The sequence below is a fragment of the Perognathus longimembris genome, chromosome 4 (genome assembly GCF_023159225.1).
Source record: "Perognathus longimembris pacificus isolate PPM17 chromosome 4, ASM2315922v1, whole genome shotgun sequence".
Lineage (NCBI taxonomy): Eukaryota > Metazoa > Chordata > Mammalia > Rodentia > Heteromyidae > Perognathus > Perognathus longimembris.
Genome location: NC_063164.1, coordinates 49541883 through 49658529, shown reverse-complemented (window position 1 = coordinate 49658529; position 116647 = coordinate 49541883). Strand labels below are relative to the sequence as shown.

Genomic DNA, 116647 nt, shown 5'->3' with positions numbered 1-116647 from the left:
GCTATAGAAGACCTCTGATGAACAGAAGAAGTCTCAACTTTAAATGCAATCTCAACAACTGAGTATTACACAGGACTGAATTTTAAAAAATGTTGTTATAAAGGTGTTACCGAGGGTAACAATTACATAAGTCAAGTAGAGTACATTTATTTTTAGTCAATAAGACTGCATGTTTTACCTTGTTTTGTTTTGTTTTTGTTGCCAGTCCTGGGTCGTGGACTCAGGGCCTGAGCACTGTCCCTGGCTTCTTTTTGCTCAAGGCTAGCACTCTACCTCTTGAGACACAGCGCCACTTCTGGCTTTTTTCTATATGTGTGTTGCTGAGGAATCGAACCCAGGGCTTCATGTATACGAGGCGAGCACTTTACCACTAGGCCACATTTCCATCCCCCATGTTTTACCTTCTTCATTGAGACTATTGGAGACACAAAGTGGTGGTGGGATTTGTTATTACTTACCATTATGTAAAACTGATGGGACTTACAGGATGATGGAGGGTTTTTATTCAGGGACAAGGGATAGACCTCTACTGAATAATTTGAAAAGATAAAGTGGGAATTTGCATAGATGTTCTTCTTTAAATTGACTACTGACTTCATTGTGTGAACAGTTATTTCTCTAATTCACTAACATGTGGATGCTTTGGGTATTTCTAAATTTGTTAAGTATCATGTCTAAAGCAGCATTGGAATACAAAGTACACTGGACACTCTAATCAACCACAAGGTGCATTCGATGAATGGTACTTGCTAAGATTTCCCCAGATGGCGCGTTATACTCTACAGCCTCTCCAGTGCTGTTCCTCCAGCATACCATACACTCAAGAAGGAAAATGATAAATACATTAAAGTCAGTAATGTTTTCTGACTTACAACAAGGTTGTCTTATGGTGATCTCTTTCCTTTCAAAACACTCTTCCACCAAACAGCACTGCTGTTTCACCTGTTGGTGGGGAAACCAAATATAATACAAGAAATCAGTCTGGTCCTGCCGAGGCCAAGCAGAGAGGCCAGAAGGAGATCTCATTACCATCTCAAGGTACCCTTTATTAGTTTGGTAGGACGTTAATGATCCCAAGGCTGCTTTAAGAAGTTTCCCTGTTATATGGGAGGTGATTGAAAACTGCCAATCATGAGTCTGCCAGGCCCTGCTCATGAGCTAAAGACTGTTCTGATTACGATAATTGCATTTTTATGAATATCCTACCTGGAGAGTAACAATTTTACCATGTCAGGCTACATCACACAAAGATGCATCAATTTCATCACCTGCAATGAAAAATAGAGCCTAATAGCACAGTTATATTTATATGATAGTCAAACATCAAGATGCAACATAAGTACTTCAACTAAAAGAATTCTGATCATTATTTAACCTTGTAATGATTAAGGGTGAAATCTTGACAGCTTTCATGAATTATTTTTTTCATGATTTCTGCTGTTGTGACTTGATTTTTTTAAAAGTCCATAATTAACATTTATTAACATTTAGATTCTACTCCAACCCTCATGATATGTGGGCAAGGCAAAAACAACAGATCAGTAAATACAATGAATGACCAACAAGAGAGCTTTAGGTAACTATATGGTATAATTATGTTTTGATACATCAACACCATGCAACTAGTTTTCTTCTTTAATCATCAGCTAAGTTTCTTCAACTATAAGGCAAATTATGGATAGTGTAGTTAAGTTTGATTATATACATACATACATATATATATATATATATATATATATATATATATATTAGTCTAATGCTAAGAAAGCAAATTAACCAGTATTGGCAGTGACCATTTCAATTGTTGGTAGGGATACTTAAATGTGGTGGTCTGAAAACCAGCAGCATCACCTAAAAGCTTGTTGGAAATGCAAACTCTCAGGCCCTGTCCCAGACCTATTGAATCACAAATTCTAGTCAAGAACATAGAACCACAGGATTCTGCCGTAACAAGTGCTGGTGGGCATCTGAGGTTGAGGACCGGTACTCCTGTGTTTTTAAGTTATTTCCTCTGGCTACAGCAAGAGGACATAGGAATTCTCTGTGCAGGGGATTTGTCACTGACTGGGGAGCCTAAATAAATGTCTATTTTGGCTGTATCTTTGAGGATAGATTCCTTTTCAGTGCATTTCTCTTTGAATCTCTTAACTCTGCCTCCCAAATGCTGGAGTTAGAGGCACATGCCACCATACCTGGCTCAGGTCATCTTGAACTGCTTAAAATTTACCATCTAACAATATGCTCACTGTATTTCCTGTACTACCACCTTTTGGCAGCACCATAGGTCAAACTTGTTTACCAGAACGTATTAGAAATCAGCATAGAGAGAAGCCACAATTTGCAAGTACATCCAGTAGAAGCAAAACACAGAACACATCCTCATCACAGAGTGCTGACGCTCCTGGCTGGGTCTGAGCAGCACTGTTGCTATACAAGTTTTCTTTGGCAGAGAGGAGAACGTAGCACTGTATCATCACGTATCAGAGTTTAGTGATAGATGAATATATCACTCATATAATTTTTACTTCTGTACAAAAGCACATAATAAAATTTTAAGTGTCAATATCTCTATATTGTCTCATCTGGCAAAATTGAAAGTCTCTACTCCTGAGCAAATAACTTCCCTTTTTCTCAACTCCACTTTCCCACAAAGCCCTAGCAGCTACCGTTCTACTTCTCTATGAATTTGATACGTAGATACTCTCTAAAAGTAGATACTTTAATACTTTCTAAAAGTGGAATATGTGCATTAATTTGTCTCTTTTTCCCAACAACAGGCTCTCTGCCAAGTGTCTCCAGTTGGGCTTTTTGCTGTTAAATTGGAGATGGAGTCTCAGACTTAGAATGGAACTTCTCTGATTCCAGCCTTCTGAGTAGCTAGGATTGCAGTCATGAGCCTCTAGTGCCCTACTCTGAGGGGTGTGTGTGCATGTGTGTGTGTGTGTGTACACGCGCGTGCGTGCTGGGGTTTGAACTCAGGGATCTGAGTGCTGTCCCTCAGAATTTTTGCTCAAGCTGGTGCTATAACCACTTGAGCTACAGCTCCACTTCCAGTTTTTTGGTAGTTAATTCGTGATAAGAATCTTCTGGATTTAGGCATAAACCATAATTCTGAGATCTCAGCCTCCTGAGTAACTAGGATTATAGGTATGAACCACAGTCACTCAGCTAATTTTTGAAGGCAAATAGTCTCCTAACAGCACATGTTGAACACTGTTAAATGTCCTAAGAATGGCAAATAGTGAAGATTTAAATGCGTAGTGATTTAATCTTCCTATTATTCATATATTCTCTGCATTTGGATTTCTTGTTTTGAATACCCAGCCAAGGGCTAAACCTTTAGAACAATGATTCAGAAACCTGAATATGTACTTTTTTGTCTACTTTTTCTTAGGAAAAATCTAAGGAGTTTTCTTTGGGAGTCAGTCTGATGTTAGTCTAGGAATCCCACTCAACAAGCACTCAGATGATTGGAAAGCAGGGTCACTCCTTGCACTGTGAGAAACACTGCCAGTCTATCCAAAGCAATGAGAACGGCATCTGGGAGGATGATGGGGTATGTGTGGGGGAGTTCCACAGTTCACAGGAGCTAGACTTCCTCTGGATCCTCCAGGTGCATGACTCCCCAAGACCATCAACTCCCCAAAACACAGATGTTATGCACAACTGACTCTTGTTTCCGGAGGAGCTAATCCCAGGTCTTCTCATAATTGAAATGATGCTCGATAATATTTGTCAAATAGATGAGGATAATAAGGGTAAAACCATGACAAAGACTGACTGAAACTGTCAAGGGGGAGTTTGATCTTTGCTCCCTCTTACTCAACATACAACTTGATGGAGTCATCTCCTGTCTTGGTGCTGTTAGCCATGTGTGTGTAACATGGGGGCCTGGTTCCTCCCTCTTCCTGTCATAGAGTACAATTGAGGCCGATGGATGGAAAAGGGGCACTGAAACTGTGGAGACACTTGTTTCAATGTTGTCAAATGTGATCATGACTGTATTTTGCTCTGGCCTTATATCCCCTGAGAACAAATGTTAGGTTGGTTGTCTAACAAAGATTACTTTGGCATTTTAAGAGCAAGAAAACCCTATTATTTGGTATTGAAAAGAACCACATGACTTTTCCAACTCCAAGGAGAGTAAAAATAAATTCAATACTATAAATTTATGATATGAATGGTAGAAATGTCTCACAAATAATGGATAACACCATGAAGGGAGATACACAGAAGAGCAAATTAGCCATTCATTTGGCAGGTTGACTCTGCCATAGGAACTTTGAGAAATCTGCAGTTTAATGAAATGACATCTACATTTTAGCAGCTCCTCTGAGATCACAGGTAGCTGATAGATGAGTGGAAAAGCACAAGTCTATAATATCTACTTTTAAAGCTACAAAGTAGGGATTATAAACCACCTATAAAGATGTGAGACCACATATAAGAAGCAATGTGTAACTAGTGTGTTGGTGCGTACCAGGAATCCAGGTACCTAGGAGGTTTAGGGAAGATGATGGAGAGATTCTGACAGAGGATGAGAAAGTAGAGGAAAAAAAGGAGGAAGAAGAGAAGAGAAGGAGAGAGGAGAGCGGAGAAGGAGAGAGGAAGAAAAACAGTGGTGGGTGTAGGTCTAGTGTAAGGACATGTCAGACACAGTGAGTAGAGCAAACCCAATATAGGGAGTTTTTCCTGAAGCTGCAGGTATCCCTGAAGCCTGCTATCTTTTTTTCTCACAATAGGTCTTCCTTTGTCATGGCTTATTAAAATGTATTTGCTTTTGTGAAACATCAGTATTTTGAGTTTGACTCCTAGATCTACTCAAGGAAAGTGGTTTGAAGCAAACTTTGAATCCACTCAAGTTTTAATTTCTCTGGGTAGACACAAATATTGGTAAATAGCATATGAGTATTTTAAAAGATTGTAGCTCAAATTGTACTACATAATAGATGATCAAGTAGTGGTAGTTATATAAAGAGTAAGTATAATATATGTGTTATTTAGATAAATAAATAAATTACATAGTTTCATCCCTCCCCTTTGGTGCTGAAGATTGAACCAGGGCCTTATTGTGCATGCTAGGCCAGTACAAGGTCTTTGGGTTATACCCCCAGTCCTTTCATTGTTAGTTTGCTTATGAAACAGATGCTTGCTTCTCTCTTTGCCTATGCTGGCCTTGAACCTAAGATCCTCCTGCTTCTACTCATGGAATATCTGGGATACAGGTGTGTACCATACCCAGAAGATAGTATTTTGATGGTATAAAATCATTATGTTTCCACTACTGCAGTAGATATTTTTCCTTTTTTTTCTTGATGGTACCACTCAGGACTTACCCATGCCTTTACTCCAAGAGAAAATCTCTACAGAGCAAGCATTAGGGGAATTTCCTTTTCTGGACAATCAAATACTAGGAACTAGTGGTAGAATGGAACTGTGCCTACTGGCTTAAGTTTTTTTGTTGGGTCAGTAATTTAGACTCTTATCCTTGATTCTAGAACTAGTACAACATCCCATTGCATACTACATAATTTTAGTCCCCAGTACTTAATAAATTGTCATTTCTCTACCAGTTTTGTTGGTGATTTGAATGCATGTATGTACAACAGCTCCACAAAGCCTCTGGACCTTCCAAAATTATCTGCTGCTATTTTCTGTAGGGACTATGTGAAATAGCATTTTGACGAGTGGCCTTTAGATTACTTAAGAAAACAGGAATTGGGTAGGAGCCCTCAAGACTACAGCATATTAGGTTAAAGCCATGATGTATATTCCAGCTGTTCTGGCAGGCATCCTAACGGTCAAAATTGGAGCTAAGTTCAATGTCTACTAACATGCAGACTTGTTTCCTAGGAACCTCAGAGGACAAACCCCTTTCTGCATGGGTCACATTGTGGGGTCTCTGACTCTAATGCAATGTAGCCAGGCCAATGAAACAATGTAATTCATCCATGGAAGTGACAGGGAAAAGGAACCCAAATAAAATCCTTGGGGAGGGCAGGAGTGGGAACAACAAACATTCACTCACTTCCTTTGTAGGCAGCCCTACACTGGGTGGGTAAGTAGAGTTGTGCAGGGGGACAGGATGGGTGCTGACCTAATTGCTACTCCCTCCTAACAGATTACTCATTGCCACACATGTGGTAGGTTGTCATTTTGTCTACCAGGAAGCTCGCCCACAGTAAGGGATCACTGAAAACTCATTGAATGGATGGAGGAACCAAATAAGTGATTCCAGATTGGACATGAGGCTAGTTTTGAAATGCATTTTTTTTCAATATTGGTTTGAACTCAGGGCATCAAACTTGCTAGGCTACTAATTGTGCCATGCCCCCAGCCCTTGAAAGAAAATTTTATTCTAATGATTCTTCCTTTCTGAAATATGGCCTAGGCTTGAGGGCAAAAGGACTAGCAAAAGAAATAGATTTAACTATCACTGAAAACCAAGTATATGTCTTTACCTGATGTCTGTGTACTTACTTAGGCCTTTTTATTTTATTTGAGGCAAGGCACTTGGAGAGCTATTCTAGCTCACATGACACTGCCAGGTTTGAAATTCAAGTGTGTGTATGGGGGTTGGGGTCTCACTGATTCTGATCTCTTCTTTCCAACATGGGGAAGACATGTGAAATGGTGACATGGAAGGGGGTGGGGCAACAGGAAGGTGGGAGTGTGGGGTAATAAGAAGCCATCCTGCCTGCCATTTGGCAGTGTGTCATCTCGGGCATCTGAGAGATGATAGGATTAATCTGGTTGACCTCTTATGGGCTGACTGGGTGGTCCAGGATGCTGGGGCAGTCCTAATACCTGTTGTATTGCACCATTATTGACACCCTTTCAGCTCCAGAAGCATCTTTCTGTGGACTGTGAATTCTGTGGCTGTCGTATGTATAAGGTACTTTCTGGTTCTTAATTCCTGTGACTTCAGATGAACCTAATGATGACAGAAGCAAAATGAGGTCTCATTTTCCAGGTCTGTGAGGTGTAGCAATGACAACAACTTATAAAGATTTTGCTTTGCTTTTTTGATATGGGCGTATTTTCATTTACAAGTACCCTAGGAAGCCTTCTTCTAGCTGACTTAGTTTAAGTTAACTTGGGGTCACTGCATAGAATTTGTCCCTTACATTAAAAGTTCTTACATTAAGTCACGCTGAGGGCATCATCTTGTATAAAAAACACATTGATGTTGTGAATTTCTCACTTTGCAAAATCAAAACAGGTTGAGAGAAGTGACTTGCACAAGAGAGATGGAGCCAGGCTAACTGCACACTTAACTATGATGCCATATTGAAGTACATGCATGTGGTACATACATTCAATTATCTGTTGCTAATTTAATAATTATCAGGCTTCCCAACTTCCTAGCAGCTCTCCTAGACTTATCAGTGTCCATGCCAGATTTTATAGCTTCATCTTTCATTGTTTCTGCTATGCATTTCACAGACAAAGAAGCAGGTTCTCAGGAGTATGGTAAGGATGCTTTCTTATTTGTCAGGACTGTTTTTGGTTGAGTTTGTCTTTACCACAGTCTCTACAGAAAACAGAAATTTATTTTTTTGTTTACATTTGCATAGACAACATTTGACAAACCACCAGTCGACACTGTATCATTCTGCTTTTATTTATTGTCTGGCTCACTTACAAAGACGCAGATGTCTAGGGTAGATCCTACCCTACCATTTAAACTATCTTGATGACATAGATACCAAAATGTGTCTGTTGACACAGTGTAGTGGTGTGAAAAAAATACCTTCCTTTCTCCACAGTCCCTGACTATAAACAAGGAAAAATGAATTTCATACCAAAAATTTTTGGACATTTTAATAACCGTCCTGTTTCTGCTGCTAAAATAACAAAAGTGGTATTACAAGTCAAAGTATAAAGGCCTGGTTTTACAAATATGCAAATAATCTGTTACTTAGACATAAAAAATGGACTTTTTTCAAATCACAAAGTAAGGCACCATTGGATTAAACATTTTTCTTGATTTTTACTAAGTAATATGCATAGTGAAATAAATACTGAACACTGAATTTTAATACTGTAATACATTTCAATATAAAACAATATGTGAATGTTAAAATATTGTATTTATTGCATCTTGAATACACTTATCTGGGATTTTTAAGAAAAAAAAGACACATTAACACTCTAATTTCAGGGAAAAAAATACTCATTCTGGGGTGATTTGCCATAGTGGGAGATTTTAGCACAAAACTTACTTAAAGTTTTGAATGCAATTAGGTTGCTAACTTTCAAAGAAAGGATGTAGGTGTACCAATGAACCATTCCTTTGAAAAATATATTCTAAAACATCTTTACTATGGATGAATGGCAACTTGAGCTGTGACCCTATTTCAATCCTTAGAGAGGTGACAGCCAAGTTGAGCTGTACAAAGAGCTGTCCGGTCCTCATGTCCCTCACATCGTGCAGACCCATTCATATATTTGAGCCAGCCTTCCATCTGTCATATCTGCTTGGAAGACCATTTTCTGTCTTTTGTGAAGTGGGTCATTCCATGGTCACACGAGTGTTTATCACTGCTGCCATCAGATGAAATAATCAAAAACAAAATGATGCTGTTAAATTGCCAAACATGTTAGAAAAAAATCTTAAAAATATTTTGCCAAGCTTTGTTACACCTTTATATTTCTTGGTTCTCTAGGAGTAAGAGCCTCAAGTGAATATGTGAAAGGTAAATAAATGGCAGAGGAGAAGTGAGGAAACAGTTCTCTAGTATACTAAGTCAGGACTTTGGCAAGGAAACTTATATAAAAATACAATATATTCAAATCAGTATTTCATAATTTATTAGACATTCCATGTATTAGAACCCTAAATTCGGTTTCTATGTAAATGAAACAATTATTCTATAAACAGGAATGCATCTTTCAAATTATTCTTTGGATTGATTTTGCTAGCCTCTCCCAATACTACATGAATATGCCACTGAAAAAAGATACAAAGTTTAGATAGATACATAGACACACATGTGGTTCTGTGCTTTAAAAAAAATGAGTAATGATAGCTTTAAACATAGTCATTATAAAACATCAATGTGGAAATACTTTTTCCAACTCTATAGCTAGATTCAAAAGTCATAGTAAAATTTTGTAAACAAAATCATATTAAAAAAGGCAAGTCTGGCTCTTCCATGTGGTCTGTTATTGGAGCTTTGTTTGCATAGATTAAGACAAATGATTTTCCTGGAGAGACTCAAAATAAATTTCCTCCAATTTCTACTAACAAGCTCCTTAATTCACTTAGTGCCTGAGTTAGGGTTTTTAGGATTTTGCCCATCAACTCAAAGCTGTTCCCTTCCTCCATGATTCTGATTTGATACCATTCCCTATCTCTCTTCCTCTCCTACCTGGCCTTTGGAGCCTCTCCCAGCTGGCTCTGAAGAACTAGCTCTGGGAGAAAGAAAGAAAGGAAGGAAGAAAGAAAGATAGAGAGAGGGAGGGAGGGAAGGGGGGAGGGAAGGAGGAAGGAAGGAAGGAAGGAAGGAAGGAAGGAAGGAAGGAAGGAAGGAAGGAAGGAAGGAAGGAAGGAACACTTCAAATCCGCAAAGCAGGCATTCAGCTGACAATTGAGTGCACAGGACAGCTGGTTAAGAGTCCTGAAGCCTCCCACAGGCTTTCAGGTTCTTTCCAATGGCTTGATTTCAAATGACGGTAAACCAGATTAGATTGATTTCTGACCCTGATACTATGAAGCAATACTTGGATATTAAGGGAAGAGGAAAAAATAAGAGACCAGAATCTAAGGTCAAGCTGCCTTCCAAATAGGTGTGAGGGCCCACCTTTCTTTTTAGGTACCTTTTCAATTGCCAAAGCTCATGTTGCATTTTTTTTTTTTTGCCTTTTAAACAAAAGATTTTTTATGCTAGCTTCCATCTTTCATCTATGCTGTCTGATAGGGTAGCCATCAGGTACACAAGGCTACCAGCACTTGAAATGGATTACACTCAAAACAGAGAAGCACTCTTTAAGTACAGAATGCACACTGGATTTTGAAAATTTGGTCTCAAAAAAGAATGTAAAGTATCTCATTAATAATGTTTATATAGACTACAGGTTGAAATGATATTTGGGGTATATAAGGTTAAATAAAATATATTACAATTCATCTGTTTCTCTTTAGATTTTAAAGAAATCTGGCTACCAGTCATTTTAAAGTTGTCCATGGGGCTCACATTATATTTCTGTTGGAAAGCTCTGAGCCTACCTCAGACTGTCCAAGACTGCATTTCCTGTAACCACAGAGCTACATATGAGCCCTTGCTCAGCAACTTGCTAAGGCGTTCTGTGGTTCATGGAAACAGACAGGAGGCTAAGCATTTGAAAAAGGCCTGGATGAAAACAGCTCTCAGGGACTTTAATAATTACAGCCTGTAGTAAATAAGCAGTGGATGTTTGAGTTGTTTGGTTAAAAGCTGGGATATAATTCATCTTTGCCTACTTGCCACAAAAGCCAGTTGATCCCAGCAGCTAACAATGGTAGGCTGTCGCTGAAGCAAGCAGTAGCTCTGAGAATGTATGCATCAGAAAAAGCTAGGTGTGTTTTTTGTACAAGACCCTCCTCCTCTTCATATTCTCACACCATCCCCACTTCTTCTGAAGAAGATAGGGAAGTGGGGGGAGGGTGTGCAATTCTCAGACAGCAACAACAGAAGCGGCTCTGGAGCTTGGGAAGAGAGGAGCAGGCAAAGATCACCTCAGGATCGGAGGGAGGGGTGGAGCACCCCTTTCTCTTCGGTTGGATCCACCTTGAAAAAATCAGACAAAACGTAATTTTGGTTAGAAAGCTATGTTTTTACTGTGGAGAAATATGGGGATTGTTGGGAAGGTGCCCACTACCTCATTCCCTGTGACCAAGGCTCTAAGATAATTGGCGCATGTAGATGAGAAAGGAAGCATGGGGATGACAGGAGTAAACAACTGGAGGGTGACCACTGAGTATTCAGAGTCAAGTAAAAACACATGCTTTCTTCTTATCACAGGTATGTTGACTGTAGATTTAGAAAATACATGCTTGCATCACCCAGAGATTATGTGTATATTCTTCAGTTATATACAATTCCCTTTTTTATTCCACAATAGGATCAGTTTGACATCTCCCAAAGTCAGTACTTAATTGTTAATGGCATGCTGCATTTGGTTATATTGGACTATAATATAGTTTATCCAATCAATCTCCTTTTGTTACATAAGGTTGACCAGTTCACTGAAGTCCTTTTCCCTAGTGTCATTTACATTTTCATCATGACCAGTGATGTTGAACATCTTTCCATGTGCCTAGTGGCTATCTGTATATTTTCTTCAGAAAATATATATTATTCGATCATTCAATTTATTTCAACTGGCAAGTGGTAGGAATGCTATTACATATCTCAGATATGTGATTTTTAAGAATGTTTTTCAATTCTGGAAATTTCCTTTTTACGTTCTTCATGTGTTTTTGTAAAAGCTATCTATAGTCATGGGCTATCTGTGTACTAGAAGTGAGTTTAAATTCCTTCATATTAGAAAAATTAATTTATCAGACACACACTGTCTTAGGAGCTAAATAGGTATAGGGTGTGCAGTTAAGCCCTAAGCAGGTGTGCCTGCCTGACCACTGAGCAGGAACCGAGGGGGACGCACAATGGGTCCTCAGCAGACATCTGAACAGAAAACATGGAGACTTAGGGAATCAAGTCTTTGTTTCTCTCTTTCTTTGTCTCTCTCTTTTTGGTGTTGGTCCTGAGGCTTGAACTCAGGGCCTGGGCACTGTCCCTGAGCTTTTTTGCTCAAAGCTAGCGCTCTACCGCCTGAGCCACCACTACACTTACAGCTTTTTTTGGTGCTTCATTGGAGATAAGAATCTCACAGGTTTTCCTTCCCAGGCTGGCTTTAAACTATGATCCTCAGATCTCAGCCTCCTGAGTAGCTAGGATGACAAGCATGAACTACTAGGGCCCAGCTTTCTCTCATTTTTTGTGCAGCACTAGGGCTTCAACTCAGGGCCTCACTCTTGCTTGGATTTTCCACTCAAGGTTGGCACTCTGCAACATCTGTACTTCTGGCTTTTTTCTGGTTAATTGGAGCCAAGAATCTCACAGACTTTTCTGGCTGAGTTGGCTTTGAACCTCAGTCCTCACATCTCAGCCTCCTGAGTAGCTAGGATTATAGACATGAGCCACCAGTACCCAGCCAGAATCAAGTTTCTAAGGAGAGAAATTAGAGAAAATACTGCCATTCTTGTCCCTTTCTTTTACCATCCCAACCAAATCTTTTCTTGAAAAGGCATCTGAGCAGACTCATTTGGATGTCATCTAGCCATCTGTCTTAGACTCTTTTTTTTTTTTTTTTTTTTTGCCAGTCCTGGGCCTTGGACTCAGGGCCTGAGCACTGTCCCTGGCTTCTTCCCGCTCAAGGCTAGCACTCTGCCACTTGAGCCACAGCGCCGCTTCTGGCCGTTTTCTGTATATGTGGTGCTGGGGAATCGAACCTAGGGCCTCGTGTATCCGAGGCAGGCACTCTTGCCACTAGGCCATATCCCCAGCCTGTCTTAGACTCTTGATCAGCATCTAGTACACCACAGATGGCCAGCAAAAAGAGGGTTGGATGGCCTTGTTCCATGTCACAAGGTAGCACTTTCAGTCACCACTGCTTGGCACTTCCTAGGTGCCCTATCTGGCTCTGGACTTGGAGGCAGAGGCAGTGATAGAAGGAAGGAGAATAAAATCTGGTACATGATAGTACCTTATTCTTTTTGTTAGATGATCAGTTACTATATCAAGCATGCCTAGTATTAGAAATACTTAAACAGATTTTCAACAGCAGTGGAAATTCACCAACTTAAAAACATTTTAAGATGCCTACTATTTCAGACTTTGTTATCCAAGAAGATTCTGTTGTGTGCAGATCATTGTTCTAGCACTCAAGTTGCTTACTTGAGTCTTAAAGAAAGAAGGATGGGAGGGAATGTGTCTCGCTATCAAATTTAAAGGGAGCTGGTTCAATTACTGATTTAAAAATGCACATATATAAGTTAAGAATATTTGTAACAAGTCAGAAAGTCAGTATTTAGAATTTCTAAAATAGCTCCTCAATGTAAAATCATTTCAGTGCCCAAGGTGGGGGGGGGGACTGTATTCTCATTAGAAAGACCTTCAATGAAACATAACCACATTTGTTCCCCTTCCCCCCCAATCCATGTGAAGACTTCTTTTCATAAAATTTCAGCCACCTATGCTTATATGGCAATTTTATTATAGTTGCTCATTTTAATTAGGCATTGTCTAGGAATGCATATTCCACCTAAATGCACTTTTCTAGGAACTCTTAGAAGGTTTCTGTCTAGCACAATGTTGTTTATTTTTGGCATTTAGTCAAGGAAAATTTCCTAGAATATTTTCTAGCTCTGAACTCTTCAACTCTTTTGCACAAAGTGAAATCTGACTCAATAAACTAGCCTAATGGAAATGTGCCCAGGTTAGAACATAAAGCACAATTCTGTGTCCCTTCCTGCAACTCTGACCTGTGATTGCCATCTAGCAATTCTCCCCAAGGCCAGTCATCTTGTTCCAGATGATATTAATCTACTCTGAGGTTAAGAAAGAATCAATCCCTAATAATTTAAGAACTGGGTGTTAGGAATGGAGGAGGCGTGGCTCAAGTGGTAGAGTACCAGCCATGAGCAGGAATGCTGAGTGAGAGTGCAAGGCCCCGAGTTCAAGCCTTAGGCTTGGCAAAAACCAAAACCCAAATCTAAACTACATGTTAAGAAAAAATAGGCTCTGAATAGGTGTAAAGTCCTCTGGTAGGAATTACGAGATGGCTAAGAAGACTAGGACCATTATTTGAATCGCTCAGTTTGGTTCGAAGGCTAAGGCTGCTGCAAGTCTGAGCTTCATTAATAATATCTGTATATCTTGTGATAATTCTTTCTTATTCCTGTGCATTTACTGTGGAATTCCAGTGTGGCTATTTTTCCTCTACGCTCACATTTCTTTTTTAATAGGGGAAAAGTGATTTGCTTCTTTCTTTTTTTCTTTTTTTTTTTTGGTTGGTCATGGAGGTATTGTACCTGAGCTCTTTTGCTCAAGGCTAATGCTCTACCACTACAAGCCACAGTGCTACTTCCTATTTACTTCTTTATGGAAACATTACATACATTAGGAAATAGCCAGAAGCAATCTAAATGTGCAATAATGATAAATTATTGTATGCTCACTTGATGGGCTCCTGTGAGACAAAGTATGTGATAAATAAAAAAAAAACCTACCACTAAAAAACTCCACTGTCATTATATATCTATGCAAAAAATCAGAATTATATAGACAAGAATGAGAAAAGAATCGAAAAAATGAAAATATTTGTTCTATGGAGAGATTATGGATGTATGTCACATTTTCATATAATGCACAAAGCTATGTTTATAACACATTTAATAAAAGATGACTCCACTTTTGCCATCTCAGGTAGATCAGAGGGGAAAAAGATGGTCCAAGGAAGCAAGATAATAGAATCTAATATTTGCAAAATAAAGGTCTTTGAGCTTGTAATGACACCTTCAAATAATGATATCACACACACACACACACACACACACACACACACACTCTGTAGGTATCTTATTAAATATGGAAGGGGAAGTTACTACAATTTCTTTTCTACTTTGGACAGGATCTCCAAGTGTAACTCAAGCTATTCAGGGACGAATCTCCCAATGCTCTAGCAGAGTTACTCACTCCGGCTTTCGTTTCTTGCCAGCTTGCTGGGATAACTTTTGGTGCTTGGTACATATGGCTCTGGAGGTGGCAGATCAGAAATTGGATGGAAGTAGAATCTGCTTTCCCACTCATCTGGAGGAGAAACAAACAGTATCTTCAGCACAGACAATCTGCTAAGACAACTTACGTAATGAAAGGCCTAGAAAGCAATAGGAAGGGGGCTGCAGAAATTCATTCTAGTTTTATGCTGAGTTTACAGAGAGCTGGCAGTGCTACAAATGTCACTGGTTAGTGCATGGATAAAGTGGACAGGCTTGCAAACAAAAGCATGGAGATTTAAACCAGTGAGATTAGCATTCAACAATTCTCTCAGGAACTGGCTCCCACCAGTAGGCACAATCATAACTGGAACCACTTAGAACATGGCATAGAGAAGTGCTTTCATATCTGAAGGCCTGTTTAGAAATGTAGATTATAAGAAAGAAATCTAAAAGGAAGTTATTTTCAGAATTCTAGAATCTCTAGAAAGTTAACCAGAATAAACAAGTAACAAACAAATCAGAGAAAGATGAGATGCCTTTTGGGAAATGGGATGCAGGGGTTACCATTTTTAGTAGGAAATCCTAGTAGCCCTGTCATAGTTTTCTCAGTGTAGTGCAACATGCTAACAATGACAGAACATGAATGTTAACTCAGGCAAACACCACATACCTTCACATGATAAATCTTGGAAGCCATTTCTAACCGATGTCGATGGTGGAGGTGGGGGAGGCGCTCCAGCACCAGGCCTGTCAGGAGGAAGAGGTGGCCTGGGCCCGCTCCTGGGACTATCCCCTCCACTCCTGGATGGCAACTGAGGGGTGGCAGGCAAGGCCCGAGCTATACTGCCATTTCTGCCTATTGGAGGGGGTGGTGGGAGGGGACCTGAAACAAAAGAGACGACATTGAGTGCAGTGGTATCTTACATGCCTTACTGCTATTGTAGTTATCATCAGTATGCAACTATGAGTGCCTGCTGGATATATGTCTTTTAACTAGTGACCATGGGAAAATGGGGGATGTTCCAGGACCTGACAAGTGAGTGGCTTATATAAATACAAAATGTACATGTGACCATGTGGCTGTGTAAAGCGACTGTGAGTGAGCACCGAGATGAGTTGAAAGGGCAAACTGGGAATAGGTGATAATCTGTTTGTACTGATGATATAATAAAAACCATTTATAAGGGGCTGGGAATATGGCCTAGTGGCAAGAGCGCCTGCCTTATATACATGAAGCCCTGGGTTCGATTCCCCAGCACCACATATATAGAAAATGGCCAGAAGTGGCGCTGTGGCTCAAGTGGCAGAGTGCTGGCCTTGAGCAAAAAGAAATCAGGGACAGTGCTCAGGCCCTGAGTCCAAGGCCCAGGACTGGCAAACAAACAAACAAAAAGTTGTATCTATAAAAACCATTTATAATCCTGAATCTGGTTCAAGGCAGAAGCGGCATTGGGAAGCTAAATGCTAGGGATCCTGAGAAGAACAGGAGTTCCTTCTTGGTTCTCCTCTTCAGAGAGGTTAGATGAGCACACGGGGTGACAAATGCTGATTAATACTCCTGGTATTGATCACCAATGTTCTGGATCCTGCCCTGGGAAAGCTGCTGCTCTATGGAGCTAGATTTCTGGTCTACAGAGTACTGGGTAGTTGTTTCCTAATACCACTGCCAGGAGTATTCATTTCTCAGAAAAATTCAAAGTAAATTCTCTTTTATATACTACAAAAGAAATCTCTGTTTTTCCTCATTCTCCAAATGCAGAGGCTATCTCTGTAGTGAGTAAATTAAGAAAATAGAAACCAAAACCTTGGGCATTTTCCCATGTAAATGCAAGTGGCTTTCCTGATCTTCAGCAGTGTGCTCCTCTTGTAAGATGCTATTATGTTATGTAAATTCCGCATCATACATAACTAAAATATAATTATCTCATTATTCTTAGGTTCAGCATCTAGCTAAAGACTTTCAGTTGAACAATGTGCCCATTTTAGATACCCAAAAATTTTTGGTTCAAACATTTGATGAGAGTGGGGGTGGGAGGTGCTGCCCAGCCTGCTGGTTTCTCAAGGAATCTTTGGCATCTCACTGAGAGTTGACTTTGGTAGGTTAGGGGGAATCTCACATGCTGTGGGTTTGATGTCTCTGGTAATACCACCAACCTGAAGGCTCCACATACAAACTACAACACCAATATTACATGACATACTGCCATTGAACTTGATTAAGTTCATCTCATTTTGTTTTTAAAGTAAATGTGCAGGTTCCCAACTGTTCGACCCATGAAACCTGCTCCAAAAATAGGCCAGCACAACAGAAAGCAGACTTCCATTTTTCATTGGCAGGATAATACTAAAAATGGTCATTTATTGAATAATAAAACTACATTCCAGGAAATAAGAGAACCTCTATACACACTGTCTCTTTCAAATTCTTTCAACTCTAAGAAGTTCCAAGCCAGTGTGTGTGGTCTCAGAAGTTTTAGAAGTTCTTAAAGCACAAGCCAGGAGGGGAATGAATGGAAAAGATAGGATTTAACTTCAAATCTTCAAATTCTAAAGCCCATTCTCCTAACAATGAAGGCAAACCAAATTTCAAGAAATAGATGCCTCTTAATGACCTCGCATATGGTCCTTGTAGTAATGTAAATTGCTAGTAAATTTCTGGAAGGATATTTGCCAGTACCTACAACATTCAGAGTATGCTATGCAGCATCACTCCCACATTTTACCTGTAGGAACTCCTCCAAAGGAAATAGAAATGTGAATAAAAATTTAGCTACTAGGATGCATACACTGTTATCTGTAATAGTACAAACACAGAGATGGTGGTATATGACTATAACCTGAGCAATCAGTGGGGTGAGCAGGATCACCAGTTCAAAGCCAACCTGGTCCATACAATGAGATACTCTCAAAAACCAAAACCAAATTAAATGAAAATCTAAAGGTGACATGTATAGTCAAAGGACGTGACAGAAAAATAAATCAAGGAACAGCTGTAGGATCTAATATTGTGCAGGTATAATAGTTTGTACAAGAACAATCCTATCAGAAAATGTCAATGAAATCTTTTTTTTTTTCTTGGCCAGTCCTGGGCCTTGAACTCAGGGCCTGAGCACTGTCCCTGGCTTCCTTTTGCTCAAGGCTAGCACTCTGCCACTTGAGCCACAGCACCACTTCTGGCTGTTTTCTGTATATGTGGTGCTGGGGAATCGAACCCAGGGCCTCATGTATACGAGGCAAGCTTTCTTGCCACTAGGCCATATCCCTAGCCCCTCAATGAAATCTTTTTAAAAGACAAACTACCACATATTTGTGATGCTAATATTGCCATCATTGATAAATACACATTTTAAGAGGCTTGGGAAGATACCAGAATGTTAATCATTGTTATGTATGCACAGTGGTGGTAGATTATAGGTGATTTTTATTTTCTGCATATTTTTTCTATTTCTATATTAAACAGGTATGACTTTGTGCAATCTAAAGAGACAATACATGTTATTTGTTACTGCCTATATTTAACTTGCTTACTCATCTACTTGGTAGAGGCTGTACAAAAAAAGGTCCTCAATAACTTTGCAGGAAAATCCATAGCTATTGGAGGAGAAAAATGTCATACTTCACTCATCTACCCAATGACCTAAGTTGTCCACTGAAGAAAACTTAGTGGGATGCCACTAAGTCTGGGATGAGACTTAATGGAGCAATGACTTCTTAATATTTGCATTCAACTTCCCATGGCATGATGGTTGGAAGAAGTAGGTTTCAAACTCTTTTGTGCATTACAGTCACCCCAGTACTTGGAAGTATCCTGATGCCTACTAGGCTTCCAGACTGATGATGGGAATCCCTGGGAAGGGACCCAGACTTCTGTGTTTTTTGTTTCCCACAATGATCATGATCAAGTTTGAAGACCACTGGGTTAAAGAATGTTGTTCATTAGGTTCCTGAGGTCAGAGTGTCGAAGGTCAGTTGGCTTCTTTTAAAAAGAAAAATACCCCATTTCAGACATGATGTAGTAAGTATGATGTGATGAAAACTTGAAAAGTAGGAGCTGGGGATGTAGCTCAGTGGTAGAGTATCTGCCTACTGTGATTTGATCCCCAGCACTGAGAAAGAGAGTGAGAGCGAGAAAGCACACAAGCAAGAGAGAGAGAGGACTGAGTATACCAAAAGCATTGTAAGTCAAGAGCATGTATTCTACTAAAATGCCTATAATTCAGTGAAAAACTAGGAACTTGGGAATGGCTTTAGTAGGTCCTTCAAACCATGTAGTAGCATGCTTGTTTTGTTTCATTTTGCAGTACCGGAGATTGAATCCAGGGCCTTATGCATGCTAGGCAAAGGCTCTTCCGCTAAGTTACATCCCCGGTCCAACATGCAAATTTTGAGTTTATGAGTATAACTATTTTTTATGAAAAGAAGTTGATACCTTTGTTTGACTCTCCAAGGGATTTATATCCCAGAGGTGTTAGCAAAGGACAAATTGGACTTTTTAGCATGTGAGTGAAATGGCCTCAAAGCCTGGGAAATGAAGAGAGAAGTGCAGAAGTTCATTAGCTCTGACATGACCTCCTCCTGGGAATCATGGGGTCCTCCTCAAAGTGATGAGATTATACCCAACTAACATAGTTAAGCTTGGCTTTTGGGAGGCAGGGCAGCAAGACACCAGCACACACAGAGGGAAGATAAAGTTCCAGTCTTTCCTATCTACTCCCTAGTAATCGTTTACTTGTTGGGTTAGCCTCCTCCCCTTTAAAACACAAACTGAATTACTGGTCCGCCTTCCTCAGAAGTTTGACATCATACAAGTCAGCGTTGCTTAAAAGCATGAAGTAGTCTGAGGGTTTGCTCGTGTTCTTAACTCATTCACCTATGGTATTTAGACAGGTGACATTCACTGATGACATTTGGACAGGCTGGATTTTTGGGAGACTTACTCACCCAGGTGTTCCCATACCTGATCTGCCTGGTGGATCCCTCACTGGAGGAGGGGGCCTCTCATTGGGCAGGGGAGGAAGAGGTCCCGAGCGTCCCACTGACGGTAAGGGAGGTGCCGAAGTGAGGGACAAATTCCTCTGTGGGAGCCTTGGGATTTCATCACTGCTGCTGGAAGCTGGAGGCAGGGGAGGCGGGCCAGGCCTGCTCAGAGGTGGAGGAGGAGGTGGGGCCTGCGCGGAGGGGGAAGGTCGCGGGGTAGAAGGCACTGGAGGCTTGTTGTTTTGCGGGGGAGGAGGGGGAACTGCTTCCCTGTGCAAGGTGGGTCTGTTGCCCACCGGAGGAGGTGGTGGAGGGGGTTTGTCATCCAAGGCCCTGCTCGGCGTGGGAGGCAGGGGAGGCCTGTTGGAGAAGGGGGAGGAGGAGCCCAGAGGGGTCTGGCGGATGGAGCCTCCTCCAAAAGCAGCACCTCGGTTTCCAGGGAAAGGTGGAGGAGTGGGCCCCAGGCTGGGCTGTCTGGGGACTCCTGGCACGGGTAGGGCGCCTCGGTTGTGTGGAGTTGACTGGACGGGTCTTGGTGTATTCGGCACCGGAGGGGGAAGGTTGTCAGGCTTTGAGCTCACGTCGGGCCTTGAGGGAGGCATTCGGTTCCTGGGTGGCTCTGGGGGACCACTCCTGTGGCCCGGAGAAGGCGCAGGAAACCTCCCTGGGCCACTCGGGGGTGAAAAGGGCTTGGCAGATGTGGCTCTCCCTCCTGGGGGCAAAATTGGTGGTCGGCTTCCTCCAGAATCTAAAGAACAGGAAGAGATACCCAGTTAGAAAATGAAGAAGCCTACAAATTCAGCGAGCTGGGGTATATTCCTAGCTACTGGAAGTCCTAGAGGGACATACATTACAGATTTAAATTGTAGTATTCATATAAAATACAAGTGGGTTCTCTGGAGGTGGAGAGGTAGACCTCAGATCCTTGTTTCCCTTCTAACTCTAAACTTACACCCACAGGCTTTCCAATGGACTCTTGAGAGTTACTTAACAGTAAGTGTGGGGAGGAGCCAGGATGAAATTCATCAGCATTCCAGAAGGGCCTGTATTCATCACAAAAGGGGGAGCACAAGATGGTATAGGTAATGAGACTTCTGCTAATTTTCATTTATCCCCACTGTCCTCCTTGTACCTCTCAGGCTTCTAAAAAAGTTCAGCCATTGTAAGCAAAAAATTCTGTATATATAAGTCTGTCTGATCGATCGATCGATCAATCAGTCCATCTATCCATCCATCCATCTAATGGTGCTAGGCAACAAACCCAGGGTTTTGTGCAAACATAGCTTGGCAAACACTCTGCCACAGATCCTCAGCCCTTAGTTATCCTAATATAAATCTCCATGTTCAAGGAAGGTTTTACTTAGTCCCTTTGAAAGAAGTGCCCAAAATATGGGATGGAGGAATTTTAATGGAAGAGTTAAGAAAGCACTAAGAATGGGAAAATAAATTGATAGAGTTGACACTAATAGAAGGCATTTGCAAAAGAGAAGGCAACCAAATACATAACTCTTTTTTGGTTCCTACTGAGTCAGATGTCATTTCAATATTGCTAGCACAGAAGACCTCTATAACCACTTTGGCTCAACAAATGAATCCATTTGGCTGAACCAAAAAAGCTCAAGTTTAGGGAGGAACTCAAAGGGGGAACAGACATGGAAAGTTACAACTACCGCCTCTATAATCTCTTGAAATCCAAGATAATTCTTGAAAAGTGGTAAGCCTTAAAACATTTCTTCTTTGGTCATGAGCTAATGGATGTATCAAACATGTACTATTTTATCAAATACGTACTAATTGCCAGCCGTTACTCTAGATGTTACAGACAAAGCAATAAGCAAAGCAGTGAGCTCCTGCTCTCCTGCAGTTTAAATTATTTTGTAGGGGAAATAGACAGAAAACCAGTAAATAAATATTTTTTGCTAAGCTATAAGAATCAAGAGTGTCCAGAGAGGCCAGGACAGAAAGGTGCTAGGGACAGCTCATCTACGGATGTGACATGTAGCCGAGACCTGACAAGAAGTGGGAAGATGAGGAAGAGACTATAGGCAGCAGGCTAGCTGGTGCAAAGGCCCTGACATGAGAACTCCATAGGAAACAGGCTGAATGGTCAGGAGGGGCTGGGTCACAACCACACTTGTAGGCCTGAGTTCCTTGTTTTATTCTAGACATAAGAAGCACTTGGAAGATTTAGTCACTGGGGCAGCATAGGCTTGAGGGAGAATGTTTTATTTTGGCTTTAGCACTAGAAAGAATCTGTATTTTCCTTGACCAGACAGTATAAAACTCTATGCCAGGGGCTGGGAATATGGCCAAGTGGTAGAGTGCTTGCTTCGCAAGCCCTGGGTTCAATTCCTCAGCACCACATGTATAGAAAAATCCGGAAGTACTGCTGTGGCTCAGGTGGTAGAGTGCTAACCTTGAGTAAAAAGAAGTCAGGGACATTGCTCAGACCCTGAGTTCAAGCCTCAGGACTGGCAAAAAACAAAACAAAACAAAACAAAAACCCCAAACATCAAAAAAACCTCTATGCCACTGACTGTGCTGTATCCTCCAAGTTAATATTCAAGCTGTATTTACCATCTACCATAACAAAGGCCTTCTGTGCACTAAACTTGAATTCCACCTTTATTTTACTTTTTTTTTTTTTGTTTTGTTTTTTTGGCCAGTCCTGGGGCTTGGACTCAGGGCCTGAGCACTGTCCCTGGCTTCTTATTTTGCTCAAGGCTAGCACTCTGCCACTTGAGCCACAGCGCCCCCTCTGGCCATTTTCTGTATATGTGGTGCTGGGGAATTGAACCCAGGGCCTCATGTATATAAGGCAGGCACTCTTGCCCTAGGCCATATCCCCAGCCTTATTTTACTTTTTGCCTTGTCATTTGCTTTAACTTTACCTATAACCAAAGCATTAATGCATGTGTCAGCTATCTCAAATGCCTTGGGTGAGTAGGTTTCAAGAAAACCTATTTTTTAAATATTATTACTATTATTTTTTAAATAGTACTAGGTATTGAACTCAGTGCTTTAAGCTTCCTAAACAAATGTGCTACCATTTGAGCCAGACTCCCAGACTGTAAGCAAAGAAACTTAGACACAAGTTTGGCAAATGGGATGTCTCTTGTGAGTATTTTGGATATTAACCACATGTCTCTGGACTCTACATACTTGAGTCTCTAGACTGTGACCATCCATGTGAACAGTCAACTAGCCCTGAGCAGTCAGTGCCTTTATCTTCAAATGAATGTGAAAATCTGACTTTTTTCCTAGGGGAAATTTTATAAGATCACAGAATTAGAAATAAAAACAAACTTCTAATGTGATAAACATTACCCCCAAATAGTTCTAGGTAAAATTTCTGGAGATTCTTCTGAAGAAGTCAAGAGAATTAACATACTGCTAGTCTCCAAAGTACTTCTGGTTTCAAGTATTTTAGGTAAGATAGGACCACAGGCACTATCTGTATGGCAGACATGGTATTTAGATTTAGTAAGATGTGTAGCTATATTTTCTATGATGTGCTCCATCTCACAAGTATTTGCTAGGCTAGACAGGAGAGGTGGTGCCTTCCAGAGAAAGCTGCTCTTAGAATGAGGAGAGGGTGACAGAGCTAAGTTCCATTGGCTCCTTTCTTCTTTCCCCTTTGCTCACCATTACACAAGTATTAAAGGGACCCCTGAGGACACCCTCGAGGCAAGTATTTCACAGCTCTGTGGAGCTGCCTGATTGTTTGACAAATGGGGGTAGAGCACAGTATCCCCTAAAACAGTGGTTACCTTTCAAACATTGTAAAATATTATAAAGGACACAGAGCCTTAGGGGGTCTGCCAGGCCTCCAAGCGGCCAAACCTAAGTCTAAGTTATTCTAGAAGGACATGCAGTACCATTATCCCGGCTGGCCGTGGATCTCAGCTTCGGCATTCCGGCCTGGAACAGTCCTCCCAATCCAGGAGGTCCTCCTCCTCCAAAACTGCTGCCACCGCCGCCGCCACCACCACTGAAGCCACCGCTGCCACCACCACCACCGCCACCGAAGCCACCGCCACCACCACTGAAGCCACCACTGCCACCAGCTCCTTTTGGTTCTGTAGAGAAAGAAAATATGTGCATAAGAAAACATCTGAGCACTCCATCAGGCTTGGCCCAAGGACTCCATAAAACGAAGATATGACAGGAGCGTGGGGTTTCCTTACCCCAGTCAAGACAGAAGCAATCCCCCATGTACAGGGGTGGAAGGAACAGTAAGATGGACGGAAGGTCCCCAGATCCCCTACCCACTCAGCTGTCATCTAGGCTAATGTCTATTTGCTTTCTAGCCTAAGATTTATCCAATAAAAGAATTTTCAAAGGAAAAGGGTCTCAAAGGGGTGGGGAATCACCAAAAAGTAAAAAAATAGTAAAGAAATAAAAATAAAATCTTTGATAATGTTACTCCTTGGAAATGCCCATTTTTGAGCTGTATTTTTTCAGTTGATTCTTATTTATTTATTTACTTACTTACTAAATTATAGTGCTGGTTCTGGGGCTTAAACTCAGGGCCTTGAACTCTCACTTGGCCTTTTCACTCTACCACTTGAGCCACACCACCATTTCCAACTTTTTGCTATTTAATTGGAGGTAAGAGTCCCATGGACTTTTCTGCCCAGTCGGTTTCAAACCACAGTTGACAGATCTCATCCTCCTCAGTAGCTAGGATTACAGGCATGAGCCATCATCACCACCACTTGGCCATCAGTTTTTGTGTTTTGTTTATTAAAATTAGAAAGTTCACCAACAGTTTTTATCCTGCTTTTATTTAGAAACGAACACATTACTACTAGCATTCCCTATTAAACATGCTTTAAAAATGAGTTTAAAGATTGCATTGTATTTTAGACAATGAATATATTATAATTTATTTAACCACTCACTTCTTTGATGGCTTATTGGGTTGATTTTAATTTTTTTAATATCAAGTCCAACAGTAGGCTTTAACAATTAAATAATTCTTTGCAATTCTAGAATGTGTCAGATTTTGTTTTGATTTGCATTAAATTGTAGAAACTGTGGAAAACTTTGAGATAGGAAATAAACAATAACAAAAAAAAACCCCAAACACCAGAGAGAGAGAGAGAGACAGAGAAACAGGAAGAGACATGGAGAGAGACACAGAGCAAGAGAAACAAAAAAAGGGAGAGGAAGAGGTGTGTTACTGAGCACTCTGGCTAGCTTTCTGGGTTAATTTATATATGTATGTATGTTTGTATTTATGAAATGAAACATTGTTTACATTTTTATTCCCCCTCAAAGTAGAATATTTGATAAAGATCTATAAATGAAGCTGGGAAGATGGATGCTTTTATATTTAGACATCACATTTGGAAGTGTGGTATATTTCCCCATTAATCCATGTCCCTTGGATTTTTTGGAAAAATTTTGTACATTTTATGTAAAGGTTACACATTCTTTTTGGATTATGATTAGCCTGAGTATATTTTTGTTTGTTGAAATTATAAAAGAGACATTTTTCCAGTTATAATTTATATAAGTGTAGTTGGTTATTGTTGGCAAGAAATATCATTTAATTTCTAATTAGCCACTTTGCTACTTTGCTGTACATTATACGTTCAAATATACAAAACAGTTTTGCATTTTCTAGTTGATAATAAAAATAATCTTGAGCATTTAGGCAAATATTGCAACTCAGGGCTAGTCACCCAGTGAGACTTTGAGAGCCAGAAGTCACTTTGTCCCAGTCCTGCAATGTTAAAAGAAGAGCAGTTGCCTCTTCTTAGCCATTTTCATGGCAGGTACATATCATACACATTACTTTTCAGAATCAATACACACTTTCAGATATTCTTATTTTTATTCTCTTAAGTCTTTATTAACTTTGGAGAAATGATGCATCTTTTTATTTTAAATGAAGTAGATCAAAATGGTGAAACAAAATGATAAAGAACAGAAAACATTTCAATATATTACTAATAATTTTTTCCAATATAAAACCTAAAATTCCTATAACATAATATTTTACAGTTCCATTGTGACTTTTATGGAATTAAGAGATGAAGAAGATGAGATATTTTAGCATTTACATTTTTCAAAATTAAATGCATACTTAAAGTAACTTTATGCAAAAAATAATAACCTTGAACAATAAAAATTTGACGTCTTCTTTTCTAGAAGTTGTATATATTAACCTGTTTCTGCTATATACAAGTAATTACTCTGATGGCTGAACTTCTATAACAATTAAGTTACTAATGTTGCTAATGGTGACTGTATTATGATTTTAATGAGGATTCCTCTAAAGTTTCACAGTACATATTAAGTATGGTATTGAAAGTGGGTTTTTTTTTTCTTTCTAAGTATTTGCAGTGAGGGAAGGACTCTTCCATGTTATGATTTTAGGACTTTCTGATAGTATGGAATTTTGTCAAATGCTAGGCCAAACCTACTGAGGTGACTATATGATTTTTCTTATTTGGTAGGATGGATAGATTTTTGATCTAGCATTAAAAATGAGATAAACTTTGTCTTGGTGAATTATTCCTTTAACATTATTTAAAATTAGATTAAAAATTGACATTCTTTTGTTTCTAATTCTAAATGATCTGTGGTAGGGTTTCTTAGTTTAGGAACTACTGACTGACAATGTCCTTGAAAATTCTTTGTTGTTGTTGGCTGCTGTTCTTTATAGAATGTTTAGAGCACTCTGGTCTCTACCCACGAGCTTTCCCCAGCCTTTTAGCTCTAACAACTAAAAAAATCTCAAGGAGCTAAGTGGACTCCATAACATGCTTGCTTAGTACAACAAAAAAAGGCAGAACAAGGGTTGGAACTCAGGGGCTTTGCTCTTGTTAGGCAGGTACTACCACTGGAGCTATGCTTCTAGCTCTTTTTGAGACAGGGTCTTGCTTTTTGTCTGGGCCTAGACCTCTGTTTTCCTATCGTGCTTTCCAGTGTCTGGTATGACAGGCAAATACTATCAAGTACAGTTTTTTTCTGTTGAGATGGAATCTTGTAGGCTTTCTGCTCAGGCTGTCATGGAACGGTGATCCTCCTAGGTAGTCAAATTTTTCTATTAGGATCATGATAGTTTCATTATACCTATTGGGTAGCTTGTCATTTCTTCCTACTCAGTTATGATTTAGACAGCATTTCAACTAGCTGTTTCTGAAAATTTAAAAGAAAGAATTTATCAATAAAATCATCTGGCTCCATAGCATTTTGGAGAGAACATCTTATAAACTTATCTTTGTCCTTGTTCACTGAGGCTTCCCAAGTGAAATTTGATAAATGTATGCTGTCTTAGAAAATTATTTCTTTAAGATTGTAAAATAAGCTGGGTATAGTGCTGCATGCCTGTAATCCAGTACTCAATAGGCTGAGGCAGGTAGAGCACTGAAATGGCTATGGATCATTTATTCAGTTGTAAATGCTAGTAAGTAGCCTTGTATTGTGAGTGCTTGCTTGTTTATACATCCCTTGCCTTGCTGTAGAAAGTATCTCTGACTCAGATGGGTAGATAAGCAAAGTCATGATCTCATTTCCTCTCTCTCCAAGCTCCTAGTAATGCTATCTTGCACTTGAACTATGACATAGACAATAAGCACTTCTGCAATATTTCTTATTTGAAGCTCACAACAAACTTGTTAGTGAGGTCAGTAGAAAAAGCTATCATGATAGATGTGTCAGGACATGGGCTTCCATCCTTTGGTTGCAAGGCTGGGGCACTTTGCATATTTCATGGTGCCGCCTGACCTGTGGTGCCAGGAGCAATGGGTTAAACACCATAAAATGTGGTGAATAATTCAGATAATTGCTGCTGTGTATGCCTTGGACAAAGAATTATTATACTGGCTTCCTGCAGCATTAATAGGGAACCCAAGCCAAAGCTGTGGGCCACAATGCACGATCCAGTCCCTTATTTTGACAGCTCTGCAGCTGTTGTTAACAACAAAAAAAATTGTTTTGTGGGAAGTGTAGGGTTGATTGTTAGGCAACAAACTATCTTCATGAAAGAAAGCTTTTTTTTTTTTTCTTTCTACTTACTGTCCAATATTGGGGCACTTCTGTCATTGGTGACCGTCTTCTTTAGTTTCTTTCCTTTGCTGATATCAGAGAGAAGAGCATTTCTCCCAGCCTGCTCTGACTTATTCAAGGTAGGCTTCTCTGTATTGGCCTGAAAGGAAACCACACAAACTCACAAGCTGTTCTTGGATTAACACCATGCATTAAAGTACTCAGATGAATAGGAAGAGTATTAGAATGTTGTTATTAAGGTTCTTAGAGATATAGTATAAATTCTCCAAGTCAGTTTTTTAAGACTCAGATGTTTGGGAGAAGATGTAGCAATAGATTGCATTATTTTTTAAGAAAAGGAAGCAGGGCTGGGAATGTGGCTTAGTGGTAGAGTCGTTACATGCATCAAGCCTGGGTCTGATTCTTCAGCACCACATAAACAGAAAAAAACGAAGTGGTGCTGTGGCTCAAGTGGCAGAGTGCTAGCCTTGAGCAAAAAGAAGCCAGGGACAGTGCTCAGGCCTGGAGTTCAAGCCCCAGGACTGGCACAAAAAAAAAAAAATAAGAAAAGAAAAGAAATCAGTCAGTCCCTGATAAAACTCAGGCCATAGTCTGGCTGTACCCAGCAGGCTAGGTAGACAGTTTCCACAAGAAGGGAATTTCAAGTCAGAGAGGATTCTGTGTGGCTGTAGGCTTCCTCCTCTAGGAGGTATCCTGAGTAATAGAACCTAGTGCCCATCTCTCAGAACCCACCTGATGCAAAGGAAAAAAATGTCTCTGATAAGTAAAAGTGGGATTAAAAACTCCCTGAAGTTTTGAAAATACTTTAATCTGAATAAGACTGATAAAGACTCTTTTTCATCTTTTTAATTCAGATTTACTAAGGTATAGTTTACTTATAGTGAAATCAGCCTTCCAATTTATAGGGCGTTTTGTTTTGTCGGTCCTGGGGCTTGAACTCTGGGTCTGGGCTCTGTCCCTAAGTTTCTTTTGTTCAAGGTTAGTGCTCTACCACTTGAGCTATAGTGGTACCTGCAGCTTTTTCTGAGTAGTTTATTGGAGATAAGAGTTGTACAGACTTTGTACTGCCTGGGCTGGCTTCTAACCTCCATCCTCAGATGTCAGCCTCCTGCGTAGCTCTCAGTTTACAGTTCAGTTCTGTCAGCCTCCTGAGTAGCGCGGCTTACAGTTCTGTAAGTTTTTTTTTCCCCTACCATCATTGAAATGCTAACACAAAGACTTTAAACAGATAGATTGTTTTCTGTTACTCAATTAGTCACTTGTCAAGTTGCCTAATAATCTCATGGTCCCATTTTTTTCTTTTTTTGTGAGTGGCCTGGCAGTAGGCTTGAATTTGGGGACTTGAGTTCTCACTTGGCTGGTGCTCTACTACTTGAGCCACAGCTCTACTTCTGGCTTTTTGCTGGTTAACTGGAAAGAAGAGTCTCATGGAGTTTTCTGCCTAGGGATGACTTTGAACCTCAATCCTCAGATCTCAGCCTCTTAAGGAGCTAGGATTACAAGAGTGAGCCACCAATGCTTGCTCAGTTCTGTGGGTTTTGACAAACATATATAGAGTATAACTATCATAATCAGACACAGGAAATTCTCATTCCAAAAAGTTCCTTTGCACTCCTTTGGCCTAAGTTATTTCTAATGCTTAACCCCTTTGAAAGCTTAGAGACTGCAGAGTACATAAAGATGTGCTTTAAGAAGTTTGTGTATTTTCTTTTCTTTTTTCCTAGTTACTGGGAGTAGGAGATTGAATGTAAGACCTCTCGCATGCTAGGCAACAGCTCTGTCTTGAGCCATGCCCCAGCACTTTTGTTTCTGTTTTGTTTTTGAGATAGTGTCTTGCTTTGAGATAGTGTCAAGGCTTGCCTTGAGGTTTTGATTCTCCCAAGTAGCTAGGATGACAAGTATGTAGCATATTTGGCCTAGGTATTTTCTTACAGTCCCCCATTCCTGGGAAAGATCTTTACTATGAAATTGGAATCTTTTTTCCTCTGGGGTTATTTTAGGACTGGGACACTAAGTGTCCAGCATATGGGCTTGGAAGCAGGCATCTGCCTGTGTCTGTCACATGTGGAACAGGCTTGACAATGCCTGGCTCCAGGAAGCCATAGGTCCTTCCAGGAGAGCTGAGAGTCCTCCAGGCTGGCTCTCTCTCTGAAAAGGGTATGATTTCAGATGAACCAGAGAAGGTTACAAGAGGTAAAGCTGGAAAAACATATGGCTTGACACCTCCCAGCTTTTTATTAACAGAGGCAGAGGGGTAGCTAAGAGGAACCCAGAAATAGGCTACATAGAATTACTCTATGTTAAGTTGGAAGTATCCCGAAATAGTTCTATTACTTATTCATGATAATAACATGTAACATTTTTTGTAGCTGTTATTCTAGGTCAGGTACTGTTTTCAATACTTTCTGAGTATTACTTCACATGGTCCTTACCAACTCAGTGATATATTTCCATTTTACAAGACAAGGAGATTGAGGCATGGAGAGATCAAATCATTTGCTCCAGTCATCAGATTTAAACCCTGGGAGTGTGACTCCACAGTGCTCTCTACAGGACTGGTTCTGCAAACTCCTGTCTTGAACCATCTCATTTCTCATGAGGGACAGAGGCCTAGGAAATCTAGTAACTCACATTTCAGACTTGCATTATACACTGTAGGAGATTTTGGCCAAACAAATCCTTCATGTTGTTTGGATTCTTGAGGTCTCAGGGTTTGGCAAGCCTGCTGGATTGTGCCTATGCCAGAATGTAAATGCACATAAAACACACAGCTATGCCTTCAACTGGCCTACTTTCTGCACAGAAAGTGAGTGGAGAAATCTAGGTATCATGGCTGTGTCCCCATAGCCCCAGCACTGGGGACGCACAGACAGGAGTGTGAATTAGATGACAGCTTGGACAACAAAATGAAAGCCCTGTGTAAAAAAAAAGTTTGTTTTTTTGTGTTTTATTTTTAAGTGAATAAAAGAGGTGAAGTGTAGCACTAGTTAACCTCCCTGAAATGCTTAAAGGTCAGGGAGCACTCACTCACCAGTGCAAATGTCGGTGGCGGTGGGGGTGCTGGTGGGGGAGGGACAGGCATCTTGGATAGTTATGGCTTCAACAGTCTTGCTGATAAATCTGTAAAGACAAAATACACACATGTATTAGATTTCCCAGTAGCACTCTTAAATTTCCTGCTTTCCCACCAGAAGTGACAGCCTCACATAGGCAAGCTTTTAAAAGGGATTGGATTATTTTTCTTTCCCTCATGGCTCAGACAAGACTATTCTGAAAGGACCCTAGACGGAGGGAAAGAGTACTGGGACTGGTTTCTAGGCCATAATGCTTGAAGAGCATAACTCAAACCCAGTGATGGTGCTACTAAATTCCATACCCCTACAGCAGTCCACCAGTGCCTTCCCTAAGTACAAACAGCTTCATAAAACTACTAGATTCGGGTACCAGTGGCTCACGTCTGTAATCTACTACTCAGGAGGCTGAGATCTGAGGATTGTGGTTCAAAGCCAGCCTGGGCAGGAAAGTCTACAAGACTTTTATCTCCAATTAACCACCAGAAAACTGGAAGTGGTGTTGTGGCTCAAGTGGTAGAGCCTTAGCCTTGAGCTGAAGAACTCAGGGGCAGTGCCCAGGCCCAGAGTTCAAGCCCCATGAATGACCAAACAAACAACAGCAACAACAAAAGCAACAAAAAAAGCTACTACAAATATATCCTGGCCACATCTGATGAAAAACAAATATCTCTTCCCCCTCATTATTCCCACGACAAAATGCTTTCCTGCTGTGCTATTCTACCCAATTCTCAGTTCCCTTGAATCATTATTAGCATTTTGACAAGATCTCTAGATGATTTTTTTAAGGCAGTAAATTTGGAGAAGTGTGTCAGAGAGTTTGAGCCTTAAACTAGCAGATAGTCTTGGACACTAGTCACTTGAGTGATATAATTGGTATGCAACATATGTCCCACATTTCATTCTTGATCATCTCCCAACTGCTGAAAACAATTTCTTAAAAATATTAATTTAGCTCACCCACTAAAAGTTAACATTTACACCTTAAAATAAGCACTTTCTATTGAAATACTGAATGATTTGCTTTCTGTGAAGAGGCATGGAAGGGAAAAGTAAGAATATTGCTATACTTGTTGCAGCTGCTACAAAACAAGAATGAAGTCAATTGGGAATAATTCTGTTTGAACTGGGCTGAAGAGAAAATGGATTCAAACATCCCAACAATATCAACAGATATTGATTTCTGAGAATCAATTTGACTCTGGTACTTTCCTTGCTGTTATCCAAACCTACCACAACCCTGTCACCTAGCACAACTGAGCTCATCTTGAAGCTGAGAACACTGAGACAGAGGAAAACTGAGTCACACACTAAAAAGCCCTCAGCAGTTCACTTAAATCATGTCCTTTTGGTCACAGCCCTCCACTGGACTACACTGCTTTGCTCCCCGCCCTTTATTTTTCAGGGAGGTTAGCTAGTGTTACAGTTCATCTGCTAACGAGGCTGGAATCTTCTTTAGTAAGAGACTGTCTTAGATGGGATTCCTTTCTAATGTGTTCCTTTTCCCATAGGGTCAACTGCAGCAGGACTGGATGCCCCCTTAGAGGGACTGCCAATCATAGAAGGAACTTTCAGAAGCCTTGGAAGTGGACATTTCCTGGGACTAGAAGGAGCAGCAAGGATCTGTAGCTGAATTCAGACCTAACTGTGAAAGATGCTTGAGTCAAATCAATGGTATGAACACAACCATGGCCAAGGTTTACTTACCAAGGCAAAGTGTTGCCAGGCCTGCCCATAGATGGGCTTCATGGCCTGTTTCATTGATGTATTTGGTGCATATGATATCCCTCAAGATTCTAATTTATTTTGTCTGATTCCATATTTACCAACTAACCTTCTGTCATCCCAATACACAAGGACTAGATTCTGGTCACCTAACAGATATTCCTTTTGGCTTAGTTGCCATGAGTTAGTGTCTGCTTGCAAAGTTCAAATTGAACTACTATCTTGAATAGCTCCGGAGCCACCTTGTAGAATGGGGACCATTTCAGAAACTGCTTTCTGAAAGGCATCCTTAATTATCCTACAATTCTCTGCTGTTGCTGTTTTAACAGTCTCTGAACTAGCTGGCATATATATATGTATATATATATACATATATATAATATATATACATACACACACACACACACACATTTGTAGACTACAATGCCAGGAGAGGGCTGTGCAGTTTTCGCAAGTACAAAAGGATCATGTGGAAGAAGCAGCAATAGTCTTAGCAGAGACATAAGGGAAGAGCCAACTTGTAGAAACAAGCAGGCATAACCAAAGCGTAGGGAACAAGAGGTTTTTATAGACTTCAGGATCCCCTCCTGGCCACTTTAGATAAAGGAGAGAGCCCCTGGGGTGAGCATTCTCACACTCTGAGGATTAATTACCACTTTCCTTGTCCCATCTCTTACTACCCTACTGAACTATTCCCACACCCACCTCAATGCTCAAAGGCTCCAGGTATGCTTTGCTCTTTCCTGGCAGAACAGCTCCTGGGCATGGTCTGCACTTCTCCAAGCTGGGCCTTCAGGGAATTTTTTGTTTTTTCCCAAAGAAACCCTAGACTTTGTTACCTCTTCACCACATGGATCAAAAAAAGATGAATCTTATGGGGTCTTATTTGTGCTGGGCTGCCATCAGGCCCATGTTTTTACCTGTCTTTGTAAGTATGTGAGTGATTATCAAGCCTTATTTAGTAACTAAATGGACAATTGAATTTTAGGTGAAGGGGAGTGAAAAATCTGCCAATAAATGCTTCATGAAGGAGATGGAAGAACAGAGATCATTTTGTAGCAATGACTTGAAAATGTCAGCTATTGCTTCTTTTGAGTGTTTGTGTACATATTCACACATATATGTCAGTTTTTTGAAATTCTAAAATGTCCTACTTTGGTGACTAAAATGGTAGCCCACTTCCTTTTTAGGGGGGACACATTCTCCCTAATGGCAGGGCTAATAGGCCCTAGGAAATCTACAGCTTCATCCATATGCTAAGAATACAGAATTGTCCCTAGATGTAAAAGAATTATTCTTTTTTGAATCAAGAATTGGTTAGTTATTTAAATAACTGCCTCTTGATTTTTGCCAGTACTGGGGCTTGAATGCAGCCTACCACTCCCAGTTAGCTTTTCCTTGTAGCTAATGCTCTACCACTTAAGCCATGCCTCCTGTTCCACCTTGTAACTTTTGGAGCCAATTAGAATTCATTCTAGAGCTCACCACACAAGGCCTATACTGCAGAATGACTTGAGGAAGGGAGAAACTTCCAATATCCCCCAGCAGAAACAGAGGGCAGTCTCAGAAAGTGGGTTCTATCCTGGCCGAGGGAGCTTCTAGGAGAGGATGAGAAGCAGCTTCACACAACTGAGTTTTTATCACTATTGCAAACTTAAGAAAAGTAGAGAGAATTTTGCTCTTTAAATCTTGTAAACATTGTCCTTAAATTCTATCCCACCTAAAATGAATGGGGGAGGAGCAAACATCCCCCTTTCTCAAAAGGCTGAATCAAAAGGCTTTGTATGTGGAAAGGGGAGGGGAAAGTGTATCATAGAAACAATATCATTGGGCAGATCCCAAGGCCCAACTGCTCTCTTGCCTTTGTTTATTTTCTATTCTTCATGTTTACATTCATTTATACTTCAATATATGTAACATTAACTTATTTTCATAATTCCTTTTATGCACTTCAGATTAGGTTTTGTTTTTCTTTTCCTTATTTTTACCTCCTTGCTTTTAAGAGGGAGTAATACAGAGAACAACAGACAAAACAAAAATGACAGAAAAAATGAAAATAAAATGCTAACCTTGTATTTATCCATGAAGGAAGCACTCAATAATAATTAAACTTTAGATGAAAAAAGGTTGGAGGTAATACCCAGGGATAACTCTTTTATATATATATATATATATTTACAATTTATAAATATAAGTGAGCATGCACAGACACACCCTCAGGCATTCTCTTTCTCATACACAAGTTGGATCAAAAGATATTAATTAAGGAAATTTATCTGAGGATCACAGTTCAAAGCCAGCCTGGGAAGGAAAGTCCATGAGACTCTTATCTCTAATTAACCACTAGAAAACCAGAAGTGGCTCTGTGGCTCAAAGTGGTAGAACACTAGCCTTGAGCAAAAAAGCTCAGGGACAGGGAACACACAGGCCTCAAGTTCAAGCCCCATGACCAACAAAAATATAGAAAAATAAAATAATAATTGCAAAGGCATTCATTACAAAGGCTATGAATCCCCTTGGAGGCATATTGCAAAAATAAAATCACTTAGCAAACTCAAATTTCTTATAAACTCTTACAATTAAGAGTTTGGGGAAATCCTACTCAAAATTATCTTGCTTTAATTCTTTAGAAACTCCACAATGCAAACTTGGTTGATATCATTCAGAATCTGAAAACCATAAGAACAAATTGAGATAAATTTGGTTTTGTTTTTCAACTTCCTGTAAAAAATGCTCAACAGGAAAATTGGTGCTCACAGTAAACCACAGTCATCCTGTTTCTTTAACACAATCTTTTCACAGCTGCAATTGCCTGAACTTTCTATTTTATGCCACTAGTCTCTATGCAACATCACTGCCTCCTCCATCCCCCAAGCAAGCTGGTTGGCTATGTAAGAAACGTGTTATACCTTTGTGGAAGGTATATTGCTCTTAATGTCATTCTTCCTCTCCTCAGGCTGAGGGTCCCCGAAGCAATTAAAACAAGAGAGAAAACTGAGGCAGCTGGACCCAAGAGGAAGCAGTGTATAAAGAAGCAAACTTGCATTTGTAAGCAAATCATCAGCTTCATCCAGTTAGTGATCATCTTTATCCTCTATTGTAGCTAATGTAGAGTCGGCACTTGCTGTGCACAGAATCCATTTCTCAGAATGAATTTGCTCTTTTCTTGATTAATCATTTAAACTAACAGCTTAGATTGCCTTCTCAATAGTATAGGTTTGTGCCTGTGTCTGTGCTGCACTTAGAGGGTCCTTGACTTCTTCAGGCATGCTTCGTTTAAAGTTCTCTCAAGAGGTGATTTATTTTGGGGGGTGGGTGGGTGAAAGGTCTTTTTCAAAGAAGATGTTTGAGGCATTTATAATGTCATTAAAATTGACCAATAGCTTGGGCATAATTTTGTTCCAAGTGTAACTGCTGGGGAAACAAGGTTTCTATCAAGTAAGGTTATTTTTTTTTTAAATTTTTATTGTAAAACTGATGTACAGAGAGGTTACAGTTTCCTACGTTAGGCATTGGATACATTTCTTGTACTGTTTGTTACCTCCTCCCTCTTTCCCCCTTCCCCCTCCCCCCCATGAGTTGTTCAGTTCATTTACAAGGTAAGGTTATTTTTTAATCTACTATTATGCGCAGTTAATTTAAGGATTAACAGAAAACCATAGGCATCCAAGACTTTTTGGTAGTGATGAAAGGAAGTTTAGCTGAGTGATTCACCTGCCTGTCATTTAACTGGGGATCAGGGAAGGAAATACTTTTTCACGTACATATTACTAAAATTCATCTATTTTCCTTCACTGTCACCCATCTCTTCTAAGTAGTGTTGTGAAAGGCTTCAAATCTCAAAGATGAAATTCTAAGTCATCAATACTACATTTAATAGTCCCAGAATTCTGAGACTTGTTCCAGTTCCCCAGCATGCCTTGCATATAGGTCAACATATTTATACATTGTATTTGTTTCATATTTGAAAGTTTAGACTTGTAATATAAGCAGAAGTTTAATCAAACTGACCTTTGAAAAGGTCAAAAGCACTTGAAAGGGGCTGGGAATGTGGCTTAGTGGTAGAGTGCTTGCCCAGCATGCATGAAGCCCCGGGTTCCATTCCTCAGCATCACATACACAGAAAAAGCCGGAAGTGGCACTGTGGCTTAAGAGGTAGAGTGCTAGCCTTGAGCAAAAAGAAGCCAGGGACAGTGCTCAGGCCCTGAGTCCCAAGCCCCAGGACTGGCAAAAAAAAAAGAAAGAAAAAAAAATCACCAGAAAAGAAAATATCTTACTTGAGATTAATCATTTAAAATACATTTACTGTAGCTATGATAATTAACAAAACATTTTCAATTCCAGATTCCCAGCATTAGTTAAAAAGAAATGTCCATCTATCAGGTCAGGCTGGTCAAAACGGCTCTTTAAATTCAGAAAACTCCCTCTAGTTGCTGGGTGACCATGGGCAAATCATTTAGAATGCCTTACTCCAGTTCCCATAATAAGATAAGCATAATAGTACCTAGATGATAGGGTTATTGCTGAGTTAAGTATGGCAGTGTTTAATAAGTACTAGCCCTTTATTAAAAATAAATAGGCAAAGGTAAAGAGCCTAAGGCATTCTAAGTGGTCAGCAAATGTTACCATCTTTCCCCCTGTGTGACCATGAGAAAGAAACTACACGTGCATACCCATGCCAACCTCTGACTCTCCTGGGTGGTAAAATACAACTTATTTTTTTTTCCAAATTTTTATTATCAAACTGATGTACAGAGAGGTTACAGTTTCATACGTTAGGCATTGGATACATTACTGTGTGTGTGTGTGTGTGTGTGTGTGTGTGTGTGTGTGTGTGTGTGCCAGTACTGTGGCTTAAAGTCAGAGTCTGGTTGTTGTCCCTTAGCTTTTATTTTTTTATTGTAGTTGTTGTTGGTTTTGGGGGGCTTGAACTCAGGGCCTGAGTGCTGTCCCTGAGCTTCTTAGTGTACAAGGCTAGTGCTCTACCACTTGAGCCACAGTGCTACTTTTGATTTTTGAGTGGCTAATTGGAGATAAGCGTCTCACTGGGACTTTTCTGCCTGGGCTGGCGTCAAACCACATTAAATAGCAATCCTCAGGTCTCAGCCTCCTGAGTAGCTAGGATTATAGGTGTGAGCGACGAGCACCAGGAATCCCTTAACTTTTTTTGCTCAAGGATGGTGCTCTACTACTTGAGCCACAACTCTACTTCCAGCTTTTTGCTGAATAATTGGAAATAGAGAATCTGAGAGACTTTCCTGCCTGGGCTGGCTTTGAACCTTGATCCTGAGATCTTAACTTCCTGCAGAGGATTACAGGTTTCTGGCTAAAGCACAATGATTGTGACATTTTTATTCTGGTGTATTTTTTGTTTTAATTTTCAGGACTGAAAGACACAGAATACAGACAGGTATATATGGAAGTCCAAGGGAAAACAAAATCCTCTTTCCAACAAATGGCACACCTATAACAATTTGGGGGAGGGGGGTCAGATCTTAAATCAGAAATATCTCACAATTAAATGGCAAGATCAAGTGAATGATTCCTCACAAAATGTGAAGCAGACTTCAAGGTGTGGTAGCTCATATCCTCTAACGTTTTAACATAGTTTGGGGGGAACTTCTAGCCTATAGGTTAGATGTAGAATTTGATTTCTCAACAATCAGAGTGAATTTGCTGTAGGAACCCAGGAATAATTTTCCCACAGTTAATCCAGAACACACATCACCTTAACACTTAGCTATTAAAGTATCTGAAGAGCTATGAACAGGTAACTCAAGGATAAACTTATCTAAAAGCCTAAGGAAAGCTAACTTTGGTTTTAGGTATTTCGCTGAATCTCTTTAGACTTATAAAAAGAAGAGCTTGACTAAATCATATTCCAGTTCAGATGTAGTAAGAGTTTATGAGAATGCATAATTCTCTAAGTAAGTGATGAGTATGTTTCTACATTAACAGACCCTGAATCCTTTCTCTTTCTTTCTTGTTGCCCTGTCACTCTTTACCCTGAGTCCATCAATCTTTCTACCAAGCTACCCTACTTTTCTTAATTATCTTTATATTGTACTCAACATTTATGCCACTAAATTACTGAAAAGAACTTGTACTTATTGACTAAAGTTGTATATATCTTTTTTTTTTAAAGCTTATAAGTTTCTCCTAGGAGGAAAAGGAAAAGAAGTCAGGTTGCTTTTTCACACATACTAGAGAATTCGAACACAGAAACTTCCCTTCATCTACTCTGGTGGAGTTCTAATTTCATGGCTTCAAATTTTAAAAAGTGTATTTTATGCCAAAATAGTAATCATATTAAGCATAAGTAGATATGAACAATGCTATCAAATTGATTTGTAATAGTAACTGTGCTCTGCATTGTTTTGAAGTAGACAGGATTATTCTAAAAGTCAAACTGACTACTGCTTAAGAGACTGCTAAGAAATGGTTTTATAGGTTTGTGGGTGACAGTCTCATGCTTATAATTACAGCTACTCAGGAGGTTGAGATCTTAGGGTCACAGTTCAAAGCCAGCCTACATAGACAACTCTGAGAGACTGTATCTCCTATGATTAATCAACAAAAATGTTAGATTGGACATATGGCTCAAGTGTTCAGTACTAGCCATGAGCAAGCAAAGCTAAGAAAGAGTATGAGACCTTCAGTGCTGGTGCTGGCATTAAAAAAAGAAAGAAAGAAAAAAAGGTGAGAAAAAAAGAAAGAAACAGTTTAGTTCAGGATTTGAACTCCACATGTGCATTGTAGCAGTAGCCACAGCAGCGGCTCCTTTCCAAGTTGTACATGCTACCTTATTGTGCCTAAAACTGCTAACAACTCAATCTACGAACAACTGCATCTTATACCAAAGGGACACATTGATTTATCTGAGTCCCATTTTAAATGGGAAAGGAACTTTTGTGGTTCTATATTTGTCCAGTGGTCAGGAGAAGTTGTATTGAAAATCCCACTTACATCTCAGCTCAAAACACAGTTATGAATTACCCACAATCACTACAGTGGGCAATGGTAATAAATCATATGGTCTACTGAAAAATTAAACAACATCTCTGTACTAGGGCCCATTAAAAGCCATCTAGTTCTTCCCTCTCATTGATAAAATAAATTTAGCTTGAATACAATTTTCCTTACCGTTAAAAGATACTGTTGGAAGGCATGTTCAGAGACCCAGGCAGACACAGAGCAAGTGAGACATGAGCTAAGAGACACAACCATCCCTGCAAAAGCATCAACTTCTAATGCAAGCAAGAGTGGGGTTGTCTCTGGGTGGCCATTTTGGACAGGCTCTGGCCTCGGGTTCAGTGTGACACAGTGAACACACCAAGTCAGAGGCTGACGTCCTTCTGTGGTATTTGCTTCCTGTCTGATTAATTTGTTGTCTGTCTGTTCCTTCCCCCTTTGTTACAGAAAAAGAAACTAGATTGGTTTTACTTAAGAAGCAAGAAAAGAAAAAACTACACAAATTACAAGTTTCTCCTTTCTACAAGGCACAACATAGCTTTTTGATAAAAGTTACAAGTGACGCTCAGTATCTCTATCCAGTTAATATCCCAGCTTCATCTTAGATACCACTACAAAAAATAAATCATTCACCAAACTCGAGACTCCTTCAAAAGAATTCTAATGGAAAGCATGACTCTCAATTCTGATGATAGCATTTAGTAATAATAAGAAGAGTCACTCAGCAAATAAAAGCTCTTAAGTACTCGGAGAATTAGTCTAAGTGATCTTTCCTCATTTACAGAGCACTTGACTGTGCAGGGAGAAAGTTGCAAAAACAGGTGAAGAAAGCAGTCCAGGTGTAGGAAGGCAAATGAGTTTGAAATGTGATTTGGGAGCTGGAGATAGGAGAAATTATATGCAGCCCAAATCAGCTGCAGATCCACAGCTTTCTAGGCCAAAATGTTTCTGTCTTTCACTTGCGGGGTAACAATAGCTCTTCCAGAAGATATCAGAAAAAGCATACAGAAAATGAGGGCACAAGGGGCAGCTGTATTTCCCATTTTTAAGGAGCTTTAAGAGATGGGTAACAATGGGATAAATGTAGGTAACAATAAGTCAAAACCTGGAGATATGTATTTAGAATAATCTGGAAATCCTCATATTTTTTTTTCTTGACCCATTTGAAAGATGTAGGCTTATATAACATTTCCTTACCTGCTCAGGAAGCATTTTCAGTTAAAGGTGGAAAGTAGTGGGTAGGATTGGTAGGAGGAGAGGCCTGTAGGATTTGGTAGGTGGGGCCAAGATTATAAAATTTGATATGATGTTCAGCTTTAATACTAAAATAGTTCCTATTGAGATAGATGACATCTAAATTTGAAAGATCAATCTCTATCTCTGGGCTATGAGTTGAATTGCACCAACAGCTTCATTGTGCCAGGCCATGGACACTATTTTGCCAAGTGGAGCATCCAAGGATGATTGTCAGAGAGTCATCTGCTCTGACTGGACCCACCAGAAGTTAGGCACTGAATTCCTCTTGTTGCATGCAGAGCCTGAAGCGCAAGGGGCACTTAATCTAGGGATATTTGGTATCTATGGGGCCTCAATACAGGCACCAGGCTTCTACTTCCTCCTCTGCCAACCCCTGGGACAACAGAAAACCCAACCGACTTGAAACAAATGCTTGAGTGAACTTTTGGAGGAAGTTTAACTCTAGCTGGGTCCAAAACAGAAAACACGGCCAATATGGTAAAGCTACATGTATTTATAGAGTTATTTTGAAGTTCACTAAGTGCACGCACATGAGCAGACTCAGTACACATGCTGTCCATGGGTATTCCCATTCATAAGTGAGAGCTTGGTAAGAAGTCAGGATGTGACTTGTAAGGCAGGGGAGACAGCAGCTGTGCAGTTTGGGGTGTATTCTATCCTCGGTGACAACCAGTAAATGTAGTCAACATTACACACAGAAACATCTATAAGAAGCTGTGTTTTAAAACTATAATTCCAGCTACTGAAGAGGCAGAAATTGGGAGGATCACAGTTCTAGGCAGCCTAGACAAAACATAAGTGAGACTCTATCACAACAAATAAGCCTTGTTTGGCGGCTCACACCTATAACCTCACCTACAGGGAGGATACAGATAGGAGCATAATCTGAGATTGGCCTAAGAATATATAAAACAAAAAATGCTGGAGCTGTGACCCAAGTGGTAGAGTGCCTTCCTAGCAAGCCCTGAGTTCAAAGGAAATGTAAGGCTGAAGGAGACTGCAGAGATCAAAACCCACTCCATCGTTTGCAGATAGGGAAATGGGATCCAGGATGCAGTATGTCACACAGCTAGCCCCTGCAGAGCTGTGTGGGAATCCTGGGCTCCTGCTCCGGGGTGCAATGCCCTTCCTATTTTAAGCCTCACTGTCTTTTCAGAAAGGCAATTCCACTTAAAACTTATCTCAACAACATGAAGAAAGTGAAATCAAATTCTGTAGTATCATTCACTGTTAATGCCTAGCTGGCTAGCAAAGCCTTGCATCCATTCACTTGGCCTTTGAGATTTTTCTGCCTCATGAAGCCATTAAAATCAAGGAGATTTGTGAACTGAGGCAAAATTCTTCCTGGGGTAAAGGCTGGAAGCAGTGTGAGGAAGGAGAGGGTGGACCTCTTCTTTGACTACACTGGGTCTGAAACAGATACAAGCAGCAGAGAACTGGAGAAAAGATAGGTCTTAGTGTTGCTAGCTAAGCCCTGAACCTAACTATACCTCCTGCAGGTACTGTTTCTAGACTCTTGATTCATATGAAGAAATCCATTCTTTGTATAAGTCAGCACATTTTGTTTAAGTCAGCTTCTGCCACTAGCAATGCGGGGGCTTCCCAGTGATACAGGAGCTGGTACTAGGAGTAAGAGCTGAGTGTGACCCTAAAATGTATGGCTTTTGCTTTAAGGCTGAGGCGAGGCTGGTGTGGTTCTCTCCCTCTAGAAGGTGGTCCTTATGGCTACACAACAGTGGCATTGCTGGTAATGCTGCCACCTACTGAATCCGTGGTCTAAGACCACGAACCTGCTGATGGCCTACCATCAATGTGCTCCACAGAAAAAAATTAGAATGTTTGAGTACCCTGAACACACAGTGGAAAGACAACCAGCTAAACACTCATTAGACACAAAGAGGGGGAAATGGAAAAATACAGCTCTCTCTTTCTAATAGAAGCCCTTTTTAAACTTGTGATCTGCAATCAAATGGGTTGACAGTCAAATCATCTAGAGCTTTGTAGTGTGGAGAGCCCAAATTATCCCTGCTAGATTAACATTAGATAGCATGGGTTGTTCTATTTATGTTCTCTCATCTGAAAAAAAAGGAGCTACTTTCATTGTGACCTTGGGACCCACCAAGAGCCTGAGGAGAGCCTGAGACCTAGATGTGACTTGGCTCCAGATTCAAATAAACTAAAAAACAAAAAACAAGGCAGCTGGAAATTTGAATGTTAATTGAATATTTAATATGAATATGAATATTAATATACCATTGCTAATTTTTAAGTGTGATGTTATTGTACCTATATCATATTTTACAAAGAATCCTTAAGTTTCAATGATTCTCACTGAACTATTTGTGGATAGGGTGACATGGTCAAAGTGATGTGGAAAGGGGCAGTAGGAATGTGAATGAAATCAAAGTCCTCGGATAATCATTTTAAAGATGAGCAAGGAGTGCCTGGCAAGGAGCTGTTTCCTCAATGGATAGCTGTTCTGAAGCAGGACTCGTTGCTCATTCCTGTGTTTATCCACTAGGGGCTGTTGGAGAGGTTTCCTCATTTATTCATCAGCCTGCTCACACTTGGGATTTAAGAAATGTTTTCTTGCATTTCTCAAAAGGATCTCTTTGCTCCTGAATAAAATGTGATACTGAAATATGCCCCATAATGTTCATAGTCCAAGTTTACCAAATCCAAGACCTATCAATAATGGCAACCAAAAAAGCAATGACAATTCCAACCAACCAACTAAATAAGGAAAAAGAGGAAACGGTTATTCTTCCAGATAGGGATTGACCAGTAGAAATGTAATTGGAAGAAGTAGAGGTGTGGTTCAAATGGTAATCAACCTTGAGAGAAAAAGCTAAGCAAAAGAAAAAGTTCAATATACACACACACACACATACACACACTTATAGTCCCATGTATAATTCCTTCCCTCCTCCTTTCCTTACATCTTCCCTGTTTCCCTTTCACTCACTCTACTGAGGTTTGCAGGACTTCGCTTTGGTAGTGGCACTAGTGGTGTTCTACCACTTGAGCCGCAGCCTTTTTTGCTTTAGTTATTTTTTAGATAGGGTGCTTTTTGCCTTCGGCCAGCCTAGAATCATAATCCTCCAGCTCCTAGTAGCTGAGATCACAGGCAATTCTATTTTCTACTAGCAATAAAATATTTTACTTATATTTAAAGTTTAACTATAACATGGACTAAAATGTTGAACAAAATTATTAATTAGGTATTTTATGTTTCCCACAAAAATTCTTCAGAAACTGTGTTTTCCTGCCGGTGGCATTCAAGTGCTCCAGAGCTGCTACCATACTATACAACACAACTGGCTGGCATGGGCTATTGGACAAGAACCATTCTCAGCCAGGAGATACTGTACTATATGTCCTTTCAAATCCAAGGCTCAGAAGAAATTCATGGACCTAAGCTTCAGTGGCCTTCCATTTTATACCAAGTGAATTCTAGAGTCCTTCTATATCTGGCGAGGCCTACCCGAAGCTAACCCTCCCTGACCTGGCCTCCCTTGCCTTTCTCCACCCCTCTGTCTTTGGGCTTTAGAACTTGCTGTTCCCCCTCCCAGGTCACTTTTCCCTTAGCTGTTCCCAGGGCTGACTCCCTTACTCTGTTCCTGCCAGGCATTCCTGCATTCATTGCAGCAGCAGTGACATGAGCTTTGTCTTGCTCACAGTGTCAACTCAACTACAGTATCAGACATGTCACAAAGCTTGAAAAGTATTTGTGAATGGATTTTCAAGGCTTGTGGCTCCAAGCTTAGTTTCATCCCTTAAGTTAGGGCCATAATCATACCACCCCCTTTAAGCCCCACTTGGCTCTAGGCTGGAGGGAGCTGCATAAAGCAGAAATGAGTTGTGTTTGTTTTGACAAAAAAATTGCTTCTCTTCACCTGTGGAGATTCAAGACAGCCATTCAAGCCTATCAAGGCCACTTGACAGTGTCAGGGATGGTACGGATGAGCTTGCAAGGAGAAAAGGAATCCCATCAGGGTGGAAAAGAGGCCACAGAACTTCAGAAGTGGCATTCCCATGGTGGGGGTCACATACTCATATTCTACATATCTGTTTTTCACATCTCCACAACACTCCAGTGTCCAATGGGAAAGACACAGTGGGGAACTCTGTCTCACCAGGCTGACAGTACACAAAACCTAGAAATTACAACAAATAAAAATGGCCAAGTTGGAATGGCATTACCCTCGTTTCTTCATAGGAAAAATACTTTTCACATATGGAAAACCATTAATATTTCTTTTGAAAGCATTGTGTCATGTCTTTGGTAATTTAATTAGACTGTCAATATTTCTCAGTCACCAACACCAATGGGGCTGCCAGGGGAAAACCCAAATGAAATTCAGAGTGGGTGCTTATAGCCCAAAGGGTAAGCTGGTGGAAAGTCCCTTTCACATCCTGCTTTGTTTACTCTACATACACGTACTTGGGAGAATGCAGAAATAAATGCAATCATTTTAATTTTATATTAGGCAGGGTCAGGCATGGTGGTACACTCCTGTAATCCCAGCTGCTTAAGAGGCAGAAATAGGAAAACAGAGATTCAAATTAGTATTTTTTCTTTTATGGTTGACAAGATTGAAAAAAAAATTGAAAAGATTTTTTTTTTAACCAAGCAATATCTGCTCCTTTTTGGAAAATCATGTGCATAAGGACCTTATCCAATCATGGTCTTTAAGTGTCTAACTAAGGTTAATCTGCACAAGAAGCTGCCATGTTCATGGTGACTGCATATAGATAGTAAGACCTCACCACTAACTTCATGGTTTCCTTTCTCCCTTTCTTTTCTTCTTTCCCTTTTCTATCTCTGTATTATATGTACAATTTTATTAATTAATTAATTAATTTATTTATTTATTTATTTATTGGCCAGTCTTGGGGCTTGGACTCAGGGCCTGAGCACTGTCCCTGGCTTCTTTTTGCTCAAGGCTAGCACTCTGCCACTTGAGCCACAGCGCCACTTCTGGCCATTTTCTGTATATGTGGTGCTGGGGAATTGAACCCAGGGCCTCATATATACGAGGCAAGCACTCTTGCCACTAGGCCATATCCCCAGCCCTTATATGTACAATTTTAATGTTTTGGGAATAAAAATATTTTTGGCAATACCATTTTTTTTCTTTTTTAACACAGGGGCTTTATGCTTGTTAGGTGGTGTGTTACTCCAGCCCTAATTTTTACTGGTTATTTTCAGGATAAGGTCTTACTTCCTATGCACATGACTGCCTGAGCTGAAATCCCTAAGGTTTCTTGTTATTTCTAGGATCACAGGCACACACCACTATGTCTGGCTTCCTTCCATAGAGATAGAGCCTTGAGGATTTGTCTCCCTGGGCTAGCCTGGAACCACCACCTCCCAGCCTCAGCCTCTGTGTAGCTTGGAGTAACAGGCACATGCCACGGTGCTCAGCTATGGATTAAAAGGGGTTGTGAACTTTTCTCTCTAGGCAGGTCTTAAACCACAATCATCTTATTCTCAGCCTTCCAAGTAGCTAGGATTCAAGGTGAAGGTAAATCACCTTAAATTCATTTTGTTTTCTAAGGGGTTGTACCTGGTTACTTATTAATTGAAGTTATTTGGAAAATCTGTTTTCCTTTATTTCTCTTTAACAATACACTGATAAATTATGCATGAAATCAGAGTATTTCATTTATGAAGTTTATTAAAGATTATAAAGGAAGAGCTGGAAAAAATATTGCTATTAAAAGTGGTCAGTGGTCAGAGAAAGCTGAGGGCTACTGCTTTGGGGAGTTCTGGGATGCTGGCGCAGCTCTGGGCTCTAGGTTCTGTCTGGTGACTGCTCATCCAGCCCAGGAAGTGGGAAGCTGGGACCAGTACAGCTGTTTGCATACTTCCAGCTTTATGCACAGTTTCACACTCTGTTCCCCATGTATCACAAAGGCCTGTGTGCGTCTTCCTTCTGCTTCTTAGCAGTACTCTGCTTCTGTCCGGGGCTTGGCCAAAACAGAATTCGTTCTATCCAAATGACCCCAGATTTCCTCCAAGAATTTTCCCCTCCCACTGTTCTGGATTCCCCAAATGACTGACTGGGAAAACAGACTGTTGGAAAACACTTTGAGGTTGCCCCTAACGGGGTCAAGACACCACCAAGCCCCAGGAAAGCAGAAGATGATTCCTACTTCCTAATATGTATGCAGGGGCCAAATAAGGGGCAGTCATAAACTGACTGCCTCTACCATTTTGTATGATTGTTTGTTTTATCCTTCCCTCTTTCAGCCATGACCAAATAACATTTTTTTCCCTGCAATACCGAAGCTGCTTAAGTCTTGGCTCCCTGGCTCCCTTCTCCTGTCTCGCGCTCAGTCCAGCAGTAAGCAGTTGGTGGCTTATGTGAAAAGCAGCTCCATGACTACATTTAAATATTGACTGCTTTGAGGATAACAAACTGCTCTGAGACAAGCTATAAATCCACATATGGTTTATATTTTGTAGGTCATCAATGGACAGAGGCAGAAAAAAGCACTGAAATAGTCTCTCTGCTTCTTCCTCAAAATAAGTATAAATCCAAACTAAAATGAAACAACAATTACACACAACCCACCTGCATTCTACTCTTGGCTTATGGATAGCAGTTATATCCTGGCAAGGCACAAAAATGGCTGACAGGGGACAATGGCCAAGGTCAATGTGTCAGAATAACCTGATTTAACCTTCACCTCAGTCCATATCACTGCCTGACCATGGCTTCTTTCTGTTGCCACAGCTTCCTTCCAGATTAGCTTCTCTACCATTAAGCCTCACCATCCCTGTCTTTCCCCCTGACCTCGTTCTGTACTCAAACCGGGGGCCTTCTTCTCCAGAGGATCTCACTATTTTTTTTTTTCATGATTTTTTTTTTTTGGCCAGTCCTGGGGCTTGGACTCAGGGCCTGAGCACTGTCTCTGGCTTCTTTTTGCTCAAGGCTAGCACTCTGCCACTTGAGCCACAGCGCCACTTCTGGCCGTTTTCTGTATGTGTGGTGCTGGGGAATTGAACCTAGGACCTCATGTATACGAGGCAAGCACTCTTGCCACTAGGCCATATGCCCAGCCCCAGGATCTCACTATTTTGCTCAGGCCACCCTGGACAGCAATTCTCGTACTTACTTATATGTCCCATACAGATAGGATGACAGGTATATGCTACTGTGCCCAGCTTCTTCACTGGTTGGAATGCCAACGGGGGGGTCTCACAAACTTTTTGCCTGGGCTGGCTCTGAACTGACATCCTCCTCAGCATTCTGAGTAGTGAGGATTACAGATATGGGTGAACAGAATGAACTCAAATATATTCAATGGTACACTGCTAGACCAGCCCACACAAGTCTGTAATCCATTATGGAACTAAACTGAAATCTAAATTCCAAGTCCTCAAAGGAAAGGATTTTCAGATCTGAAGGGAAGAGGAGGTGGAGGAAGTGTTCAATCATCTTTGATGCTATCCTGCTCTGGCCTCTGTTCTTGGTCTCTACACCAGCTCTAAATATTCTCTCTGTCCTCTAATATATTTACCCCAGATTATAATTCCTCCTCCTTGCAAAAGATAATCTCATTTAGGTGTCAAAAGGAAGTTTTTTTTTTTCTACTTTAAAAGAGGGGGTAATTGGCTTGCTGGGAATATGGCCTAGTGGCAAGAGCGCTTGCCTCCTACACACGAAACTCTCAGTTCGATTCCCCAGCACCACATATATGGAAAACGGCCAGAAGGGGCGCTGTGGCTCAGGTGGCAGAGTGCTAGCCTTGAGCGGGAAGAAGCCAGGGATGGTGCTCAGGCCCTGAGTCCAAGGCCCAGGACTGGCAAAAAAAAAAAAGAGGGAGTAATCTTTAAGCCAAATGATGTTGAATTTTGTTGAGAAGATTTTGATTGGAGGAAGACCCTGTATGGTAGAATCACATTGGGATTAACTTCTGATTCTCCAATACTTGCTAGGTTTCTTCCTTTGTTTAAAATACATATTCTTTTCTTACTAAAAAGTCACACGTGGAAAAGTCTAGAACCTATAACTGTTATAATAATTTAAAAAATCACTCTTTAGTACCCAGAAAAGATGTAAATATTTTAGAATTTCATTAGCACCCAGAAAAAAAACCTGTTAATATTTTGGAATTTCCTTCCAGTCTTTTTTCCTTTCTTACTTTTTGTCTTTTGCAGTACTAGGGATCAAACCTTAGGTATGCCACGCAAGTGGTCTACCCTTGAGCTGTTATCCCACCCACCCCTGCCCACTCAATGTTTTTTTTTCAAACAAAACAAAATACTTAATCATTGGGATACTGAGTGGATAGTGCTGGTTATATCAGCATATCAATCAAACATTCATAAATAGGACAACATTTATTGTGCATCTGTGGCTAAGAACGGTTTCTGTAGTAGGCTGGGAGGAGGGTGCAGGACATGTAGGCATTTCTCACTGCAGCTCTTCCTGTCTCACAGACAAAAGCAGGAATGCCTGGGCTTATGTTACATGAGTGCAGACAGGAAATAACCCTTATGACCCTGAATCACCTTAGTCTACTTTGCCCAAAACGCACAAGAACTAGGGAATCATTTAGGCTGACCTAATAGGTATCCAAGTTTCCTCTGTCTTCCTTGTCTCCATTAACCATTGTGAAACTATTCTGGAAAAACTAAAATCTAATTTAGACTACTTTGAAAACTTGGCAATCTGAACACAGACCATTCAAAGCAACTGTAGTGGTCTACAGGATGGCTGCTGGAGAATCTAGCTGCAGTGACAGAGTGCTCTTTTGTCCACATGGGTCTTCCCAAACCAAATCTTGAGGAGATGGTCCTCATTTTGTACACTTCTCTCTTGTAGACTGAGAAGACGTTTAGCACAACTAAATTAGACAGGCAGATGCCTTGGGGCAAAGAGTCTGGCATACATTACACAACATTAGCTATCATTACAGTTGTTAAATGAGCTGAACTTAATTAGTGCTACTTGGTTATGGAGGAAATAAGAGTAGGCTGGGGGAGGAGAAAGGCAGATAAGAAGGTGAAGAAAGGAGCCTGGAAGGTAAAGTGGCTCTTTTTATTTTCAGAGACATAGTGCAATTTAAGAATGGAGAATTTGCTCTCATATTAGGAAAATGTTAAGTACTGGTCATTTCAATCTCCATTTATATCATTTATCTACAACTGTTTTTCAAATATACTTGGTATTACTTCAAAGATCTGGCATTGATCTATTCAATTTGTGCCGCGCCCATTCTCATTTACTACCAACCTCTGCATTTTGTGCAATTCCAAGTATTACTACATTCAGTGAACAAAAGCTTAGAAACAAAATGGCTCACAAGCTTACTACAACTACAGCTTCTTCTAATGTTGAGATGAACTAGAGATTAGCAAATAGATCTTATGCTCAGGATTAGTTTTCATGTCACCTGGAAATGTCTGTTGCCAATTGACAGTTAAGTTAAGGTTCTGGGAGAAGAATTGGGGGCTTTGGCCTCTAACTCTTCCACTGCATAAAATAGGATCTTTCTTCAAGATACTAAAAAAATAAATGGGCCAAGTCCCTTCAGAGTAGTTTCATCTGATTTAGGAATGGAAGATACTGCTTATTTTCAAGGCTACTTCATTATAGAAGGTGACAGGTAAACAAAGAACAGTGGTAATCTGTGACTGTTTCTAGAGGGGACACATAATGGACAGAGAAAATAGGCCTTGAGGAAAGACCTGGTTTCTCTGAGCAAGTGAGAAAATAAAGTCCTGATTCCTATCATTATGCCCAAGTTCGGCCACCAGAGGACAATGACACTCTGACGTGAAAGCTATCAGTGCCAAGAGTGGAATAAAGCTTCAGCAGAATTGAACATCACACAGAAAACACATCGTGGCTCCAACTCCTCATTGGTGGGACATACTTGGGAAAGCAGTGAAGAGCAAGAGAAATTTTATTTTCCAAAGAACAAAGGGTTTCTGTTCATAGGCCTTCCCAGCCATCCAAGTTTCCTCATAACAAGTGCAAAACATCATGTGGAAATACTTTTCTAATATTCTTAGCAGCAGCACCTGCCTCACTTCTAGTGTGTTACCCACCACAAGACCTTGGAAATACAAATGAGTTCCTCAGACATGCTGATACACAAAAACAAGAGCATCGCAGAAATAGTTATAGCAAAGCAGCAAGCACAAGTCCCAACAATGGAGAATAGTAACATTTTTACTCTGATACAGTAGCCAGAGCTGTCACATGTATAATCAGTCTTTTAAATGCACCTTCATTATTTTTTGGGAAAAAAATATCCATGACTTTATTCAACTACTCCAAAGAAATTATCAGAGAAAATGCACATTATTCTGGGGAGTAAACTGAGACCTGCATCATTCTAGTAGAATCTGGGCTTTTACAAACAAAATCCAAGAAAAAACTGGGTCAACTCAGTGGTTTTCAGTAAAGAAAACTTCTCCAACCTCCTATGTAAAATAAGCAACACTTTAAAATGTAAAGCCTCAGTTTACTAGAAATCTAATCAGTTTTTAATACATATGTCTGAAAATAAAACAATCACTATAAACTTAGTATGCTTACAGATAATAAATCTTTAGTTTTAGTTTCTTTTACATAAATGTAAAAGTACTTAAAGAATTTACTTTTGAGAGACTATAAAACATTACTATCTAAATGGCAAAAGCAATTTATGAATTTATGGAAAAAGGTATATTAATAAAACATGTTATTAAATCACTATTTGTTTTGGTATGTCAACATTTAAAAATAGTCAAAGGTCGTTCACTACTAAAAATATTTAAACCATAATAAAAGGAAAGCTAAGAATGACTTAACTTGCAGTTTCTAAAACTTACCAGAATCAGAGAACCTACAAGTATAGAAGATTATGTAGAAATCATCCATATTCATAAATTCTCAGAAAGAGCAAGCAAAGATCATCCAAGGACATTATGATAGCTTTAACCTCTGAGTATCAGTCAAAAGGGAGTCAATACTTCTTGTTTGCAAAATGGGTAAGAAATCATTTCAATCAGTTCAAGTAAAATTGTATTGCCATTCCTCAACCACTGATTTACAGGACTGGCAGGAATATCTCCCTCTGCAAAACTACTTCAAAGTAATGACTTAGAGGAAGTGGTGTGCTGATCCTATGAAAAAAAAATCCCTTCAACACAAAGCCAGCTCAAAAAGCATCTGTTTATGGCTCAAAGGAAATAAACAGCTCAGCTAATTTCAACTCAAAATAAACCCAAGAGACCAGTTTACCTTGGCTATGGCTACATACACGCAGGGAAACTGAAGGTCCAGTTTATGTAAAGATTTTGTTCTCCGCCAAAAGGGATGAAAGGGCGAGGTTATGCTTCCTGAGGTTAGGATGGAAAAAGAGGAAACAGAAGCCGCCAAATCCCTTCGGAAACGGAATCACGTGTAAGTAAGCGGAATTCACACCTCTTTTCTATGACACAGGTGGGCACTCCAACTCCTTACTCAGCTTGGGACAGAAGGGAAGTCAAGTTTGAAGCCACTACAAGATGAGTAGCTCATTCTAAGAGCCTCTGACACATGATTTCTCCGTGGATCTTCCTTCCACAGATGCTCTTGAACACTAGAACAGCAGGGTGATTCCCAGAGGATGTGTTTCTTTGATTAAGCTTGGATTGAAACATATCTACCATCTTTAAAATAGTTATCAAATTTTCAGTTTTCATTCATTAAAAAGTTTCTTCAAACTTAGCAAATCCATCATTGACAAAGATTATGTTTAATCTGGTTTTTGAAAAGCAAGGTTTTCTGTAAAAACAGTTTTCTTGAGAAAACAGGTATCAACTGCTACCAATATTTTTTAAAGCCTTATTATTTTTAAATAACTTTTGAGAAGATATTTGTCAGCAAAAGTCCTCAGACTGTTTTTTTCAGTATTGGTTTATGTTGCTATTTTGGGGAAATTATTCTTAATAGAGTTAAAGAACCCCAAAGAGCCCTTTGGTTTTTGGTCATTCAAGCCAATTCATCTTATAGCTGATAGCCTAATTATTTTATTTTATTGGGAGAGACAGGAAAGAGTGCTTAAGCCTTAATATTCGGAACTTGTGTCATTGACATTCAGTTGGGTAGTATAATTTTTTATGAAAAAGATTTAGGGAACAGATCACATGTGGGTACAATTAAGATACTTTAAATGATGTTTTCACTTCTTGGAGCTCTGGTCATACTAGTCAAGTGGGGCAGAGGAAGAAGAGGTTTTGCCTCAGCTTGGTTACTTACTTGGTGGGTCATTCCAGGTCCTGCAGTTTCCAGTTTTGTCTTTCTAGGTGGTACACCAGTCAGCAATTCTCTGCAGCTGGCAAAACCCAACACAGACCTTCTGGGCTGCTATGAAAACACATAGTACTAAGGGAGGGAGTGCTTTGTGTCCAATGTTTCCAGTGCCCTTCTCTGGCCAGAAAAATACTAAATCAGTGGCAGCTGGAAAAAAGAGACATGACGCAGAGAACCAAAGATCCTCCCAAGACTGAGAGCATAGACCGTCTTAAATGTCACCTATCTGTTCCTTGCTGTCTGTGAAACTGGGCTGCTGGTGCTGAAGCAAGCAGTAACTTCTATCACACATGGCATCACATAGGGCCCAAGAGCTAGGGTGATCTGAAGTGGCAATGGGTAGACTTTGTTCTAATGGTCTTGAAGCCACAGGAAGTATAGGGGAGGGTGTCCCAGGCAGTGTCTGAGGTGTTAGTGGCCCTCACTATAGCTTTTTCACAGGTTACAGCCACAGGAAGTTATCAGATAGCTCACCAACATCTCTGATACTGAACACACCATATTGTTTTCTCGGGTGCTTCATATTCAGGAAGCACTCAACAAAAGAGCAGAAAAAGACCAGCTTCCAGGTGAACTGATGAAGTGGTGGAAAGGACATGGTCTAGAAAGGCCGGGTCTGATAAAGTCCTGAAGTTTCCTTTCTTTTTTTGTAGTTCTGGGCCACATAATTTCCTTTGTGGATTTTAACAATAACCAGTGAACCTTATTAAATAAGTAAGTATGCTAGGGGGAAAATGCCAAAGTTCATCTTCTATCTTCCCCAGGTTTAAATCATTTTAATTTTTCTCATACATTAATTTTTTATTATCTTCAAATAGTTGTACAAAAGGTTTTCAGTTTAACATGTCCAATTATATGTGCATCTGGATTGGAGTCACCCCTTTCCATTATTCTACTCCCCCTACAAATCTTCTGAGAACATCTGAAAATTCCTTCTTTCTGAGAGCATCCTGCATGTCTACATTCCCAAAGAGAGCAACTACAGCTGGACCCACCCCAGCGAGGGCCAACTAGACAATACAGCACAGCCTTCAAAGCTCTGCTCTCACAAGGAAAGGGGTGCTCAATAAGCAACCACAATCCCTCCAGGTCTGTCTCAAAAGTATGAATTGATACTGGTATTAGAACTAGGAAAGTGAAAGGGAATATAAAAATCAAGAGACAAAGGAAAAGACAAACGACTACAAAAGCAATACTTGCAAAACCACTTGGTGTAAACCAACTGAACAACTCATGGTGGGGAGAGGGAAAAGGGGAGGGGGAGGGGGGAATGAGGGAGGAGGTAACAAACAATACAAGAAATGTACCCAAGGCCTAACGTATGAAACTGTAACCTCTCTGTACATCAATTTGACAATAAATAAGAAATAAAAAAGAAAAAAAAAGTATGGATTGGACAGCACAGGGAGAGGCGCCAGAGAAGATAAAAGGAACAATGCAGCCAGTGAATCAGCAGACACAGCACATGGGGAGTTTTTTCAGGTACCTGAACTGTATCCTAGTCTTCAATAATTTTAGCTGTATTAACACCAGTAACAATATTAACAGTGAAGCTTCTACCTTGTGCTAAGGATTGTTTTACAAGTATTCTCAACTTTTTCCAACCTCACAATTCCATGAGATACATACAGTAATGCAGGTAGAACTGAGCACAGACAAATTCAATAACACAGAGATGGTCTGAACCCACACAGCCCATGTTCCTACTCAACACACACCTCTAGGACACTAGGATACTGCTGTATCCTTTACTGCCATTCTTACAATAAAGCCCCTCTATTAAGGAAGCTGGACACATGGTCTGTTTCCTGCTCTTCTATTGTCTCACATCTAACATTTTTTCTTGGTTCTACTCATTATGAATCATGTTAACTCAAGTATATATTTACTAATTCAAGAATTCCTAATGCCAGGTGCTGCTAGGGGCTTTAGAAAAGCAGACGCAGCACTGTTCTGGTCCCCTGGAACTTTCTACCTTTAACAGGGAAAGACTTGATATGTACATGCCATGCTGAAATGGCACCAGCATTTAAGTTACTGGCTCACACTCATGTGACCCCATGCATCAGGATATGTGCTGTGTCCTATCTTGGTACATATTGTATCTTGTATAAAAATATAATATAGTATAATAATAATAATAATATAGTATATCCTGAGCTCACTGATGCAACAATTTCTCAAAGGTACTTAAAAAAAAAGATGCCCAAACAAGTGCAAACAAAGTGCAGGTGGTGGCCTTGGATCTTTCTTCCTAGGATGTAGGATCAGAGTAAGGTTGGCTGGATGACAACTTGTCCTGCTCACAGGGGCTGGGTCAACTCTGAAAGAGTATGCACTTGTATGGAGTGCTCAAGTGTGGGCACAGGCACTACAGAGCCTGGCAAGGTGTCACCTGAGGTTAGACACCATGACTATTTCCTCTCTTCTCTTCTAGCTCACTGCTGGCACCTTGTTCATGCACGGATCCCCATTTCCCCTAAAAGGAATTTCTATGTGTTTGTAGCCCTCCTAAGATGTATTTTATATTTGAAAAGATTGTTTTCCCAAAATATGACAGTAGCAATTTACTCTGGAAAGCAGTGAACACAAATAAGTTTAAAGAAAGTAAGAACTGGACACTGGAGGTTCATGCTTGTAATACTAGGTACTCAGGAGGCTGATATCTAAGGACCTGTTCAAAGCCAGCCTGGACAGGAATGTCTATGAGACTCTTTCTCCAAGTAACCCACCGAAAACAAAAGAAAAAGAAAAAGAAAAAGCTGGAGCTAAAAAGCTCAGGTACAGCACCTAGGCTCTGAGTTAAAGTCCAAGCAAGCAAGCAAGCAAGCAAGAAAGAAAGAAAGAAAGAAAGAAGGAAAGAAAGAAAGAAAGAAAGAAAGAAAGAAAGAAAGAAAGAAAGAAAGAAATAGAGGAAGGCAGAAGGAAGGGAGGGAAGGTGGGAGAGAAAGAGGGAGAGGAGGAGCGGGAGAGAGAGGGACAAAGAGAAAGAAAAGAACTTACAATAAATGCAAATCAAAACAACATTGAGATTCCATCTCACCCCAGTAAGAATGTCCTATATCAAGAAAACTAACAATAACAAATGTTGGAGGGGATTTGGCCAAAAGGGAACCCTACTTCATTGTTGGTGGGAATGTAAACTGGTTCAGCCATTGTGGAAAGCAGTACGGAGATTCCTCAGAAGGCTAAACATTGAGCTACCCTATGACCCAGCAGCCCCACTTTTGGGTATCTACCCAAAAGACCACAAACAAGAATACACTAAAGCCACCAGCACAACAATGTTCATCGCAGCACAATTTGTCATAGCTAAAATATGGAACCAACCCAGATGCCCCCCAATAGATGAATGGATCAGGAAAATGTGGTATATATACACATGGAATTTTATGCCTCTATCAGAAAGAATGACATTGCCCCATTCGTAAGGAAATGGAAGAACTTGGAAAAAATTATACTAAGTGAAGTGAGCCAGACACAAAGAAACATGGACTCTATGATTTACCTCATAGGGAATAATTAGCACAGGTTTTGGCAGAGGATCACAAGAGCCCAATAGCTATGCCCTTATGAACGCATAAGATGATGCTAAGTGAAATGAACTCCATGTTATGGAAACGACTGTTATATCACTGTTGTAATTACTTTCAAAATGCCATGTGAAACCGTAGCTTCTTTAGTTGATGATCCTCTTGTATCCCCTTCCTGTGGTTGTACCCACACTATCACTGTATCTCATCTGAGTACCCTGGATACTGTATATACTGGTATTAGAACTAGGGAGGTAAAAGGGAATATCAAAATTGAGAGACAAAGGATAAAAAGACAAATGACTCCAAAAACAATACTTGCAAAACCATCTGGTGTAAACCAACTGAACAACTCATGGGGGGAGAGGGGAAGGGGGGGAACAAGGGAGAAGGTAACAAACAGTACAAAAAATGTACCCATGGCCTTACATATGTAACTGTAACCTCTTTGTACATCACTTTGACAATAAATAAGAAAAATAAAAATAAAAAAAAGAGATTTGGTTTTCTGTCTGATGTTGCATCTTTGAACACTCACTAGGAGGAGTGAGTATATTCTGTTTGAAGTGTCTTCAAAATCTGATGCTTCTTGTGCCCTTTCAGTCTGGCCTGACTCAACACGGCCTGGCCACATTTAAGTAGGTGCTGCCCTGGACTGTGTAGGATTACACAGGCATCCACAGGAGTGGCCGACACATCAACCTGAAATGTTTTTAAGCTTTGGGATTTGTGGAATTAAATGCAATTTAATTTTATTGGTTAGAGTACATTAGGAAACTTCTTACCCCTTAATCTTGCCACATGATTGTCCACCCACTTGTCACCCTTTCCAGGAGGGCAAAGGGGCTGTGCTACATGTCCCTATAAGCTTTGGAGATATGCAGCACAAAGAATCCTGTCCTTTACTCCTGGCCTTCTAGGTTATCCAATATCCTGACAGCAACTGAAATGACTTCAATAGGTTCTCTGTCACTGTGTATGTATGTCTATGGCTAATTCCCTCATAACTTTCCTAAGACAGTGGTTCTTAAACTTCAACCTCCCACCAAAATGATACACAGTCATGCACTGCATAATGGCATTTTAGCCAGTAACAGACTGAGTCAATTACATAGTCCCATGAGGTGATGTTACTTAGTGCCAATCATAGTTGTGTAAGTATACTCTGTGATAGTCACACAGTGATGAAATCACTTAGAACACATTTCTATTATACAGTGACGAGTGAGTGTTATTTACTTTGTATTTTTATTTTAATTTAACCTAAACACATATTTTGGTGTCACCCTAGGAAACCATATTTACGAATCACACATTCCATTGGTATTACAGTTTTCTGCTACATCTTATTATCAATAATACTTAAACGAATGTTAGCTATTGTCTCTTGAAATCATCTCACAAGCAACCAGCAACAGTGGAACTGTTGAACTCTTAAGATACAGCCTGGGGAGGGAAAGGGAAGTGGTGTGGTCGAGTCCCTCTGGAGCCTCTGAGTGCTCAGTGGTGCTCACATCCTAACTGCATCCCCCACACGTGCACGGCTACACACTGCTTGTCAGGCAGGCTGATTAGCACTTGTGTCTGCCAGTTGGGAAATTATTTGAATTTTCCAGGGCTTCTAGAGCTGATAAGTTTGAGAATTAGGCTTTTAAACTTCACAAGGCAAAGATAACTACAATATTTGTCATAAGGCCCTCTTAATATATTTCTTCTTGCTGATATTTGGTTATGAATCATCTGTAAAACCTGAAGACTTTGAGAAATAAGATGTAAATTTCAACGGTGAAGATGCACAGTATCAAAATGGTTTTTAAAACAAACTCATCATTTAGAAGTGTGCGTGTTTCGTTATAACATCAAGATCTAGTGCCCAGCCTATTACTTACTATAATTTCAAAGAAATAATGAATATAAACAACATTTGAAGATATCTGCAACTATATTAGTGAACTTACTGTATAAGAAATTATCCTAGAACTGAGCATTTACTGTATTATCTCATTGTCTATGGGCCAGGGATCTGGGCACAGTTTAGCTTACACTCAAGGTCTATCAAAAGACTGCAGTCAAGGTATTTGCAGAAAACATGTTCTCATCTGAAGGCTTAACAAGGGGAGAAGCTGCTACCAGGCACATCACATGTTGGCAGAAATCAGCTCTTCATTGGCTACTGGCCCAATGCTTTCTACAGTTCTGTGCTGCATAAGTCTCTCTCTATAGCAACTTATAACATGGTATCATGAGCACAATAGTGAGAGAAACCCCCAAGATGGGAGCCATAGATATTTTAAAACAAAATCTCAGAATTGACTTCTCATCCGACATTACTCACCAAAGAGAATCATTAACTCCAGCCTGTACCCAGAGAAGGATAATACAAGGGCATGAATTTCAGGAGGTTGGGGGGTCACTGGACTGACTATCAGGTTGTCTACTAGGTTGTCTATCACCTAGTGCCATAAAAGAGCTATGCTTTCCATTGGTGAGATGCAACAAGTGCTGTTAGTGCTCCTGAAGTTTGTTGGCTACATTTATAATGAAAGTATGTGAATTTTCAGTGAGGGGTTAATAAAAATAAAAGTATTATTTCCCCAATCCAGTTCATAGACTTCAAGTTTAAAAAATCTGTAATTAAGTACATAGTGTATCTTATACCATCTAAAGTCAGGATTTCTCACATTTATCTGGAATCTATCATCTGTGGGCATTGTGTTTATAAGATATTTTTTTATAAAAAGAAAACCCAAGTGGCCTACTCAGAAACAAATCAACTTTGAAAACTTCCCTCACAGTTGCAAAAGGCAAGTGTCTGGCAACAATAAGGATTAGAGAAACTCAATTAATAATGAACCTTTTACCCCCCTCTGGGCAGATGGTTACCAAATGAACTATGGGAGCAAACAAACCATGATTTAAAATAATAACCACTTTCCTACTGATAAGTAGGACTAGAGTAGGATAGTTGGCAGAGGGGAAGATGTTTTTCTGCAATATCCAAATTATTTAGAATTTGGAGCTATCTGAACTAATGCATCAAAATCATGTGACCAAAGGCTCTGCTTATAACCTTTCCAGTTTAACCACTGCAACTAGTCTCCCAGTGAGGGAGGAATAACCTGGACTACTACCAAAATAAAGCATACCAGAGAAGCAGTCAACTAGGGTCACATTTGCAGGTTTTAATTTTTCCTCCTGGATCCCAATCAAAATTTCTCATTACCCACTCACAGCAATGTTTCAGTGTTCCATTTTAGCAGGGTAGGACTGCATTCAAAATATTCAACCACTATGATACAAAGGCATTAAGCAATAATAACCATGTTGGATGCTGAAGCAGCATCCTGGGGCACCAAGCCTTCAGCTGTGGAATTATGGGAGAAGTTAGAGATCCTGGGATGTACTGGCAATTCACCAATCTGATTTTTAAGCACCTTGATTGTTTAACAACCAGCATGTCTGTATTAGGGCAAATGAGACTGAGCATCAAGTGCAGAGAAAGGCTCCTCATGAGAACTACTACTGTGGGAACAGATCTGGTTGCCCTATAGCTCTCACTGGCCTATTTCTTCCTGAGCCCTGAACTGAGGCCAGAGCCTTCAGGTCCTGAATCAGGTCCTGAATCAGTGTTCATTGGATTCCTCGTGTGAGTCACCAAGAAACTGCTGACTGGCAGTTTCCCCAACAACAGGTGCCTCTGAGCAACCTGGGAAAGCTGTGGCTGGCTAGCACCAACAGACTTCTGTGGAAGAGAAGGTTGAGTACGGCTTTGATGGAGTGTTATAGTCTCAGCCCATCAGTGATATATATATATATATATATATATATATATATATTATTATTATTTTTTTTTTTGCCAGTCCTGGGGCTTGGACTCAGGGCCTGAGCACTGTCCCTGGCTTCTTTTTGCTCAAGGCTAGCACTCTGCCACTTGAGCCACAGCGCCACTTCTGGCCATTTTCTGTATATGTGGTGCTGGGGAATCGAACCCAGGGCCTCATGTATACGGGGCAAGCACTCTTGCCACTAGGCCATATCCCCAGCTCCCCATCAGTGATATTTCACCAATGGATATAAAGTCAAGGCAAATTTCAGAATTAAGAACTTTTATTCTCAGCTTGGTCTAGGAAATGCCAGTATCATTCCAGTGTACTAACTATAAGATACAACTGATTAAAATACAAGAACAAAAGAGTGGCTTTGGGAGTCAAAATGTGTCTTAATAATCTTGCATTGTCTCAGATTTAACTCACAGGAACTCTGAGTTCTCCTCTTAAATGAAGTTAGTGTATCTCCCTTTCCATAATAAATTAGCTTAATTAAGAGCCAGCACAGGTGGTAGATGCCTGTAATCCTAGCTACTCAGGAGTCTAAGATCTGAGGATCACAGTTTGAAGCCACCTGGGCAGAAAACTCCATGAGATTCTTTTCTTCAACTAACTAGCAAAATCGAGGTGGAAGTAAACCTCAAGTGTTAGAGCCTCCAGCCTTGAGCAAAAACGCCAAACAAGAGGTGAGGCCCTGGGTTCAAGCTCTTGTACTGGCAAAAAAAAAAAAAAGACAAAAACCACAACAAACAAGCACCAAAAACAAAAACAAGGGGCTGGGAATATAGCTTAGTGGCAAGATTGCTTGCTTCGAATACATGGAGCCCTGGGTTCGAGTCCTCAGCACCACATATATAGAAAAAGGCCAGAAGTGGCACGGTGGCTCAAGTGGCAGAGTGCTAGCATTGAGCAAAAGAAGCCAGGGGTAGTGCTCAGGCCCTGAGTTCAAGGCCCAGGACTGGCAAAAACAAAACCCAACCAAAAACACCTTCTCATATCACTTCTAAGTATGCACATCTTCTCCATTATATCACTCTAATCACCCCACTTAAATCCACATACCTATCAGTGTGACTCCATCCTTTCTTATCCTGATGTACTTCTTCATAGTGATTATTACATTCTAACCTTTTAAGAGATACATCATGTAAAGCCAGGCATGTTGGTACACACCTGTAATCCTAGCACTCAGATGGCTGAAGCAGGAGGATCATGAGTTCAAGGCCAGCCTGGGCTACATAGCAAGGGTCAAAAAAGCAAAAAAAAAAAAAGCAAGGCAACAGAGACATCATTGTGCGTCATGTATGCACCAAGTGTATGTCGTGAGTCGTGTATGTTGTGAGTCACGCATGCCGTGAGTGGGAGAGAGGAGGGGTGGTGAGTCTAACCTACACAGCAAAAATGCCTGGGCCTTGATGAATACCCTTGTCTGATCAATCACCGAAGGACAAACATTCACTTCTGTGCTGAAGTAGGTGTTCCAGGGCTCTGGAGTGGTAGAAGACTGCCCCAGAAACTGGATTCTGGACACAATGGATTTCTTTTGGATGTGACTGGTTAGTTGACTGCTCAACTAACTGACTTTATTGTGGAGCAGCATTTCCCCCCATGAATGTGTTTCTGAATCCTCTGAGATCATCAGCCAAAGTGTGTGGAACATGTGCTGTAGTAAGATTTCATTGAAATGTATAAAGATGATGAATGTCCACTGCCTCAAATTCCCTTTAGTGTAGGACATATTGGCTACACATGCACTAGGTGTAGAGCCTGGCCAGTATCCATGAAGAGGAGCCCTGTACCCGTGATGTCCCTGAACCCTTCAGTCCCAGAGTAACTGGAAGAGCAGGTAATATCCAGGCCATTATGAATCTCAGTGACTCCCTGATCAGATTACAAATGTCAGCAAATATGGTCAGAACAGTAGAGCTAATTTGACATGGAGTGAAGACCTGAAAATAGCTGTGCTTCTTTTTTTTTTTTTTTGCCAGTCCTGGGGCTTGAACTCAGGGCCTGGGCACTGTCCCTGGCTTCTTTTTGCTCAAGGCTAGCACTCTGCCAACTTGAGCCACAGTGCCACTTCTGGCCTTTTTCTATGTATGTGGTGCTGAGGAATCGAACCTAGGGCTTCATGTATATGAGGCAAGCACTCTTGCCACTAGGCCATATTCCCAGCCCAGCTGTGTTTCTTGATGCCACTTCCTGAAGGGCAGTTGAAAGCCTGGTGGAAACTCTGGTGACCACAATTGTGTGACGCAAGCCAGAAGACTTTTAAAACTGTGCACTTATCCAACAAGAACAAGTCCCACAGATCCTCCAGCCGTAGAAGCAGCTGTTATTATGACTCCACCCATTCTGCCTAGAGCACAAGATTCTGGTCACGCCCCCAATTTTTCATGTTTTTCTCTGGTCAATGGGATATAAGAATTAGGGCCACGCCCACATTCCATGCTGTCTAGTAGCACTGGTATTCCCTCAGTTGGCTCACACCACTAATGGCAGTTGTGGGAGGTAGAGGGGAGAGAATCCAGGTGATTTTGGAAATACAGTAGGGAGTAGACTTAGTTGGAGGTTGTTGCAAGAACAGAAGTGATTTCAGAAAGCCTAGGAATGTGCCTCCACTTCCCATCTTCCCCATCCCAGCACTGCGATGTCTGAGCAAACAAGATTGTCCTGATGGACCTGCAGAATCCCAGAAAAAGAAGACAACTAAAAAGGGAGGTAACCCCAAGACAAACACTACTGGGTACTATAATTCAACTAAGGGTTTGGCCAAAGACCACACAGATGGAGCCTCTTCAGACTTTGAGCACAGTCAGAGCTGCCAGGATCGAGTGTCACAAGTGAGGACCTGGAAAGGCACTGCCAACATCTGGCACTTGCCCTGGACTCCAGCAGAACATGAAACCAGCAGGTTTGCAGTGAGATTGAACAACTGAAGTAAGAAAAGAAAGACCTTCAGGATCAACAGGGGAAAGAGAATGAGAAGTTCTTGTGTGCAGGAAGCACTAAAAGCAGAGCTAGAGCTCCATAAACTTATCGAAGCAGATGTTGGTTTCAGAAAAATCTGATTTACAATCTGTCCTAGCCCACATGCAGCAGGTGGCCAATGAAAGAGAATGGGAGCCAAAGGGTCTAGCCAACCACCTGCAGGCTCCATAACAGCGGGTTACAGAGCTAGAGATAACACTGTCTGCAGTGTCCACCACACAGAATGAGACTACCAAGAACAACCTAGAGCTGCAGCTCCAGCAAAAGGCCAGAAGCTATAATGACATGGAAGAAAAGAACACCAAGCTGCAGGAGAGGCTAGAAGTGCTACTGATCCAGAAGGCTGACATTAAGATAAAAATTTATGTACTACAAGCACTAGTGGAGTGGGCAGAGTTGGAAAGACAACTAGACAACATGACAGAGTTGGTGACAGCATTAAAGTTGGAGAAACAACTCTGCAGAGAACCTGAGGGTGAAGAGGTCCACATGGCAGGAGAAGGTCCAGAAGCTCTTGAAGCAAATGAGTCAACTGAGAGAGGAGAAAGAGCAAGGCAGGTACTGGACTTCAAGACCAATCTGGTGGAACTGAGAAAGCAGCTGGCAAAGCTGCTGACCCTGCATCCCTGTTGCAGGACCATCTCAGGCTGAGCAGCAGCTGCAGGCCCAGGCCTTCCAGATGCAAGAGGGGGAGCTTAGAACTTGGAGGAACAACTTCACACCCAGGTACAGGAAAACAAGAGCCTCCATCTCCAGAACCTGGAGCAGCAGGAGTGGCTATGGATACTGAAGAAGGATGAGGAATGGAATCAGCATGCTGAGGATTGGCACAAGATCCTTGAGACAATGGAGGGGGAACATAAGACCATGAGATGCACAACCCAGAGCTAAAAGACCAGGTGGCTCAGCTGCAGGAGGCTTTCACAAGCTGAGCGGTGAGAAGGGGGCCCTGCAGCAGCACCTGCTGAGGCAGACCCAGCTGTTGGAGCAGCTGAAAGAGAAGCAGGTACAGAGCAAGTTAAGGGACCAGACAGTGCCTCAAATGTTACAGGCTACACTGAATTGCCTGGAAGCAACAAGACGAGAATGAGAAACTGCAGCTTCAGCAGAGCTTCCTGGCTTTCCCTAGGAAAGGTGAAGTAGTGAGCAAAGAAGAAAAGGGTGAGGAGGCGACCCCACCAGATCTGACTCCCATTGGATGTAGACAACCCACAAACCATGTGGGAATTTTACCTTGAAGCGCTATCCATTGCTGAATCAAAGAAGGTGAAGCTCAGCCAACAGCTGCAGGAACAGCAGGCCCATGAAAATGGAAGCAGAAATGTTTTGCAGAGTGCAACTTGAAGACAATGTGGAACCTACCCAAGGAGAGGCTGGGATGCTGTGCCACTTGTGGAACCCCACCACAGAGCAGATTGTGCTACTGCTGCCCAATATCCAGCAGGCTTGGGCAATGAACCCACCTTCCCTTTCTTCTCCAAACTGATGCAAATGATGAGTTTGAGATAAGTACTATCTAAAGACCTGGAAGCTGCTGCGTGGAGAAATGGGCTCTTGTCTTCTTGCATGTTCTTTGGGACATGGCAGCTGGGGGGCATTCTCTCAGGCCCTGTTATAATGGGGGGTGGCAAGAGGTAAGTACAGGCCAGATAGAGCAGAGGCTGCTAAGAGGTGGCCCAAATTTGGGATGTCTGATAGTCCATTGGTTGCCAAGGAAGGGGCTCACATGATGATTATTACAAAGGAAGATAGGGAGCAATGGCATAGTTTTTTTCTATTAGCATATTGTATTTATGATGTTATTTTATAAATGACTTCCGTATTTGCATACTCATATTATTTTCTGATATATTTTCATGCTGATTTATGGAATTATTTTCATAACTCTTTAGATTTTTTAAGGAAAAATTCATATTTTAATGAATTATTTCATTATTTAACATTAAAATTGTGCATTAAAAATCATATGCTGTATCAGCAACACTGTATTTTCTCATTTGCATTTTAATTTACTACAAAGGTAGTACAGAGGTGAAAAAACAGTACAAACTGTGAAAAAGAAAAAATATTAAATCTGACAGTTTAGAAAAATGAACTAATATAAATAGAACAAATAGAGGTGTCTTGTAGTGGAAAAGCATAGACCAAAGAAGTACAAAAATGTAATGCAGAATAATATACACAATTATAGAACATCTATAGTGAGAATATTATGCATCTCAATTTTTCACTTACGAATGTCTCAAGTGATACATATGGTATACTGTTCATTAAAATTAATAAAATATTAGGAAAATTTAAAAAATCAAGGCACTAGTGATAAACACCTATAATCCTAGCTACTCAGAAGGCTAAGATCTGAGGGCTGGGGTTCAAAGCTGAGTCTAATTAACCACCAAAAAACTGTACGTGGAGCTGTGGCTCATGTGGTAGAGCATTAGACTTGCACCAAAAAGCTCAGAGACCATGCCCAATCCTTGAGTTCAAGCCCCAGGTCCAGTGTGTACACAAACACACACACATATTATATAATCTTAGATTTACTGCTCATGGCTCATATTCTTCAAGAAGATCTACATGAGAGGTTCTCAATAAATATTTCCAAATCAAGAGAAAATGTCAAAAGAAAAGTGAAGAGCTCAAAGAAAAACAACTAGAAAATTTTCCAGTGTATAAAAAGTCTTGTGATTTTCAGTGACAGAACCGACTATGTTTCATTTTCTTCTTTTAATAATACTTGTGTGCTTGAGATATTCTGAAGTGGAGAAACAAAGACATAAGCCTGACACTGAGAAAAGGCTGCTGTTCAACCAGCAAAGATCCTAGAAGTAGCTGTGATATACGTACAATTTTGGCCTTCCTCTCTGATTCCTGACTCATAACTTCCTCCCCAAGGCAGACCATAGAAACCAGAATTTCTCTTCCCCTAGGCAAGGGAAAAGAAGTTTCAAGACCTCATGAAACTTCCCTAGCCTTTTTCCCCCCAGCTTTTTTTTTTATTATCTTGGATAGGCCCATAAAGAAATTATCTAACTTGTACTTATCTGATGGTAGGTCATAAGACCTTATTCCAGACAAATCTTACCCCATGTTCTGAAGGGAGGAATGCTACACAGGCCAAGAAGATGATACAACAGCTGGGTTTCTCTACCTAGTCTACCATTAGATATGCAATATCACCATAACAACTCAAAAGGCCTAGGGAGATCCCAAATAGCTGAACAGTGGCTACTGGAGGTTCCTGGTGGGCGGCATCCTGTCCCTTCTACCACCCCTCCCTCTGTGGTCTCTTCACCTGTGTCCTTTGTAATATCTATTGTGTTCCCTGTGTTCTGTGAGCTGCTCCAGTAAAGTAAAATCAAGCCAAAGGAGGGGACTGTGGGAACTCTAATCTGCAGCTAATGGGTCAGAAGCACAGGTGGTGGAGTGGGGCTGGCATCTAAAGTGGGGATGTTTGCACAACTTGTATATATGATAGTTATTACCAGGTTTACAGCGTCAGTACCAAATCGGCTTAGAAGACCTCTGCTGGTATCTGCTGCAGAATTGCTGCTTGTTTGCTGGTAGGAAAGATGTTCACATTGGCCAAGTCTTAGATGTGATCTTTGTTGTGAGTGTATACTAAAAGAAAACTCAGTCTGAGTCTCAGTTGGTTTAGAGCTAGATTACTGTACTTCAAATACAGCCATCATCATGGAGGCCCTAAAACCTCCCTTGTATCCAGGAGCCAGAAGAATCAGATTCAGACTGGCTGACCTCCATTAAAAATTTACAAGGGGCTGCCGAGCATCCTAGAATTTACAAATGTTGTTAATTTCCACTGACCCTGTCCATTGTCCACACTATATCTTTGCAAGATAATGGTACTCAGGAGTCTTAATTTGGTATTCAGAAGATGGAGTAGAGATTTTGGAATTAATACTAAGGGTCATTAACCTTTACAAGGACTGCTTAATCCAGGACATGGTGAGCCATGATATTCATTCATATGTCTCACTAAACATTTTTGCGTGCATAAGATTCAACAAATCCTTTCCTGGCCTATCCTGTGCCCAGTAGTAATTTTACTTGCTGGGCCTGTTTTCTTTGCTCTATGGGGACCAGCTCATTGCACACAAACTTTCTCCAGATAAGAGGAACCACATTTTTTGCCTACAAAATTAGAATCATATTGCTGTATCTCCCAGGAATTTGAATGAGAGGAATGAACTTGCCTCAAGTGTCTTCTTTTTCTAAAAATATCCATGATTCTATTTTTTACCTGCTGCCTTAAATCTTAAATAATGACAATAGCATCTGAAAACTTCTTTCATAAATGGTTCCCAAAGCCAGATATTCCTGGCACTGAAATAGAGGGGGGAAAAACTAGTTTTAAAATAACCTGACATTTTTGTCTTTTAGAACCAACTATTCTCTGGCTCTTTCAATTCTCTTTCCCTTGCTTTCTGCTTCCATAGGAACCCTGAAAAATTACTGAGTCATCATCAGGATCTACTGTCTTAAATCAATGCACTTGTTTTCCAAGTTTTTTTTCTCTACATGAAACCTCAAACATTTAAGTCAGGCAACTATATTCATGAGCATTTGTCTCTCTTGCAGGAAAGTTTTTTTTTCTTCCTGAACAAACATTTATTGAGCTTATCACATGCCAAATAGTAGGTTTTTATTTGCACATATTACTTGTACAAAATGCTGGGCTTTATAATGACATTTTTACCCATTTATGTAATGTACTTGGATATTGTATTCATCCCCATTATCCCTTTTTGTCCTATCTTCTCTTTCTTGCTGCTCCTTTTCTTCTTCCCAAATAGTCTCCTTTCTACTTTCATGTCTTAAAAAAATATTCTGCATATGAGCAAAAATGTGACGTTTGTCTCTCAGATTTTGGCTTACTTTGCTCAACATGAACTCCAGTTCTATTTTCCTTGGAGAGAAGGTTATTAAATGCTTAGGAGAAAGGGGCTGAGGGAGGAAACACACTGTCCATGCATAAAACTTGGGCTTTCAAAAAGTGATGGGCATGTAATGACAAACATAAAAGTTTGTAGAACCAAGAAAGATAAAAGAAGAGAAAGACCAAAGATGTATTTTATTTGCTTTGAAAGAGGTTTATGGAAAAGTCCTGGTGGCAGTTCATAAAAAAACTGCTCATTTAATTGACTTGTGGGACTAGGACTTTTCTTAAGAAGTCACAGGGCAGTAAGAGGCAGAGCGGGAGCATCAGCTCTCCCTTTAACAGCTCCCTCTGCATAGCAGGCTGCTGAGTATTGGGCAGCCCCTCCTCTTTCTCTACTAGGGCTATACCCAGACCTCAGGAGTGAAGCTCCACAGGTGTCAAATTCCTCGAAGGAAGACCTGTCTTTCTATAGTCTGGAAAGCAAAGAATAGTAATTCACTAGCAAACCTCCAAATAGGCATAGCCTCCTAGTCTGAAGTTAGCTGCATATACTAAATAATTGGAGGCTCCAACCATCTAATGACTTTTAGTGACAGGAATACACATGCTAAAGTATTTCTTCCATTATAAAAAAAATACTTATGTGCAATTATGTATAAATATTCTATTAAAACATTTTTTGTTTGTCAGTTGTGGAGCTTGAACTGAGGGTCTGGGTGCTGTCCCTGAGCTTTTGTGCTCAAGGCTAGTGCTTAACCACTTTGAGCTACAGTTCCACTTCCTGTTTTCAGGTGGCTAATTGAAGATAAGAGTCTCATAGACTTTCCTGCCTGGGCCAGCTTTGGACTGTGATGATCAGATCTTAGCCTCCTGAGTCACTAGGATTACAGGAGTGAGCCACCAGTGCCCAGATCACCAAACACTCTTAAAGCAATACTATGATTACAAAACATTCGTTTGGATATGAGGTGTCATCCTACAGGCTCATATGTTGGAAGCTTGGTTCTCAATGATGCAGTGCTCAGAGCTGGGATTTTTGGGAAGTGACTGGGTCACCGGGCTCTGACTTCATCAATGGATTCATCCCCTGATGGACGGTGGTAGAAGGTAGGAGACAGGGCCCAGCTGGAGGAAGAAAGTCACCAGAGATGTGTTCTGGAAAGATGTGCCTAGCCCCTTCTTAGCTTACATGACATGAACATCTTTCCCCAAAGATGCCCTTCCTGGGCCTAAAAGCAATGCAGCTAGACAACCATGAACAAAGACCTCTGAACATGTGAAGCAAAATAAATCGTGTTCATTTTGTTGGGTTTTTTGATGAAGTCTGATGAGTTAACTTAAAATATGGCATCAAAATCTAAAACTAACACAAGTACAAAGGAAACCCAATTTGTTGCAGAAAACATCACACATATGCTCTGACTGTTGAATATCTAGCTGGTTAGTCTCAAAGCAATAACTTCTCCTTAGCATGAAGAAATTACAATGTTAGTGTTATATGAATACCTTCAGGTGGAATGGGTAGGATGTAATATAAACTAGGAATAGGTGACTCTTAAATTCAGTTTGTTGTACCATGACAGGGCTCTCCTTTGAGGATTCATCCTTTCCTATTTTATTCTTTTCCAGGAAAAGTTTTCTACACTTTTTCACAAACAAACAAATGAAGCCATTCTTGTCATATTCATAAACAAATGCAACTGCTCTTGTCATTTTCTGATGCTTCTTTGAAGGGAGTTTGTGATACTTGGAAGCTTTTAAAAACAGAAAAACAACACAATGCTGTTATTGTTGAAAATGAACTCTGCACCTTGTGGACAGGGATAGGAGGGGAAAACTGGGGGACAGTGAAGGAAGAAATGACATTGTCCAATAAAGAAATGTACTCATTACCTGATTTATGAACTAGTAACCCTTCTGTACAGTACCTTAATTGTAACAATAAAATTATATTAAAAGGCTGGGAATCTGGCCTAGTGGCAAGAGTGCTTGCCTTGTATACATGAAGCCCTGGGTTCGATTCCCCAGCACCACATATATAGAAAACAGCCAGAAGTGGTGCTGTGGCTCAAGTGGCAGAGTGCTAGCCTTGAGCAAAAAGAAGCCAGGGACAGTGCTCAAGCCCTGAGTCCAAGGCTCAGGACTGGCAAAAAATAAAATAAAATAACATATATATATACATTAAAAAAAGAACACCAACTTTCCACCTGATAAAGAAACAAAGGGCAATTGAAATGGAAAAGTGACTTATCAATCAGACATTGGTAATTCCTTCTTGGAAGTGTCAGGGTCTGTATTAGCATTCATACTTATAGAAGATAGTACTTCCAGCCAAAGAATCATTACCTAACATTGTGTCAGACTGCCTATCAAATCTTCCTTACCATTTCCTTCCAGAAAATCTGTAACCTAAACATCTGCCACAGGCACCCCTGCAGAACAGCCCCTCTGAACTTGCTCATTTTCCTAAGCAAGCAGTCCAAGATGTTGAGCTAGATCCTGCCATCTTGAAATGATGTCCAAGGATGAGCTTGAGTAAAAGATGCACTCATATCAAACTTCGTTTCCTTTTTGCCTACTATCATGAACATGTGTGTGTATATTTGTATGTGCATGTGTGTATTACGTACCTTGCTATTTTATCCCCCTGAGATCTAAACATCTGTGGATGCTGTTCTCAGTGTTACTGTCACGTCGTGTGGGATCTTGAGGAGAAGAGGCTGCCCATATGTCAAGCTCTGGGTGAAGGGAGATTTGTGAAGCCAACCTCATTCCTCCTCTTATTTCATGGACTCAGTAATTCGACCACAATGTCCCTTCCCATAAAATGTACCATTTATCTCTCCAGATAAAGGCCAATTCTCATCTAACACTTTTGACCTTCAAAGTGAACTCTATATTCAACTTGGTAGTAATTCTTGTCTAACAATTACACACAAAATTACCCTTCTTTCCACCATCCAGCATAACCCACTACCTTCTGTCATTCTGCCTCCTCCTTTTTATCAGAACCCCTCCAGCCTTGAGTCCAAAGGGGCTGCAAAAATGAGAACTCTGAAAACCTTTGCATGCATCTTCAATACCAAAGAACATAGTAAACGAAAAAGTAGAGAATGTGCCATGAAGTGGTTAGGAAGAATTCTGGAAACAGCTCTGAGAAAGATGCATTCACACACACACACACACACACACACACACGCACACGCACACGCACACACACACATGCACACACACACGCGCGCACACACACTTTAATCCATCTGGAAAGTTTTTTAAGAAAATAAAAAGCTCCTTTCTAGTAGGAGAAGCAGATTAGCATAATATGAAACTCCATGAATAGCAAAGCTCTATGACATACTAAAAAAGCAAAACAAAACTGAAAGAAGAGCTCCTTTGAAGGAGGCACAGCCACTTGCTAAGCTGTACACCTCTTTGTGGTGCTCAGGGGAGTACCACGAATGTTCCACCACACTGAAGTTCCTACTTGGGCATCTCCAAGCACTTGTGCCAAGGGATCCAATAGTAGTAAGGTGCCCATCCCCCACCTGATGAAAGCGGTGGGTTTAGAGTTAGCTCCTCAATGCTAGCCAGTGTCTCTGAAACCACCAGAGCTGAGTCCTGACTTAGAACCTCCCCTACTGTCAGTTTCCTCTCCATTTTCTTGCACAACTTAGTACCAAACAATGAAAAGTATGTGGCAATTTGAGGACAAAAACAACAATGATTTTTCACTTTCAAAACAGTCCTGGTTATTTTGCATTACTGACATATAAACATGTGTATCGAGTGACCATTCACCCCTTTGCTGTTTATCAGTAGATATATTTTAGAACATTCAGGCTGGAATAAACAAACAGGAAGTTGTGAATTCTTGACTCCTTTCCTCATTACCTCTCTGTCTCCATTAATACATAACGCAACCAAAGAAACAAAGCTAGAATGGTCCACAAAATGTTCAGTAAGAGCTCAGCCACCTTTCTGGCTTAGTAACCTGTTCTAGTGCTTAACAATGCTTGAAGAATGAAGTAACTTCCTTTTACTAAGTCAGACTTGAGCCATTTTCCTTGCTCATTATCTGTCTGGAAGTAGCAGGCATTGTGTCAGAACCCTTTAGCAATTTCTGGTTCTTTCCAAAAACTATTCTTTCTTGGCCACAGGATAAATGATCCTGAGTCCTTCAGTTGTTTGTGAGTCCTTCTTCTCCAACTCTTTCCCCATCGTTTTTAGCCTCTTCGTTTTTTTCCTCCAAACTCTTTCAATCTTCCTACCAGAAGCACATGTCTGAGGAAAGAAATCTAGTGAATTCTAAGCCTTAAAGTTTCCCCAAACTGCTGGCTGAGCGTTAGCTCCAGACTGTCTTGTCTTCTTAGAGAAGTGACTTCCTCATCTCGTATTCAAGCCGCCCTATTCTCTACTCCCATTTTGTATTAGCAAGAGAAGGAAGGGGGAAGAAAAAAAATTAAGAGAGAGTAAAATGACCAGGAAAAAAGAATGTACAGACCTAAGAAATTATCTTAAAATAAAATACAAGTCAAAAGATGTGGCACATTGGAACAACAAACGTTTACAAAGAGCCCTTAGCATGCTTTTACACACAGCATTTCTATATTCTCTACTGCCCTGTCCACACCCCACATGTCTGCAGACACAAGTTCATCTGTCCTGTTTCAAATTCATGCTAATAAATAAAAATGAAAAGAGGCTTAGCTGCATTCCATGAAGTAAGTTACTTAAACATCTTAACTTGTTTTTTGTAGGCACAGAAGCTCTAAACAAGGAAATCAAGCAATTCTGAGAATTTCTTTTCACCATACTGGCTCAAGGTTTGTTCCTCTTAACAGCTAAAGTTACCAGCCATGCCCTGGATTACACATTCAAAGCCTGAGCAGTTTCTTTTTATTAGAGAAACAGTTACAGGAAAGAGAATCAGGTTTTTGAAAGCAGCCACAAAAGGATTTTCAGAGGGAAAAAGGCACTAACCTGGGTTGTTTGAATCCGCTGAAACGACTAAGTGCTCAAGTCCTTGCTATCTATCTGCTGGCTAGCTTCCTGTAAAGCTGCATGTGACATTGCACTTCCTCTCCACACCTTCTTCTACTGCCTCTCCAAGCGCTCACAGGCATGTGATAACATCGGCTGGCTGCCTCTTCACGTGAGGTCATCCCTTGTCAACAGAAATGGTGGTCTCCCCATAGAGGTCCCCCAGCTTCTTTTGGGTGTTTGCAGAGTACAAGTAAAGAGGAGATAAAATGGGGTTAGAGGGTAGAGAGGTACTTTCTGAGCCCCTGGCTCCTCTGACTCCATTCCAAGCAGAGAGAGAGACTCTTGAACTCCCTGGCCTGCAACTTGAGGTTGGAGGCCCCCAGCTGAGCAGGGGTAGAGTCTGGGGTTAGGGTACCCTCCTGTTGTCAGAGCAGCAGCTAGAGCTGCTGCCCACCCCTGGGGACTTTTAAGGAAGAGCCCTGGATGAAGTGACTCCTAGGATGTCCCCATACTCTGCTCTGGGGTACACCATCAGTGGTTCACACCCTGATTTTGGCTCACCTTTCCTCAGACACTGACCCTGAACTTCCTGGGATAGTCTCAAATTCACAGGCAGCCTACTCAGTCATGCTATCAGACAGTGTGCCCTAATTCTTGGTCTAGAAAAACAAAGCCAGCCTCCTGAGCTAAGTAACTGTGGTGCTAGCCTGGTGGGAGAGCTAAGGATAGCTCCCGGTTATGCCTGCCCTTCTTTGCCCTGGTTAGTAGGGAGAGGCTGGAAGAGAACTGGGCAAGGACTGAGCAAGAAGCCCAAGGACACCAATTCTACCATCATGTTTCTCTTTCTTTTTATAATTCCCCTAGCATCAGGAGGGTCCAAACACACTGGAATTTGTAGATGTGAGAAGTGGTGTCTGAGATCACTTCCTGGACCAAAGGAGATAGTCTGTAATTCCCACAACTTGGGTCAATGCAGAAAAGCCAAAACTGTTTCTATTTGGCTATCCTGACATAATTCTTTTTAACAAAATGCCTCCCCACTTTTTTTTTTTGCCAATCCTGGGGCTTGAACTCAGGGCCTGGGTGCTGTCCCTGAGCCTCTTTGTGCTCAAGGCTAGTGCTTTACTATTTGAGCCACAGCACTATTTCTGGCATTTTTGGAACAGTTTCTTTGAGATAAAAATCTCATCGGGACTTTTCTGCCCAGGCTAGCTTCAAACCATGATTTTCAGATTGCAGCCTCCTTAGTAGTTAGGATTACAGGCACAAGCCATCAGCTTTTACAAAATGCTTTTAAAGTGATGCTTCAGTTTTTACTAAGATAGCTATTAGCCAAGTTCCAAGTCTTGAAAATATCATCTAATAATTTCCCAAGAGGCTTTCTATGCGAGAACACCAAGTAAGGAAAGGAGTCCTGCGAGTCGGAGATGAGGACAACAGTCAGACTCAAAGGTCTCACCACTTGATTGCAGTTCTGGCTTTAGAAACCACACAATTGTCTTTTGTCTTGACAGCTGGTTGAGGGCTGGTTTTCTGAATGGATTGTCCATTTAGATTAGCCAGTTGAACCAAGATACCCAACCAAGCTACAGACATAGTATAAGCTTTAAAATAAGAGTAATAAGGAAGTGGAACCATGGCTCCATTGGTAGAGCGCCAGCCTTGAGTGAAAAGGAGTAATGGTAAAATCTTGCCATCTTTGAGTCAGATATCACAAAGAAGTTTGGAGAAAAAAAAACTATGTGGGTAAAAAAAATAACAAATTACTCTATCTGAAAGTATCTACAAGTGTTACATTCTGAGCTCAGCTTCCAGTTCTCTTTTTCAACTAAACAGTTAGGTTCTTAAACTAGTTATGCTCTTAATTAGAAAAGGTCTGGACAAAATACCTTATAATGTTCTTTTCAAATTCCTAACCTGATTTTCTGTCTGTAATTTTTTTCCTGTTTAGAAATTTAAAATGTTTTCTTTTCCAGAATAGTTGTAGATTGACAGAAAAACTGTGAGTGCCTATATATTCTACATTGTCACCTCGCCCTCATGACTAACATTTTACAATCAGAAATATTATCATTAAGTCTATAGTTTATTTTGGGCCCATCCAGGACACCATCTTATAGTCAGTCACCAGGACTTCCATAGCTCTCCTGGGCTGTGACACTTGCTCCCTTTCCCTGCTATGAAGACTGACAGTGTTGAGGTATACTGGCTAAGGATTTTGTAGAATGTGCCACAACAAGATCTCTCTGATGTTTTTCTCATGATAAGACTAGATTATAGGTTATTTTGATGAGAAACACAGGTTAAATACTATTTTAATCATGTGTACAGTTCCTCTCCAATTGTCTATGATTTTTGTCTTACTTTGTCCTAACAAAATAAACTAGATTTATTGACCAGAGAGAACTTTTATTTTGCCTTCAGTTTTCTTTTGTTCTATCCATATGCACTAATAAAAATCCTTTTTTGTGTGTGCAGTTGCATTCATAAAATTAGTTATAGCATCTACCAGCAGCAAAACATCAAAGCTGAGGCCAAATGAATGAATTCCTGCATTCCCTTCATTCCAAGATGCATGTCTGCAGGGCTAGTGTTTCTCCTTCATGTTTTTACACTTCTGGAATCAAGGTGTGTCTTTAATATTGTGCCCTTTCTTCCTCTTTACCTTTCATTACTTTGATGGAAGACACCACCATATGGTTGGTAGTGTCTTAGGAATGGAGGAAATAAAGCAATCAGTTAACTCTTATTTGGAGTAATAAAAATCATTGAACTATTTTCCCCATTTTTATTTTTTCACTGAACAAATATTTTTATCAAAGTGGTTTGATATGTAGTGTAAACAGACATTTAGAAAAGCCGTAAGATTTTTAACTACTCCCAGGCACATTCTAAAGTTCTAAAGTTACATCAAAGCGTAACATTGTCATCAAGTCCTAAAGACAGAGAAAAGAGGAGAGGTGTTGAATTCTTCTATGAGATTACTATCTCTGACTTTTTGTGTTTCCTGCCTCACTGTCTCCACATCTCATGGATCCTGCTTGGGGAGCCAATGGTGTATGCTGACTAACTGGGAGAAGTTGCAGTCTGGAGCATGAGGAGCCTGCATACTGGTCAGCAGGCAGGCAGTGGGGAAGCCTTCGGGCTCCTACTCCTCCCTTCCCCTCTCACCCCCAGAGCAGCCAAAGACCTAGCACAGAACCAGCTGTTTCCTTCTCTGTGGCCAGGATCTGGCCTGCAGTTAGTGAGCTGTTTGTTTAGTTCACATCTTGCTTTTTTCCTTCCTTTTAATGAATAGAAATTATTCCAACCACTCACCACTGGCCTATTTCATGATCGGTCACACCAAAATCTCAATCTTTTCATGTAGATTGGCTACTATAAGCACTGTTTCCTGTCTCACTCCTATGAAAAGGCACCAAGGCACCCATAGTGCCCTAATCAGTTCACCAGCATCCAGATAGGACTTGATGAAGATTGTGGACTGTTTGTAGCAGCAGACATTTACCAAATCTTTCTACATGTAGACATGTGGTTGGTGTTTTACACACACTCTCATTTAATTTCCATAATCCTATAAGTATTGTCATCTCTACAGATAAAGTATCCAAGAGAGATTAATCCAGAGTCCCATGATAAATTTGAAACTAACTTGCAAACTCAGTTCTGTCTGAGGAAATACAAATCAAACCCACAGTGAAATATCATCTCACCCCAATCAGAATGGTGAGTAGTTATATAAAAAATTGAAATTAAAGAAAAAAACCCAAATGCTAATAAGAATGCAGAGAAAGGAGAAATCTCATACACTGTTGGTAGGAATGTAAATGAGCCTAGTCATTATGTAAAATAGCATGGTGGTTCCTCAAAAAACTAGAAATAAAACTACCATATGTGCTCCAGCTATCCCACTAACTGGGAATATAACCAAATGAATAAAGTCAGGATTAGATGAGATACTTGCACATACGTTTTATTGCAGCACTATTCACAAGAGGCAAGAAGCAAGATGTGGAATTAATGCAGGGATCCACCCATGAATAAAAAGGAGTGTGTGGTCCACATATACAATATTATTCAGCCACACACACACACACACACACACACACACACACACACACACACACACACGAATGAAATCCTCACTTATGGCAGCATGAATGTAGTTTGTTATTGTGTTAATTACTGTGTTAATTATTGTGAAATAATCCAGACAGGAAGAAAATTACTGTATGTTCTCACTTACATGTGAAAGCTGATTCTTCACAAGTAGAGAATGGAATGATGGTTCCCAGAGACTATAAGAATGGGGGAGGACAAGGTGGATTGTTAATGGGTATAGAAGTACAGTTGGATAAGAGGAATAACTTCTTCTGTCATGTAGCACAGTAAGATAACTAAGTTCGGCAACAATTAAATATTATATGTCTCAAAGCGAGAGGATTTTTTGATGTTGTTGGTTGTGGGGCTTGGACTTAGGGCCTGGGCACTGTCCCTGAATTCTTCTGCTCAAGGCTGGGGCTCTACCACTTTGAGCCACAGCACCACTTCCAGTTTTTGAGTGGTTAATTAGAGGTAAGAGTCTCATGGAGACTTTTCTGCCCGGGCTGGCTTTGAACCACAATCTCTGAGATCTCAGCCTCCTGAGTAGCTAGGATTACCAGCACGAGCAACCAGTGCCAGGTTCAAAGTGAGAGGATTTTGAGTGTTTACAACACAAAGAAATCATGAATGTTGGATAAGATGGCTTTCACCTTGATCTGATTTACATAGACAGAAATGTCACACTGTTGTACTTCATAAATATGTACAATTGTTACACACCTACTAAAAATAAAACAATAAAATAAAATAAACATTGAATATGTGACCAACAGATGTCTATTTGGGGTGGGTACTTGAAAATTTTCTTTGTCCAGTGTTTAATCATGTTATGTACATACATCCATGGTCTTTTAGAAATGTGTGTATGTGTATATCCTATTTGTTGTGTTAAGTCAACAATAATACTGTTATTCAAATTTTCCCTCCACTTACTCTTGTCTACTTGATCAAAATTGGAATTCATTTTGTTAAATACTTCCTATATAATTATGGAAAACATGAGTGTATTTTAATTTTTTATTTTCTATGTTTTGTGTATTTATTATTTTATTTGCATTTTAATAGATTTTGCTTTGATCTGATTAAATGGTAGGTCAGTAAATAAAGGCTCATTATTGACTAATTTTCATGTGGGGTTTATATTTTTGCTCTTCTTCTATGTAGCTTTTGTACATTGAATCCTACATTTTTTCATACTAATTTTATTATCCTATGTTAGGTTTGTTAGCTAGCCTCCACCAAGCAGTCCTCATTTTCATCCTGTCTGTATAATTTTAGTATCTATACAACTCATGAAGACTGTATATAGCTGTGTTACTTTGTCCCCCAGTACTGAGGACCGAACCAAGGACTTAGAGCATGGGAAACAAACATTCTGCCATTTTGTTTGTATACTGTTTGTTTGGCAGTGCTGGCATTTGAAATCAGGGCTTCAGGCAAATGATCTACTACTTTTGTCACATCTCTTAGCTTTTTTTTTTTTTCATTAGTTATTTTTCAGATAAGTCATGAACTTTTGCCAGGGGCCAGTCTCAGAATGTAATACTCCTATCTCTTCCTCCTGTGTAACTGGGACTGCAGCTGTATAGCACTACGCCCAACTTACACTGAGATAGGGTCTTGCTAATTTTTTGCCTGGGCTGGTTGAACCATGATCATCCTATCTCTGGGATTCTAGGCATGAGCCACTGTTTGGGACCTATATATTATTTTTGAGATAGGGTCCTACTAAGTTTGCCTGGGCAAGCCTCCAACTTATGATCCTCTTTTCTCTGCCTCATGAGTATCTAGGATTATGCCCAGCTAGATATACTCTCTCTTTCTCTCTCTTTTCTTTGTCCAAGAGCAGGACTCAGTTTCTGATGCTTTTGCTCATTGATTGGTGCTCTACCATCTGAGCCAAGCCTCTAATTCCCTAGATTATCTTTTTAGTGGATGTGAGAATCACTGATTTTATTAGATGAATTTAACATAGTCATATTTTTATGATATGTTTATCTTATTCTTGACACTTTATTATATGTATTCTGTTATGTTGGGTTTTTTTCTGGTTCCTTCCCACTCACATTTTTTTCTTGATATTTTACTGATTGACCATGTTTTTTTTTAATTATGTGGTACCCTCTATTCTCCTGGCTTTGTTATTATTATTTTAAACACCTAATGGGTTTGAGATCCTATTTATACTTCTTTTCAGGTAACAAATACATGTAACCTTTCTTGGGGAACACCAGTAAACTATACAGTAGGATCCTGGTGACTGGCAGGTAAGTCCAGTGTCATTTTGAGAAATGAAGTGGTAACTTTCATTTATAGCTGTTACATAGTGAGGAGATGACATAACACAGCATAAGAAACTGTTCTGAAAGGGTGTACTCTCACTAATAACGTGGGCAGGTATGGACTGGAGGGGCAGGTATGGACTGGAGGGGCAGCCAGAGCCTACTGGCTCAGACACAGGAAAGAATGCGGTGGGGTTGATTCTGCAATCTGCAGGCTCTGTGAAGATCTGTAGAGGTGTCCACAGAAGGAAAGCTTCCAAGGGGGTTCCAGTCACCTCACTTTCTGTCACTAGAAGTCATCATCGGCTGAGGAATCCAGTCTAGAATCAGGCATGATCATAAGAATGTAAACATATCTTTTAAAAGAATTCAGGAATTCAATTGAGAAAATTGTTGCTCAACCTGCTGAGAGGCTAGAAGCTCCATAATAAACAAGAATCTACAACTTTTTCTGTAAAGAAGGTTGTTGTCATTTTCCTTTTAGAGCTTTGATATAATTGAAAGGAATTTTGGCCATAAAAACCAGGTACTGATTGTGTGTGTGTGTGTGTGTGTGTGTGTGTGTGTGTGTGTGTGTGTGTTTGCATGTATACATATACATGTTGAACTGAAGGTTAACACTGACATTCCATACTTGATTTTTCACGGGCAATATGGGGGCTATGGGGGAGAAGCAAGGACAGGGTCCAACAAGTGTAAGTACCTAGCAGTAACTCAATATACTGATAAAAAAAATCCTGGGTAAAACCTCAAAGAAGTGGTAAAAAATATTTTAAAAGAGGATCTGAGCATATTTCAAACACTGAGTTAAAATTATTTTTAATCCCTCTCATACCACAAACTTTCCAAAAGTTGGAGAAATCTGTTCAAACTTCTGAATACATGGACTGGGATTTGAACCCAAAGTTTCCAGCAAGTCTAGTGTTTTCTGTCTCTGAGGAAACTTACACCAGCACACTGTGTGAGGGCCATGCTGTGAAGCACTTGGTGGGCAGACAGTCCAGCCAGACCTCAGAGCAACTGCTCCCCCAGAACAGTGGGGGATTCTTGGAGCATTATATCATGCAAAGGCTTTTCTCATTAACAATCCTGCAAAAGAGACACCATACACTGCATTTCTGAGCTCTTGGAGCAGCTAAAAAAGGAAGTCAAAAGGTCAAGAAAGTTCTCTTCCTAGTATGCTACACACTGGCACATTGTTTATGCCACAGTAATGAAAGTCAGAATTATGAAGGCTCTGTCTGGACTATCTGCTCTCAAAGGCAGAGCTCGACCTAGTGGCATCATTCCTCTTCGGCATCCCACAGGCCTTGATACCAACAATGGAGTTGGCCCTTTTCAACGTCACACAATTGAATTCCAAAATAAGCAGGCCCCTTCATTCACCTTTACTGTTAATCAAAACACAGAAAGGAAATGGCGAATTTCTTTAATCATTAAAATGCTGGCTAGGGCACATAGAGGAAAGCCTTTCCATTCATCCAAGATAAGCCATAAGAAGCCTTATAAATACAGAACTCCAGAGGTAGCAAAGAGAAAGTGCTAAGAACTAAGTACTTCACATTTGTTGCTCCCACATTTTGGGTTGAACAGAAAATAAACTAATACAATGCACTGCAAACAATCCAAAAGTGTGGGGCTGAGAATATGATGGCCTAGTGGTAAAGTGCTTGCCTTGCATACATGAAGCCCTGGGTTCAATTCCTCAGCACCACATATACAGAAATAACCAGAAGTGGAGCTGTGGCTCCTGGTAGAGTACTAGCCTTGAGCAGAAAGAAGCCAGGGATAGTGCTCAGGCCTTGAGTTCAAGCCCCAGGCCTGAAAAACACACCAGAAAAAACCCCAAACAATCCAAAAGTGTGCCAAGAGTGTTGAGATAGATCATTGAGACAACGCACTCCTCATTACACAGAATTGTGGCTTTGATTTGGAATTTGTCTTTTCCACACACACATACAAGAATATGAGACCACAAAAATACCTAATTCTGTGCACGCATAATCTTCCTATTCAGGTGCCTCCATCCCTCTCATGAACACTAAAGAGCACAGAATGGGGCTAAACTGGTAAACAAGTTCACATCATTTTTGTCTCTGTGTACCAGTCCTGGGGCTTGAACTTAGGGTAGGTGCTGCCCCTAAGCTTACTTGCTCCAAGCTAGTATTCTACCACTTGAGCCACAGCTCCACTTCTGGCTTTTTTTCTGGTAATTAGTCAGAGATCAGTGTCATGGATTTTCTTGCCTGGGTTGGCCTGGAACAGCAACCCTCAATCTTAACCTCCCGGGTAGCTAGGATTATAGGCATGAGCCACCAGCACCTGCCTTCATATCATTTCTTTTTTCTTATTTATTGTCAAAGTGATGTACAGAGAGGTTACAGTTTCATACATTAGGCATTGGATACATTTCTTGTACTGTTTGTTACCTCCTTCCTCATTCTCCCATCCCCCCTTCATATCATTTCTTAATTGAAAGATTCTGGAATCAGACTGCCTAGGTTCAATAGCAGATCCATTATTTATTAGTTGCTGTGACATCAGTTTTTTCATCTATAACGTGAAGATCACTTCATAGGTATTAAATGTGATACTGCTTGGCTGGGGCAATGCAAAAATGATGGCTATTGTTACTATGAGTGGGAAGAGGAATTTTTTGGAGGGTGGTATACTTACTAGGGGTAGGTTTGAATTCAGCGCCTTGTACTTATGAAGCAGACATTCCATTGTTAAGCCACGCCTCCAGCACTGTTTTGTACTGGTTGTTTTCAAGATAGGGTCTGACTTCCTGCCTGGGCATGCATCTGGACTGCAATAGCCTATTTTAGGCTTCTTGTCATAGATGAGATGACAAGAACGAGCCACTGTGTCCAGCTTCTTTCACTGACATCAAGTCTTAAGACGTTTCTGCTTAAGCTGACTGGAACCACAATCCTGATCTCAGCTTCCTACATAGCTAGGATGACAGGCAAGTTATTGGTTAAGAAGAGGTCTTACAAACTTTTCTGCCCAAACTTGCCTTAAACCATGATAACTTTTAATCTCAAATACCCAAGTTTTCACTGCTTTATAGTGTGAGCTATTGCCCATTCTCAGTAAATGCTATGAATCAATCAAGGAAAGAACTTTATTTCTGAAGGTGTTTTGCATGAAGAACATAAAAGATAGTCTAGAATTAGGAGAAATAAGGCTGTAGGTCATCCTAGAGAGGCACAATCCAGCCAGGAAGGAAGGAAATCCACAAGGATGCTTTGAGTCTGGAGGTAATATAGTATTGGTGTTCCTACAGTTGGAAGAGTATCTGTATCTGATCCAAAAATTTAATATCTAGCAAGATGCAGAGGGAGACAGACAGACACACAGAGAGAGACAGAGACAGAGAGACCACAAGAAGGAAGAGGAAGGGAGAGAGAGAGAAGGTGGGAAGGATGGGGATAATGATGTGTGAATTATATGAGTTTTTGAAATGAGGAATGCCTTGTGGCTAGTGTGAAACTATGTGATAGAGAGAAATAGAAACTTAGTATAGCACCTGTGAGTATAGACAGAGGAATAGGTGACTTCACTGAATTTTCTAGAAACTGTTTATGTGATGTGACGTATAAGACTATTTAACCAAGCTTTTTAGATAAACCTAGGCTATGTTTTTCAAGGCTTCTTGGATTGGAATTCATTTTCTTTGATTGAGACTCCAGGCAGAATCTGGCCAAGAAAAGCCTTAAAGGGATTTGGTCAGGTTACAATTAGTGTGTGAGTCACAATCAGCTGAGCAACATCAAACCCAATCTCATATGTTTATTGCATTTTTTTCTGTACTATGATTTGAATTCTGAAATGGCTACACAGGCTGAAATACATGAATCTGTAATGGAAGGAAATTTGCAAAACACAAACATCTGTCAAGGGTTTATTAATTAGTAGCAGTCATAATGAGTGGAAAACATTGACTTTCGTATATCAGTATCTATAATCTTCTTTGCCTTCAATCAACTTCTAGAAATAAAGTTGGTGTTCTGGGTAGTATCTAAAATAGAACAAGGGTGCAATTTTCTAAATTACTCTAGCATACCTTCCAATGATATATTTAGGTACTGAAAGCAACATAATATTCACCAGTTAAAATCCAATAACAAATATTTTCAAAAATAACCAGCCATCTCTGTGTTTAAGCAATAAGTGTATATACTGAAATACATTAAAGTTGACGTTAAAGCATGCTTTAACTTTAGGGGTGTTGCAAAGCAGTAAGACTGATAGATGTGAAAGCAAAGAAAGAGTTAATAGAATATTACAGTGAGTTGATTATGGGTTTTGTCTTATTTCTAATAAACTCCCCTTCTGTTCTTATTGGAAAATTACCACCATGAACTGTAATATTTATCAAAACATGTGGAAACTTCCAGTAAGTGATTTTATAGGTGCATAAAGAACATATATTTAAGGACAGAAAGGCTGTGACCAACACGGTGTGCTGTTGAATATACAACTGGATGCATGGATTCACATTTTAAATATACATCTAGCCTGACTATAGACAAGAAATCAAGACTACAAGACCCAAACTGAACATACAAGGTAAAAAAGGTAAAACATAATCACCTGGACCATCATTAATGACTAATTGTTGTATGCTATACAGATTTTAAAAAGTAAAATCCGAAGCCCCCCTCTCCCAACTCCTATCTGTGGGCTGGAACACTGAGGCACTATTTAATTTGAGTCTCTTAAACGTGAGTGTACACAGAGTGGACCATGACCCATCTGGAAAGCTAGACTGTGGAGTTGGAGAATAAGTGATTACTGTTTTCTGGTGCTGGGAGGTAATGATTTTATAGTCACTCAGAGACACCCTCAAGGTGCCAGCCCTTCTCACTCTGCAGAGAACAGACTTATGTGAGGATGCGAGGGAGTACCTCTGCAGTTGGGGAGTATGTTATATACTCATTATCTTTCTCATTCATGGACTCTGCCTAACAGCACATTTAACCTAGCTGAATCTACTCATCCCACCACGGGGAAAGGAAGAAGAGAGTCTCACATTTTGCTCACCATCCTGCACTATGAGTAGTACCTTCAGAGTCTGAATGAGGCACAAACCTGCAGTGGCCTCATCAGAGCACTCAGTGTTCATCATCACAACATACTCAGAGTGAGTTCAGCATTTAAAAATACACATCTTTCACAAGTCAGCACTCATAGTTGGCAGCTAATGACTTTATATTGTCTTGTGTCTGTTATATGTAACAAGGAAAGGAGGGAGGGAGGGAAGAAGGGAGAGAGAAGGAGGGAGGAAAAAAGAGAGAAAGGAAGGAAGGAAGGAAGGAAGGAAGGAAGGAAGGGAGGGAGGGAGGGAGGGAGGGAGGGAGGGAGGGAGGGAGGGAGGGAGGGAGGAGAATGTTTTCGTTGGGGAAAGACCACCTGACCTAAGGCAGTCAGTCCAATTCTTAGAGGTATGAAGGGCCGGGCAAGAGGCAGGCCTCTGATACACAAACTGACCAGTGCAGAGCCAGACGTCCCCCAACACCCAGGAGGTAGATGTTCCTTGGCCTAAGTCATCTCAGGGACAAGAGGGGATTTCCCCTAAGGCACAGATCCTCCTCCAACATGATTCAAACTAGCAAATCCTAAAGTGTCCTTCCTGCCCCTATTTGCCTTTTCTGCAGAAACCCCAATAATGGCTCTGGACTCCCTCCTGTCTTCTGCCTCCTGGGCACCCTGGTGACTTTCCTGTGCATGGCACACCATGACTCTTTTTTGTCCAGGACTAGTGAATGTAATAAATTTTGTTCTCCTGTGCACTCCTAGGTTTTCTCAAGGCCTGATTAATGGTCATATAAATTTAAAAATGAAAACAATCCAGAGACTAACCAAGGAAATAGTGATCAAGAGTGGTTCTGAAGAGATGTAACTCTACCATGATTGCAAGCCTTATCTTCCCTCAAGTGCACTGGGGGTGCATTCATCTCTATATGCTTCCTCTGTCTCAACAGAAATGTATGCGTACCGCTGCTATGGCAGTGATTTCATGGATAAGATACAAACTACCCTTCTCTCTGAACAGTCCTCCCAAATCCATTTCTCCTGCCATGTTAACATAGTACATGTTGGTAGTTAGAGTGTGTCAGTGCTAAGGGTGATAAGAACCCCTGAGTGAGAGGTGTTTTGGCTCCTGTGGTACCAATTTTGGTTCAGGGGTCAGCCTCTTCCTTCTGGACCCTTCCAGGCAGCACTGTGTCCCCATACTTCTGCACTACACTACTATAGTCTACTCCATACTCCTCCTCACACATCTCCCCCTTAGGAGGGGAAGAGGAGCTGGTGCCTTATTGGTACCTGCTGAATGAGAAATGCCGCCTAGCAACAAAGAACAATGGAATCCATCATTCTCAAGCTCACCATATTTGTTTATGATCCATTTTATGTATACACAAAGTATAAGACCTTAACACTAAAATATGTCAGTTCAGGCATAGTAGTGCATGCCTGCATTTTCAGCCTTAGGGAAGCTAAGGCAGGAAGATCATAAGTTCAAAGCCAGTCTGGCCTACAGAGCAATTAAGTTAATATGTTGATTCAAAGGCCATGGAACATCCACCCTGCCTCTCAGCAGTGATGTGCCTTGTGATCTGCAGAACCTTGACTTCCCATCTTGTGATTATCTTCTTGTAAACATAGACACCCAATGGGTTCCAAATAAAAGGACTGAAACCATCACTACAGTTCAACTGCTTCTCAAGTGCCAGGTGACTTAGGCCAAAGAGATTTCTTACCAGGGCTCAGACTACTTTGAAAATGATCAAACTATTCGTATTAACCATTAACCCAACTTATTACATGAGTGTTTATGTGTAGCAATGATATTATAATTTTTAAAACAAAGGGCTTTTTCTTTGTATTGTCCAATTAATTATTACAGAGGAAATTATTCCTACTTTAGAGATGATGACACTGAGTTACTGCTAATTGAAGCAACATTAGCATGTCCTTCCAGTGAAGCTATAAAATTGTATGAGAGTTTGTTGTTGTTTTTGTGGGGGGGGTTGCCTTTCATGTGGGTCCCAGTTCAAAAATTATCTGTTAGCTGATTAGCTAACCACGTTAGTCAGCTTTGTGTCACTACAACAAGTGTACTTAAGACAGTTAACAAAAAGAAAGGGTTTTTTTTTGGCTCACAGTTTTGGAGGTTTCAGTCTATGGTAAATAGGTCTTGTTGCTTTGGGCAACGTATCATAGCAGGAGTGTGTACTGGAGCAAAACTACTCAACTTGTGGTCAGGAAATAAAAGAGGGAGTAGGGTTTGGTCCCACAGAGGCACACCTCCAATAAGCTAAGGGATTTTCATCATGGCTCACCTTTCAAAGGTTCCACCCCAACCAATAATAGCATGCTGGGGACAAGCCTTTAACACATAGACCTTTGGGAACATTCAAGATCCAAATACATATAGCACTAACTGACCAGGTTATTATCTTGATGTGGTTGCAGTCAAGATCTTATAAACACAACACATTACATTGTAAATACCTAGGCCATAGAGCTAAGCAACCAAGTTGAGTGATTGATATAGTAGTCAAGGACACTATTGCTGTTGTAGTAAATGACCCTAAAACTTAATGTATAAAATGGTACCATTTTATTGTCCTCAGAGATTCTGGGTCAGGAATTCAGCAATGGCATAATGGAGACAGCAAGTCTTTATTTCCTAACATCTGTTCTCTTCTCTGGGATAACTTGGTGAATACTAGAGTTGGAAAAATCTATGTCCAAGAGAGTCTCTTCATTTATACATATCTGGCACAAGGCTAGGAAGACTAAAGAATGGGCTTCACCAAGACTCTGTAAGCAGAGCATTTACGGGGCATGCAGCTGCACTTCTTACATGGGAAGACTTTTAAGCAAGTCTGTAGATAGAAGTGTTCCCAATGAACAAGCCTTTTATGATCTAGCCTTAGAAGCCACCTAAGGTCACTTTTAACACATTCCATTGGTAAAGGAGAGCCTAGTGGAAGAGGAAGGGGCATACGCCTACTTCTCTCTGGGAAGACAGATGTATTTACAGTCATATCTCATCCAGTAAACTAATATTTTGAACTTGAATTTTTATTGAGAAAGCATACTTGCTTATAGAATATTAATCATGAATTGCGGTAATTATATTTCTAGATAATCAGCTTCTGGTTTAGGAGAAGGCACAGTCCCAGTAAATAGAATGCCTAGATAGGTGTTATATAAATAATTATTTGGAATAACTCCAAAGGAAACATTTGGTAGAAAATCTGCTGTCATCTTTATCTCTTTAGTTTTACTCATTTTTTTTAAGTTGGGCAAAAAGTTTCTCCCTCTCCATCAAGGCTATAAAAAATTAGATGTGCCCCGTTAAAATAAAGCATTCAAGGAGCCAGTAAACTTAGAGGAAATTATTTAACTTGGAGAGCTAATTATTTTGTGACCAATCATTATTTTTGGGTGACAACTCTAGTTCCACACAGAGTGGGGAAGCAGGTTGGGAATGGAAATGGGGGTGGTGGGATCTGACAGTATATGCCTTTGTCTTAAGGTATGTAGATTCCATTAAAAAAACACAACTCCATTTCCCAAAATTGGTTTGGGGGCCACAACTTATATTCTTTTATGCAGATTAGATGGTAGGTATTTATTTCCTTAATTTGGATTTGTTCTGATTCTATTGGTCTATTTTATATTTCTCTCTAAGTGTATAAAGATTTAGAATATAGTTCTATAATTAATTAGTTCTGTAATCTATTCTGGTCCAAGCATTGAGCTAAGTAATTGCCATTTGTACCTAATTTCATGTTCAATAGTCCTTTGGGATGAATGTCTCTGAATCCACTTTACACATAAAGAAACTAAGCTTCAGGGAGGTTAAATTAACTGACAAAGGTCACAAAACTAATAAATAGCATAGATTGGGTTTACATGTAAGTACGGCTTAACCCCAACAATTATAACCTTAGCCACTGCATGTTAATATGGAATTTGTGATGAATGTGGCTCTCCTAAGGTAAGATGAGGGTAAGCCTTCTAACATTTCTCTGGTTAAAACACATCTGGATTATCTACTTTGAGGGAAGAAACTGGAGTTTATCCAAAGCAATGACTGTGCAAAGACAGTGTCTTTTATCTAGGAATACTGAAAGTACTGAGTTCACAGCTGGGTGCTGGTGGCTCACATCTGTAATCCTAGCTACTCTGGATGCTGAGACCTGAGGACTGCTGTTCAAAGGTAACCTGGGCAGGAAAATCTGTGAGACTCTTGTCTCTGATTGACCACCAAAAAGATGGATTTGGAGCTGTGGATCAAGTGGTAGAGCGCTGGCCTTGAGTACAAAAGTTCAGGGATAGTACTCAGACCCTGAGTTCAAGTTCCAGGACTGCAAAGAATGAACAGAAGAAAAAGAAGGAAGGAAGGAAGGAAGGAAGGAAGGAAGGAAGGAAGGAAGGAAGGAAGGAAGGAAGGAAGGGAAGGAGGGAGGGAAGAAGGGAGGAAGGGAGGGAGGGAGGAAGGGAGGAAGGAAGGAAGGAAGGGAGGAAGGAAGGGAGGGAGGGAGGAAGGAAGGAAGGAAGGGAGGAAGGAAGGGAGGGAGGGAGGAAGGAAGGAAGGAAGGAAGGAAGGAAGGAAGGAAGGAAGGAAGGAAGGAAGGAAGAAAGGAAGAAAGGAAGGAAAGAAACTGAGTTCACTATCTTCCTGGCTCCTGACAGTTTCTCTGCATACCATTGCTAGCCTGGTTGAGTACATCAGCAAGATGCTTTCCACGTACTTGTCAGAGAAGATAAAAGACTAAGGAGTCAGGCATTTTTATGTACAGCCTTTCTTGGCAGTCTGTTACATGATTCTCCCTTTAAGAAATGTTTTGAAAATGATTCCTTTAAAAATCTCACTCTAGGGCTGGGGATATAGCCTAGTGGCAAGAGTGCCTGCCTCGGATACACGAGGCCCTAGGTTCGATTCCCCAGCACCACATATACAGAAAACGGCCAGAAGCGGCGCTGTGGCTCAAGTGGCAGAGTGCTAGCCTTGAGCGGGAAGAAGCCAGGGACAGTGCTCAGGCCCTGAGTCCAAGGCCCAGTACTGGCCAAAAAAAAAAAAAAAAAAAAAAAAACAAACTCACTCTATTTCCTTAGAGAGAAAATTCAGATAGAGTTCTCATACATCAAACATATGACAGAAGCAATTTTTAATCACTTAAATTATTTATCCTTCATCACTGAATGCTTCATACCACTCCTCTATAAATAATTTATTATGCCATTTATGTTTATTAAAAATTGATCATAGGGACATGCCCTTTCTCCATTCTCTGAGGCTACAGATATTTCTCTGTCAGATCAATTGGAAATACACAACCTAGCATTTTCCTAGTTTACTTTAATTGTTTACATGTCTCTTTCTTTTTCTAGAAGTCCTCTCCCACAGATGGACGAGAGTTTATCTTAGTGCAATAAGTGCTCATTTCCTTTTTGTATCTAGCAAGAGCTCTTATCTGAAGGCCACTTTCTTACCCACGGAAGCCTTCAGAAAGAAAAAAGAAAAAAGGCTTACTTCACTTTTCTAATTTGCACTCCTTTGAATGCCAATATAAAAATGAGGCACAAAAAAAACAAGACTCTAGTTTTCTGTGTCAGAAGCCCTAGATTGTAGAATTACTCCTCTTTTTCTTTTCTGTTCCTCCACTACCACACAGGGATGATGAGTTTTTCTTGGCTTTCTTATGTCTTCAGCTATGTGTTAACTTTCCTTTCACTTTCTTCCCTAGCCCCTGCCCCCCCACCCCCGCCATCTTCAATTTCTTCCCAAACCCTCTCATCTTCAAACTTCTCAACGTTATGACTTGAGCTGTTCTCTGTAACCCAGCAACGCCAAGTCTTCTCACCAGTGCCTCCAATCCTCCATCTTAGTCACTTATGCTCAGACCTGGCCATTCCATACTTCTCTAAGGGAGCACAGGAAAAGAAGAAAGGAACACACTATGTAAGAGGCATGGAAGTTAAGCACTTAAGTGGCTCACAATGTATTAGTCTCCAAAAGCTTTGTAGTGTTATCCAATTTGGGTGTGTCCAAGTTGGCTTTCCTTGGTACATCCAGCCTACTCTCACTGTGTCCAGTCTTATTGGGAACTTCCAAAATTCTCTATTGCAGAGAATGAGACCATCCCTGGATGCCTAGACAAAAACCCAATCTCCATTGCTTCTTCACTCTCGTCTCCTCAATCAATCATCAACACTGGTACTGTCTACTTCTACAACCTCTAAATGCATCCTACAGCTCCATTATCTTTGGCAGCATTCTCCTTGGCTTTGCCTTGTGTATCAAATTTGGGGGGCCTCCAGACCCAGCCCTCCATCCTCAGTTAGTAGTCACTAGTGAAACCTCTCCAAAAGGCAGATCTGCTTAAAATCTTCTTCCATCATGATAGAGGTCAAGTCCAATGGTTTTGTTGTTATTTAATGGATTTTTTTTTATTTGGTTTTAGAGATAGGGTCTTATTATGTATCCCAAGCTAGCCTAGCCTTCCAAGTGCATTTATTACCACGCCCAGCTTAATTAAGTACAGTGTTCTTGACATGATTAACTAGCTCTTAACTTTTGGTGAGGCCCGTGTTTAATTCTCAGGCCTTTTATTTTGCAAATCTTAGGTGTGACAACTCTTCTTCCCCATCTTAACAAACCTATTCATTCTCTACACAAATCTTCAATTCATGACAAGGCCATGGAATTGGCTCTTTCATGGGAGCAGCTGTTTCTCTCCCAGAAAACTTCTTCATTTGTCTCCACTGGTGATTCCTCTACCCTACAATGAAGTTAGGGCCTGGGTTATGTGTGCCCCCTGCCAACTTGTTTCCACCACAACATGCACTAAATAAATATCAGTAGATATGACTGTGTGAGTTTGCAAGATAAATAGAAAGCCCACAGATTGGGAGAAGATATTTTCTAGCTTTGCATCAGACAAGGGCCTCATGTCTAGGTACTTAGAGCTTAAAAAATTAAGCCCCACAAATCCTAAAAGAAACAACAACCCTATTAATAAGTGGGCTAAAGACTTAAAAAGAGACTTCTCCAAAGAAGAAAGAAGAATGGCCAATAGACACAAGAAAAAATGTTCAATAACTCTGGCCATAAAAGAAATGCAAGTCAAGGCTGGGAATGTGGCTTAGTGGTGGAGTGCTTGCCTCAGTACCAGCTAAACAGAAAAAGCTGTAAGTGGCACTGTGGCTCAAGTGGTAGAGTGCCAGCCTTGAGCCAAAGAAGCTCAGGGACAGTGCCCAGGACTGGCAAAAAAGAAAAGAAAGAAAATGCAAATTAAAACAGCATTGGAATTCTACCTCACCAAGTTAGAATGGCTATTATCAAGAAAACTAATAATAACAGATGCTGGCAGGATTGTAGCCAAAAGGGAACCCTACTACACTGTTGGTGGGAGTGCAAATATGTTCAACCATTCTGGAAAGCAGTGTGGAGGTCCCTTAAATGACAAAACAGAGTTTCCCTATGACCTAGCAATCCCACTCCTGAGCATTTACCCAAATGACCATAAACCAGCCTCCACTAAAGCCACCAGCACAACCATGTTCAATGCAGTATTACTTACCATAGCTAAGATATGGAATCAACCTTGATGCCCCACAGTAGATGAATGGATCAAGAAAATATAGTATATATACAGAATAGAATTCTATGCTTCCATCAGAAAGAATGACATCGTCCCCTTCACAAAGAAATGGAAAGACTTGGAAAAAATTATATTAAGCGAAGTAAGTCAGACCCAAAGAAACCTAGGCTGCATGGTTCCCCTCATTTGTAACAACTAGAATATGTCTAGGAAATTCTTAGGAGAGGATCACAATGGCTCAATAGCTCTGTGCATATGACCATATAAAATGATGCTTATTGAAATGAACTCCAAGAAATTGAAACAGGAGAAATTTTTTTATTGTACTATTTGCAGTTATTACTTTTTCTTTCTTTTTTCTCCTTTGGTTTACTCCCAGTTGTCACTGTTTCTTTATTTTTGTACCCTTTGTCTTGTATATATGTTTATCTGATTTGGGGAAGAAGCTGAACCAATTCAACAGTGATACTCATTGGATACTATGTTGGAAATAAACTTTACAATTTGGGGAGGAGGGGTATCGAGAGGGTAAAAAGTGGGAGAAAAATGAGGAAGGGGGTAACACTGTTCAAAAAGAAATGTACTGATTACCTGACCTATGTAACTATAGCCCTTCTGTACATCACCTTTATAATAACATTTAAATTAAAAAAAAAAGAATGACGATGTGATATTTGGTTCTACTAGTGAGTAGCCTGCAGTGTTTTTCACATATTGTATAGTCCTCTTCTTTTGACTTTGAGCTATATCTGTGACTTGCTTTAACCAACAGATGGCTATAAATGTGACTCCTGGATACTTCCGTTTTTGAGATCCTAATCTATATGGAAAAAGAGAAGACCTCCATGCTTCCCAGCCGAGTTCTGTTCAGCTATTTCACAATCTGAATACAGCTAAAAGATTAATGCTAGGCAAGAACAGAAGACAGAAGAACAGAATATGAGTCTGGCCTAGATGAAAGAATTATAGACAAGTAAACTGACAGATGTTTTAAGCCACCAAGTTCTGGGGTTGTTTGCTATACAGCAATAAATAAAAGGATATATGAAAATATTGCACAAAATGAATGTTATGCAAAGATAAGTTAATGTCTCTAAAAAGTATCTATAATAGCAGACCCAAAAGAAAATAAGCAACAGAATTAAAAGGAAATAGAGGAACTCATACCACTAGCTTCCATTTACATCACATTTTCCTCTGCTATTCTCCTTGGTTTTAAGACATTTTCCAATGAAAACACTTTCCTACTGTTTTTTTTTTTCCTTTCAAGAGATTCCAGGTCTGACATTAAAATGTCCAATCAAGAATAGCATGAGGATATTAACACATGCATGGAAACTAGAACTTGCAGGGCCCACCCATCCCTACCATTCCTTCTTTCTCTCTTCCTTACCAGCAACACAGGGGCTGCAGAGCTCAGGGGGTCAGGGCACTCTGAGGGCTCTCAGTTTAGCTACACTAGACACTGATTTCATACTGGCTCAGTAGGAAAAATCTGTCATCTCCCAAGAACAGAATGACCAGCTTTTACACACAACCTCATGACTTGTCTGTGGTTTAGAAAGAAAAAAAAAAGACAGTTACACAATGTCTTTAGCCAGGTATCCAGTCAGTTACACACATATGCACATGCAGAAACACACAAAAATACACAAACACACATACACACACACACACAGAGATAGCTAATGTACATCATTATATAATCTAGACTATGGCTTCACTATTTTTTTTGGTCAGTCCTGAGGCTTGAACTCAAGGCCTATTCCTGTGCTTCTTTTGCCCAAGGCTAGCACTCTACCACTTGAGCCACAGGGCCACTTCTGGATTTTTCTGTTTATGTGGTGCTAAGGAATCAAACCCAGGGCTTCATGCATGCTAGACAAGCACTCTACCACTAGGCCACATTCCCAGCCCTGGCTACACTATTTTTAAACCCCAACTATTAGGTATTTATATTTTCCTCATTCTACACAGCCATCTGCAAAATGACTGCTAAATTTATACTGGCTTGGTGGAGTTTGGGATTAGTACTTCTAGTCATTTCTGCTCTTTCATAAAGAAAAGACTTATATAAGAACTATGGCCTAAACAAAATATCTATGATTATTTTTTAGTCTAAAAATGAAACTCAAGAACAATTTATAATACTTTATAGTGGATTAATGGCTTGAATTTGCTGAATGCTCTCTTATAGGTAAAATTACCATGCATTTTATAAAACATATGTCTCTTTTAAAACTACCTGTAATTAATAAATTTTATATGATAGAAGTCTGGATTTAAGAAGGATCTGGCAGCCTGAGTATTGCATGTATAGAAAGAGAAGGATCTATTCTCAGTGTCTGCAAAGCTCCAGACACTGAGTGAGAGCAACAGGACTTCAGGCATAAACATCTATGTACTGTTCACTGGAGAGACTGAACATGATCTCCTTAGCAAAATCTACCCATTAGAAATAGGAAGTATTTCTCATTCTTTTTCTCCTCCTCCACCTAGATAATAGCTCTCTGAATAGATGTTATCTCAGTTGCTCCCTGGAGCCCAGAAACACAAGAGAATGGAAAATTTATTCTCTATCTTATTCTTTCTACAGAGCAGCAGGTAGAGGCATCAGATTTTGGAGAGGAAGAACAAACAGGCAGTGAAAAGGAAACAAGCACCCCCATTTTTTGCTTTCTAGGGATGGGAGAGGGCTGGGGATAGAATTGTAATTGAAAAAACCCGGGGGATTTGGTCACTCCTAGCACCTCACACACAGGAGATGAAGGGGCACAAGGTTGTGTATATGGCAAACATGTGTACTTACCATCCATACGTGCAGGCCAATAGGCTGAACCTTCTCATGTGATTTTATTTAATAGATATTCAGTAAGCGTCTACTGGGTGAGTGGATGAATGATGAAGGCAGGCCAAGGAACATCCACTTGTTGTCTAGGTGGGAGTGGGACTCAGCAGACCAAAGTGGGAAACAGTGGGTCCTACAGAGGTCTACTGCACCCCAATGAGGAGGAAAATGATCCTCCCAATGGTTTGACCAAGAGAATTTAAACACAGGGGCATTTACTAAATATGCAGCAGATCTGTGTAGAGCTGATTTCTGCCAAGCCCCACAACATCTTATTTCCTTGTAAAGGGCAGAACTATGTGAGGAATCTTGAGAAAGTACAGAGTTGTTTAAACTATGTAAGGATCTGGGGGCCCTATAGAGTCTTAAGAGAGCACCAAGAGAAAGCAAGTACTCCTCCTTGTACTACGAAGGCACTCAGAAAAGCTTTGTTTCTATCTGCAAGAACAAGTTCTCTGCTTCATCACAAACTGAAAACTACAGGTATTGTAGAAAGACTACTGGATAAAGATCCTGCAGACATGAACTTTTACTTTGCAGAGCCATTCTGAGGCTTTAATAAGTTGGAATTATCTCACAAATACAGATTTGGGGGAAATAGGATGGGCAATTCTTTTAATAAAGAAATTTCTTAGTAAGTCAAGAAAGGTTCTATTTACCACTTTTGTCCAAACAAAACCCACAGTATCTAAAGGAAAAGTAGTATTAAAGAAGGTACTTTGAACCTGGGATAACTTCACAGACATCTGGAAAGCATGCTGAATGGGGGGTTCTTGCTGGCACTTTAAAAACCTACCTCAACAGGTTAGCAAACAATGATAGAGCTTAAGTTTACAGAAAAGAGGCCGAAATCCCAAGTTCCATGTCAGTGGCTTCCAAGTAAAGATGTTAGCCCTGCTTGTATGGGGAAGCCTGATGTACATGATCAAATTATCAATCTGTCATAAGATGAGAAAACTGTGTAACACATGTGCCCTTGTATGAAGATGTGTATATTTTACCAGTGTTTGGTACCACAGTCCTATATTGAAATGTATTGCCTGTTGAGGAAAATAGGTTATAACATAATAAATGGTTCTTGTACATAACCTTATTTTTACTTGTTTTAAATGTTAAAAATAAAAAAATGAGGAAATGTAACTCAGGGTGGGAGGACTCATTCTAGATCACATTAGCCATTGTGAGACTTGACCTTAAATCCAGCACTCCCTTGTATGAAATCTGAAGAATGGCAGGCTCCTAAAACCTAATGGTTTCTCATCCATGATGTGTCTGTGTATCCTAAGCTCTACTTCCCCATAATCCCTTAGAAAACTCTTCAGAGCCATTTCAACCATAGTCCAGAGGCAGGTTAAGTTACATCCAGCTTTTTACGATTTAACTGAGAAACTTCTTTATTAAAAGGTTGGCCAATCCTGTTTCCCCCAAATCTGTATGTTTGAAATATATTCAAAGTGCTTTTGCATGAGCACTTATCTGTGGTTCCAGTATGATTACTAATGATGTTGCCTTGCCTCTCACACTTATCAGGGTATGGATGACAAATATAAATGATAATTTGTGCATTTAGGAGGAAGAGAGAGATCTAGGGTAGAACCAACCCCTGAAAGCTTGGTGTGGTGGTTTCGAACGAAGAGTGAGGCAACAACTGTCTCAGTATTTAAGGGTCTGCCTATATTCATAAACTTGGATCATTCTATGGCTTCAAGGACTAAATGCAGATTACCATGAGGAACAGGGGAGGGAGAGAGGGTATTTCAAATGGTTCTAAATATCCACTCTGGAGCCACAGTGCTGGGTTCAAATCCTGGTTCTTCCATCTACTAGCTCTAGGATTCTAACCTTTGTGTGCTTCAGTTTCTTTATCCATAAAACAAAAATTTTAAGTGCCCTATTATATGCTACTACTATTATTACTACTGCAGCACAGCAGGTGGTGAGTTCAGAGAAGAGGTTTACACATCTAGATCAGAACAGGGCTGCTGAGCTCATCCTGGAAAGGGCACTCATCTTGGGCTTAGCTGATGAGGGAGATGCCATCCCCATGTTGAACCTAGTCTGCTTGGGAAATGATCCCACCTTGTCAGATCACTGATAGGGGCAAAGTGTGTCAACAGTGAGGACCCACAGTCCTTGATGAGGGCTGCACAGCAGTGGAACAACCTGTGCTTCCACTAGTGCAGAGTTAACAGCAGTGCCAATTTCATAGCTCTAGGAGGGGTGAGTGAGATACATATAAACAGCAGAGAACAAGTGAGTGACAAATACTGATTATAAGCATGTCACTGAAGCTTAGAGCACAGAAATACAGTGCTTGAATGGAAACTCGAGGACTACAGTCATGAAAAGCCTGTTCAGAGTCTCTCAGGCTATTAAGCTGCTCCTTCTCCCTTGTCTCTTGCTTCAGGCCGCATCACAGCAAGAAGACTGGTTCAACAATCTTGTGAATCTCAATCCCATGGCTGAGGCTGCAGAAGTGACCTGAACTAGGACAGTCAGAATATGACAGGCAGGGCTGACAAGTCAGATATCCTGACCAGATAAGAAGTATGAGTTAGAGCTAGTTGTAATGGCTCACACCTGTAATTTTGATTACTTAGGAGGAAGAGATCCTGAGTGAGGATTGTGGTTCAAGGCAGCTTAGTGGAGGGTGGGGGGGTGAAGAGAGATGAGTGAGAGTATAGGGCTAGGTACCAGAGCTGGGCAGAGACAGGATCAAAGCCAGAATGACTTATTAAAACAATGCTGAGGGTGGGCTGGGAATATGGCTTAGTGGCAAGAGAGCTTGCCTCGTATACATGAAGCCCTGGGTTCGATTCTCCAGCACCACATATCTAGAAAACGGCCAGAAGAGGCGCTGTGGCTCAAGTGGCAGAGTGCTAGCCTTGAGCAAAAAGGAAGCCAGGGACAATGCTCAGGCCCTGAGTCCAAGCCCCAGGACTGGCCAAAACAAAAACAAAAACAAAAACAAAACAGTACAGAGGGGCTGGGAATATGGCCTAGTGGCAAGAGTGCTTGACTCATATACATGGAACCCTGGGTTCGATTCCCCAGCACCCATATATAGAAAACGGCCAGAAGTGGTGCTGTGGCTCAAGTGGCAGAATGCTAGCCTTGAGCAAAGAGAAGCCAGGGACAGTGCTCAGGCCCAGAGTTCAAGGCCCAGGACTGGCAAACAAACAAACAAACAAACAAAAACCCAAAACAATGCAGATTCTACAACATACTGGTCCTCCTGATTAGAACTCCATTCTCTGAGAGCCTCTGTGCCTGCCTACATCTCTGACTTGGTTCCTTATCCCTCTCCCCACAGCCACACACTACCTCTTTCTTTTTTGGGATGTGTCCTGTTTGTTCTCGGGTCCTAGCATTTGGCCTTAGTCTGATGTCATGTGTCTCTTCCCTGCCACTCACATCTCGGCTCTCCAGTCATGTCCTCAGATGGGCTTGCCTTGACAGCTCTATCTGGAACTGCAGCCCCATCATTCTCCATCTCAGGATCCCATCAGCTTTTCTCAGAGCCCTGACCACTATCTTAATTTATCTGAGTCATCCATTTCCTAGTTTATTGTCTGTTTTTCCCTGTACAAACTCCATGAAGACAGAGACCTTGCCTTTAACAACTTCCAGTGTGCATTCAACAAATGTGCAGAATGTGAATAGAGGAAGCACACATAGGCTGTAGAGAATTGGGTAATGCAAGGGTCACTGCCTGGGAAGCTGGGCTCAATTCTGCAACAGTAAATACCTGCCCTGAGTGGCTGTGGCTGCCTCAAAACCCAGGGCCAGGGCACTGTGCTTGCCCTAGAGAGGAGAATCCCTGGAGGGAAAGAATGATGTGGGTCGGCCTTCCTCAGAAAGCAAGGAGCTACAGCGTCTGCCACAGAGCAGAACTGTTTGCTCCACTTCGGGTGAGCCTGTACTCAGCAGTGGCTGGAAGGGGTGATATTCAGCACTGGCTCTCAGCTGTTAGCTTAACAGGACAGCAAGCAGGTGTGCCAAACCAGCCTCAAGGAATACTGAAGAGAAGCTAGCACAGTCCTACGGGGATAGGGGCCTCCTAAAAATAAACATTTCTAGGTGGATGCAGGTGGCTCACACCTATAATCCCGGCAACATAAGATGCAGAGGTCTGAAGACCTGAAGATCTGAAGCCAGCCTCATCAAATGTCTCAGAGAGATATCTCCAACTCACCAACAAAAAGCCCAAAGTGGCGTTGTGGCTTTTGAGAGAAAAAGCCAAGCAAGGGAGTGAGGCTTTGAGTTCAAGTACACGCAAGCACATACAAACCAACCAAACAAAAACAAAACAAATGGTTCTGATGTTGGTTCTAGAGTGGAGAAATCTGTACAGAATTACAACTTTGTTGGAAGTCAAACAGAGGCAATCTGAGTGTTCCAAAACAGGGGAGTAGCCCTGTGAAGTTCTGACAAGTGTGTCTATCTTCAAAGTGTGTGTCATTTCCAGCCCTCAGAGCAGCAATCTCCAGAGAAGCAAGCCAGTGGTAAACATGTTCCTTCCAAAGGGAGTAACAGGCTCACAGGCCAGAAGGCTCAGCACTAGAGGCCCAGAATGAACCTACTGATATATATCTTCCCTAAGGGTCTTTTGGTATCCATCAGCCTACTGCCTTGATTCTGAGGGGTTTTTTTCCTCAAAAACTATTCTAAGGAAATATTTAAGAGTCTTTAAGAAGAACATTTATTTAATACTTTTTACAAGTGTTTGTAAAACATATGTAAATCCTTAGTTATTCCAATTTCACCTCTAGGAAAAAATATTAATGTGCTACAAAATTTGTGAAGTTTCCCACAGTGGAGATTAAGTGATTTAAAAGTTAAAGACTGAAATGAAAGAGGGAACAAAACCATTTTTCTGTAAACATGTCCTTTTCAGTAATCTCCTTTGCCTGGAATTAGGGTCAGAAGGAAAGAGAGGGTGGGAGGAATCAAGGAAAGTCAGAAGGACCATTTATAGGGACTCAGGCAATGACTAGGACTTTCTGAGGCAGGGTTGTGCTCTAGAAAAAGTCCCGCTTGTGACCTCCGTTGAGGAGCAAGTGCTGGCAGCAGTGGCAAAGTTAATAGAAACCACTCTGCAACCCCATAGTTCAGAAGAGGAATGTGTGCTTTTAAAGGGTTCTCAAGGCAGAGGAGGAATTAAGACAACTTTTCCCCTGCAAAGCTGATGGTTCCCAATTCAACTTAAGAGAACTTTGCAGAGAGAAAGATGACAATAAACATGGAACCAAACTCTGAAATTCGTAGATGTCCTCATATTCCCCCACTCTCTGGCCTGTGGGGAAAAGCAGTTAGCTCAGCATTCACTTTATCAGGATTTTTCTGTGAAATGCCCCAACCCCTACCCTGTCTGAACATGAAAAACGGATCACAAGAACAATTCTATATATCAAAGTCCCTACGGTTGAAGACAGAAAAACACATGAAGGGTTTTTCTCTTCTCCACTTACCATCACCAAGCTCCTCTGTTTCGGGTGAGCTCAGCAGCATTAGTGCCTTGGAGAATCTAGAAATTGCTTCCATATGTGGGCACAGGAAAGAATGTCGTCCCTGGCTGCCTGAGAAGGAAGCTCTGGGCAGCCTCTGTTTCCTGCCAGAAAATGCTTCTTAGGCTGAGACAGAGTCGCAGACATTTGAACTAAGGAGATCATGAGAGTACCTCCAGCATCCCCAGTTTATAGATGAGGACACTGAGGCCCAAGGTCATATAGATATTGGCAGAGCTGGAGGAAGAATCTGGTCCTGTCCCTCTCCCAGGCCATGCTTGCCTTTCCCTCTCCTCCCGGAAATCCATGCATGTACACACACACACACACACACACACACACACACACACACACACACACACACACACACACACACCACTGGGGTCTGGAGCACCAGGCCTAGCTGGGAAGGCTGACTCTGGGCACTGTACATATTTGTACATGTACACACACACACACACACACACACACACACACACACCACTGGGGTCTGGAGCACCAGGCCTAGCTGGGAAGGCTGACTCTGGGCACTGTACATATTTGTACATGTACACACACACACACACACACACACACACACACCACTGGGGTCTGGAGCACCAGGCCTAGCTGGGAAGGCTGACTCTGGGCACTGTACATATTTGTACACTAGGGTCTCCAGGGGCTTAGAACTCTAGACTGCTCCTCAATCTAAATGCCCCATTCACACTAGGGTGGTCCCGGCCTGAGAACAAAGATGCCATTTAAGACTCAGCCAGCACCTTTTTCTCCACAGAAACCTACCATGCAGAAACTTGGGGTGACTATAGCCTGAATCATATTATACTGAACTGCTATCCTGGAAAAAGCTCGGTGCAGTTTCGAAGAAATATCCTGCACCATCCCAATGCAATGCTCTCTCTCTCAGGGGCTAGATAGGCTCGGGCTCACCTGCACGGATGACTTCTTACCTCCAAGCCTGGAGCCTCACAGACTGTGCCACTCTCAGGCTCAGCTACATGTCACACCAGACTACTGTTTTTTTTTTTGTTTTTTTTTTTTTTTTTGGCCAGTCCTGGGCCTTGGACTCAGGGCCTGAGCACTGTCCCTGGCTTCTTCCCGCTCAAGGCTAGCACTCTGCCACTTGAGCCACAGCGCCGCTTCTGGCCGTTTTCTGTATATGTGGTGCTGGGGAATCGAACCTAGGGCCTCGTGTATCCGAGGCAGGCACTCTTGCCACTAGGCTATATCCCCAGCCCCCAGACTACTGTTTTTAAAGGCTTGCTCTGCAGAGGACAGAACCTACACAGGGTTTGGCAGTTCTGCTAAATGCAGCTTTTCTGGGGCTTTCCTATCTATCCTGTTGTATCTTGTGCCACATCATGAGTTTAGTGTGTAAAATGTCCTTCAAACAAGGCTTGTTCTTTTTTTGTTTTGTTTTGTTTTTGAGGTACTGGGTGTTTGTTTTGTTTTGTTTTTGTTTTTGTTTTTTGGCCAGTCCTGGGGCTTGGACTCAGGGCCTGAGCACTGTCCCTGGCTTCTTTTTGCTCAAGGCTAACACTCTGCCACTTGAGCCACAGTGCCACTTCTGGCCGTTTTCTGTATATGTGGTGCTGGAGAATTGAACCCAGGGCCTCATGTATACGAGGCAAGTACTCTTGCCACTAGGCCATATCCCCAGCCCTGGGTGTTTTTTTTTAACTAAGGACTTTATGCTTGCTAGGAAGGCACTTTATCACTTGAGCCTTTTTGCTTTAATTTCTTTCCTTCCTTCCTTTAAACAAGTAGTTATTTTTTGAGTACCTTCTCTGTACCAGTGATTGGAGATACAGAGACAGATAAGTCTTTTCCTCGTTGTTTCTTGCTCTCATGGAGCTTACATCCTACTTCAGTTGATTCAATGAGGAAATCACAACCTTACATTTCAACAGAGTGGAGATACAGTACAACTGTCTAAGGTAAAGAAATAGAGATGATAAACAATCTAGTGCATTTATTTAGAAGTAGGAGAAAAAAGGTGTTATGTTAACATCTATTGAGAATATTAACAAAATTAGGGGGAAAAGTTGAAGTGGAGAAAAGTATGCAAAAATACTAAGTGGCTCAGACTATAAACAAGCAGAACCGGGCTCCTGCCAGCACTGAGAAAATCACAGGAATGTGCACAGACTGGCCACAGTGAATGTCTTTTAAATTTACAAAAGAAATGGTACACATTGCTATTTAACCAATAGTTTTCAGACTACAAGTTACTATCCATTCCCTGGCCACCATTCTCTGCTGGTTTCCATCTAGCTTGTCTGCCTGTCTGCATACCTTCCTTCCTTCCCTTCTTTCATAGATATAATATATGTTGTATTTGGTAAACACCAGAATTGTGTTATAAAACCTTTGGATTTGGGGTTCTGTTTCCATCCATCCAGGCATGCATGCATGCATGCATCCATCCATCCATCACTAGGACTGCAGTGCTAGAGATCAAACTCAAAGCTTTGTGTGCTAGGCACGTGCTCTAGAATTGAACTCACCCCCACATGTACCTCTCCCATCATCTATCTACCTTCAATGAAAAAAATCGATCACTTACTGTAGATTATGGTCAAAAAGTTTCAAACCACTAATGTGGACAATGCCTCTTTACAGCTGGACTCTGCTTGTGAGAGAAGCCTTTTCAAACATTTGCCCAGTACTTCCCCTTCATGTAGGACAGAGCTCTACTTTAAGCATGCTCCTTTTTGTTGTTGAAATTCTAAACCACTTGTGACCTCTTAATTTACATTTTTGTCTTTTACAAATACTGTGACTCTGGGAAGAGTTAAAGGGACATGTCCTCTGCTTTCCCAGTCTCTGGGATCTACACAGGGCAAAGTTCCTTGCTTATGGGCCCCAAATAGTTTGCTCCTTCAGTTTTTCTACTTGGGCCTTCTTGTTTTATTTACCTCATAGTAAAAGGAGGAAGTCCCTGAGCTGTCTTATGCAATACAGTCAGTTACAGCACATTCTGCTCTCCAGCTCCTCCAAGTAGGCAATCCATTGCTGGCTTCAAGAGAGCTCTCTGGTGCTGGCGCTGGGGCAGCAAGTTCAAGAGAAGGTGAGAGTCAGTCTGATTATGGGGTTTGACTGCTCAGAGGGGGAGATGAAGTCACTTCTGCACCATCCAGGTAGGCAGTAGACTGCACAGGCCCAATGGTCTGGCATCCCATGCCCAGGAGGCCAGCTGATGTGGAACAATAGTACATTCAAAGGCAGGGTTACACTGTCCTAACCAAGGACCAGGCCAGGGAGATCACATACACGGGAATCAAAAACTCCTAAATTTCAGTTCTAGCTCCTTGCTTAAATCTAGCATGGCCAGAGTCATATCAGAAAAAAAGAAAGAGGCCCCTCTGCTCTCTGATCAAGGTATTTTCAGGTGCGTGGGGAGGCTGAATCCCAAACCAAATAGGACTGAAGAGGGAAGTGGCTTTATTTGATCTTCTGCTGTCTTTTGTCTTTCCCTGGGCTTAGAAAGATTATTAGTAAAGTGGCAGCAGAGAGCTCAGCTCCTGGTGATCCAGGAAGCGTCTAGTTGTGGATGACAGTTTGGAAGGCAAAAATGGAGTGTTTCCCACTCTGGGACAGTCTACAAAGCATGGTGCTCTGCAAAAGCAAGTCTCTTCTCTGTCCTTGGTTTCAATTCCTCCAAATATTCTTCCTGTGGAGGAAATCAAGCAAAACCAGGGATAAAATCAGCCCTGAGCCAATGACATTTCACAGTACCAACAGCCCCACTCCACTGCCATGGTCTGTTTGGAGGCCATCCAGATGAGGTAAGACCCAGGGCTTGAAGTTCTGTCTTATCTGATAAATAGCTGCCTTCCTCCCATTCTTGCTCTGAAGATCTGCAGGCACAAAGGTAGCCTGTAGTCATCCTACAGTTCTGAGCCTTAACAGGGTTATCTTATCAATGACTAAGAGGTTGGGGAGGCCTCTACAGGTTGCTTAAGTCTCCTCTGGGAGGTGCTTTGAGCTCCATTCTAGCAGCATGGAGATTGCTGCCTCACAGGCCTTTCAGGCCCCAAAGCCAGTATGACCAAAGCTTGATGAGTTCAAGTTGCCTAACAACTGCTCTGAGTAGCAAGGTTTTGAGGTACATTTCTCTTCACAGAAAGGAAGTGGCTATTTCCCTCTTATCCCTACCCCTTCAATGAACTCGGATGTGAACCAGGCTAGCTTGACTTCATCATCCCCCAAGCAACTACTTGCATCAGGGGTGCTAGGGACAAACCTGTGTTCTCATACACCGACTGTCCAGGAGGCAGAGGATGGGCTATGACAAGGACAGAGTGATACAGCCATGTGAACAACTGAATACCACCTCGCTCCCCAGCTGAACTTCCTGTGTTCTCCACCTGAGGGAGAGTTCTGCTTTCACATAGAGAGAGAGAGTTCTATGTTATAGCTGTAATTCAATAGGAAAAGCATTTACAGTATTGTAAGCCATTTCAGGTAGGGGAAAGGGATATGAACTAGGACTTAATCAGGCTCACCATCCTTCTCAACTCTGCCGTCAGCTAGCATCTGGCACAAGGCAAGCCCCCACTTCTTGGAGGTGGTTTCTTAACTGCCAAATGGCAAAATGACATTTAGTTTCTCTGTCCAAATTTCTAGGGTCTTACATTTTTAAGATAAAATAAGTACAACAAAGATTCTACTTTTTTTCTTGGTTGAGTTTTATGTTCTTTCCCCACCAACTCAGTGAAGTTTATATTAGTCATCTATCTGTCTTCCGGCACCAGCATAAGTGGCCCCAAGAAAATCCAAGTTCTTGCAAATCTCAGCGTCAACACCAAGGTGATAGGCAGCAAAAGAACAGACCTTGCTATTCCACTCACTGACTGCAACCTACATATCTACCTCCCCAGGTTAGCACTACATCAGAGCTAACCAGGGACTCAAATGCAGTTCAGGCCTCGGATTCTCTGACCAGTGGAAGTAGGCAGGCTTCTGCTCTTGAGAGTAGCCAGAGGTTTTGAGTGGTAGCAAAGGCAGGATTCCCCCAGGACTGGGTCACAGATGGAAATTTTTCCTGCGACATCAGACCTCCTGTCTTGCAGTACTGAAGTCTCCACTAACATTGACTGCTTGAAGCCCATGGATATTCTGTGAACTCACTCAGCTCCAGTGGGCCTTTAGGGCCGGGAGCAAAGAACCATTATTCTGCAGAATCCCTGTGGCTCCACCCAATCAGGAATTCTGCCTCTGGCCTCACTTTGGAATGAGTGTTTTATGCCTGATGTAGTGCAGCTGCCTCTAGTCAGACATGTCCATTTGCCTGGTTTGTGGCATTTTACCAGGTTGGGGCTCTGGGCTTACTTCAGTTCTGGTAGTTTGGCAGAATGCACAGACTTCTCTTTGGGAACACTGATCAAGAGAATTCAGCTTCACTCAGAGGACCCAGCCCTAACAGAAGCTGTTTTTAAAGACTGTCCCTTTATGAATTTTAGTCTCTACAACACGAACATCAAAAAATATAGTAACACTTTATTATGGCCACTATCAAGGACTCACAGGGGTTCCTAATTTTTAGTTCCAACTTCTGTCCAATCTTTTTGCCATCTGTGTCAGGTTAGTTACAAAGCATAATTATTATTCTGGGCTACACAATGTTGGCCTGATTTACCAAAACATATGAAATTTTGCTGATTGACTTAATTATTCTGTTCATATAAACAACTCCAGTTGGACAGCTGTTTCTGATTAGCCAATGTACTGCTGGAGTTATATACAAATAATTTTATAATGAACTCAGCAACTACAAGAACAGGGGAAGTGGAATGTAGTCTCACCTCCCAGAAAAATAAGCAGGAACAACGAGGACAGAAGCTTTCTTTTCAATAATATCTGCTATGATTCACTTTTTCCTCTTTATGTAATTCAGCAAAACTTATAACTAATACTCTCAAAGAACCTTTGTCTTGAGGCTTTTGTATCCAAGAGAGAAACCCAATTAACTCTGCAAGCTTAAAACTCCTTTAAAATTTTCCCATCTTTGTAAGTTTCTGGTTTTTCCCATTAGATCATTTCTATTTCACAAGACAATAAAAAATAAATAATATACTTCTAGAAGGGAAATTCTGGATTGAAAGGTCTGTATTCACTTTGTTATAAAGTGTTTTGTTTCATTTCAGCACAGAACAATTAAGCTCTATGACCTTAGTTTTTCTTTTCTAGAAGATAAATCATATGCACATTAGAGAAATTAAAGGAAAGAACATAAATAATTCAAGGGAGTGAATATTTTTTTTAGAAAGGTAGAGATAGTGACAAGAGGTCCCTAAGAAATCATTTGAAACAAAACAGAAAAAGGAAATTAGAAAGTTTATACTTCTGAAATGAATTGTGCTGGCTAGGAAGTAGACACATATTTAAAAGAGTGTTAGTGAGACTGGATTACTATAACTTTGGAAAAGTGATACCACTCTGGGGACTCAGACAGAAAGGAGTGCTTCTGTATGCTAGCATGTACAAACACACTTGTATATATGAGTATGTTCTGAGAAGAACTACTGTAGGAGAAAACTTGGAACAAGATGAATGGCTAAAATATAGAATATTAAGCATGACATAAATGAGTTTTTTTTTTAATGTGGAGAAAGTCTATAATGCCTTATTTAAAAAAAAAAGTTGTAGCCTGAGATGCAAGTATGGCTCAGTGGCAGAATACTTGCTTAGTAATTCATAAGCCCCTAGGTTCAATTCCCATCACTTCAAAAGAAAAGCAAAAACAGCAACTAGTGTATATGATTCTATTTTTAGTATTAGAAGCTATTATACACTTATAATTCTAGCTACTCATAAGGTAAGATTTATGAATCATGGTTCAAAGCCAACCTAAGTAGGAAAGTCTTATCCCCAATTAACCACCAAAAAGCTGGAAGTGGAGCTGTGATTCAAGTGACAGAGCATCAGCCTTGAGTGGAAAAGCAAAGAACAGTGGCTTGTCCCAAAGTTCAAGCTCCAATACTGGCACACACACAAAAAAAAAAAAAAAAGAAAAAGAAAGGAAGGAAAGGAGAAAGAAAGAGGAAGAAAGGAAGAAGAAAGAGGAAAGAAAGGAAAAAAGAAAAACAAGGAAGGAAGAAGAGAAAAAGAAAAAAAGAAGCTATTTTGTGAATATATTTATGAATAGTTACATAAGTAAAGGGAAAGTTGTAAACCTGGCACTACTGATTACCTTGAGGAGTTAGGATTTGAGGGAGATAGAGAGAAAAAAAAAACACTCACAAGTGTATATTAGGGTGATTTAAGCCAAATCTGTTATCATGTTAATAAATTGTTTGAAACTGAATGTAAAAAAATAAGCAAATCCTAACAACAATTTGCTTTTTTGATTTGTCTCAAATAAAATGTGAGTCCTTAAAAACAACAAACAACAGCAAGATTAGAAACAATGTGAAATTTTAAGTTAAGAAACCAAGATTATTATTTAAAGTTTCTTCTTTTTCTTTCTTCTTTTGAGCCACAGTGCCATATCTGGCTGTTTTCTATATATGTGGTACTTGGGAATTGAGCCCTGGGCCTCATGTATACGAGGCAAGCACTCTTGCCACTAGGCCATATTCCCAGCCTGCACTGTGTATTTTGGGGGAAGGACCTCATTTGATGCCCAGGGTTTGGCCTGGAATCCTTTCCATCTGCCTATTTTAGGTCTCCTGTGATAACTGGGATGACAGATATTAACCATCATACCCAACTTCTTCCACTGAGAAGGCACCATGCAGACTTTTCTTCCTAGCTTGCTTTGGAACCTCCCAATCTCAACTCCCATGACATATTTAGGAAGACAGGCAGGCCCTACCTCACCCAGCTCTGGGCTGAGAAGTTTCACAAGCTTTTCTGCTCATGCTGTTCTCACACCATGGTTCTCCCATCCACAGCCTCCTAATAACCACTAGCAAGAGTTTGTCAGTAAACCATATGTGTCAATTGAGTTCCAGCCCTAAAGGACTACCACAGGCCTTGCTTAAAGTAAAGGTGCGCTTTAAAAAAAAAAAAGGTTTTAAAAATGTCTTCAATTACTTTACCTTTTTCTAGGTCCTCAAAAATCTAATTAGGAAAAGAAGCCAGGGACAGTGCTCAGGCCTTGAGTCCAAGCCCCAGGACTGGCCAAAATAAATAAATAAATAAATAAAAATCTAATTAGGAATTTTAGCACCACCTGAAAAGTTGCCCAAATGTCCCCCAGCCTCTCTTCTGAGACCTAGGAAATACAACTATCTTAGTTTTCTTCTCCTCTCTCTGTCCACTTCTTCCTCAATCCTCCTTGGAAATTGTGCTTAACAGGGCACACAAGCATTGCTGTTTATGGGATGTGGGCCTGTTTAAGAGCAGTCCGTTTCTATTCTCTCCTATCTCAGGGCCGCTCTGACTGTCTCCATTATTTAACTATCCATCCCACAACACAAGACCATTGTGCTCCAGACACTGATCTCACTGTTTACATTCTCAGAAAGTAAATAGCAAGGGTACAAGTTTTCTCAAGATCTTCAAGGCTTAAAGGTTTTCTACTTTCAAAATCTATTCTGCTGGGGGAAAGGCAGTCTTTCCGGGTCTCCTGAACATTGTTTAAAAGCATATTCAGTAGTTCAATACAGTACCAATCCATAGTGTTATCTCTCTCTATGGCCCTCCCAGGCCTAATTTTTTCCATTTAGTACATACAGTCTCTTGTAGAAATCAATAGAAAAATATTCAAGGGGTTTCAGAAATGAGCTACAGTGATCTAACACACAGCAACTAAAAAAGCAAGAAATTCCACCAATTGCCTATTTGGTCTATACAGTGTCAACCAATAAATGACATTTATTCTACCACTAAATAAATAGCTAGTTGTTTAAACATCATTAGCAAGAGCTAGCAGGTGAACAGATGGTCACTGAACTAGCAGTGTTCAGTCTAATGAATGACTATTGTCAATCAACCAACAGTGAACTTATCAATAATACATCACCACAACATGATGTTATGCAGCTGTTAAAAAAAATTCATGAAGCTGGGCACCAGTGTCACGACTAATCCTAGCTACTCAAGAGGCTGAGATACAGGATTGTGGTTTGAAATCATCCTAGGCAGGAAAATCTGTTGGACACTTAATCTCCAATTGACTGACCAAAGGCTGGATGTAGAACTGTGGCTCAGTTGGTAGAGTATTAGCTTTGAATAAAAAAGCTAAGGGACAGAGCCCAGGCCCTGCATTCAAGTCCCAGTACTGACACATACATATACATATACATATACATATACATATACATATACATATACATATACATATACATATACATACACACATACACAAATAAACAAGTAACATGGTGGGAAGGGATTGGAGTGTATCTCATTAGCCGAGTATGTGCTTAGAATGTAAAGGGTCCTGGGTTCAGTCCCAACACTATTATTGTCATTGTTGCTCAAGAAATACTAAAAAGTAAAGCAAGCAACTATAGTTTCTATGTAACAATTTCAAATATTTGAGAATATGAAGTGGGATAGAAGGAGAAGAATATAACCAAACTGTGCTTAGCTCTTATAAATGAGATAAGGTATGTATGTATGTATATATATATGTATGCATCCATACACATATCTTGAAAGTGATAAAGTTTTGTTCTTGAGAGAATATAAACAAATGTAAACATACATAAATACACTTTTTTAAAGTTGTATATTGATGTAGGACAAAATTAAAATATATATATATACATATATATATGTAAACTCGCAGTTATAATTGAGTCTACTTGCCCAGAAAATTGGCTCTGAATTGTTCTTCTTTTTTTTTTTTTTGTCATTCATGTTTCTTGAGCTGAGGGTCTGAACGCTGTCCTCAAGCTCTTTTGCTTGAGACTAGTGCTCTACCACTTTGAGCCACAGTGCCACTTATGATTTCCTGGTGGTTAGTTGGAGATAAGAGTCTCTCAGGGGCTAGGAATATGGCCTAGTGGTAAAGTGCTTGTCTTGCATACATGAAGCCTTGGGTTCTATTCCTCAGCACCACATATGTAGAAAAAGCTGGAAGTGGTGCTGTGGCTCAAGTGGTAGAGTGCTAGCCTTGAGCAAAAAGAAGCCAGGGACAGTGCTCAGGCCTTGAGTCCAAGTGCCAAGACTGGCAAAAAAACAAAAAACAAAAACAAAAGTCTCTCAGACTCTCACCCAGGTTGGCTTTGAACCATGAACCTCAGATTTCAATCTTCTGAGTAGGAAGGATGTACAGGTGTCAGCCACCAGCACCTAGATTGAATTTTCTGTTTTATTCAACATTTCCTTCCTGCTTATGATGCCCCTTCTCTGTCAGAAGTGCTATCCTCTAAGTACAAAGGAGTATGTAACCACAGCGAAGGTTACTGTCCTTGAACTTGGCCTAAAGGTCCTTTTAAGGCTGTGTACCTCTGCTCAGCTAGAGCTGAGGGTGCAAAAGCCAAGGGCAGAAGAGTCGTCATCCCCATTCATGCAGATCTGAACCAAATACAGTAAATACATAGAGAAAATGAGACCAGGAAACAACAATTCTTTGTTTAGACTATAATGGTTTTCATCTTTCTGGAAAGAACACAAAATATTAATTCCTTTATTAGAAGAATCATTCTTTTTCAAATTGAAAGACATAAATATTTACAGTACTTAAGGCTAATTATGTAGATGAGTAAAAATGTTACAATCACAGTGAAGAAACACTCAACTTGAAATTTGTACGCTAGCCTCTTCAGAAGTCAGACAGTCTTCTGTGGAGCAAAGATCTACCTTGGCTTCGTGGAAAATTCACTCTTCTCAATTCTTATAGAATGGTGGAAATAAATCACCATTTATCAACAATTAATTAGCCAAGTACTATTTTGATGGAATATAGTGGTTTTTTTTTTTTTTGCCAGTCCTGGGTCTTGAACTCAGGGCCTGAGCACTGTCCCTGGCCTCTTTTTGCTCAAGGCTAGCACTCTGCCACTTGAGCCGCAGCGCCACTTCTGGCCATTTTCTGTATATGTGGTGCTGGGGAATTGAACCCAGGGCTTCATGTATTCGAGGCAAGTGCTCTTGCCACTAGGCCATATCCCCAGCCCCTATAGTGGGTTTTTTTAAGTAAAAGAGCTTACACTAATGAGGAGGAAGGGTGAGAAGCAACAAGATAATACATTTCAAACCACAGATGAACCCCAAACAATGATGGAAGTTGCCTGAGAGAGAAACTGGTAAATAGAAAATGAGCATTTGGGCTCTTCTTGAGCACTTTCTTACATGAACTACATTTATCGAAATTACTAATGAAATGGGTAAATACCTGTGCTTCTAACTTATTCTGTTAAGTCTAAGCAAAATCTATTACTTCTGACTTCTCAACAAGTATCTGTAATCAATGGGCAAACTGTAACACTAAGCATGTTTCCCAGGACTAAAAGTTATGACCTTTGGCCACAAGATGCAGGGGTACTCCATCTCAGTGGCCTTGAGGACTATACTCCTGATTAAAGCAGCTTGAATGGAAGCAGGAAGTCTAATCAATTGGTTACCTCTACTCTTCCTGTCATGGCTGCCCACCAAGGGTTTACTGCCACACATGTTAACCTGGTATTTCCTGGCTCCAAAGGTCCAGGAAAGTGATATACCTTGTCCTCCCTTCCCTGTCCTTAATCTGCTCTGATAAACCTTAGCAGAGTAGGTACTACTGGGTAGCAGACACTGCAGGCTGGCAGCCCTCCAATATTAAGAGTTCTCCTGAGATTTCTCCTTCTCAGAGCTATATGAGAGGACTGATGGGAAGCATCAGATAAACTGCAGACAGCTAAGGAGTTATTAATGTAAGTTGGTTTGCATAACAACAGCTCCTATGATTAAGCTATTTTATCAACAATGTTTTATATGGAGTAATATTGATGATAATAATAATAATGTAAGAAATAATGACCCACAAATACTGAAGTAGCTGTAATGTGCCACCTGGCCCACATACATGATCATATCTAACTCTCATAAAAAAATCCTTTCAAGCAGAGGTTGTCTTCATTTTAAAAGAAAAAAAGTTCTTGTAAGAGTAAGAACTAGGACTGGAAACAAGATGTGTTTCACTTGGCGGCCCATGCTGTAACCATTCGGAAGCTCTGCACACAGCAGCACAATGGCTTTACCTGGGAGCTGCACTCAATCTAAGCTTCTAGTCTCAGCCACTGCTAAGGAACAGCGGACTTCAATAACAATGTTCCTCCACAGATCCATGTGTTCAAGGCTTGGTCCCCAGCTGATAGCACTGTTTGAGAAGATTCTGAAAACTGCGGAAGGCAGGGCCTGGTTGGAGGAAGGAGGTTGCTGGGGGAGGGTCTCTGAAGAGCATAGCTTGCCTTTGCTACTTCCTGTGGGCCAGGAGATAATCAGCCTCTTCTACATGCTCCAGTGGCCATAATGTTCTTCCTCACAACAGGGCAAGAAACTCAGAACCAAGTGACCATGGGCTGAACCCTTTGAGACCATGAGGTAAAATAAACAAATCTTTAAATCCCTTTTGTCAGATATTCTGACATAGCTGTACAAAACCAATGTAATGTGTTAGCTTATAACATTTCTTACTTGAAGACATTCTGCAGGCTTCAGTAAGCCGAAAGATTTTACTATTCAAAAGTGTTCAGGAGACAGAGTTGGTATTTCAACCTGTCCTGAATACCTGCAGGTCAAGGAGTGACTACATCTATTTAGGTCTGGGCATACAATGAGGCCAAGTGAGCAAGGCTTCCTTGGTCCTAGGGAAGTAAAGCCTGAAGAGTTTCTCAATTTGAACAGACAGCAGGACACAATGTAAATGCGCCTATCAATCTTTCCATGCCTAGCACAGAGAAAACAATAAATATTTGTTAAGTGGATAAATCAATGACTGACTGACAGACTTCCCCCCAGCTGGAAGTAATTTCACTCTCCTTGAAATTCCTGTGTTTGTCCTGTACCTTTTTCCATACTATTTATCACATTCTACCTTGCATTCTTGCTATTTGAAACAGAGGTAGCCATCTAGGAGCATCTCTTAAGGCTGAACTCCCCTTTACCTCAAGCACAGAGCATAGCTTCCATCTCGCCTCTAGCAGGGACCCTCAATGCTCAATGAACATCTGGCATGATTCCAATTGTGGCCTGATTCACATCTGTGAGTCCTAGCTAGTCACAAGGCATAAATGAGCCTACAGACCATCAAGAACCATGGAATAACTGTGGACAGCTAGCAAGAAAAGAGACATCTGTGGGGACCTCATTTGGAATTTGGTATCCCACATTAGTAGACAGGCCTCAGAAAAACACAGTTTGGGGAGGTAAAGTCTCAGATGCTTAGAAATGAAAGAGTTTTATTAACAAAAATGTTTCTGTTAGTCCTTTGTGGAAACTGCATGTCCCCAAAATTATAATCATAGTTAGGAACACCTTGAAATATTGAAGTTAGTGACGCAGATTTAGTAAAATATCCACAAAGGGCATAGCTGGCCAGAGCACCTGACACAGTATAAAGAGGGAGAGGGATGGAGTCACAGAGCATGTGACACTACAGGAAATGACAGGATCACTTTTTCTTATTGCTCCACATCTGGATGACCCTCTGTCAAGATGCTTTTTTGCTGTTTCACACCCCATTATCCCACTTGGTCCTCACAGTAGGACAGAGGAAGTACAAAGGTTATCAACCCTATTTGTGAATGAGATAACATTCATGTTGTAAGATATGCCTAATGACACCAGAAAATGACTATGGGTAGGAAAGGGAAGCAGAAAGGGTGTGTGTCTGTGTAAATAATCATACAGTGCATTGTATGAATGGGTGAAAATGTCAGACTGTCATGATGAAAGCCATGAAATTGTAAAAGGAAATGGAAAAGGGGATATAGTAATAAAAGGATACGATCAAATACATTATATGAATATATGGAAATATCACAATGAAGCTCGATACTTTGTACAATTTATACCAGTCGAAGAAAGTACATAAGCAATACAGTAGATGAACCAAAACAAAAAAAATGGTTTATTTCCTCCAGTTGGAAAAAAGCTCATTCCCTCTAAATTTCCTAGAATCTGATTTTACCTTGCTTTTAAATCTCTAGTCTGAAAGGGTTCTTGTAATTCTCAGGGGAAAATGTCAAGCATTGGGAAGGTCTCAGCGAAGAGAGGCTGTTGGACCACCATCTGCAAAGCCTAGTCTGCACACTTCTACTCAGCCAGTCACTAGGCATGTGTAGCGTGGACCACTTTCAGGTCCCTGGAAAACTCAACCCTGGATAGATAACTGGCAGGTAAATACCCAGAGAAAGAATAGATACAGTAGAGGTAGTGTTGTGATCACTCTAAGAGGGCTGAAAATTCAGAGCACAGATAGCCTCTGTGGAGTTTTCGGACTTCAAGAAGTTAAAAGATGACTTACACACTGAAACAGAAAATGTCTTTCTTCTGTTATTCATGACAGAAATAAGCAGTGTAGAGAAGGCAGACTCTTACCAGTCACCCAGAATGAAGCTACAGTGCTGTTCTGAAATTGCTTTAGGAAAGGGGTGAAAGAGACCAGGGCAAAAACTGGTGCCTGGGATGGGAAAGGGAAAGGAGATGGGGTACAGCGAGGCTCGTGGGGTGGGGAGTGGAGGAAGAAATGACTAGCGATCTTCAGAATTAGGGATCAAATCCACTCACTGCTGACAACCTGAGAGGTTGTCAGAGAGCTCCTTTGAGGCGGCCCAGAGCCCCAGGCTCTGGAGAGGTCATGCCACCTCCGGAAGACTTCAAGCTAGCTTCCACCTAGACACACCCTTTAAGAATCCCGGAGTTCAAAGTCTAGCCATACATTGAGGACCTGGGTCACCCAGGCTGGGTCAAGCTGTTTTTCCTCACACTGGAAACTTTTCTTTTGAAAAGGAAAGTAGGTCTCAGGAAGAGTGGAGAATTGGGGAGAGACACCCCCTCCCCCGGAGTGTGGGTGGGGGTATCACTCCGGGCAAGGCAGTCAGTCACCTACGCCAGTCCACGGGGGCCACCGCGGAGATCGGATTGATCCGGGTGGGACGGAAGCTCTTCCAGGAAGTGGAGTCGAGGGAGGGGCACGCTTCCACGACCAAGGAGGGCGAGGAGGCTCCCCAGCCCGCTCGGCTCTGGGGATGCCCGAAAGCCAGCTCTTGCCTGAGCTGGGGCGGTGGAGGACAGCCCTGGACGGCGCCGCGATGTCTGGTCCAGCCCGGGAGGCTAGGGCTAGAGCCCGGTCCGAGTCCTCGGGGCAGCCCGGCAGCGTTCCTTCGCACCCGCTGCCTGGATTCCCGCGTCCGTTCCTCCCCGTCCTCCTCCCGCGCCCCGGGCCGGGCCGCGGGGACGTCCCGGCCTCGCCCGCCCAGCCGTCCCGCCCGCCCGGGGCCGCGCCGCCCGGGGCAGTGCTGCGGGCTCCCGCCGGGGAGTCCAGCCTCTGCCGGCGCCCCCAGACTCGCAGGTCGGACCCGGGCCGCCCCCCCGCGCGCCCCTTACCACGTAGCGGCTCCGGGCGGCGGCTCCACGGCCCCGCGGCGCGCCAGGCATTTTTTTTTTTCTGGGAAAACTTCTCGCTGGGTCCCCGCGGGGCTGAGCCGAGCGGGCAGGAAAAGCTCTCAGCGCCGGGAGGGAGGCTGCGACCATCCGGGAACTTCGCCGCGACGTGAGCCCTCCCCCTCGCCCTCCCCCCCACCCCCCTGCGGCCCGCCACATGTGGACGCGGCCGCCGGCCCTGCGCCCTTCGCTCCCGCGCCCTCCAGGCGCAGCCCCGCGCGCAGCCCGCCGCCCCGAGCCGGGAGTCCGGCCCGGCTCTCCGCTGTCCCCTACGCAGAGGGCACGAGACCCTGGGGTCCTGGACAGGAATCCTCAGAGGAACAGGACCTGGAGGGGTGTCTGTCCAAGAGGACCCCCAAGACCGCCCATGGCTGTTGAGGGTCCCCTTCTCTCATCCTGGGGGAAGGCCTTTATCC

At 41.1% G+C, this 116647-nt stretch overlaps 1 protein-coding gene and 1 long non-coding RNA gene across 6 annotated transcripts; one reads left to right on the top strand and one right to left on the bottom strand.

Annotated features, from left to right (window-relative positions):
- Nucleotides 1-305: 305 nt before the first annotated feature.
- On the top strand, nt 306-25478 carry LOC125350541. Its single transcript, XR_007210763.1, has 6 exons — nt 306-316; nt 8989-8996; nt 9272-9278; nt 12897-12901; nt 23164-23171; nt 25404-25478. It is a non-coding gene; the product is annotated as an uncharacterized LOC125350541 (long non-coding RNA).
- Nucleotides 9866-116323, bottom strand: Wipf1 (WAS/WASL interacting protein family member 1). 5 transcript variants are annotated; one of them, XM_048345221.1, is made up of 9 exons: nt 116175-116323; nt 30795-30883; nt 27773-27902; nt 23788-23820; nt 23620-23757; nt 19722-20489; nt 15435-15647; nt 14742-14855; nt 9866-10772 (listed from the first exon to the last, which is right to left on the bottom strand). In XM_048345221.1, exons 2-9 carry the CDS (start codon nt 30843-30845, stop codon nt 10717-10719), a joined length of 1503 nt encoding a protein of 500 aa, XP_048201178.1. In that variant the 5' UTR covers nt 30846-30883; nt 116175-116323; the 3' UTR covers nt 9866-10716. The 5 variants fall into 5 exon arrangements, with proteins under 5 accessions (XP_048201178.1, XP_048201174.1, XP_048201175.1 ...); XM_048345217.1 differs by having other exon boundaries at nt 23620-23820; XM_048345218.1 differs by lacking the exon at nt 116175-116323 and adding an exon at nt 73316-73657 and having other exon boundaries at nt 23620-23820.
- Nucleotides 116324-116647: the final 324 nt, after the last annotated feature.

Excerpts from the sequence above, each read along its gene's own strand:
- Wipf1 (XM_048345217.1), bottom strand. The coding sequence starts at position 30,845 with ATGCCTGTCCCTCCCCCACCAGCACCCCCACCGCCACCGACATTTGCA. Across the intron at positions 20,490-23,619 it reads CACGGCCAGCCGGGATAATG|ATTCTGGAGGAAGCCGACCA; the intron begins GTACTGCATGTC and ends CCTGTTCTTTAG. Across the intron at positions 14,856-15,434 it reads CCAAGATTTATCATGTGAAG|ATGAGTGGGAAAGCAGATTC; the intron begins GTATGTGGTGTT and ends TTTCTCCTCCAG.